Source organism: Vigna umbellata, chromosome 1 (assembly GCF_029865625.1).
Source record: "Vigna umbellata cultivar VRB3 chromosome 1, Vumbellata_1.0, whole genome shotgun sequence".
Classification (NCBI taxonomy): Eukaryota; Viridiplantae; Streptophyta; class Magnoliopsida; order Fabales; family Fabaceae; genus Vigna; species Vigna umbellata.
In genome coordinates this window covers 90,485,091-90,628,734 of record NC_142165.1, presented here as the reverse complement: position 1 = coordinate 90,628,734, position 143,644 = coordinate 90,485,091, and the positions used below count along the sequence as shown (strand labels likewise).

Below are 143,644 nucleotides of genomic sequence, written 5' to 3'. Positions count from 1 at the left end.
CAAAGATTAAGGTAAATGATAATTAGATGTATTGGACTAAGATTGAGTCATGTTATGATTTCGTTAATCTCAAGCCTACACCAAATACTATAAATATAGGTTAAAGATAAGAGTAGGGATTTGCATTTACTGCACATTTATGACTGTTATATTGAACTCTCGTATGAACAGTCAACTAACTTAAACATCGGAGAATCTTTAGCAGATACACCTGCAAACGGTAGAACGAAAAAAGACTAGAAAAAATAGGTACCGAACTACAATCCAAAATAAATTGTATAAATGTTAGTGACTCGACCTCCTACCAAAAATAGAAGTGAACAAATCATAGTTTAAAGTAGATAACACAAGGGAAAAATAATTTAGGGTTTTCATAATAAACAACAAGACCAAAACATGGTTGTAAGATCAATTTTTAAGACTAAAACTGACGTAACCTAAGAATTCCCTAATCATGTGTTCTTCTAAGCTGTCTCTCTCTTTTTTCATATATAATATTGTTCAATAAGATAGCTAACATTTAGAATTGCACATATGATAAATGTGAGGCACTCTAGCGTACTCTTTTCTTTTACTATATGTAGTGACTCTTTCTCATTATTTGATTTTTCAATAAATTTTGCAAGTTTTAGAAGTTTGCATTAAAAAAATGTTTTAATACTTATCGTACGCAGTAACACCAATGTTTCCAGAAAAAAAAAAGATATTTATATGCTTTTAATTTTTCAATTGCACTTAACTGCTTAAATAATTTTTACTAAACTCAAAATAAATATAACTAAAACTGTTTGGTAATAAAATAATTCCGACCATTCTATTTATTTATATTATCTATAATTACTTTTCTATCTGCTACTTTTTTGAAAAATTGTTTTACCTGTGTGGCAATTTGGATTTCAAATTAAATATACTGATTATTGGTTTTAGTTATGTCACTATAAAAAAGACACAATCAATTATCATAAAAAAAAATTGTTCGTTTTTATGTATTTGTTTGCGGTGCTTGTCTTCTTGTTAGTCTCTTCTATCTATATTCCATACTACTGTTAGTCTCTTACCACACTCTTATATATTTATGTATGATTAATTCCTTTAAGTTATTTTTTGATATTAAATAATAACTTTATATTTTGTTTTGAAAAAAAAAGAAAAAGGTGATTATTTTAATATAGAATTTAAAATATTTTATAATAAAATACGTTATTTTGATAAAGAATTAAAAAATGAGTTTCATAAATTTATTTATAAGAATGATTTGATTAATCAAAAGTATGAAATTTTAAATTTTACTTAAAAAATAAAAATTTAAATTTGTGTATATCCTATCCTCTTATAGTTATCTCTATTATTTTCATTCTCATATTGCGGTGATCTTATTTATTTTATTTTTATTTAGATATTCTTACAGGATGAAGGGAATATGACTATAGTTATTTTTCATATTAAATTAGAGTTAACAAATTATAGCATATTCAGACGTAATATAAAAAGAATGGGTTATAGGCTACAGTTGAGAATTTGTAGCTTATAACACACAGTTACGAAACTGGAGAAACAAGTAAAAGTTTACAACTTTCATCCTAAAAGCCAATGTATAAGGTACGATTCTTAACCATAGATAACTGTAGCATAAACTCGATAGTCAAAGAATAAGCTACAATTGTGTTTTCATAGTCTAAATTTTTTGGAAAAGTAAAACATGATATACGTAGTAAAATACAACAATTACACTAACACTAATCAAAATTGATAAGTTGTTGATTTAATTAATATGTTGTTGGTTTAAGTAAGAATAAACTGATTCAATATTATTTTTTCAACTAATATTAAGAGGGGTTTTCAACCATTAATGGATTTTTTTTTTAATGTAGGCAAGCATTATTCTTGAATTGACATGAGTTTGAATTTTCTTAGTCAACAACATAAATTGTTTTCACATCAAATAAAAATTTTATAAGCTATATCGACTAAATTTTTTGTATGTTACAACCCTTAAAAAATAAATTTGATTAATCTCAACAAAATCAATTGAAAATGATTTCGTGTAGTATAAAAAAACTCTTACACTAACATTAATTGGAAAAAAAATATTTGACTAACTCTAACAAGAAAAATTACAAACCCAGTACCAAAAATATTATTATTGTCAGATACAAAATGACTCAATAAGCACACAATAAATAAGATTTGTATAAAATATTAACACTCTTAAAATTATGAAAAAAATATATAAAGAGAATTCATGATGTAATAATTAGTTATTATATATATTAATATGTTGTTTATTGCTTGAATTTATCTTATTTGTTATTATTCTCTACATACATGTTCACAAAAACCTATGGATACATATTATTTGAAGAAATATATTAATATAATACTTATCATTTACTCTCACATTCACAAAATATTATTTACTGAGTATTAGAATTATTGTCTGGTTTGAAAATCAGAATAGTTCACTTCATATATTAATTTGACAAAATTTATGTGACAAAAAATATCATTATATTCACTAAAAACACTTATTAATGTAAATTGAAAACCATATTTGGCTAATTGTAATAAGAAAATTGCCGTTATGGATTAATATTTTTTAATTGTAATATTAAAATAAATGTATATATTTCATAATGATTTGAAATCCTCTTTCCAAATGAAAGATGAATTTAAATTATAGTATACAACTAAAAGATAAAATAAAAATAATTAAAATTAATAAATACTAATTCGAGTAAAGTACATTTGTAGTGCCTTAAAAGTTATAAATGGCAGTTGATTGGTTTTGTATATATTGTTTTAAAAAGATTTAATTTATCAAGTTATTAGTAGAATTGTTAATAAAAGTGAACGTGACGAAGGAAGTTATATATGAGTTGTAGATACCTGTAACTTTCCTAACAGAACATTTCACCATAGTAATTATGGTTTTCCAGATTTTGCAGGTATTCGTATATAGCAGTAGTAATGAAGTTGTTCAGATGTATTAATGAGAGACTTCAACTAATAAAGTCACCTTCAAGGCTACTTTGATTCTTTGTAATTAATTATATTTATTTTTTCGTGGAAGAAGCGAATCAAAGACTTTTATAAGTGTATATAATAATTTCAGACACAATTATAATTCTTAGTGGGAGAAAAAGTTATTCAGACTCCCTTATAATTTGCAGGGACCGTAAATACTTTATTCATATTATTTTTTTCAAAATGGTCAAATTTCGTTTCCAATTGTATTATCAAATAGTTTCAAATGATTATATCTTCATGGTTTTGTTAAAATGTTAATAATAATACTAGGTTATGTCATTCAAATTAGCTGGGACTATGATAAACCTACACTGTGTAATAATTTATTAAAAACAGGGCTGACATTGGGATGCTCTACCAAACTCCATAATTGAACATCCAGAATTCCGAATGCATTATTTTTTTGTTTGACAACTGAAAAAGTATTCTCATAATAGCTAGATTATATATTAGCATTGATTAAAGTAACTTGTGACGATGATTATGCTTAAAATAATCCACAAACAATATTTTATGCTACGATGTGAAGCTTAGACTATGATTTATTTAGGAAGAAAGCAATTATGAAATTTTAAAAGAGAGTTCTCTGTCAATTTGGATTTTATTCTGCTCGCAAAGTGAACATGTGTAAGGACCGTGCGTCCTTTTAAAATAGAAAGTGGTGGGGAAGGGTTTCAAAAGGGGGCTGCTGTCTTTTGTTAGTGGGGGAAGGAGCCCAGTGGACGGCTGCACTATGATAGTGGACGGCTGAGTGGAGTGGGCGGCTGGTGGATGGTGGACCTCTCCACTTCCAAGTGCTCCAAGCACCATCATCACTTACCTCCATTAGTGGATTGGGCACTGAGGAAGGAGAGTGGGACGGCTGGGGTTTGATAGGCAGTGGAGTGCCATTCCTTTCTTTCTTAAAGGGAGAATCGTGAGCTTTGAAGAGGGTTGGATTCGGCACTTGGAGATTCTGCAGAGGGAGAGAGCTTGCTGCACGTACGGGAGAAGGAGAAGAAGAAGCTTGCTTCATCCAGTGGTGAGGCAGAGAACGTTTGGAATTTCTGCATTCAAGTTTGGCTAGGAGGTCTTCAAGAGGTAAGGGGAGTTGGATTTTCTGGATGTTGATAGTAGTTGCATGAGTAGGATGCTGGAAAATTGTGGTTGTATGTATGGGTGGATTGAAATTGATGTGTTGATTCATGTATGTAATCTTGTATGCTTTGGAATTGAAGAAAATTGGAATTTCATAGCTTTTTAGTCATTTGGAGAGGAAGTGAGGTAGTGATTTTGAGTATTTGGGGTCTAGAGTGTTATTGAGCCTTTGGAACAGTTTCACCCACTGTATTATGACTTGTTAGAACCATCAAATTGATCAAACTAGGTGTAAAGCGGTAGAATTGGATTTTGAGTATCAAAGTTATGAAAATTGATGTTTTATGGTTGAATTTGAGTATGAATCCCTTAAGAATTGAATAAGGAACGGTTATAATCAATTAGGTAAGTCCAATCTAGTATAAAACATGAATTAAGGGTGTTAGAAGTTAATTAAAAAGGGTTGAAAATGGTAAGAGAGGTTCTGACCTCAAATCTGCAGAATTCTGCATTCTGCAGAATTCTGCATTCTGCAGAATTCTGCATTCTGCATCAGGTCGCGCCCGAGCGCGCGATGCTGCAAAGTGCGTTCGTCCATGACTTCTGTGCGTTCGTCCAGTTTGATCCAAATTGGACGTTCGTCCGTTTTAAGCCACATTGGACGTACGTCCAAATGGCTGGAACAAGCGTTCGGCCTTAAATTCAGTGTTGAGCGTTCGGCCTTTGTTTTGTTCTGATGGTGAACGTCCGGTCTCGGTTTTGTTGGGAGCGTTCGAGTTCAATTTAGACTCTAAGTTTCAAATCATAAGCGTTCGTTCATGGATATGATTGTTAACGTTCGGCCTCAGGTTGGTATTCTTGGATTTGAATCTTGAACGTTCGGTTTTGATGTATAAATAAGCGTTCGGCCTTTATTTGATAGTATTAAGTTTGAATCTTGAGCGTTCGGTATTATTATTATGGGATTAGAAATTCTTAGCGTTCGGCCTGTTGATCTCATAGCGTTCGTCCGTTTTGAGCAACATTGGACGTTCGTCCAAATGGCTAGCGTTCGGCCTTGTTAGTTTAGCGTTCGACCAAATATTGTTGAATCCAATATGACGTTCGGCCTAATTGTGTTCAAGCGTTCGGTCAAATTTTGTTAAAAGTCTTAGCGTTCGTCCTAGGTGTCAATATAAGCGTTCGGCCTAGTGGTGTGAAATAGCGTTCGGCCTGTTATGAAATAATGTTCGTCCTAAGTTTAATCAGCGTTCGGCCTGCTGGTAAATAGCGTTCGTTCAATATCGTTTGGCAGATAACGTTCGTTCCAATAGTGTTATGAAAATATCGGGTTTTAAGTTCATTTTCTTGAATTGAATTATGTGAAAAATGTTTGGAAATTATATACTGTGATGGGATACGTTGGATTTAATGTGATATTATGGAGGTATCTGGTTATTCATTAATTGGGATAAGGTTTAAAGTAACAGTATGATTCATGAACGTAATTCCATTATCCTCAAGGAGAGGATACATGGTGGTGTTTTGGGGTTGTATAGAATGATTACATGGTAGCTCAGTTTTGGGGGTCATCCTGAATCTCCAATGGTCTTTTTTCATGTAGAGAGGATTGAACATGTGGTGAGGAGTAGCAGGAGGTCCTAGTCTTGGATGCTTCCATATGATCCAAGGTGAGTAATAACGGATTAACCTCGTGATTGTGGCCGGGCGGGAGTGCCCAAATGTTTCACCAGGCGGTAGTGCCTAAAGTTCCACCAGGCGGTAGTGCCTAAAGTTTCACAAGGCGGGAGTGCCAGGGCGGGAGTGCCCAAATTTCATAAAGCCACCACGAGTGCAAGACCCGCCATAGCTCGGTAATCATTCTAGTCCGGACGAGTCGGTCTATAAAGGAACAAGTCGGGGTATAAAGTAACAAGTCTTGTGATGTCAGTTTACCATGTTTGGATGAATGTTTACATGTCGGAGTATGTGAAATATGGATCAATGAGTATGCTTTAATTGTTCTTTTATATGAATCTATGAATGATTGCATGAATTAACTGTGCTGTATGTATAACATGCTTTTTATATCTAGCTCACCCTTGCATTGTTTTGTTATGTGCTGTTTGGGTATGTTTCTTTGGCGATGATCATCCACTTGGATGGGAGCAGATGACGGAGAGGATACTTTGGAAGCAGCCCTTGATGGAGACGGAAGTGCTGCAGCTTAGATTAGCTAGACTTATTTCGTAATTCTTAATGTTTGGAGGAACTCATGTGTGTTTTAAGTTTTAAATTCTCCGTGATTTTCATGGAGAAATTCTAATACTCTTGTTGTCAATTCCGCACTATTCTGAGGATGACTGTAATCCTTAAATTACTCTTGACTGCTTTCCTATATTATGCATGATGACGTCTTTATTATATATGAATGATGTATATAATCGGGACGTTACATTAATGGTATCAGAGCAGTTTCTGTCCTTAGAGGATCCTGTAGGGTGTGTATGTGCGCTGCTTATGCTGTGTACTCTTAGTATTGTGTTGGACGGTTGTCCTTGTTTCCTTGGGTTGGACTAATGGTGTTTTTCTCTGTATGAGCAGAAAATGGCACCTAGACCACCACCACCTCCACCTTCTCAGCCTGAGCCTTCTGAGAACACCGTAAGATTGGAGGCTGTACTTGAGGCTATGCAACTTCAGAATGCTACTTTGGTGCAACAAAACACCATCGCCCTTCAAAACTTAGAAGCTGCAAGAGTGTCAGCTGAAGACACTCAGAAGTTCCTCAGGGAAATGCTGGTTAATGGAAGACCTACTCCTGATGTTTCTGCCCCTATTACCATTCCAGTCAAGGAGTGGAGTTTGGAGAGTTTTCTCCAACATCATCCCGACAGGTTTTCTGGCAAATGCAGTTCGGATGAGGCCGATCATTGGTTCCAAGATATGGAGCGAATCTTTGAAGCCAAAGGGTGTCCGGATGAGAAGAAGCTGGCCTACACCCAATACTTGCTGACAGGAGAAGCTGGACATTGGTGGAAGAGTGTAAGACCATCATGGAGGGAACGGGACTCCTATCACTTGGGAGTTGTTCAGAACTAAATTTTACACTGAATACTTCCCAGATAGTGTCAGGTTTGCTAAGGAGGTAGAGTTTCTTGAGTTGACTCAAGGCAACAGATCGGTATCGGAGTATGCAAATCGTTTTAAACACCTGCTTCGCTTCAACACCATGTCAATAAATGAAGAATGGCAGTGTCGTAAGTTTGAGAATGGCTTGAGGAAGGATATCAAGTTACTGGTGAAAGGATTGCACATTAGAGAATTCTCCGCTTTGGTAGAGATGGCCCGTGATATGGAAAAGACTAAGGGAGAACCAGAGGGACCACAGAGACAACAGAACCAGCCAGTTAGGGTTGGGGGACCTATGATACCCCGGGGAGGCTCCAGTTCTAGAAAGACCCCTTTCTCTAGACCCTCTTACTCCGGGTCCAGGGGTTCTTCCTCTCAGTCATCGGGGCAATCCAGTTTTGCCAGTTCCGTTAGATGCTTCAAGTGTGGTGGACCACACCTCCAGATGTCTGCCCTCAGTTAGAAGGGTATAGGAGGTGTAATATCTGCAGGCAAGAGGGACACTATGCCAGAGACTGTCCTACTACTAGGAGGGCAGGACCACAGCCACGCCAGGCTGGCAGACCTATTCAGAGGGGTGGACACAGACCTCAGGCAACCGGGAGAGTATAGCATTGACTGGGGCTGAGGCAACCAGTGCAGGTAATTTAATTGTCAGCAGTTGTTTGTTATTTGGAGCTTCATGTGTGACGTTGTTTGATTCGGGGGCGACACATTCTTTTGTGTCTAAGGCTTGTGTGGAGAGTGGAGAGGCTTGGTTTAGTGTCAGGGAGCTTCCGTGTGACCTGGTGGTGTCTACACCAGCAGCTGGGTTAGTCAGGACATCTAATGTATGCTCCAGATGTCCTATTGAGGTAGAGGGGCGCAGGTTCAGAGTGAACCTTATTTGCTTACCTCTGCAAGGGCTAGAGGTAATTCTGGGAATGGATTGGTTAGCAGCCAATCGTATTCTTTTAGATTGCAGTGGTAAGAAGTTAATATTTCCCGGAGAAGATGAAGTTATGTCGTTATCGCTCGGTGTATTGAGGCAGGATATCTTCGAGGGTGCCAGCTGTTTCCTAATCATGTTTCATATGGACGGGACTACTAATTTAAACTCTTTGTCGCTTGGGAACCAGAGTGTAGACCTTCTGGTTGTGAATGAATTCATGGATGTTTTCCCTGAAGAAGTTCCTGGTTTACCTCCTCCGCGAGAAGTAGAGTTCTCTATTGATCTGGTCTCAGGAGCAGGACCAGTATCCATAGCCCCTTATCGGATGGCTCCAGCTGAATTGACTGAGTTGAAGAAGCAGATTGAAGAGTTGTTAGAGAAACAGTTTATCCGGCCAAGTGCTTCGCCATGGGGTGCGCCAGTGTTGCTAGTAAAGAAGAAGGATGGTAGTTCGAGGTTGTGTGTTGACTATCGACAGCTGAATAAGTTGACGATCAAGAACAAGTATCCGTTGCCAAGGATTGATGATCTGATGGATCAACTACACGGAGCCACGGTATTCTCTAAGATTGATCTGAGGTCGGGTTATCATCAGATTTTGGTGAAAGAGGATGATGTGCAGAAGACGGCGTTCAGGTCTAGATATGGTCACTATGAGTATGTGGTTATGCCTTTTGGTGTGACTAATGCTCCAGCCATATTCATGGACTATATGAATCGAATTTTCAGACCCTTCTTAGATAAGTTCGTGGTGGTGTTTATTGATGACATACTTGTCTATTCTAAAACTCGGGAAGAACATGAAGATCACCTTAGGGCAGTACTTGAAGTGTTGAGAGAAAGAAGATTGTATGCCAAGCTGTCCAAGTGTGAGTTTTGGATGGAAGAAATTTCTTTTCTTGGGTATGTGATTTCAGCTAGAGGAATTGCTGTTGATCCCGCTAAGGTGCAAGCAGTACTTCAGTGGGAAAGACCTAAGACTGTCACAGAAATCAGGAGCTTTGTGGGTCTAGCGGGCTACTATCGTCGTTTTATTGAGAGCTTTTCCCGGATTGTAGCACCGTTAACAAAACTGACTAGGAAGGATCAACCTTTTGTTTGGACCGACCGTTGTGAGACTAGCTTCCAAGAGCTAAAGAGCAGATTGACCAGTGCACCAGTTTTGGTTATCCCTGACACAGGTAAACCTTTTGAGGTTTTTTGTGATGCCTCTCATCAAGGATTAGGGTGTGTACTGATGCAGGAGAAGAAGGTAGTGGCATATGCATCAAGGCAACTCAAGGTTCATGAGAAGAATTACCCCACTCATGACTTGGAGTTGGCAGCTGTGGTCTTTGCTTTGAAGATTTGGAGACACTATCTGTATGGCGCGCAATTTCAGGTGTTCAGTGATCATAAGAGCTTGAAATACCTCTTTGATCAGAAGGAGCTTAATATGAGGCAAAGGAGATGGATGGAGTTTCTTAAAGATTTTGATTTCGATCTCCTTTATCACCCTGGGAAGGCTAATGTGGTGGCAGATGCATTGAGCAGGAAGTCAGTGCATATTTCAGCCTTAATGGTCAGAGAGTTAGAGTTGGTGGAAAGCTTCAGAAATTTGAGGTTGCAGGTAGAATTTGGAGCTGACAGCATCAGATGCAGTAATTTGGTGGTGTCCAATGACTTGTTGAAGCGTGTTAAAGAAGAGCAGTCGAAGGATGTTGAGCTCCAAACGTCATCCAGTTTGATTGGGACTGAGCAAGGAAAAGATTTTGCTTTGGGGGCTGATGGTATCTTAAGATTCAAAGGTAGGGTCTGTATCCCTAGTAATTCAGAAATGAAGAGGTTAATCCTTGAGGAAGGTCATAAAAGCCGTTTTAGCATGCATCCTGGCATGACTAAAATGTATCAGGACCTCAAGGAGTCTTTTTGGTGGTCCGGTATGAAGAGAGATGTAGCTCAGTTCGTCGCTTCTTGTTTGACTTGTCAGAAAGCGAAGGTAGAGCATCAGAGACCGGGAGGTTTATTACAGCCATTACAAATTCCAGAGTGGAAATGGGATAGCATCGCTATGGACTTTGTTACCCATTTGCCACGCACTATCCGAAGGCATGATGCAATATGGGTAATAGTGGACCGATTGACCAAGAGTGCTCACTTCTTGGCGATCGATTTGAGAATGTCGATGGCGAAGTTGGCGCAGCTGTATGTTAAGGAGATAGTAAGGTTGCATGGAGTGCCTTCGAGTATTGTATCGGATAGAGACCCGAGGTTCACGTCCAGATTTTGGCAAACTCTTCAGAGTGAGATGGGAAGCAGACTTCAGATGAGCTCGGCGTATCATCCCCAAACAGATGGACAGTCTGAGCGGACGATCCAATCGCTTGAAGATTTGTTGAGGACTTGCATTTTGGATCACTTAGGGGTATGGGATGAGATATTGCCACTGGTTGAGTTCACTTACAACAACAGCTATCAGGCTAGTATCGGCATGGCACCGTTTGAAGCGTTGTATGGGAGGCGTTGTAGAACACCTCTTTGTTGGTTTCAGGATGGAGAAGCAGTTTTGACGGGGCCAGAGATAGTTCAGCAGACTACAGAGAAGGTGAAGCTAATACAAGAGAGGATGCGAGCATCTCAGAATCGGCAGAAGTCCTATGCTGATCGGAGACGCAAACCGTTAGAATTTGCAGTTGGGGATCATGTGTTCCTCCGAGTGACTCCTACTACAGGTGTAGGAAGAGCCATTCGTGCTAGGAAACTTTCTCCTAGATATCTTGGTCCTTACCAGATTCTTCGACGAGTAGGACCCGTAGCTTATGAGATAGCCTTGCCACCTCGGTTAGCTAACTTGCATCCAGTGTTCCATGTATCTCAATTGAGAAAATACATGTCTGATCCTTCTCATGTGCTTGAAGTTGACGATGTGCAAGTCAGGGAAGATTTGTCTATTGAAGTGCAACCAATAAGGATTGAGGAGAGTCAAAACAAACAACTTAGAGGAAGAACTGTCCAACTTGTCAAAGTGATCTGGAACAGTGGAACAGGCGACTCTACCTGGGAATTAGAGGACGAGATGAGAGAAACTTACCCCCACTTGTTCTGATAAGCCTAATTTTCGAGGACGAAAATTTTTGAGTTGGGGAGAATGTAAGGACCGTGCGTCCTTTTAAAATAGAAAGTGGTGGGGAAGGGTTTCAAAAGGTGGCTGCTGCACTTTGTTAGTGGGGGAAGGAGCCCAGTGGACGGCTGCACGATGATGGTGGACGGCTGAGTGGAGTGGGCGGCTGGTGGATGGTGGACCTCTCCACCAAGAAGTGCTCCAAGCACCATCATCACTTACCTCCATTAGTGGATTGGGCACTGAGGAAGGAGAGTGGGACGGCTGGGGTTTGATAGGCAGTGGAGTGCCATTCCTTTCTTTCTTTCTTAAAGGGAGAATCGTGAGCTTTGAAGAGGGTTGGATTCGGCACTTGGAGATTCTGCAGAGGGAGAGAGCTTGCTGCACGTACAGGAGAAGGAGAAGAAGAAGCTTGCTTCATCCAGTGGTGAGGCAGAGAACGTTTGGAATTTCTGCATTCAAGTTTGGCTAGGAGGTCTTCAAGAGGTAAGGGGAGTTGGATTTTCTGGATGTTGATAGTAGTTGCATGAGTAGGATGCTGGAAAATTGTGGTTGTATGTATGGGTGGATTGAAATTGATGTGTTGATTCATGTATGTAATCTTGTATGCTTTGGAATTGAAGAAAATTGGAATTTCATAGCTTTTTAGTCATTTGGAGAGGAAGTGAGGTAGTGATTTTGAGCGTTTGGGGTCTAGAGTGTTATTGAGCCTTTGGAACAGTTTCACCCACTGTATTATGACTTGTTAGAACCATCAAATTGATCAAACTAGGTGTAAAGCGGTAGAATTGGATTTTGAGTATCAAAGTTATGAAAATTGATGTTTTATGGTTGAATTTGAGTATGAATCCCTTAAGAATTGAATAAGGAACGGTTATAATCAATTAGGTAAGTCCAATCTAGTATAAAACATGAATTAAGGGTGTTAGAAGTTAATTAAAAAGGGTTGAAAATGGTAAGAGAGGTTCTGACCTCAAATCTGCAGAATTCTGCATTCTGCAGAATTCTGCATTCTGCATCAGGTCGCGCCCGAGCGCGCGATGCTGCAAAGTGCGTTCGTCCATGACTTCTGTGCGTTCGTCCAGTTTGATCCAAATTGGACGTTCGTCCGTTTTAAGCCACATTGGACGTACGTCCAAATGGCTGGAACAAGCGTTCGGCCTTAAATTCAGTGTTGAGCGTTCGGCCTTTGTTTTGTTCTGATGGTGAACGTCCGGTCTCGGTTTTGTTGGGAGCGTTCGAGTTCAATTTAGACTCTAAGTTTCAAATCATAAGCGTTCGTTCATGGATATGATTGTTAACGTTCGGCCTCAGGTTGGTATTCTTGGATTTGAATCTTGAACGTTCGGTTTTGATGTATAAATAAGCGTTCGGCCTTTATTTGATAGTATTAAGTTTGAATCTTGAGCGTTCGGTATTATTATTATGGGATTAGAAATTCTTAGCGTTCGGCCTGTTGATCTCATAGCGTTCGTCCGTTTTGAGCAACATTGGACGTTCGTCCAAATGGCTAGCGTTCGGCCTTGTTAGTTTAGCGTTCGACCAAATATTGTTGAATCCAATATGACGTTCGGCCTAATTGTGTTCAAGCGTTCGGTCAAATTTTGTTAAAAGTCTTAGCGTTCGTCCTAGGTGTCAATATAAGCGTTCGGCCTAGTGGTGTGAAATAGCGTTCGGCCTGTTATGAAATAATGTTCGTCCTAAGTTTAATCAGCGTTCGGCCTGCTGGTAAATAGCGTTCGTTCAATATCGTTTGGCAGATAACGTTCGTTCCAATAGTGTTATGAAAATATCGGGTTTTAAGTTCATTTTCTTGAATTGAATTATGTGAAAAATGTTTGGAAATTATATACTGTGATGGGATACGTTGGATTTAATGTGATATTATGGAGGTATCTGGTTATTCATTAATTGGGATAAGGTTTAAAGTAACAGTATGATTCATGAACGTAATTCCATTATCCTCAAGGAGAGGATACATGGTGGTGTTTTGGGGTTGTATAGAATGATTACATGGTAGCTCAGTTTTGGGGGTCATCCTGAATCTCCAATGGTCTTTCTTTTCATGTAGAGAGGATTGAACATGTGGTGAGGAGTAGCAGGAGGTCCTAGTCTTGGATGCTTCCATATGATCCAAGGTGAGTAATAACGGATTAACCTCGTGATTGTGGCCGGGCGGGAGTGCCCAAATGTTTCACCAGGCGGTAGTGCCTAAAGTTCCACCAGGCGGTAGTGCCTAAAGTTTCACAAGGCGGGAGTGCCAGGGCGGGAGTGCCCAAATTTCATAAAGCCACCACGAGTGCAAGACCCGCCATAGCTCGGTAATCATTCTAGTCCGGACGAGTCGGTCTATAAAGGAACAAGTCGGGGTATAAAGTAACAAGTCTTGTGATGTCAGTTTACCATGTTTGGATGAATGTTTACATGTCCCGGAAGTATGTGAAATATGGATCAAGGAGTATGCTTTAATTGTTCTTTTATATGAATCTATGAATGATTGCATGAATTAACTGTGCTGTATGTATAACATGCTTTTTATATCTAGCTCACCCTTGCATTGTTTGTGTTATGTGCTGTTTGGGTATGTTTCTTTGGCGATGATCATCCACTTGGATGGGAGCAGATGACGGAGAGGATACTTTGGAAGCAGCCCTTGATGGAGACGGAAGTGCTGCAGCTTAGATTAGATAGACTTATTTCGTAATTCTTAATGTTTGGAGGAACTCATGTGTGTTTTAAGTTTTAAATTCTCCGTGATTTTCATGGAGAAATTCTAATACTCTTGTTGTCAATTCCGCACTATTCTGAGGATGACTGTAATCCTTAAATTACTCTTGACTGCTTTCCTATATTATGCATGATGACGTCTTTATTATATATGAATGATGTATATAATCGGGACGTTACAACATGCACATTTTCTAATGTTTTTAAGTTGTTCCATCCTACACTAAATAGGTTTTATAAAAACTGACTTCGTTTATAAAAGAAAGAGGAAATCAGTCTGGTCTCGGAGAGAATAAGACTAGATATAAGAAATCTGGATTCGGTTTAATTAGTGGACACCTAAATATATTTTTAACGGAAGTTGCTTATTAGAGTTATTTAAAAATGGTCTTGAACATAAGAACTAATTAAAATTAAAGAGAAATATTCATATAAATATTTTTTTCATTAAAGATATTTTTAATTTAAAAAATTATATGAAAGACCTATACTGGAATAATATTTTATTAATAATAATGAGTATTTTACATTGAGAAAAAAAAATGTTTATAAAAATAGCATTTAATTCTCAATCTTAAACACATTTTTCACGAATGAGGTGAAAACTATTTAAGGTGAAGCAGCCAAAGTGTCTATCCAGTACCAAGGGAATGACGAAAGTCAAAGTTAAAACAAAGGGGAAGAAAGAAAACATAATCTTGGATATTGATGTGACATAATATTTATAGAGAGACACGAGCTAAAGAACTTGGGTTCTATTCTGAAATTCTTCTTTGTTTAAGCACTGGGATAATAATCTGCAACTGTTACGTTGAAAACTACGAAACAATTGGAACCATAAGTTTTATATTAGATTTTAGAGCAACGCAAAAATCTTTTCTTGTTATTCTGTCTTGCTTCTGTCTCCCAGTGTTCGGTGTAAGTGGTCATAATTCTGCAAACCAAACTTTTTCAACGACCATAATTGCCTAATTGTGTGGTTCATTTTGTATTTTTCGGGTGAGTTAGAATCCAAAGAAGATGCAGAAATTTGAAGTATAATGCACTAGCTGATGGCAATTCACATGTGTTCCAGTCACTACTGAAATAAAAAAGAAAAGAAAAATCATTGTTAAAACTTGTTTAGTTCTACATGACTTTTAACAGTAAGGGTAATTGATGGAATGGAGCAACAAATGTAATAATAAGTTTGGTTAGCTTATTTTTTTATTGGTCTGTCTATGAAAAAGTACCTTTAATAAGATGGAATGAAATCTTCCATGTGCTCCCTTTGTGAATTGTGGTGAGAGGGAATTTCAAACAAGAAATGAGTCTGAAGCAGGCTTTAATGTGAAGTCTGTTAAGTGCTACAATGTCAGCTTCATGGTGTGGTCAAGTGGGGAGAATACGACAGCTACAACTCGTGATTTATGGTCCTAAATTCTCTATATCAGGGATGCAGTTGTTGTGTATTTTTGAGTATTTGAGTTCAGCCACTAGTGCGGTATTTGCTGGTTTATGCCAAAGTAATCATATAGGTTCGTGAGAAAAATTATGGTCGCATATTTTTCAATAGTTACAAGTAGACTACACTGGTGATCTTGTTTTCTTGGCAAAGTTTATGAAGATTTGACCAATGTGGAGACATTATTTTCATAATACAAAACGTCCTATCTTTGAGTTAGTAATGATAGAGATGAAAGAACTCTTGAAGCCAGAGATGGGCTCCATAGGTTGCTGGATGAAGTCAGTTTGCTAACTTCATCATTTATCTGCAATCTGATATTTTCCCATGTGAATGCATGCTAAATGCAATATCATCCTTCTTCTGAGTGGTCCAGTTTTCAAACTTGCATGATTATCTTTTCGACTTAAAACGAAATAATGCAGTTGCAATCATCTTGATATGCATATTCATCGTAGCTTTGAACTTAGTGATGTTACATTACTGTTAAACAACAGATAGAATGGGTTTAAATTCATTATGGCAGGTCCAGCATTAATAGTAAACAATGCTTAATCCCAATACATTATTCATTTAAGCCATGGGCCAGAACCCACCAAAAGCATACGAAAATTATCTTAATTCAAAATTGAGTTCAATAAGCCAATCCCAACAGAGGTCCAAAACAGAGCTTTTGCCCCCATTTGATCAATGGGTTAGGTGCTTTCTAATGTTCCGAGGCCCATATTCTAATGGATTATCTCTAAACACCCCTTATTAAGTATCAAAGCATTATTATGTTTTTTACATATTGTTTTAAGTAAAGTTAAGCTCATTAAATGGAATGTCAAACTAAATTTGGATGATAATGCAAAATTGTTTTACACGGAGTTCTGTTTACATTCAAATACTTGTTATCTCATAGGAAAATCTCAACATGCAAGTTGTTCCTTAAGCCTGTGACTGTCAATGTCGTACAAAACAAAGGTACAAGCTAAGAAGTTACCAGAGAATAATGTTGAGTAAACCTCCATGTTAGTCCATGATACCATAAGTACGAGTCATTTTAATGATTTTGTAAAATTCTTATTAACCCCTTTGCAAAGTTAGGAACTAAAATGATGATTTTGTAAAGTTGTTAGTTGGGGACTAAAATGATTGATGGTTACAGCTTAATGACTAATGCAGAAGTTTGGTTGACTAATGTTACTCTAACCGTAAAAGAAACTTGGACATCCTGAATTAATAATGATATAAAACATAAAGGTATAGTCTCGCAAGATGGCATTTCAAAATTGACAGAAAATGTAGGACATGGCTTTTAACAATAACCTGTGTTGTTGTGAGAAACAGTGATAGAATTATAATGGTGTTTAAATAGGATTTTGACTACTCAAGAAGAGAATAGAGCAGAAAGGAAATGATAGGTGGAGAGGGAGGACCCACATGCTCAATTACGAACTACATGACTCTTGGGTGGAAACTTCACCAAGGCAGCATCTGTTCTTTCAAAGGAGTTGTTGGGTGTCTTAAACAGTACATTAGGATGACCAAGACAAGTTTTCGCGAGATTTCCCGCTGTTCCTACTTTCTGAACTTCACTGTTTCTGTTCACACCAATGCAGAAACATAAGTACTGCTCTTGTTGACATTTTGTCCCTAAATGCATACAGAAACAAACTCCTATAGTTCTTACTCAACCACTACTCACTTTTCACCTCTGTTATATCACATGTCAACTATTCTGCCGCTTCTTAAATAATCTCTATCTTTAATTTGTGCATTGTGTTGTAATCTTATGTTTAACCATTCTTCTATCTAATTATATAATATTGTTTTCAATAAGACTCTGTTTTCTGCTTATAGTTTTTTGTAGCTTCTGCATTAGGTTGACGTGATACCCTCTTAGGCTCTAACCACGTAGGTTTTGATAAGTTACTGCGTACCCGAAAAACACAACAGTTTTCGGTAAACATGTCTTTGCCCTATTGGTGCCTTGGTCGATTTGGGTCTACAATAAAAAATGAATTTGGCATTTGAGACCCTAATAATTAAGCCAGTGTAATGCATCAATGCTGAAACATAATTGGTTGTTACAATTTGGCTTTTTTCACGAAAATAACTAGGCAAATAATAACCACGTGCATGGGGAGCATGCTCGGCTTGTCTGTAGCATTGATGCTTGGTAGCTACTTCAGATATCATGGTGCACGTTACCTGTCTCTTTTGTGTACCTACGACTATTGTTTCACCGAGTATAGTCGTATATTCATTGATTCATACTTTGATTTCCCACACACAAAGGTGCAAACAAGTTATTGACTATAGAGATGAGCTATCAAGTTATGTTCTCATTCTCTCCTGTCCCTTGTGAGAGTAAAACTGTGAATTATACAGTATTGTTGTTTTTAGTAGACTTTTGGGTGGGTAAGCCAATATGTGCAAAAGATTTATTTTGTAAAAGCTAGGAAAATTTGTTGGCTAAACAACCACAGAACCAACTAATGAAGACAATGTAACTTTAGCTCGTACCTCTTGTAAAGAATTGAGAAAGCGCCCTAAAGTAACAACCAAATTTGACTCTCAAGCGGACTCATCATATCACCCAGAAATTACTGTTTGGAAGGAATATAGCTGTCACTTTGAAAATCCCTCATGTTGTGGACTATTGCAAACCATCATAGCAAGGACATCATGCATCTGCAACATATAGCGAACCATAACCAACTCATGGTGACAAAAGCAAAGAAACAGGACCACAGTAGAAACAAAGTAACCTCCCCAAATCAGAGGTTGATCAATTTATGGGCAGTCATTTTCAGAAAATGCGTCCACTGGTGACCGGTCTTTGCACTTTTTCCCTTTGATCTTTTTTGGGTATTTGGTGGTCTTCAGTGACTGCAGAAACCCCATTTTCTCTTGTTCCCAATGGCAACCTACGTTGTCAACATTGCTCAATTATTCACTTTCCAAACACAATGTTCAGACAAGAATCCTAAAGGTTCAAACTTCAGAGAGAAATCATCCTTTCAGAAAAGAAGAGTTCCCTCCAATCACCCATCATTTTAATTTTGTTGTGGTCAAGTCAAGTACAGCATCTGCTTGAAAACTCATTTTTAAACCTTTATTTCCATGTACATCCTATTATAATGCGCTCTGGTTTGACCTTTACGCTTGATAATGACAACGAATACGGAAAGGGGTTATGAAAGCCCATCTCTAGGGACAGATTAACAGAAAGAGGATATTCATCGTGGTTTTCTTTTGCTAAGAATAGCAGATTGGTTTTATCTTACGGACGTGCATCTTCTAGCAATTATTACTGCAAATATTGCAATAAATTATTTGTACCAAGACACCGAAAGTGACTATTGGGGTCAAAGTATCGGAAAACAGATTCTGGTACACGGTGATTGTTCCAGTGTTACTTTGTTTTAGAGGATTTTGATGTCCCTTTTTACTTAATCAATGTACTTTGTTAAGTGGTCCTATATTTTTTAAACTTTTTTTATTCCAGTCCAGATGTATTACGAGCTTAACTAAGGGACACCGCTTGCTAGAAAGTCAAACATTCAAATTTATTGTCAATCCGGTAATGTTTGAGATATGACTGTAATGGGACTGTTGAACATCCATAGACCTCAACCTATAATCTGTTTCTCCGCGAGTATTATCAAATGCAGGGTTAATCAACGCCTAACTGAGATAACTAAACTGTTAGAAACAGGTTTTAGAATTAATGTTGAGACCAAAAAGGTAAGGAATTAGAGTTGCTCAACAAAGCCAGTTATAACTCTATCGCTTTTACGACTCAATGTTAGGAAATTAAGCAAGACACCGAATCTTGCGACTAAAATTACTGTTGAGTTCTTCAATTCACCCGTAGAACAGAAAAAGATGCCAATATCTGAAGACAAAAATATTTTGCCAGACTTGCATTAGATACAAAACAGATTCGGATGGCCTGAGAAGTAAACGTCTACGTTTTCGGAAAGATGGGGTTCCATATCTGTGAGTACCTTGTACCCCCCCCTGGGAGAGTAACAGAAAGATATGCATTGGCAAAAGGATCCACGAGCAACTCCTAGACCTAGTGGGGCACATATTTCTTAAAGGGTTGGTTTGATCATGTACAAGAAATTCATTGATAAATCTAAACTGTCACTGAAGACATTTAACACATCTTTGATTAGCAGTTAGAAATCTCGATATGCAGTTCTTAATACGCAGAAACAGAGGATAGATCGGCCGATTGGCAGATAATAAGCAAAGGAAATATCTTGAATGTGCTCTGGGACCAATGTCATGAGTAGGATGATTAAAAACGGCAATGAAAATATAACTCACAGGTAGGACTACAAGTTTATAACTTGTATTTCTACTCGGTATCAGATATCTTATCCACCTCAAACAATAAAGTGGAGGAAATCTCAGTCTCTGCCTCATTAATTTTTCAAATTTTGGCTAGAAATGTCTATAACTAAGAACATAATTTAGTTGCATTTGGACAACATGACTGCCAGATTTATGTGAAAGAAAGCTACCACATTGGAAGTAAATACTGAGATCATTAACGAGGGCTATTAAGAACATCAATTGACACGCGACTAACAGAAGGCAGTCGCATTTGCTGGTCCTGAGGTCTTCTCCTCTTAAACAGCGGCTCCAGTGAGAGTGAGACTGATGATGACAATGCCCACGAATCATTTGAGCTATCACAGCTGAAAGTTGAATCAAGGATACCACCTGGGCTACTTGGTTCAGTTAGACGCTTGCGTTTCTGGTGAAGGCTGTAAATGCCTTCATAGCGACCTAATATTTTCTGCATGAGCTTGTAGCACTGGTTCACTTGTTCCTGTAAGATACCACCAACATTTTTCAATTACTCACCAAATCAATGACAAATTCAAATATTTAACAAACAAGAACACGAGAGACAGAGAATCAATGAAGTTAAAGAGACGGACCTCGCTAATCTTTAGTAAACCAAGAAGCTGATCAATGTACTTTGTAGCGTTAAATGATTCAATCTCTTTAATAACATGGATCATGGTAGCAGCAGCCAATGTAGAAGGAAGATAACTCATAGCCCTTGAATCTGACAACAATCATGAAATTCCATACACAGATGTCAGCGATCATAATGGCACAACTCCAATTGGCTTAACATGAATATCTAGTGTTTCATTAATTAACATTTAAATCCATACTAGAAATTTTTGCTACATACCCGCGGTGACATTGAGAAGAACCCGCTCACAACGCCATAGAAACTCCCAATGCAAGCGACTCTTCAAACCAAGCCTTCTGACAATGTGTTCAAAGAAAGAAATTGGAGTCACCGGATGCATCCTCCATTTAAGAGTTGACAGCACTAGCAGCTCCATTCTCTGAATGGTCTTCGCCTCAAACACAAACCTCGATTCCTCCACCTAAAAAGCCACCAACCAAAGAAAGGCAAGTGCATGAGAAACGAAACAATAAGTCATATCAACAAACACCTAGGGTTCATCTTAGATCAAAAAACATACTTGAAGGTCCAAAAGAAGCGGCACATGGGTCTCTTCGGTTTTTGCAGCAAGGGACAAACAAGCAACGGCAGTGAGCTGTGTCATCCACGGCTTGTCCCTGTGAAACCTCAGACATGGGATGAACCGATCAAAGTAGTTAACAGCAAGAACTGTGGTCAAAGCAGAAAACCCATAATGTCCACAGACTTTTGAAATCCAGTTCACAGCCTCCACACGAGAGCCTTCTAAGGGCCCATCGGCAATGGCACTAAGAGAACACGAATGGGTCTCTCCCTCTTTCGAGATTAAAGACACAAGCTCTTCATCTTCCCAGAACAGATCATTTTGAAGCAAAGCCAAAGGAAAAGATTGCAACTTTCTCCCAGATGGGTCATCGTCGTTGATCTCACACTCAGCGCCGTTAGCATCGAAATCTTCGTCGAAGGTGACACGCTCTTCGCAGAGAAGCGCATCGAGGATGGAGGGAGAGTGGTGCTGTGCATCGTCACCGAGAGCCATTCTCTTCAAAGAAAGAAGTTCTTCATGGTTGGTAAGAGAAGATGTGCAGAGCCATTTTCAACTGTGCCTATGTTTGTTTCTTTGTTTCTCTCACTAGGGTGAGTTGAAAGAGAGAAAGAGAGAAAGAGAGAGAGACGAATGCAGTAATCAAACAAAGGGTTTTATCTGAGAAGCACTTCACGCTTGTCCTTTTCTTTCCCTTTCTTTTCTTCATATTTTCTTCCACATATGTTGTTATTTTAATATTTGTATTGAAGGACGAGCAAGACAGCCTGTTGTTTCGCGCGCAGAAAAACAGCGCGTAACGGCAACACATATATCACGTCGTATTTTGAATTTGAATTATAGGATGTAACAATAGTGTTTCTTTTCTCTGCATCTCATCCCCTCTTTTTTCTTCACATCTATAAATATGCTTTTATTACTAAACATTACATACTTTTCTTCACATAACTTACAATGTCAATAACTTGAAAAAAGTGTTATGAAAATTCACCTTCATTATTGTTTGGGTCCAAGTTCTGCTTTCATAAATTAATAGCAAAGCAGTTAAGTTATTTATTCATCTAATTCATCGTTAAAATGTATTAGGACAGGAGAGATTAAGAATATATACATCAAAATTACAAATACTTAAAACAATTCAACTACAATAATTAATTAAGTTTTTGGTTCAATCCAATAAATGGATACATGATAATACAATGTTATAAACTACTTTTAAGTTTTTTTAAATCACAACATAAATTAAATTAATCATTTTATTTATTTTCAATTTCAAATAAATAAATTTATCAAAGGTTGACGCTCCAACTTGTGTCATTCTATCTTTAATGTGTAGATTATAAAATATACACGTATAAATAAAAGATATTAAGAACTCACAACAACAAATTTTCAACAAATAAACAAAGTAATTAAACTACAATGATTATTTAACCTAATAATTCAATATAATAAGTGAATAAATGAGAATACAATTATACAATGGTATGGATTGATTTTAAATTTTAAAAATCACGATATAAATTAAACAATTCATTTCATTTCTCTCCGGTTTTAAAAAATATTAACAAAAATACTATTAATTAGGATTGAGAATTTCACCTATTTTGGATGTGTTTGTTCTAGGATGGATTTAGAAAATGAATTAGAGTACATTTGAAGGGTGAAAGAGATAACAATGTGATAGTTTAGATTAAAAAATATATAAAAATAAAAAATTTGATATAAAAGTTTATAGAAGTTAGTCAGTCATACGATAAGTTCATAGATTAAACAATATTTTATTTCATAAAATTGAATGATTAAAGTTATATATAATTACTGTAAATTATAATAAAATAATATGTGAATTATTGTTATTAATAATTTTATTATTATAATAATTATTAATATTATTATTTTAATAATAATTTATATTTTATTACATTATTATTAAAAATATTATATATATATATATATATATATATATATATATATATATATTATTTATTTTGTATGTCACCGTTTGGTATAATTCTGCATTAATGGAACTTTGAACGCAAATTCAGGCTTGCTGAGTTTTCGAAAATAAACACAGTAGGGATGTCAAAAAATTATTTATAAGTGTGTAGAAATTTGCTAGGCAAAGCTCCGCCACTACCTAAAAAGGTCAATAGCCATGTCTTAACTCATACAGGTTATGAGTATCCACATTTGTAACAAGTTTATAATATAATATTTATTTATGAATTTATAATTTTAATTAATTTATTTTAAACATAAATTTAATCAAGTTACAAGAAATATTTATTTCTCTTACATTCAAAAAATATTTATAGAATATTATTAAAGGAATAAAATATTTATAGAATATTATTAAAGGATTGAGAATCTCGTCGATTTTACTAGACTTATATAAGTTATAAGAATTATACCTAAAATGTATATTTAAAAAATATCTAGAGATATAAATTTTATTTTTAAATGTTTAGAAATTTTGAAGGAAGACTTCCCAATGGTAATGAAGCTTCGTCACTGTTTAAAAGTACTATGATATTTTAATAATTTTTTTAACAATTTTTTAATAACAATATATGTATTACTATTTTATTAGTTCAGACTAATCACGAGCTATCACGTAGTTGTAAAAAAATTGTCAAAAAAATTATTAAAAAAACTTTTTCTTATCTAAAAGAACACTAAACCATATTTTAACTCATATAGATTGAATACATATATAAGATTTTCACCTAGTTTAATTCTAATAGAAAATTGAGAGATTAATTCCCATCTTAATATCTTAATATTTTGAGATAGAAATATATTATCCTGCTAGGTATGATATATTTTAATATAATATTTATTTTATTAATTCGTCATTTAATTAGTTTTTTTTAAACATAAATTTAGTTCAATTTAATTAAGTTTGAAATATCTTCACGAGATCAACTCATTAAAAAAAAAACTCTTTAAACTTACAATATTAAGAACATTACATAATTTTGTAATTACATATTTATATCATCACTCAAATATCTGTTAAAACATATTTAATTAAATATATGAATAGTATAAGTTATTTGATCGTTTTATAAAATATATATATATATATATATATATATATATATATATGAATGATGTCATAACTTTGTAAATATAAATAGAATAAATAATTTATGCATTTACAACACTGTTTAATTTATAAACCATGTATTTGAAAAAATAATTTATTTTCTTTCATTATAATTTTTTTAAATTTTAGTAACAGTTATTTCTGATTTCACCATAATAATAGTGATTTTTAATTGATCAATATTAATATATTAATAGTGACAAGACAAAATGATGTTGCCTTTTTGCATTTTCTTAACATTTTTAAAAAGATAAATGAATTATCATTAAATATTACAAGTTATAAAAAGTTTTAATATATATTTTAACGCGTCTTCTTTATTTGCTTGATGTAGAACACATTGAAAAAAAAATAGAATGATGGAAACAAAGGTAACAAATATGATGTGTAATATATTGAAAATAAAATTTAAATGAAATGGTTGCTCAAAAGTTAAAAGAGGTTTGTACATCCTAGTGTCCGTATTTATGATTTTTTTTAATAGTTTCTTTAAGTTACAAAAATCCGGATCTTGAGATGATATGTTACACACTCAATCTCTTCAACTTAACTTTTTGTTTTCCTAAAAGCATGAATTCTTTTCCTATACATGGAGACTGTATTGCATTCATAACGAGTGTAAACAAACTTTATAATGGAAAGAAATCATATGAAAAGTAAATATTTTACAAGTGTCATTATTTACTGTGACCATCAATACTATGACAATAATCCAATATATCCTAGCAAAATTAAACTAAACAGTTTGGGGAGATAAAGATTAGATTAGGAAGATGATTCATATATATAATCTTTTACTGTTTAATATAATTGATTTTCTTTTTATTCTTATATTTTATATATTTTCTATCCTTACAAACTCAATATCTATTAGCGAAAACAAAATCAGGATTTATTATGATTGATGTTGTTTACTTGTCACATCAATAACATTTTCATAATAAAAACAATATTATTATTATTGGTAAAAGAATACTTGACATAATAAGTAAGAGAAAAAGTTTATTATAATAGGTGTAATGAACTTGTCATAAGTGAGATGTAATGACACAAATGTAATTATGTTGAAAACTTATTATTTTAGTCTTTGGAAGACTAGTCATAGTAAAACTTCACTATGACTATTAGTTCCACACCTATTATAGGATCTTTAAATTCCTATCTTTTTTACACTCTTGTGTTTCACATTTCATGCTAAACATTCTTCTTAGTCATTGTCGTCTAGTTTGTTCTCAAACAATGACAACATTATTATGACCGGTAAAAGGAGACCTCACATAATAAGTGAAGAAGAAAAGTTTATTATGACATATGTAATGGACATGTCATAGTAATATGAATTCTCTTATTCATGTTTATTAAAAATGATTTACAATTTTTTTTTCGCCTTTGATTTTTTTAATTGAAAAAATTTAAATAATGCTTGAAGAACATTAAATGCAATCAATGTATGTTGCAACTATATTAAAATGAAAACAAAATAATGGAAATAAATAAAAATGTGAAAACAATTCTCTTTATTAAGGTTAATAGAAGAAAAAACAAGAGAATACAGTAGTGCGAATGAGGCTTTTAATAACAGTTAAAAAGGACTTTAAAAAATGATATAGAATTGTTGTTAATTTAGTCTTCGCTAGAAGGTCAAACAATTGATTGGAGAAATTGTTATTATTAGTATGTCTTTTTAAAGTTGGTGGTTTAGTGAGGGCGACTACGACACTTAGAATGAGTTAGTGACTACAAGCTTTAATAGTGATAACACAAAGACTAGCGAGAAATAAAACCAAACGCAGAGCAATTCCACGTAAAAAAGTAAAAACCTTAGTGACAAGACAACTAAAAAGCGTTAATGGTATGATGAATATATAAGCTTCGAAGTGCAACATGCGACAAGCTTAAAAGGGCAATGTACAAGGCAAGAAGAAGAGGGAAAAAATACAAAAAAATAAAAAATAAACATAGCACAAGCGAAAAAGTGAATAGGTTAGTGACTATGAGCTTCAATAATGAAGACATAAAGATTGGCGAGAGAGGAAACCAAATGTGAAGCGATTGTGCATAGAAAAGCAATAACCTTGGTGACAAGACGACCAAAAAGCCTTAATGGTACGAGGGCTATATAAGCTTGAAAGTGTGACATGCGACGAACTTAAAGGGGCAATGTGTAAGAAAATAAGAAGAGAAAAAAATTACAAAAAAAAACACAACACGAGCAAAAAAGTGAAAAAAAAAACAAAAATATATTTAAAAAACATAACTTATAAGAAAAACACATAATGTGTCTTGCAAGAACTTTTAACAACGATTCTCAATACAACTGTTGTCATAAGTATTGACATAACTTTATTTCCCAATAAACCGTCGTTAAAAACTTTACAATAATTATAGTATTTTTACCATTTTTTTTTAACGATGATGGTTTTATAAGTATGGATAAAATTTTTGGCACTAATGATAATATTCTTTTTCATAAGTTAAATGAACATTTTGATACAAGTATCCCAATAAATGAAAATTTTAAATGATTATATATTATTCACTAGTGCAGAAAGGGCTATAGACGTCCGTTTTTTTGACCTTTTGACGTCCGACCTTCGCCCGACGTCTTTGTGGGTGACGTTACTCAGACGTCGGGGGTTCCAACCGGACGTCTATATAGACGTCCGGTGTACACCCTCGGACGTCCATATAGATGTCCGGTGTACAAAAGTACAATACCAAACTTACAAACTTTAAACAATATAGTTTTCACCACTTTAACATAAATTTGAAATTTCAACTTATAAGTCTTACACAACATAATTTTTCCAATACAAATTTATTCTTTTTACAAAAATCCCTGAAAGTTTTTCCCCGCATATCTCTCATCTCTAAGCTTTTTCAACCGCATCTGCAACATTATCTATTCACATATAACATGAGTTATATGATCATAGCACAAACAAATAAGGGTAAGCCAACCATATCATAAAATCATTAAACTTGTAATAAAAAAATGTTTCAATCATGTATTTCTGCAATTGATAAAATATCATTATCCCGATGTCATTAATTCATCATTATCAAAATCATCTTTCTCATTTTCATAACTCTTACAAGTGTACCATGCTTACTCACGAAGCCTTATGGTCAGACCGCTCTCTGCCCGCTTCCTTAAGCCTCACCTGTATATTATGTCTTACTTTCTGAAGCCTTATGGTCAGACCTCTCTCTGCCTGCTTCTATAAAATTTATGAACCATATATTTATGTCAAAGCCTTATGGTCAGACCACTTTCTGCCTGCTTTCATAAACCTCGAGTGTTACTTTGCTCATATCAAGTTCTCATGGTATAACTCGAACATACTACTCCAGTAGTAAACATCATTTCATAAGTAATGATTTCTCATATCCACTCCAACATTTCATAAAATCAACAATTCATACCCTCTTATCCACCTAACTCAATCATGTTCATTCTTTAATCATAGATTTACAATAATCTGTTTTGCCTGAATTGTTTGTGGTAGGGGCTGGGGGTTGGACGTCCGTTTGTGCACACTTTAGAGTAAAAAACATGCACACACAAAACCCAATTACATGCATACAAAAATTTATCAACCAACAAGCTAACCTAAAAAGTAGATTCGAAATGAAGGGAGGGAAATCGAGGAGGGAACGACCTAAAACGTAGCCCAAAAACAGTCAAAGAAGCCGCCCAAGAACACGCAAGAGACTGCACAAAAACGGATCGAAAACGATTTTTAATCGGTTCAAATCAAAGATATTTCATCACAGGACAATGTAATCGGATTGAAAGTAAATTTAAACGGTCCAAAAGAGAGAAAACACACCTGGAAAATCAATGGCGCAGACAGCGTTCGCGGGGGGAAGACGATGAACAGTGAGCGTATGCTCGCGGGTTCGTGTTTCCCATATTAATACTGTTAGACGTCCGGTACTACGGGGCCCCGACATCTATAATATTATAGACGTCAGGCCCATCACTAATATGACGTCTTTGGGGATTTAAGATTGATATTCGCGGGGGGTTTTAGACGTCCGTGGTGGGGGCTCGGACGTCTATAATATTATAGACGTCTGTCCCCCCAGGACGGACGTTTAAGGGGCTGAAACAAATGAACGCTTCAACTCCCCTGTCAGCCAATTACACGTTCGTTGTGGGGGGGGAGGACGTCTATAATATTATAGACGTTCGTGGGGAGGGGGACGGACGTCTACTAGGCTGAACAAATGAATGCTTCAACTCCCCATGTCAGTCCCTTAAACGTCCGTCCCGGCCCCTCCTCAACGGACGTTTAGGGTGCTGATAGGGTGGTTGGAGACAATTAATTCTCCAACCATCCTGTCAGCACCCTAAACGTCCGTTGGGGAGGGGTCGGACGTCTATAATATTATAGACGTCTGGCCCCCCTAGGACGAACGTTTAGGGGCTGAAGACAATTAATTCTCCAACCACCCTGTCAGCACCCTAAACGTCCGTTGGGGAGGGGCCAGACGTCTATAATATTATAGACGTTCGTCCCCCCAGGACGGACGTTTAAGTGGCTGAAGACAATTAATTCTCCAACCACCCTGTCAGCACCCTAAACGTCCGTTGGGGAGGGGAGGACGTCTATAATATTATACACGTCCTGCCCCTCCCGGGACGGACGTTTAAGGGGCTGACATAGGAGCTGAAGTGTTCATTTGTTCAGCCTCGTAGACGTTCGTCCCCCTCCCACGGACGTCTATAATATTATAGACGTCTGTCCCCCTCCACAACGGACGTCTAGAGGTTCACTTATTTACGAATATGTCATCGGTCAATTATTTACGTTTGGGCTTTTGCGATGGATGTCTGTGAGGGACGTTAAAAGCCAATTCTGCACTAGTGATTGACTCTATCAGAAATTATTTTTCATTAAAAGAACTATTTGACTATCTTTAATAGAATTTAGAATTTAGTGTAACCATTATTTTGCCATCGATAATAATATGTTAACCAAAAGTATTATGAATGATTAATTATAGGTTTAGTTACTTGTTTGATTCTCATTTGTATTAGAAAGTTTACAAAATCATAGATATATAATTTTTATAAAACTAATAGGAGACAAAGATATATTTAATAGTAATTTAAATTATGTTTAAACAATTTAATATTAATTCTGGGAAATTTTAATTAATTTCCGTCATTGTTCTTGAGATAATTTTTTATTTTTTTTTGTGATTTGCAGTCTCTTAATTTATACATTTTGTACATAAGATTAAAATCATTGAATAAACTGTTTATATCTTATTTTATTTAATTTTGTTTTCACACGAAAAGTATCTCCTAAACTCAGTTGAAATCCTTCACTTTTGAAATCCACGAAATAAATTCTGTTCCTTCCTCAAAATATTCTCCATAAACACATGTATCATCACTTTTATTGACACCAATAAAACGTGGACCAGTAAAAGTCAGTGCCTAGTCAAACAGATCCTTTCTTGCCACGTTATTTTACCAATTACTATTTTTATTTTCAATTAAAAAAAAATACCGTCAACCACCATCAGATTACGTCAGTTCCCGCCCCCTACATTTCTTACTTTCTCTATTTTTCTTTATCGTAAAAAAACTGCAATGAATATTATTTTATCCAGAATATGTTGCTTTTTTAGCGTGAAAAAGATTCGTGTAATGATATTATGAGTATCTAGGTTTATAATTAAATTAATGAAAAATATGTGGTAGAAAATAGTGATCGTAATTGGTAAATCGTAAATGGAGAGGGTAGGAGTATCGGAAACGACAGAAAGAGTATCTATGGATATGATAAAAGAAAAAAAGAAGGCAGAAGAGAAAGGGAAAGGGCATGCATCGAAACCACAACAGCCTTAAGCTCCTTCATGCTCTCTCTCCGTTACTTTTTCATAATTGTTGCCGTCTTGTCTGCGAAGAACATACGTTGTACGTCTTCTTTTATGTCTCCCATTCCCATTCCTGTCTTTGGTTTTCTCGTTAACCCAACAACAACAATTGTATTCTAGTAACATCCATTAAATACGCACCCTGCAACACGATACTCTGCATTACTAATCCCACCAACTACGTACGTGTCTTTGCAACCCTATTCAATTTTAATCCTCTCTTCCATTAAGGCCATACCCGCCCTTCTTTAGTTTTCTTACCACACCAATATTTCTCATACCGATTTTTCACTCAAATCATTCTTATACTACTTCTTGCTTCTTAGCCACGATTAATAATCACTACTTAGCTACAAATCAAACAGTCCTTTCCAGGGTATGTTGCATAACTTAACTCAATTACTTCAATCATTTTTCTCTACCGGCCACCCAACCATAATGACACATCATTGTACTTTTGGTTTTACATGAATCAAGGGTGTCCTCTGTCATATGAGCAATTAATTATGTCCATTGTTAGCATCACACTACATATTAGTCCACGTGCCTACCATCAAATTTCATCTATGTTTAACTCTATCAGAGAGCCCCACTGCTTTCCTAACTTTCTTCTCCTTTCCCACCCTTTCGTTTCCAAATATTTTCTTTTCGATCACCTTCTTCTTGTGAACAAACCTATGCAGTTCCTTGTCCTTCTTGTTTATAAAAAAACTTCATTTGCTTCGGTGTCACTAAACACGTTTTACCAAGCTGATTAACCAACAAAATGTACCCACAAGGGTTTATCGATATAAGCTATTAATGAGGATGCTCTCTCTTCTTATCTCTGCCATGCCTCACAGTTAGTACATAGAATTCTATCCTGCATTTATAAACAGTGTTTATGACCACGAGTTTTCGTCGTGTGATACGCCAGAGCTATATATCTATACTGTGCATTCAGACTTCGGAGACTGAGTTTTCGTACACACATAACCGATGCCTATAATTTATGTTTAATTAAGATATCGGCAGATCAATTTTCTCTTTTGGTTAACGAAAGTAGTGGAATAGAAAAATATCTCCAATACTGCTACTATGGAGTGGGATGTGGATGGCATTGTCACAGTAACTAAATTCATGCTACAAATCTTTTTTTTTTTTGAAAAAATATCTACAAATGACAAATGAGAGCAAATGGTTGTTACCGTTGTATGAAAAGTCTAAAACTACACATCTCCTTGTTATTATATAACTCTGCTTCTTTTTCTATTAACAAGTTCTGTAAATTTTAATAAAAAGGGACAAAAGCAGTTGTTTTTTTTGGTAAGCACAACGAATCAACGATCCTTGTTTGAATAATCATCCAGTGCTTCTTTTTAACTATTTGATAGTGTTGCACGATAAAGGGTCTGAATTGCCAGCAAAGAAAGAGATAAAAAAAACTTGCATTTCTTCTACCACCTGCTTTCTCTTCCTTTCTTTCTGCACTTTCACGGCTCAAGCTGCGAGGCACACACACACAGTGAGAAAGCACTAGGCAGTGTAATCCAGCAGAACCGAACTTTGAAATAAAGATGAGAATATAGTTCCATCTGGTGTGCTTTTCATTGGTAAGTTTCACATTTTCTTTTTAAAAACTTGGCCAAAAAACTTTCACTTTAATAAATCAATGTTAAAAGTCATGGCCCAATTTGCTAAAAAAATCACTGGCAAACAAAAATACAGGTTGTGTCTGCATTAACCTTGTTAGAAGTCAACTAATCTGTATTTAAGAGATCATGAATTGGTGTGCCAGAGTATTATTTTAGTGTAAATCCACCTTGCTAAGATCTAGTGGCCTGTGCACTTGTATTCCATTTATAGCCTTCGGACATTAACCTCGATGCTAATTCTTCCACAGCAATTTGCATATAAAATTGACCCTGAGAAGTTGTTGTCATGTCCTCCCTTCTTCTTCTCCCTGATTATGGCATACAACTTTTTTGGACCATAACCCGTGACTCATTCTAAAGAAGAAGAAGGCAAAAGGAAAAAAGGTTAATTTGAGATTATGGACCATTTATATTTCCCTACAAAGAGAGAAAGGCTAATAGGGTCAAGGCCAATTAATTTTCGGCAAATGGCAATTTCAACAGTAAAAATATTCAATGTCGGTATGGGAAAATTGCCCTTTTCAAGACAATCCTTTTAAGCCAGGTTTGCCACCAAAGTCTCACCAATTTCAAATTTTATATTCATGAAAGTTTCGAACTCAGTTAAAGTTAAGAAGGGAAAATCAGATATCGAGATGAATCATATACACATAGTCTATAGAGAACCATGAAGGTGTAATAAACTAACTATCGGTACTTCTTGCTCCCCCAGGAAGTGGAAATCACAAAGTTCAGCCTTAGAGCAATTCAATCACTGGTTCAACACCAAAAAAAAGTAATGCAATTTATGCTTTTAAAAATTTTCATCTGAATAACAAACTAATGGTAAAATTTGTTTCAAGTTTTCAACTGATGCAGAACATTTTCTTCTATAAGAGTAACTAAATTATAAGAAATTCATATGAAATAGAAAAGCACAAGTAGAAGAAACATGAATATGGGTGGGATAAACTTTACAGAAAAAGATACTCTTGCTTGGATGTTTTCACTTCTTATTCTTCCTTTAGACCAACTCCAGTCGTAAACCTTAGATATTCAGTAGTACATAAATCTGCAATGTTATTTTTACTTTCCTTTTCAGTTTCCTGTTTGCTCTCTCAAAGTGATTTACATTTTGAGTTATATTATTTATCCAATAATATCTTATAACAATTTATGTAACATTACTTTTTTTTTTTTACTTTATATCTTTAATACACTAATAATCTTATTTTATAATACACATTGTTGTTTCCAATCTCTGGATTCCATCAGCTAACCGCACGGAAACTTATTATTTCTTCATTTGTATCTTTCTTAAAATAAAGTATTGTAGCAAGACGCTATTGTTTTGATATATTTAAAAAAAAAATGCTCAAACTTAGTTTTTTTAAACTTGCCCTCTTTTATTGATTTAACTTTTTGTGGAAATCACTATCTTCTTAGTGATTCTCTGTTACGATTTTTTAGTTTTTGGTCTATTTCAACCAAAATTAAATGTTTGGAGAATGTTGTTTGCACTTCTCATACTTTAAATTTTGGATTTTTTTTGTTGATATCCATTAAATATCAAGATATTATAATAGTTAATTAGCAAACAATTGTAGTTAAAAAAGATTAGGTCAATGTGTCTTGTAAGATTCACTAGCCCAAGTGGATCAAATGGCAAGTTATAAGTACCATCTCTTCCAAAAAGAAAAAGGAGTTCACAACACTACTTTATCTCCTTCCTTTCCTTTTTTATCTAGTCTTTTAATTTTTACTCACTCATTGAATTAGGTGTTGGATCAAACTCATATCATTCCTTAGTCTCCTTTTCTTTTCTAACTTTTTAGTTTCTTTAATTTTTATGGTGCCATCTCTTTGTGTCTACCATTTTGCCTTATATTTATTTGTTATAATTCAGTTTTGTGGAAGTTTCTTTTTGTAATTGCACCTTATATACTACTAGAGTTGCAATATGCAACAAAATTTAATTCATATTGCCACTTTTTAAATTCTAAATATAACATTGTTTTGTATAAATTTCTTATGACTTATGTTTTCATATTTGTATCATCCTCATCACTCTTATGATTTACATATATTATTGTCATATAATTTTATAAGAGAAATAATATCTCATCATGATTGTTATTATTATGATCATCATTATTGTCTTAATTTCCACCGTTATATTTTAACATCTTATATTATTATCAATGTCATAATTGTCATTATCACCATTGTTTTCATAACAATCACTATTATTGTTAACAATGAAAGTTATTCTTAGTCCCAATGAATTTTGGACTTAATTAGGATTTAGGGAACAAATATAAATAGAAATGAGATTTAAAAAAGAATATTATCAATGATTGACCATAAGACTTGAAGAATTAAGAAATACAAATTCGTAAAATTACAGTTAGACAGGAAAAGTTATAAAAAAATAGACGTCACAAAGAGGCTTGATAAACATTAAAGATCACCACTAGAAATAATAAATTCTTGATAATATAAAAAAATTCAGGGAAGTATCCTACTAGATAATTTCTCTCACTTCAAATGACAACTAAAACATTATGTTTCTTCCTTTCATTCATAAAATTATTTATAACCCTTTTTACACAAGAAAAAAACATTAAATAAGTTTTTGGATTTTTTATTCGAGTCTAACAATTGGGTTTTTTTTTTGTTTTCATTTCCAAGCTAACAATACATGTGAATAATACATTCACATATTGAGTCATATCATGTAACTGCGCTACCATTAGATTAACCACCATATTTTGCAAATTTTTCTGAGTCAATTTAGTTATTGCTCTTGTCATATGCTCCTAAGCCTTGTATTAGGTCTTGAATTTTCTCTTGATATATAGTATGAACTTCATAATTGTTAAGAGTTCCAGCGTTGCCAATGATGTTCACATCATTCCTCATTTTCAATAAACTTTTTCCTCAAATCCAATAAATAATCACTTACATTAAAAAAAAGAGATATCAATAACATTAAAATATTACTTACAAAATCCGACAAATGTAGTTTGTAGATATTATCATTTACCTTGGCCTAAATTTGAAAAGGACCATCTCCGCTGGATATATAATGTTAGAATTCCTTCGTGATGGAAAGAGGTATTTTCATAAATGCACCCAGTCACCCAGTTCAAATGTAACATTATTCTTCCTTTGTTAGCATATTTTACATTGTGCGATGAGGAGAAGCCTTAGAAAGTGAAACGGTCGGTAGCAAACGAAATTTGATGAGATATGAGTGGAAAGACACAAGATCTGAACCAACTTTTTATTTGTGCAAAGTGGCATGAGAAGTGAGGCAATTGGAAATCATAATGTGAAATGGATGATTAGGCATGCCGAAAGCAAAAGTCCCACGTAGGAGTTATCTTGCAGTAGGATGCAAATCAAAGAGCAATAAGTGGGCATTATTTTCTTTCCACTGGCAACGTGTTGTCGCAATAACTGCTTGTAGCTATTGCACTGAGAACAACCGAACAATATAAGCAGCGCTAAGGATGCATCCTTTTGGCTTCCACCTAAGCTACATTATGTTCATTTTTAACCCATTAAAAGTTGTCTCAATCATAGCTTTGACTTAAGGGAAAGGGCAAAAAGCAAAAGTAGAAGACATGCCCAAATTGACCAGTAGCCATGAACTACTACTAGCCGAACCCATGCACGTTTCACATATCATTGGCTTCCCTTGCAAGTGGGACACTTACACATCCATCTCCGGTTACTACAACAAAGGATTTCAACAGAGGCCAAGCCCAACTTTGGCCCCGTCAAATATTATTTATTTCATCAAGCCCACTCTTATTGTTATTGGCTGCTACAAAAATATCTATAAATGATACCACACTTAGTACATCAACATGAAATGTAATTATTATTGTTTTCAGTTAAATTGCATATTTTATTGATGGATTTTGGTATTTTTTTTATCATACTTTTTACTTTTGTTATTTTTTATCATTGATTTTATATAAAAAGCTCAGCCTATTTTCATACATGTCTATTAATTATTTAATGTGTTAATTAAGGATGACAATTCGGTGAATGTAAGTTTTATTATGCCCATTTCATCTTCAGGTAAAGAGTAATATTTATTTTTTAACTAAAAATTTAGGATTAATAGATTTTTTGTTCTAATATTTTAGAGAATCATTCAATGTGATTTCTTTTTTTTTTATAACTTTGTCTTCATTTTATTTAAAATGAGTAAATATGATTCTTATGTGACCACATGTTAATGATAATGTGTAGTGAGTAGAACAAAGAGAGTGAAAGATTGATAAGTAATCACCTTTTAAAAAGTGTAAATGCCAAATTATTAAAACATACCACATTGACTCTTAAATAGAATGGAAAATAACTTGAGAACCAAAAAATTAAAAGATCATGTCGAATAAACCTCTCAAATATTTAGACTAAAAAACCTACAAATTTATTTTCATTTTAATATATATGTAATGTATATGAATTTTTTGTTCTATTCTCATATTTATCCATACTTTATATATATATATATATATATATATATATATATATATATATATATCCACTTACTTGTTTTATATTAATAAAAATTGTAATACACCATATATAGAAAATCACATAAATGAAAACAATTAAACTTAATAATAGTTAGAATTTAGATTTGCATCTTGTTATCTTTTAAATTTAAATATATGTTGAATGTTGAAAAAGAAAATCATCGTAATAAATTATGATATCACAAAAAGGAAACTCTTTTACAAAATTACACTTTTCAAAATCCAAGCAAACAGAACATAATAATATCAACAATAATTGTATAAAAAAATTTAAATGGTTTCAAGGTCAAATTTATGTAACCATAAATAAATTAATTTTATTTTATAAAAAAATCAGTCATACATTCTTACTTACAAAAGTTAAACAACAAATAAAAATATTAAAAATAAATAAAATTAAATAATATAATTTGTTTGTTGAAATTAAATATTGCATCTCGTCTTTTGAACAAAATTACAAGAAAAAAAAATCGATATTATGATAAAAGGAAAGATATATTTGAGATTGGAATAAACTTGCTAGCCATCAAACTAATCACTTTTGAGATACGGAATAAAATGTTTTTAATGACAGAAAAATCCTTTAAATGAAATAAATTTAAGGGTAACAGAGCGCAACTAAGATAAGTTTATGTTGTCCAATAAAATTATAATTTACTTAACTAAATGTTTGAAATTGAGAATTATATACTTATGTGAATAATATAAATTATTAATACAATATTTTTAAAAAGTATAAATAATTAAATGTCTATCCTAAATACCATTAACATTGCGTTCGGATGAGGTGATTTACTGTAGAGGAGAATTTGCGAGGATGGATTTGCATGGTAAACTGTGTTCGATTGGCGTGATTTGGTACGACGGAAATGCATGTAAATGCAGCGATTTGCGATGATTTTCACTTTTTCAGCATCTCGCAGATGAGCAAAGATTTGCATTTGTAGTGAAAACTCGTATCTGCCCTTGTGCTTTTACAATAATTCAACGATAATTTAAAAAAGCGTGCATGAAATACGTACACATATAACGTGATTAGGTTTCATTTTTTTTACTCCTTTCAACCAAATGCATTATGCCATCACAAGGGATAATACTGTGGCTTGGCATGTGAGGAGGTTCGACTGTGTGGAGGCAGGCTTTTGCAGCATTTTAAAATAATTTTTTTTATACATTATAACTTTTATAATTTTTCACCATTAATTTTATAAAATATTCATAATTTTTTTCTCTTCATAAACATTTTTACAATTAAATATAACATTACAAAATAACATTTTATAATACTTTTATACCTAGGAGCATTTTGGTAATCTTTCTTTTCTACCAATTAAACTAATTTCTAAAATCTATCACATCAATCAAATCCTACACTAATTCTCACAAACTTTACTTTCAAATCCACTCTCAATTAACCACAAATCCATTCAAAAAAACAACTAAAAAATTACCCTCAAATCCATTCAAATCATCCCCCCAAATCATCTCCCCCAAATACACCCAAAAGAACACACCCTAAAAGTTGAGATAGAATAAAATATTATATGGTGAGAGAATAAAAAGAAAAAAAAATCTTATGAGATCACTAACAAATTTTTCTAGAATGAAACTACAATCATACAGAAGAAATGGATATATGTTTTTTTAAGTTATATATTAAATTATGAGTGTTTTACAAATTTAATAAGTATGAAAACTCGAATCAAAATAAATATATAAATTTTCATTCTCATCTTAAAAAAATTAGATATTTCTACATTTATACATGTATTTTATCAATGTAGAGTTTTGTTTATAAAATTGAAATCATTTCTATAAAGGCCTGAAAATATATGGCAGTTGGGCCTTATGTTGAAGTAGCCAGACCCATAACACTAAGGGCACTATGACCTTAGGAGAGACTTTTTAGATCTGAGCTCATTATCTCAGCTTCCCATTCTTTGTCTAAAAAGCTCGTTCCTCCATTTCTCTCTGCCTTCTCTCTACCTTTCCCTCACGTTTAGTGGTTGCATGTTGGATTAGGTGGTGCTGAAGTGACCGCGAGCGTAGAGACCTTCGCAACCATCCGAATAGATTTTCATTCTTCAGCGGGTAAGTAACTCTTCACTGTTCTCCGCTGTTTGGGACCTAGGGCAAGTTGCATGTGCCTAGTGTACCATTCTTTATGTTTTCCTTCGTTCATTATAGCTCTAAGAGCTGTTCTTGGTCACCGCATTGCGGGTTGTAGGGTGCTGTCTAAATTATTCGCGTGTGGGGTACTGGAGCTGCGAGTCTTTGAGCTGAGCAAAGAAGTTTCAAGGTAAGGGGAGCTATAATGTTTCTTTAATTGGTTGCATGAACTGTATGTTGAGTGTTGTGTTGTTCGACTGTTGATATTGTGTTTTGATTTGGAAAGACTTAGTTGCATGTGTTGGGTTGAATGACTGTGAAATTGGATTGTAATGTATGTAAACTGTTTTGAGATGTATTTAAATTCTATAATGTCTATGTTGATGCGTTTGGGCTGAGAGACATGTTGTAACAGTGAATGGATGGAAAAATTGGTATTCTGTAAGGGTTTTGGGTCACTTTAGAGGAAATGAGGTAGTGATTTTGGGAAGTAAGGGTTCTAGGCACATTTGGGCTGTTGGGACATCTTAGGAATGTCATTTGTGACCTTTAGGATCATAAAACTGGACTAGGATATGTTAGAAGTGGTAAAATCGAAATTGGGTCCTTAAGTTGTGGAAATTGATGTTTCAATAGACAAAACTTGATCTTAATCACCTGAGGATGGTAGTAGGAATGTTCAGAATCATTTAGATGAGTGTAATTAAGTATAAAACAAGAATTAAGGGTGTTAGAAGTGGAGTTCGGCCTTAGTGATTTGTCTTGTTGAACGTTCAGTTTTAGCGTTCGGTCGTAATAGTGTTTGGTCTCAGTGCTTTGTCTTGTTAAGCGTTCAGTTTTAGCGTTCGGTCGTAATAGTGTTCGGTCTTAGTGCTCGAACTTAAGTAGAGTTCGACCTTAGTGCTCTGTCTTGTTGAGCGTTCGGTCTTAGCGTTCAGTCGTAATAGTGTTCGGTCTTAGTGCTTGGTCTTAAGTGGAGTTCGGTCTTAGTGCTCTGTCTTAAGTGGAGTTCGACCTTAGTGCTCCGTCTTGGTAGCGTTCGGTCTCTTAAAGAGAATTCGGTCTCTTAAGTAGCGTACGGTCTTAGTGGGTGGTCTCTGTAGCATTCAGTCTCTTAAAGAGAGTTCGGTCTCTTAAGTAGCGTACGGTCTCAGTGGGTGGTCTTGGTAGCGTTCGGTCCCTTAAAAAGAGTTCAGTCTCTCAAGTAGCATACGGTCTTAGTGGGTGGTCTTAGTAGCGTTCGGTCTTAGTGGATGATCTCTTAAGTAGCGTTTGGTCTCAGGTAGCATCTGGTCTCTCTTAGTGAGCGGTCCTGAATAGTGTTCGGTCACTCTTCAGTCTTACCATTTATGGACCGTTTGGTCCTGTCCTTTGGGAAGTGAGATACCGTTCGGTCTTCACCATTCACAGGGTGTTCGGTCTTGCCCATTATGGGTTGCTGTTTCCTGTTCGGCCTATATTCCTATTTATTCCAGTATGTTATGTTACTTAATTGTTCTAGTTGCTTTAAGGGTTTATGTATGCATTAACATGTTGGTGTAAAGTGGAAAGTATTAGTATTGGACGTAATTCCATGATCCTCAAGGAGGATACATGGTGGTGCCCTTTCAGTGTGTTTAGAATGATTTGCACGGTAGCTCAGTCTTGGGGGTTTTCCTCACGCTCCAATGGCCTTTTATTCTCAAGTAGAGAGGATTGATCCATGTGGTGAGGAGTAGCAGGAGTGATAACGGACTAACCTCGTGAGTGTGGGGTGGAACCCATTGGCAATGGCTTTGCAAAGCAGTAGAAGCCATCACGAGTGCATAACCCGCCATAGCTCGGCAATCATTCTAAGTCTGGACAAGTCAAGTTTAAGTGCAACAAGTCATGTTTGTATAGTATAGTATATTCGCCTTTACTTGCATGTTGCTTATGACTGTTAATAACATGATTTTTTATATCTAGCTCACCCTTGCTTGTGTGTTTGTGTTTGCTTGGATATGCTTTCTTTTGCAATGATCATCCACTTGGATGTGAGTAGAGATGGATGAGGTGCCTCTAGAGCAGGCTTTGGAGGAAGGCGATGCTGCGGCTTAGTCTCCTTACGACTCTCTTAGTATTTCTTGTATTTTGAATTACTATTTTAGCTGTTAAGGATTTTTCCAGTGGTTCCTATCCTTTTGAAACACTCTACTTGCGTTTAAGTTTTAAATTATGCTTCATTCTGGGATGACTGTAAGCTTAACTACTTTGTTTAGAGTCTACTCTAATTGTTCTCTTTTATTTAAATGTGAACTTACTATGTTTTATGCTCTATATAATATGTGATGTTACAATTTCAAATATGACTCATAAGTGGATGCTGTTTTTCATTTTTTATATTAAAAGCAACTTTTTAAAACAATTAAGTTTTAATTATAATTAAACCAATACAATTGAAATATACTTAATTTATTATTTAGAAATAAACTAAAACCTCAAGTTTTAACATTTATTATTTTAAAATTTTATAACAAGGTTATTTGACATATTGGAAAGAAAAATACTTACTATGTTAATTTTTTTATACAAAGCCAATGTTATATTTACTATAAGTTTTGGAAGAAAAATAAAAAGTTGATTAGAAAAATAATACAGCATTTACATCCTTTGAATATAAGTTGACTAAAGAAAATGACCGTAACATTTTTTCTTCTATAAAATAATAACAATAAATTTATAAATCATTATTCAAACAATATTCTATAATTTTTTAACTTAAAAATATTTAATATATTTTAAATATCATTACTAAATTATTTTTTCTTTTCTAAGACTAAATATTTATAATATTAAAAGATTGTATGTATATATTTTTAAAAAATAATATGAACGTAAAATTATTTCTTCTGTTTTCAAAACTCATAAATTCATCAATAAATCAGTTAAAATATCTCAGTACGAGAAGATGTACTATTTGTTTCAATTCAACTGAAAACCAATATTAGAAAGAAAATATCACATGCTTAAATAATTTTTATTTAAATATCTAATTAAAAATAATATTATATTAAGTTATCAAAATCAATATTTTAATTAAATTCATTAAATTGCTTCAATATTTTCTCAAACTTTGAGTTATATGCAAAAGTGGACATAAAGATAAGATCTTTTAGAACACGCTGTAATATACACGAAAAGTAATATAATATAAATATGAATATATTTTTTCATATCAATTAAGATTCATAATTAAATTCATATGTAAATATATATCTAAAATATTATTTTACATATTTACTTTGTTATATGCTTGTGAAACTAAAAAACAAGTAAAAAATAGAAAAATAATAAAATATAAACAATGTGGACTATAAACTATATAATTAAAAATTTATGGATAATAACTTGGATATAGATAATATAAAATATTTATATAGTACAAAACTAAAAAAATTAAAATAAAGAGATTAATAGAATAAAAACTGTAAAAACTGTACCAAAAATACTGTAACGTTAGATTATCTGTGTGTAAAAGTAATAACAAAATAAGTAAAAGATAAGGAAAAAAGAAAAAGTAAAAACCCTGAGCCAGCATAAAACATCCCTGAAAACCTAGAAGCGCATTATAAGTTTGGACGCTGTTCTGCAATTTTGACACGGCTTAGCATCAACTCAATATGGAAGAAAAAATAGACACTGCAGACAAGAAGGTGAGCTTCCTTAGTCAACGCTTTCAGTATGTTTGTTTGTTTGTTCACGGTTATTTCCAACGCCTTCGAACAAGCAGTTCAACTTGTGCGTTTTTCGCTTTTAAGTTTCTTTAGATGTTTAGTATTTTGAATGTACTGCTGGGAATCAATTGAATATTTTAGGTGGTGAATTTTTATGGGAAATTAGGATGAATGTTTTGGCATGAATGAGTTAAAGCCCAAAGTTAAGAATCGAGGTATACACTCTTAGTTTTAGTTGTGTGTTTCCTGTCACAGTTTCAGGGGTGATGAAATCATTGGACGAAATGCCTATGCTTTAATACTTATTTAAATAATGAAAGACTTCATTTGCTGGAAACCTAGTGAATCAGTTCATATAGAATTAGGGATTAGTTATGTTTGCCAAAATGATTTGCAACTTCTTTTGTTGTTGGTGATAATGATGTCATCAATAGTCATATAGATAAATAGATAAATTGTAATACATTGTGAGACTTTTAGATGTATATGCCAGTTTAAGTGGATGATGAGATATCGTGAGTGTTTTATAGTATTTTTGTTTTCCCTTTCCTTCTTTCTCCTCTGTCCCGGCAATATAAACCGTGCTTCCATATGCGTAGGTGCTGGCTGATATTGTAAAATTGGCACAAAAGAGAGGCCTCAAGGGTAAGCTAGGAGACTGGAAAGAATTCTTGGACAGTCATGACAAAAAGTTTGGGGCCAATTTGAGTGATCCTTCAAAGCGACCACATGAGTTATTGGCTACATTTCTAAAGTCTTTTTCGAAGGAGGAAGATTTGAAGGTAAATAACTTTTTAGTACCAAATATGTACACATACACTCAAAAGATGTGATTTTTATTTATTTCTCCTGTGTTTAGTTTTTTGACAACATCATGCGACATCATGAAAATCAATACATGTTGGAGCGACTGAAAGATAAATCCCATGAGTCCCCGGAGCAGGTACGTTTTAGTGGTGATTTCTCTGCTAAAATCTTGTTTAGATTTGTAGTTAACTTCCTTTCCTGGATTATAGTTGTAATAAAATAATGTTATTTTACCTTAGTTTTCTATTAAATACTAAGTTTCCTTCCCATTAAGGGCATACTCACCGAATGTGCTTTGGGCTTTCTACCAATCCTTTGCTGTTATTTCTTTAAGCGATTCAACATTATTATTCAATTTCATTGAGAATGTTCCAATCAATGTTTTCAAAACTGGACATGGCGGTTTAACTAGTTGAATCAGGAACCACACTAGTGTTTGGTCCAAGTCTTCCTAAAAGACAGATTTAAATTTGAACCGGGAAACTGGTGGGTTGGGAGGTTTGACTGGTTGTTTTTGAAAACTTATTTTATTTTTTTTATGCTGTTAGTTGGTTTTTCAAGAGAGTTGTAGTTACTAACGATTTTAAATTTGAACCGTGATATAGCTGGTGAAATTGGGAAACCGGGTGGGTTGAGAGGTTCAACTTGTTGGTTCTAAGAACGTGTGGTTTTTTGTTGTAGAGGGTTGTAGTTACTAATGGATTTTATTTGTTATTGTTGAACTTATATATGATGTATTATACTTGTTTGCTTTCATATATAGCTTACTTTTGTCGCATGCTATGACTTATATGACACATTTAAGTGAAGTTTAAATTTTAATTTTGTAAAATTTATATATATATATATATATATATATATATATATAATATTTTTTATTAATACTACTTTATATATTGTATTACCGTATTAAAAAAATAAAATGACAATATTTTATTGAATCTGGTTTCACACTGGTGAACTCCAGGTTAAACCTTTGAGCCTTAAACCCATACCTTCACTGGTTTAGTGACTGGACTGGTTCTAAGTAAGTGCTGGTCACATGTACCTTCTGCCTTATTTCGGGAATTGCTTTTTGCTTATTTCTGAATTTATACTTTTATGGTTTATTGTTTTCCTCTTTTATACTTAAACTGATAGGACTCCTAATAAGGATGGGCCTGTTAATCAACATGAAACAATTATAGAGGGAGCAAGGCCCAAAATATGGAATGTTTACGTGAGAAGAAAGAAAAGGGGATTAGGAAAAGAAAGGGAAGTTAGTTAGAGAGGGGAATGACGTGTCAGGAATCCAGGGAAGGGGAATTCTGTTATAGGAGAGAGAATAGAGAGTGTGAAGGGATACGAAGTCGGAGGTGGTGAGTTGGTTAGGAGGAGAGTCATCCTCTGGTTAGGAGTGAGAGCACTCTGGGTTTTACTGGTGATTGTAGAGCTTTCAGCTCCATAACTTTTCTTCTGCATAATACTTGAATAATATACCTGTGATATTCAATTTAATTGTTGGGTTTCTATCATTGGTCCGACCTGCCGGATCCCCGAGAATAGCTAGCATTGTTGTCCATGCCACCCAAAATGTCTGACCGAGTCGACGCATTGGAGGAAAGATTGTTAGTGATGGAAGTGTCTGTACGTGAGACGTTGGGGGAATTTCGCCAACTAATGTTGGAAGAGCTGACTAAGCTGCGTAACGAGCAAGCGGGAGAGCGTCGAGAATCTCCGTTTTCAGATATGGATTTAGAGGCAGAGTACAGGATGGCAGCAAAGAAGGTGGAATTGCCATCATTTGATGGTATTGACCCTGTGGGATGGATTACCAGGGCAGAGACATATTTTGAAGTGCACGACTCTACAAAAGAGGTGAAGGTCCGATTGGCAAAACTAAGCATGGAAGGGGCAACCATTCATTGCTTTAATCTTCTACAAGAAGCAGAAGTGGGGTTGTCGTGGACCAAGTTAAAAAGAGAGTTGATCGGTCGTTATGGTGGTCATACTAGCGGTAATCCTTTCGAGGAGTTGAAAGATTTGTCGCAGACGGGCAGCGTAGATGAGTATCTAGCGGAGTTCGAATATATCTCCTCTCAAGTTTCTCGTTTACCAGAGGAGCAATATCTGGGTTACTTTATTGGAGGGTTGCGACCGGAGATTCGGCGAAGGGTTCGCACCTTCAACCCGATGAATCGTCTCCAAGCCATGCGCCTAGCTCGAGACGTGGAAGCAGAAGTGCAGGGAGAGGGATTTCAGCGTGGAGGAGGATTACGAGGGTGGAAAAGCAATCGTGATTGGGGTACATGTCAGGGAGAGAAGTCTGGATCCGGGTCGGGTCAAGGCCCACATTTAGGAAAATTAGGCGTTGGGTTAGGCCCAACCCAGAGCATATCAAATAAACCATTACCGGTAGCGGGCTCCAGCCTTCATGAGTCACGCTCGACGATGCAAGGCAGTCGCGTTTCAGGTGATCGTTTTCCGATCGCCGTCCGAAATCGCGGTACAAAACATTTGCCTTACTCTGAATTGATGAACAGGAAAGCTCAAGGGCTTTGTTTTCGATGCGGTGAAAAGTATCACCCCTTGCATCAATGCACAGAGCGACAACTGCGAATGGTGGTGTTAGCGGATGACGAAACAGTAAATGAAGCGGGGGAGCTGATCGTGAGTGAGACGCAAGAAGAGGAAGATGACCATAACTTGGAGTGTGGGTCTATGGGGCTGTTCGCAGAAGTTGAAGTACCATGGGGTGGTCGGAATAACCCTACAACTTTGCGCATAGAGGGTCTTCTCAATGGAGTAACCCCGGGAGTGCTGATTGATAATGGGGCTAGTCACAATTTCATTTCTCCCCTTGTAGTGGCTGCTCTGGAGTTGAAAGTGGACAAAAGAAAACAGATTGGTGTACGTTTCGGAGATGGACATAGGGTGTCTACGGCGGGGAAATGTGAGAAGTTGGACATCCAATTAAGAGAATTCTCTACTCCAGTAGAGCCATACGTGTTGGAATTGGGGGACGTGGACATGATTTTGGGAGTTTCTTGGTTGCGAAGGTTTGGAAAGGTTACTTTTGATTGGGAAGAGATGACGCTAAGTTTTTTTTGGCAGGACAAATATCTAGAGTTACAAGGTCAGAAACTGAGAAAACATGGACAACATATAGCGTGGATGACATCTTTCCAGAGTGTGGTGAAGGAGAATAGTTTGGGAGAAAAGTCCATTTCGAAGCAAAGCTTATCAAAGACACAAGTTGAAGATATTCAACAGATTTTAGTGGGTTATGCGACTGTATTCCAAGAGCCACAGGGGCTGCCACCTTATAGAAATGTGGTGCATGTTATTACATTGCAGCCAGAAGCAAAAGCCGTGAGTGTGCGACCATATTGGTATCCACATCACTATAAAGAGGAGATTGAAAAACAGGTTGGAGAGATGTTGACACAAGGAATTATCAGACCCAGTTCTAGCGCTTTTTCTAGCCCGATAATTCTTGTTAAGAAGAAAGACGGTTCATGGCGCATGTGCGTGGATTATAGGGAGCTGAATAAAGTCACAATTCCCGACAAATACCCAATTCCAGTGGTAGAGGAGTTATTGGATGAGTTATATGGTGCTACTTATTTTTCTAAACTAGACTTGAAATCTGGGTATCATCAAATACGCATGGCGGAGGAAGATGTTCATAAAACAGCTTTCAGGACACATGAGGGTCACTATGAATTTTTAGTGATGCCCTTTGGGTTGACAAATGCCCTTGCGACTTTCCAGTCTACTATGAATCATATTTTTAAGCCCTATTTGAGGAAGTTTGTACTAGTATTCTTTGACGATATACTAGTTTACAATAAAGGATGGGATGAACATTTGAAGTACTTAATGAGAGTCTTTGAGCTGCTGTGTGAACAATCTTTCATGGTCAATAGAAAAAAGTGTGTTTTGGGGAGTCGACAAGTAGAATACTTGGGTCATCTAATTTCTGAGCAAGGAGTTGCAGTAGACCCAGAAAAAAATTAAAAGTGTGATAAATTGGCCCATACCTCATAATGTCAAAGGAGTGAGGGGTTTTTTGGGATTAACGGGGTATTATCGAAAATTTATTGCGGGTTATGGTAAGATTGCTAGGCCCCTTACTGAATTGACGAAGAAGGATGGTTCCCATTGGGGTCCAAATGCATTATTGGCCTTTGAGGAATTAAAAAAGGTGATGACTCAAGCTCCCCTATTGGCTTTACCTAACTTTTCTAAACCGTTTGGAATTGAGTGTGACGCTTCAGGGGCGGGGATAGGAGCAGTATTGATGCAAGACCGACAACCGATAGCTTATTTTAGTAAAGCTTTGGCACCGACTAATGTTAACAAGTCAGCCTATGAGAAAGAATTAATGGCATTAGTGTTGGCGGTCCAACATTGGAGACCATACTTGATTGGAACGAGTTTTAAGGTGTACTCAGATCAGAAGAGTTTAAGACACCTCTTATATCAAAAAATCACCACCGAAGCTCAACAAAATTGGCTGGCAAAGTTGTTAGGAGATCAGTTTGAGGTGATTTACAAACCGGGCCCAGAGAATAAAGCTGCTGATTCACTATCAAGAATGTTCGAAGCGGGTGAATTGAGGGAGATTCAGTCTTTTCCATTATGGTTGCAGGAACAACATATCCAAGAGGAAGTGGAAGTAGATCCTTTCTTACAGCAAGTGGTGCAGAAGTTACAACATGAAGATGCATCTGTTGCAGATTTCAGTTTGCAAAGAGGAGTATTATTTTACAAAGGACGCTTGGTATTGTCAGCTAAGTCAGATTTAATTCCTACTATCTTAAATGAGTTTCATTCTTCACCAGTAGGGGGTCACTCAGGTTTTTTAAGAACCTACAAACGTATCGCAGCAAATCTGTACTGGACGGGAATGAAGAAGATGATTCAAGAGTTTGTTAAAGCATGTGATGTGTTCCAACGACAGAAATATGAAGCAACATCTCCAGCTGGATTACTACAGCCCCTGCCTATTCCAGATAGGATTTGGGAAGATATTTCCCTAGACTTCATTACGGGCTTACCAAAATCGAAGGGGTTTCAAGCTATATTTGTAGTGGTGGATCGATTGTCTAAATGTGGCCACTTTATTTTATTGAAACATCCTTATACTTCCAGGAAGATTGCTGAATTATTTGCTAAGGAGATTGTACGACTTCATGACCTTCCGCAATCGATTGTTAGTGATCGAGACCCTGTGTTCATGAGTCTTTTTTGGCAGGAATTATTTCGATTACAGGGAACAACTTTAAAAATGAGTTCTTATCATTATGAGACCGATGGTCAAACGGAAGTGGTAAATCAATGTTTAGAAGCTTATTTACGATGTTTTGTGTCGGAACAACCCAAGAACTGGTCATATTGGGTACCTTGGGCAGAATTATGGTATAATACTACTTTTCATGGAGCAACAGGAAAAACCCCTTTTGAAATTGTGTATGGGAGAACACCACTTGCTTTAGTGCGTTTTACATAGGGCGAAACACGTGTGGAAGCTGTAGCCGCTGACTTGGTTGATAGAGATGAAGCTATTCGACAATTGAAATATCATCTGCTGCGAGCCCAACAGCAAATGAAGAAATTTGCAAACAAAAAGCGGAGATTCATGCAGTTCGAGGTCGGAGAGTGGGTGTTTATTAAATTGCGTCCCCATAGACAAGTAACCATAGCTCGACGTATTAATCAAAAGCTGGCACCTCGGTATTATGGGCCTTTCTTAGTGGTGGAGAAGAAGGGAGAAGTGTCTTATAAGGTGCAGTTGCCGGAATCAGCAAAAGTACACCCGGTTTTTCATGTTTCTCAATTAAAAAAGGCTATTGGTAATCATGCGGTAGAACCCACTTTACCAACAGAGTTGAGTCTTGAGGAGGAAGATCAAGAAGAACCTGAGACAGTGTTAGCAACCTGGGAGATTCCTGAGGGTGGTACTATTACTAAACAATGGTTGGTTAAATGGAAGGGGAGAACAGAGGAGGTGGAGGCAACTTGGGAAGATGAGGGACTATTGCGAAGTCAATTTTCTTATTTTAGCCTTGAGGACAAGGCTGTTGTTGCAGGAGGGAGCAATGATAGGACTCCTAATAAGGATGGGCCTGTTAATCAACATGAAACAATTACAGAGGGAGCAAGGCCCAAAATATGGAATGTTTACGTGAGAAGAAAGAAAAGGGGATTAGGAAAAGAAAGGGAAGTTAGTTAGAGAGGGGAATGACGTGTCAGGAATCCAGGGAAGGGGAATTCTGTTATAGGAGAGAGAATAGAGAGTGTGAAGGGATACGAAGTGGGAGGTGGTGAGTTGGTTAGGAGGAGAGTCATCCTCTGGTTAGGAGTGAGAGCACTCTGGGTTTTACTAGTGATTGTAGAGCTTTCAGCTCCATAACTTTTCTTCTGCATAATACTTGAATAATATACCTGTGATATTCAGTTTAATTGTTGGGTTTCTATCATAAACCATCAGGCCAATTGGAAATTGGCTCCGAAGTTGAATATTTCTTGTTGCTGCAACCAAATCTGAATGTAGAACTAAAGTCTAAAATTGAAGAGAATGTAATTGATAGTGGCAAGAATCTCTATGATTCAGAAAAATCAAATATTCTGATATTACTTTTTGCTGACAATTATCCTTTTTCTCCTTCTGGGTTGTGTAATTGATAACGGGTATGCACATTCTTTTTCTTCTTAATTAATGTTTTTGATGTCATTGACAAGTGTATTTGTAAAAAAATTACTATAATTTTCTAAACAGTCTGATGTTTGCTGCACAGAGGCTAGTTCAAATAACTCTGCAGCATCCGTTATATCCATTGGACTATTCATCTCCATCAATTGATGAGGTTTGTTGACGTCACCTGTAGGCTGTACCTGAATTTGAAGGTGTCAATATTTATTCTGATATATCGTATATTATGCTTTTGATGTGGATTTGAAGGGTTGGATAATTATAAATGTTAAAAACAAGCCCAAGGTGATGAAGTCTACTACAATGCTCGCTGTTGATTGTGAAATGGTTCTTTGTGAAGATGGGACAGACGAGGTAGTTAAAGTTTGTGTAGTAGACCATAATTTAGAGGTAATTTATGCACACTCCTCCTTTTGTATAGCCTCCCAAAAAAGGGTTTCAAATAATTGTTTTTAAAATCATTCTCCTTTTTGGGATTATGGATAGATAATTTTCAGAACTTTTCAGGTCAAGCTGAATGAATTCGTAAAACCCAACAAAAAAATTGTGGACTACAGAACAGAGATCACTGGTATCTCTTCTCAAGATCTAGAGGCAGTGACTTGCTCCTTGGCTGATATACAGGTATTTTGTGTTTTTCTTTGTTTTTTATTTTGTATAGTCCTTTCATGTGTATAATGAAGATATGTCTTGTGCTTCCATAGAAATCCATGAAGAAGTTGTTATCAAAAGGAGCCATATTAGTGGGACACAGTTTGCATAATGATCTACGTGGTAAGTTTGATAAACGTTTTAGTTTACTTTGGTCTGTTTTTAAACCTACTGCTAGATTTTGAGTATATTGAGGGACTAGCTCCGTTGAATTAATTTTTGTGCTTCTAATTTATATACTAATGCAAGTTGTCTGCAGTGCTGAAGCTTGATCATGTCAGAGTGATTGACACTTCCTATATCTTCCAATCCACGGATGGGCCTATGCACAGAAGACCTTCTTTGAATGGTTTATGTCAGGTACTAAAGTGGCAAATATTTTATATGCAAAAGTTAAGGTTCTCCATTATGAGAAAGGGTCACATAGCCATTCTTTCGGAGGAATCATGTTGTTTTGGATGCAAAGCCTCTCTTGTGCACTTGTGCTAGTTTATGTCTTGAAATTTAAGATCTTTCATCATCCAGGCTTGCCCAAGAAAATTATAGCAACATGGAAGAATAAACACAGAAATGGAAAAAATATTGATTTTTGATTTGTAGTTTATCACCAATTGTTGTTACAGGCTGTTTTGGGTCGTGCTGTTCGGGAAAAAGGTGCTCCACATAATTGTCTAGATGATGCATGTGCAGCTATGAACCTCGTTCTTGCAAAGATCAAACATGGTGTTGATAGGGAATTTCCAATTTCACTGGCTCAAGAGCGTGTAAGCTGACATATTCATCTCCAGCATTACCTTGTCTTTGTAATCATGTTGGTTGGCGGTTAAAGGTGAATACTATCACTGTTATATTGTTTTAGGTTCCAGAAAGTGAGACCACAAAGCTTTTTCTTCACCGGATACCAAACACTGTAAACACTGAAGCACTGCATACCATTGTTCCTGGAGAATTCAGAACGGAACTGCAGGTAGTGTCCCATGGCTATCTCAATGTTTTAGTGAAGAGGTTCATCTTTAATTATTTAAATAGTGTAAATATCTTCAATTTGAAAACATTTAGTTTTGTCTCACGGTAATCTTGTTGGCAGTCTTTTAGTGGGTTACATTTTGTTTTTGAGATCTGATGCATCTGCTGCAGTCTACCAGGAAAGTTCAAGGAAGACATTATTCTGCCTTAGCTGTTTTTAAAAATACACAAGAGGCTGATGGCGCATATGAAAAAGTCCAAGGAATCCAATTAAAGGTACATATATGATATATAACGGTGTGCAATCTGTTACTTGATATCACTAAATTGCTTGTTGTTTAGCTGAGCCAATGAAATACATAAATTTGGATTCCAGTCTCCACTATAATACCTGAATCCATTTGTTCTAATGGACATATGTTTGATTCTTCTAAAATTGGACGAACTTGATAACTTTTCTTTTCATGCTTGTTCAATAAAAGGAGGCGTCTTCTGTTGATAAACTAATATTGCAGTCGTATATCACTGAAGGACATTTATTTACTCTGGGATTGCTGATCTATCTCATATTATGTATATTATTTTATCTTAGGATAATCAAGGTCGTCCACAAAAACTTGTAACATTTATGACAAGTAAAGGCATGCCTGTCACACTATATGTTCGGAAAATGGTAAGTGATGAACCCACTGTCCAGAATGGCTCTAATAAGAGGGCTTTACAAACGGATGAGGCAGTTGATGTTTCCAAGAAAGCAAAGATAGATAAAAGCACTGAAGAGGATGCCCCAAGCTGTGATGCCCATTTAAACGAGATTGAAGCACTGAATCAACGATTAAAGCAAAGTGAATTGGAGATCGAATCATTGAAGAAAGAGCTGACACAGAAAGATTTTGAAATAACCACCCTGCATAAAATGGTGGCCTCTTTAAATAAGAGAAGAAAATAAAAAGTGTAGCCAGGAGATGAGAATATTGGATTGTTTGGTGAAATGAAATTGAAGGTATGCTCCTTAGCCAGGACATCTTATGGTAATTTTCTTAAAAATCGGTTCTGTGAACCGTCCAGTTTTGAGACATTCATATTTAGTTGTCATGTTAATTACTCGGAGGTTCCAGAAATTCCCTTCGAGTCCAAATTTGGATTTAAATATTTCCCTCGAAGGATGAACGAGTGTACCAGATGAATGTTTTTGTCCACAACTGACGTTTTACTTCAATTATATATGTTCTATTGACAAGATAGCTCATCAAATATTGTCAAGTTTGTACTCATTTTTATTGGGGCCACTTTTAGCTGTATAATTTATATATTGTTAGCGTTATTTTAAATATTTAGAGACATCTATTTCACTGTTCTCTCGTAAATTAATTCTTCAAAATGCTGTAATAATTTTGTTTTCTTTTTCTACTGTAGCAAAAATCCTTTATTACAAACGACTTATTACAGTAATTATATCAGTGAGTATAAAACAAAACATGCATATTGAAGAGGGAGGCTATTGTTATTCTTAGAACATGTGACTATGGGGTTGAAGCGGATGTCATTAGAGTTAAAAATATTAAAAATAAAACAACACAAGCTTCTCCAAACTCCTTTTCATTTTACTATTTATTTGTTCTTTTAGTCTTTAAGTAAGCTTATAATGAAATTTATAAAACAAATTATCAAAAGCATCAGACCTTCTAATGCTATACGAAGCTCAAATAAAAATAATTTAGTTCGTTGACAACATAAAACTTGATGAAATCGTCGAAAATTTGGAATAAATAAACAAGAGAATTGTTATTGAATTTAATATATATATATATATATATATATATATATATATATATATATATATATATATATAATTCCATACAGGAATTTATGAAAATTTAAAATTAAGATAAAATTTAGATTAAAAAGTACATTGACCTTATCGCATGGATATGTGAATATGAAATTTAGTCAACTTTGAAACCATCTAAATAGTCAGAAGGAATAATGAGATGGGTGTATTGTAACATTAGGGACTATTTATACTTTTTTAATAAAACAGTTACACAGGAAATATAGTATCATTTTAAATACTAAATTAATAGGTCACTTTTTATTTATATTATCACTCTCTACTCAGTTTATTTACACCTTGTAAGGTCATCGTAAAATTTTATGTTGTATGAAAGTTAGTCCAGACTTAAAATGATTATAGGTTTAATAATTTCTTTAGTCTCTCTGATTTTATCTTTTAATTTTGATTTCAATTTTTGAAATTTATTTTTATAATTTTTTATTCTTAAAACTAAAGCTAATTTTCATTAATTTTTTTTACTAAAAATTACTATAAAACGCAGAGAATACTAAAAGAAATATTTTTTCCACAACATAATTAAAAACTGAATCTTTTTTATATTTAAAGAATTTAGTTATCTATTTCTAGTTATGCTTAGTAAATTTTGTCTAATAAGAATGAAAGTCTAATAAAACTATGACGTGACATAAATTCGTAAACAAACCATAAGTAAAACATTAAAATAAAAATTAAGAAAATAAAAATATAACTATATTTAATATGTTATATTTCTTAATTTTATTTTAAATAGTTTGCATATGGACTAAAACTACAATAAAACAGCATGAAATATGTGAATAAACTTAAATGGTTTTGTAAATATGATAATCAATAATTTTGAATTCGAGTTTTAAATATACCAATATAATCTGTTGAAAAGGGAAAATTTGCAGCCTGTTAATAGGCCAGCTGAGTCCCTGAAAATAAATAGTTTTTTTTTGGTCTATAAGATGATTTTAAATTGAAAAAAAAAATCATCTATAGAAGATTGGGACTGAAGAGGACCATGAGAAGAGGGTTCCTTTAAGCGACAGATCGTTGAAATGAACCTCTCTCAAGCCGAAAGCGAAGCGGGTCCATCAGCGATGGACTCGGTCGGAGCATCTCTTAGAGCCGCCATATCACGGTGGGAGTTGGCGGTGTGGCGGCAGTACCAGCACGTGCTAGACAAATGGACGCCACACGTGGGGCGGCGGTGGGTGGGGTTGTTGGTGGTGGCGTTGATATACGCGCTGCGTGTGTACTTGGTGGAAGGGTTCTACTTAGTGTCGTACGGTTTGGGAATATACATCCTCAACCTTCTGATCGGGTTCCTCTCCCCTCAGGTGGACCCCGAGATTCTTGACGCAGAGGGCCCCACTCTCCCCTCCTCCGTTAACGACGAGTTTCGTCCATTCGTTCGCCGCCTCCCGGAGTTCAAGTTCTGGTACGTTATATGCTTCCCAACTAGTGTTAATTCAATTCACGATCATCATTAATCAATTAATTTCACTTCACCTTGTTTTGATCGATCATAGTTACCACAGAACCTAAATTTCACGGCACAAGAAAGTTTGTATCGTGTTCTGTTAGGGTTCTGTTTGCCAGGTTACAGTTCTTGTGTTATTTACAGGGTTGTGTGTGCTGCGAGTTTCTTTTTTTTTAAGAAAAAAAAAAACAGTTGGCAATCGCAATAATAGCCGAAATGTCACAAGTTCTGGGTTCTTTGCACTTAGCAGCATTAGTCTACTTTTTGTTTTGCAGAATGAAGGATTCTGATGAAATTGCAAGTCTAGTTACAATCGCAATTTACAATCTCGGCTGCATTTGTTTCATGTTGTAATTTTAGTAATTTCTGGAATTACATTCTCAAGAATGGTAAATCAAAAATTGTAAAATTTTATTGATAAAGAATTAAAAATTAGAAGAGAAAAAAATAAAGACAGAAAAGAATGCAAGAATGGAGCTGTATGGAAATCTGTAATTATTGTGGAAAATGAAATTGTGTTCTTTTTTTAGGATATAAGACATTATTTTATTATACCCCCTTCGTACAGGGCTGTGAGTAGTGGTCACATCTAGAAATTTTGACACTCGAAGTCGAGGAGTTAATAGAATACTGACTGGTTAGGGGAAAGCAGCACCACCCTCTCATCCCTACTGTAGACTTTGTCAGTGTCAGCTGAAAGCTCGAACAGAAAAATTGGGTTATCCGGATGAGATTGTTATTATATGTTGTATGTCAAGGTGTTGAATTGGTATTGCAGTCACACTTTCGTTTTGTTCTTGATATCACGGAATATTGTAGAGAAATCCTACTGATGTGGGTGCAATTAAGGTGACATTGTGTGGAGAGCACCTCCAAAAGCTTGAGGTTGTGGACAAAAGTTTTTTGAACCGATTTAAAGAACACAGACATGCGAAACGAGCAAATAGATTGACCTGTCAGTTCTGATAAAAATCTGGATGTTGTTCACACAAATAATGAATTGTTTGGAAATGCAGACGTTGCATTGCATTTTATGTGACATTTGTGGGTTTCTCGTTGGGTGTTGTGCTAATTTACAGATGTTCTTCGTTCTTTGATGTGTATCTTCATGCTTTTACCTTCAGTATTTTGACATGAAGATGTTGTTTCTGCTGAATGTAAACAGGTACTCAATCACAAAGGCATTTTGCGTTGCATTTGTGATGACTTTCTTTAGTGCGTTTGATGTTCCTGTGTTCTGGCCAATACTCCTCTTCTACTGGGTGGTCCTATTCACGCTTACAATGAGGAGACAGATATCTCACATGATTAAGTACAAATATCTACCCTTCTCATCTGGAAAACAGGTAAATTAACATTTTCATTAGGCAAAATATCGTCATAACCGTTTTATGGCTTTGTCCATTATTTTGTGTTTTACATGAATACAGTTTCGGTTCTAATCGTAAAGGCTTTTCTTTTTCTTTAACTTGTAGCGTTATGATGGAAAGAGAGCATCACCTGAAAGCCCAAACCTTTCAGAGGACTGAACTTTTCAGGTTAATTGAACTTTATTTGCTTAAATTAGGCAACAGATCAACATGTGGCTTGATATTATTTGCTGTATATATTTTGGACAGCTAGAGCAATATGAGGATGTGATGGGAAGTTGAAGAAAGTTACTCTAAGAGTCTTATGTGGACCACGGGATGTCCAATTCTCATTTGAGCAAATTGTTTGGACATTAGGCGTATTGGATATTTTTACACCCTAGTAAAGGATCCAAATAAGGAAAATATAATTGGAGCTTCGGAGGGCTCTTTCTTTACTCGATTCCCTTTCCTGTGTTTGTATCTCTATGTAGTTGGGCAAATGCTTCTGGTTCCTGAATTAATCATCAAATAACTAGTTTTATTTTGTATTTCTTGCAATGCAATTATATGAGTTATATTTTTATACTGCATATATATATTTTAAATTTTTAAACAAGGCAATTTTTTGTGAGTATAAATTCTGGAAATAAACTCATCAATAGGAAAATTAAATAAAATAAGACTATTAGGCGAATTAAAAACTTCCATTTAATAGTTAAAACTACCCTGAACATCTCAATTTTCTTAGAAATTAACCTCTTTGAATTTTTTCAGTAGTTCGAAGTGTTCTTTTTTCAGAGTTTTTCATTTGAGTTAGAATTTGAACACCTATGGTTTCAGTGAAGGCTTGGGCACCCTTCATTTTCATTTGTGGTTGTAAAACTCAAAGCACCAAAAGATTAATTAATGTGCTTGGTTATGATTAACAACATGATGAAGCAAACAGAACAGGTGGAAGGAAGACAAACTAGAACAGCCAACTATGAGAATTTTGGAGCAGAGAGAAATTTTTCATGCATACTTCTCCCCAGTGTGCCTAACCAACAACAAATAAAAGGACAAACTAACATAAAGTAGTGTTGTGTGGGCTATCCATTGTGCCCTATCTCTATCCTCGTAAGTAATATGATCCCACCATCCCAATGAGCTTTTAATTCTTTCTACTGCATTTTTCTTAAGCATGCATTTTATGGCACTTTACCTCTATTTCATGGATTGAATCTATACTTTCTTGGTCTCTTCATCATGGACCATATCATCCCCTTTTTGATGGATGGACAAATACTTTGTCCACAAGGTGTAAATCAGGATAATCCTGCAAGAAGCTATCCTCAAGCTCCAAGAAAGAGATTTTTCCACTAAACCAAAACATGCTCTCTTGATAGGCTTACCTTCAATTTCGGAAGCCACTTACTGAGTGCTGATTGAGCTCTTGATCAGTAGGATAGATTTCTTGCACCTTACAAAAACATCAAAGTGAAGAACAATGATATCTAAAATTTGTCTCAATTCTAGTATTCTTGAGAGTGTATTTGCAACTTTATTGAAAACCCAACCTTGCACTGAATATCATAGTTGTAGCCCAAGAGTTTTGAGATATAGTATTGTTGTTCAGGAGTTTGGAGCAGTTGTGTTATTAATTCTTCCTGGCTTTGTTGATATGTGTAGATGGTAAGTTGTCATCTCAATAAATAGGATCATCACTTCGGATATAAGTTCATTTTCACCACTTCCTCTCTGTTGGCCTTGACATGAGCATGCAAGTCCTTAACCATCTTTGACATTAGGAATGCACATTACAAGACTTTGTCAATAGATCGATTAAATAGATAAGGATGTTTATATACCGAGTAAACAAGTCTAATTATATATATTAGATGAGTTTATTAATATATATTAAATAAGTCAATTCTATATATGGATTGGAAAAGTCTAATAAATATACATTAAATGAGTGTGTGTATATATTGATTAAACAAATTTATTAACACATTAAATGAGTCTATGATACACTAATTTGATCAATTTACAAATATATATTAGATGAGTTACATAATATACTAATTACTAATTAGATGAATTTAATTATATATATTAGAAAAGTCTATAAATATACATTACTTGAGTCTCTCTCTTCAATTTCTCAAGACTCTTCAATCTCTGGTCTAAATTTTTTCATATCCTATTTTTTGTCTATTTTTTATACTTTTATGTATCATCTAACCTTTCTATTTTTAGAAAGTTTCCATTTACATTTCTTTGCATAGACTACCTAACATGTCTATTTTTAGATTTTCTATTCTTTATTTTTTTTTCATCTTCTAACTTTTGTATTTTTAAATCATTTTACCTTTTATATTTTTCTGCATTGTCTAATATTACATTTTATTTATTTATTACTTTTTACAACCTCTAAATCTCTTATAATATAATATATATTTACTACCTACAAGTTGGGGTTTTCAAACTAGTGTTCGTGAAAAGGATTACGTTTTTCTTCGGTTTCAATTTGAAATTTTACATTGCACAATGATAAGTAATTAGGGGGTCGCGCCGTGATATTTTCCCACTTCCCAAAGGCTCATAGTAGCATCAAGCATGAACCATAAAGTGCTGGATCTAGAGAATTTCTAACATTGGACTGGTTGGTTAATATTGAAGAACAGATGTAAAAGGGTCATGGTAAACAGTGAATATCCATATAAAAAATTAACTAGAACATTAATATCATTAAGGATCTCAGAGTAAACATTCAAATGGAATAACAAGTGAAGACTAGTACAAATTGATAATCAAGTTCAGTTTTAACCTGAAGAAATCTATGTACAAGAATAACCCAACAGACATTTCCAATAGCAGCATATAAATAACAGAAACATCACTTTTGTTGCAACTTTAGAACTTGTTCCTCTTCCAAGGATTCAATTCCAAAATAATGATCAAGTTATTTCAAGCACTGCTGATGGACACTTCATTGCTTTGGTAAGCTGAACTAGGAACTGCAGAGTTTAGACCATACTTAACAGGGTAGGAAGCCTCCATTGCAATTCCACACTTCCCTGTGGAGCTGCTTCTAACGTTGCGCTCCATCTTGAAATAGCCATCCTCACCCCATCCACTGCCCCATGAATTCCTCACCAGCCAGTAATCAACACCATTTTCACTCCCATATCCAACAACCACCACACCATGATCTAAATTTGTTCCACATTTACCAGTAAACACACCCTGCAAAAAAATTACAAAAACTTTTTAAGCTTATACATTTGGCAGCCATACATTATTACATGCTGTGAAATAGTTCCCTGTCTCAAGGTTATACCAATTTAAGAACATAGTCTCAAATGAAAATCAACGTAGTGATCACTGTGTAACATTTTAAAGAGTATACTTACAGACTGATAAAGTTGCAAAGCCCTGCCAGAGGCTTCAATAGCAACGCTTATGGGTTGATGAGCAACAGCTTTCTTTAAGGCCTTCTCGTTATATGATGGAACATCTTCGTAATCATCAATTTGCACTACCTTGGCCTTTTTCTGTAGCAGTATAAATCGATAAAGATCATTAGAAAGAAATCAATTATTGAGTTGAATATATGAGGCTTAGAAAGAATGGTACAGTGACCTTAGTTAGATCACAAGTTCCATCATGGCCCTTGTATGGATAATCTTCTTCTGTGTCCATGCCACCATTTTTAATGATGAACTGGAATGCGTAGTCCATGAGACCACCATTGCATCCTTCATTATAGTCTCTGTCACAGTCCACAAGCTCTTGTTCTGATAGCGACACAAACTTCCCTGTCACTATGCTATTTATAGCTTCCACACTAGCCACTGTTGAGAAAGCCCAACAACTTCCTGCGTCATTCATGTACACACAACAACATATATTAGTAAACCCAATTTTAATAGGACATACTCTCTTCAAATTTAACATGATAATGTCCGTCTATGATTTTTAAGTATAAGGTTTTATTAGTTTTAGTAAATCAATTAAATTATTTTAATGATTAAGGTTTTATCTGATAAATCTGTGTATATAGAAAATATTTGAACTGGAGCAATATTATATTTTTTTTGCGAGTTCACTTATAAATCTCTTTTTAAGGGACTGTTGAAAATAAATTTCATATTTAGCTTATAGAATAACGAAATAAATAAGAAATATAAAATTATTAATAAATAGAATCTAACAGCCCTGTACTAACGCAATGGCCTGAAACTTGCATTACGTAACATAACATTATTCTGAAGGAAATAGCTTTAAACGTCAGAGTTCAATAAGTACGACGTCAAACACGTACATAAACGTTTTTTTCTTTCATAAGAAAATATCAACACTCGTAAAACCGTTAACGAAAATAGAAACACAAAAATCTATTGCCAGATTAAATTAAAATATTTTAATTTAACATTAGTTTAACAGTATTATCTTTTACAAAAAAAAAAAGATACCCCACTTGTAATTTTCTATATTTTCAGTTTAGATTTTTCATAATGTAGCCAAATTTAAAAAACAAAGCCACAGAGTCAAGTTAGTTATTAATAATGTGAAAAATATAAAAAATTCAAGTATATTATTATTATTGTTATTTTATTATTCCGAAAAATATTCTTATAATTCTCATGGACAAGTTTAAACGAATACTTAACTGTTAAGTAACCTTAGCTGTTACAGCTGAACTCAAAACAGTTCTTAACAAACGTTATCTTTACCAAACGAAAAGGCGAAAAGATAGGAAAAAAAAAAGAAACTTACCACAACTTCCCTGATCTTTGATGGGAGCAACTGCACCTTTCAACCTCCAATCGACGTGCCCCGGCAAGCGGTCACCGGAGTTGTAAGCATACCGGTGAGCGGTCCTCTGGGTTTTCATGACCCTGCGTTTGGCATCAGTTCTGGTGCCCAAATACATGGCACGGTATTCCTGGTTGGTGATATCAGCAAACTTGTTCAATCCAAGAGTGTATGTGTTGTTCTGAGCGTTGTGGTCTTGGATGAATTCCAAGTTCTCTTTGAACACTTGAAACCTCTTGTCCTTCTCTCCCAACCCATTGTACACCTTTCGGTGCTTCACCAACCACTCCTCGTACATCTCCATGACCTCGTTTTCGGAGTAATTGACGAGGGACATGGCCTTAACATGTGAGAAAGTGAAGAAAAGGAAGAGCAAGGTGGGTATTATGGCCATTGAAGGCATGGTTGGTGTGAGGAAGTGGAGAAAAAGAAGGTTGAATGGCTGTTGATGAAGAAGAAGAGGGAGTGGTGAGTTTATATAGAAGAAGAAAATAGTTTAATATTTGAATAATAGTATTATAAGCAATCGAGTTAGGGAACTGCCACACCACGTGGCTTCTCAGAATGAATAATTGAAATCTAAGATTATAGAATTCAATCTCTATTCCCTTCATTATTGTTGTCTTCGTAAATTCGTTATAATAATATATAATGTAGTTATTTTCAGGAAATTCACATAATTATATTACTTCATCAAAACCATCATGCATTTCTCTAAAAAAATATTATCAAACATAACGCATGGAATAATGCGATAATATGATAATATCCTACAGTCATTTATAAGAAAAACAATTATATTTACTGTACATAAATACAATTAAATTCCAATTTTTTATTTTTTTAATATTATTACTGTTTTCAAAAAATATTTATGTTTGATTCCAGGAACCATGTTCAATTATTACTACCAATAATAATTTATAAAATACATGAAATCAATGTCATTAGATCTACCTGGCTATTATTCTTAATAGGCGTGGAATTAGTTAGTTTAGCTTAGGGATGAGTCTATATAAGAAGCAAATATTTTTTCATTTTTTTGTTTTAGAGTAAATTACACTATAATTATTTATAAAATAAAATAAGAAAAGATATTGGTAAAATGATAGTATATTTTGAGTTTCGTTAGTTTAGTAATTAGTATAAAAATTTAGAATTCTTTTTAAAATAGTACATAAAACACGCAAGTTATTGATTTAAGGGAATATGTATAACTGTGACTAAATTAACTGTATACTAAAGTAAGTGTTGATAGCTTTTAGGTTCTTTAAATAATTTATATGCTTTTTAATTTAATGTTTTTTTTAAGTAAGAAAAGTTCTATGTTTTTCTTTTATGAAATATTAGTAGAAACACATATTCTACGTGTACACGTATTTATTTTTTTATGATAAAAATAATTTTTATTATTAGTATAACTATAAATAACTTTTAAAATTCCATTGTAAATAATTTTTATTTATTTTTTAAATTATTTTTATTATATGTAGTTATTTTAATTTAAAAATAATTAAATTTTAAAAAATAAGCAAATTAAAAAAATATTATATAAAAGATAAAATTGATAAAATAATTATTTTAATTTTAAAAGCTGTTAGTTAAAGAGCAAAGATAAGAAAAAGAAAATATACACCACAAGCAAAAATACTATAGATGTAACATCTTAAATAAAAGATGTTTATATAGACGAAAATGTTATTTTTGTGAGACCCTGAAAATTACTCTGTAAATTACCTGTCACATCACCATTAATGCACCCCTCAATCCATGCTTATCTCATTTTAAAACCCATTTCCAAATCTGATAAACTCTCTGACATACACTGAAACCACGCCCATCATTATCTGAAAACGCACATGGCTTCACATGCACACACGCCACGTGTTGCAGAAGAAGCTTCCAGTTCAGAATTTAGTGGGCACGTGTCAGCTTGGGGTACGTTCGCTCAAACGAACGTGAATTTCACAAAACTGGATTTCCTAGAATTCTCTCTCTTACCTGCACCACTCATCCTCTTCCTCAGAACTCAGATCCTTCATCTTCTCCAACCTCTCTCTAGAAACCTTAAAACTTCTCTCTACTGTTACTCATTCATCTCTTCTCCGTTTAACATTCAGAACCGTAGGAACGTTCCTTACGCCGTGAACTTCATTTTGGTCCGAACAACTTCAGATTCTGTTGACGGTAAGATTTCCAACTCATAAGCTCGTTTCTGGAATTCCTTCGAACCCAGATTCAGTTACATGCAAGGGCTTAAGTTGATATCGTTTACGTTTCTTTGGTTAGACTTAGTTGAAGAGAATAAGAAAGATCTTGGAGGGTAGAAAACCATAAGTTGGGCAAGTCCAAGTGATACTTTTAGAACGAACACTGCTATCCAGGTAAGGGAAGCTTATATGTTTAATTTATACTGCATGTTGTATGATCTGAGTTGTATGTATGAAGTTTGAGCTGTTATGAACGTTCTCTGATATCGGATATGATTTCTGGGTTGTTGAACTGTATGTTGGTTTGATACGTATGAATGATGGATGAATATTGTAATGTATGAGTTATTAATATGTTGATTGTTGAATGTGAATTAATCTGGAAGTGAAAGTTATAAAGTTCATAGACTTGAGAATCCTTTGAAGTATAAAGTATATGTTAAAATGTTGAAATCTGGAAATTTGTTAAGTTTGAGAAATCTGAAACTTAAATCATCCCCTTTGATAAATGACGCTCGTCATCGTACGGACTTAGACCGTTCGGTTTCCCTTAAAATAACTTAGAATGGAATTCTTTCATTTGGAAAGAATTCTGCTCGAGAACGAGCGTCCCCATTTGGATGTCTGAGCGTTCGTTCAGCTCAGCTGTTTATAAATATTTGAAACTTTATAAATACGTAACGCTCGGTCTTTAACCGAAGCGTTCGCCCTTATAGCGTTCGGCCTTCTGTCGAGCGTTCGTCTTTGATAGCGTTCGACCTTAAGTCGAGCGTTCGTTTTCGATAGCGTTCGGCCTTAAGTCGAGCGTTCGTCTTTGATAGCGTTCGACCTTAAGTCGAGCGTTCGTTTTCGATAGCGTTCGGCCTTAAGTCGAGCGTTCGTCTTTGATAGCGTTCGGCCTTATGTCGAGCGTTCGTCCTTAAATGCGTTCGGCCTTATGTCGAGCGTTCGTCCTAAAATAGCGCTCGGTCTTATAACGAGTGTTCGTTCTAAATTGCGCAATGTCTCAGACAAAGCGTTCGTTCTAATTGAATAATCATTTGATAAAACAGCGTTCGTCCAAAGTATTAAATATTCAATTTTCTTTACGTTCGTTAAATTCCTGGCAGTGGTTTCATATGCAAGTCTCTTCAAAAATAATTCTAAGTGTTCTTGATCCTCCATTGTGCATTAAATCTGGTGCGAGTTTTTATCCCAAATATTTTTCTAAGTACCAGTACACTTCAAAGTTGAGTCAGTTCATTTAATTGGTCAAACAGAAAGTTCGTTCGTTATATATTTTTACTGATTATCCAGTAACTTCATTTGGACGTTCGTCCTCACCCTTCATTGGACTAAACGTTCGTCATTTTTGACTCCTGAATCTAATGATGTAAAAGATGATGGAATATGGTAAATTAAAGTGTGAACACTATGAGAACTGAATTTATGATGTTGGATTTTGGACGAGCGTTCCAGGGAGGAACGTCTCATATATATATATATTGAAAGATTGAATTGGTAAAGTATGACTATGGTTAGCTAATGCTGGCTTGGTCCATCCTGATATTCCGTGATGCTCATCTTCACGTAGAAGGGAGTAGTCATGTGTGGGAATGGCAGGAGGTCTTTCGTATCCCTCACTTAGCAGGGGCGAAGGATTAACCTCGAGTGGCAGCTGTTGAGGGTATCCCAGTTACTACATCACTCGGGTGCAAGGACGCCTGTAGCTACATGGTTCATACAGTCCGGACAGTCGTCTATTATATACTTATAAATTACTATGTTGGATTATGTTTAATTGTATGTTGTGCGTGTGCATTTAAAATGTTGAATGTATATGTTGGATGTATGAATTAAATATTATAAGCTTACCCTTTCGTTTTCATTGTGTTGTCAATTGTCCATGTACGTTCGTCCTGTCTTGCAATGATCATCCGTTGTGGATGTGAGCAGATGGTGGTACGTCCCTTGAAGAAATACTGGAAGAAGAAAATTTGGAAGAGGCGAATCTAGTTGGAGTAGAAGTGAAGGCCGAGCCTTAGAGCGCTCGATAGATTAGAATTATGAATTGTTAGCTTAGTAGGACGTTCGGCTAAATATTTAGTAAAGCCGTTCGTCCTAATTATCCCTGAACCCTATTTTGAGCGTACGTTATTTGTATCTAAAACCGTTCGTTATTTAGCGCTCGTTGTTTTGAGTTGTATATTGAAACTCTGCAACCTTAAGCCGTTTGGCTTTTGAACTTGGTTAATTGTAAAGACTGCTTATTTACTGTTAATTGTAATTAATTCTAAATTATGGTAATTACTATATTTTGGGATGTTACAATTTTAATATAAACTAGTTGTTTAAATTTAAAAAGTGAGACATTTATAAATGGAAAAAAATTTGCTTAATTAGTATATAAACAAATTTCTTTAAAAAGTGTAACTCTATTTATATATTATATAAATAACTCTATTTGTAACTCTATTTATTATATATATATATATATATATATATATATATATATATATATATATATATATATATAGGTGGGATTATATTAAAATAACATTCTAATTTTTCAGAAATTTCATTAAAAAGGCTTACGGGAAGATGTCGCAGTGCGATACCATTAAATGTAAGATTATTTAAATAAACACTTATATGTGTTAATATATAAAGTTTGAATATTAGTGCTAGAAAAGTAGTATTGTTGAAACGGTACATAAAACGAAGCAAAATTCTTTCTTCTTATGTGAGTAAATAATTTATATTTTTACATTGTTTAGAGTGTGGAAGATGGTGGCAATGGCTATGTTTTTTTTTTGTGTTGTTGAAAATAGAAATTCCAGTTTTCTTCCAAAAGAAGGATTCCGTTTACTTTCTAGTTAATCAACCTCAAACCTTTTCGCTGCCTCTTTCAGCTTCACTACTTTTACTTTACCAAATCAGTTATAAATAATAACTATTCAATCAAATAATAAAATATCACACCTTAAAAAGCTCATTTAAGGAAAACTTTTAAATTCTCCTTTGCTTATTAATTTGAAAAAAAAAATATTCATATCTTCAAAATTATTTAACATTTACTTTATATAAAGTAATAAGAGAATTTGTTAGTGAATGTGATATTAATAAAGAAGACATAATGTGTGATTAAATATATGTAGCCTTAGCAATGAAGGGAATCAATCCCTACCTCTGTTTCATTCTCCTCAGCTTAATAAAAAGAAATGAAATCCTTTTTACATGTTATACTGTTTGGTGGGGGAACATTGAAGATGTTAAATAAAGTCAAGATATTTTATAAATTAAATTAAACTTAAAATTCACGTTAAAATTTATTTGTAAAACTTATTATCTAGATTATTATGAAATTATTATTAAATAATATATATATACACACAATATCAAACAATTATAGCATAAAAAAAGAATAACGATCTTGTATGTCTAAACTTTCAAATTCAAATAAAATAAATGTAAAGACCGACCGAACATTCTCAACAGTTTAAAGTTTCTTAAGTACCTTGTTGTTTTTAACCTCTACTCATGTTTAACCAGATAATCTTTGTATTTGTTTATTTGAGTTTTGAGTTTAAACATTCCAAGTCGACCGTTCCTTTTTTACTATGATCGTCCGATTATAGGATGCAAAATATATATATATGTCTCTATCATATAAGATATAAAGAGTAAAATAGGCATAGAATAGGAAGATGAAGATTGTTGGTTTGAGTTGTGATAGGCAGAGAAGTAGTTTGAAAAGAAAGTGCGTAATGGGCAGAACAAGTTGGAAGAGGGATGATGAGTGTTGGAGTGTGACAGTTGCAATATGGTATGGATCACTATCTTTGGAACTCATTCACTTTCGATATTAAAATATCCCTTATCTTCATAACATATCAATAATACTATTATTATTTTATTTCCTCCCAAATCAATAATTTGTTGTTAGAGATTCATTCATTCAATTACCCATAACTATACTTTTTCTCCTTTCTTTTCTCATTTTATACATAATATGGTATCATGACAACTTAATTCTTGAAATTGCATGAAAATGCAAAATTTTGGAGAGGCCGTCCATGGAGTATGCCGCCAACAAACAAGTCCCGAGGAAGATAGATTCTAGATTCGTTTGAATCTTCATATCATGTGCTATGGAGATAATTATATTCATCTATGTCATAAAAAAAAGTTCAAGTGTAATTTCAATAATCAAACGATAATTTTAAAATATGCACAAAGTTAAAATGTAATAGAACCATTTCTAAACCACATTTAGTATAGATGATTCTAATGTGGAATGAAATATTTGATTTAAATAATATAAATATTCGTCATGAGATAAACAAAGAAGATTACAGTTATCTATTTTAGAAGACTATTTCAAATCAATTAGAGTTATCTTTCTATTTAAGGATAAACAAACTACTGTACTATTTGAGTTCACCCTTCGGATTGTAGAGTTTTTAGTTTATAAATATAAAAGATATATCTTTTTTGAAAGAGTTGGTTATTTTATTTTGTATAAAAAATAAAATGTGAAAGAAGGTTAAATATTGATAATGTTTTAATCATAATTTTCTAAATTTAAATAATAAATAAATAATTTTTTATTTTTATACAAAAGATATTATAAAAAAATCTAAAAGGTATCGTAAAAACTAATTTAAATAAAATATGGTAAGCAAATATTTTCTCTTTAATTTGAATTTAAAATTTTATTTTCTTTTGAATGTCTCATTTTCTCTTTTTCATTTCTTTTCTATTTATTTCATGGAATAATTCAATTTTATAGTCTTCATTATATTTCTTCTTTTATAATTTTATTTTCTTTGTGTACGGTGGATTTTATAATAGTAAAATTGAGTTTTTGATAGATGTTATAACGTGATTCTTCTATTTTTTTTTATCTTAATATAAAATTATTTTTTATGACGACTTATCAATAGTATAAATGTAAATAGATGAGACTTTTTATATCGGTTAAACATGCAACCAATATAAAAAGTAGTGTGATAGACAATAAATTAAAAAAACTTTTTGTATCGGTTATACATAGAATCGATATAAAAAGTGGTACAGTAACAATTTGATAATAAATTAGAAATTTTTTTTATCCCGATTATACTTAGAATCAACATAAAAAATCGTGCAATGATTATTTTCTTTGCAATTAGGACAAGACAGAAAAAATATATTTGTTAATGTTTTAGTTATATTTGCTCATTTATCATTTTTGATTTGGAAAGTTCTTTTGTTAATATGAAGTAAAGTACATTCAACTACATCATTTTCTTTCATTATTCTTAATTGTTCTTGTGTTTGGAATGCTTGTATCACTTATATCAAAATAATCATGAGCAAATTTTATGTGTTTTCAACTAAGTATGTATATCTTTGACACATTACCAGAAATTTTCATGCAACTTTCATGCAACAAATACACACACGACACAATTGGAGTCTAATATATTTTTTTATAACGTTTTAAAGTTCAAGCATATTTACTGGATTTTGTAGAAGAATATATATATATATATATATATATATATATATATATATATATATATATATATATATATATATATATATATATATTTCTCTTATATTAGCTTGAACTTTTGTAATTATAATTATGAACTTAATTAGAAGCCATGTTTATAGCATATTAGAGAACTTATATATAGACTAAACAACGTCACAATCCTTCGCAGAGGAGGTTGCATAGTTATTTTTGATAAAAGTAATATATGAAGTTGGTCATGACCTTGTTTATGAAAGTTTCTTAGAACCCTACTCCAACTATAAAAATCTTGGATGCCAACTTGGAAGGGGTGGTACTTCACGAACACGACCTCACGTCATCATCTCCATAGTGACGATGAATCACAATATGCATTGTGCGCTAGTCGACTGAGGAAGTTTTGTCGAAGCTATGCTTTGGGACACACTTGTAGATTTTGAAGAAATTCTAATAGGTTTTCAAACAAATAAATAGAAGTGTGTCGTTATGTAGAGTTGTAGACACCGTTCTCGGCAACCGACACAACAAATGTGGTTGATAAAGTATGTGTTGGATATCCAAGTATGAGTCTAAGTCTCACGTTGGATAGAAATAAGAAAGTAGAGTAATATATAAAGACGAAAGACTCATTAACCCATTGTCTTAAGGTTTTGGATAAAGAGTGGTGTCAATCCCTTATATATTTAGCTCAGATGTTATTGGTGTTTGTGTAACCCAAAGAAAACCTCCTCCTCAACAGTATGTTGTAGCCAACATCTCTTCCTCTTAGAACATTTTGTAGGAAGACCATTAATGAAGAATTTAAGATTCATGAAACCTCAAAGTCAAACAACTCCCATATTACAGCAGAAAATTTGGAGTGATCAAGGTCGGCCAAAAACTTGTCCAAAAATGTTACAAGGAGAGCTTGAATAATCGAAATAGTATCTACTCGAACCCACGTCCATATCAAGTCAAATGTAATATGGTTGATAAAATGATATTGAATTTCATAATTTTAGATCATGTGATCCTATTTTTGTTATTATATGTTAAATTTATAATCTGAAGTAGAGTTTTTATTACTAGGTACAATTAGATCATATATCTGTATGTTTTATGTTGCTTTATGTATACGAAATTATATTATAGTTAATACTATCGCTGCAAAAATCTTCCCGTACTATATATACAAATATCTCCTTATAATGATTTAAGCGTTACAATAAGCGTTAAATTGCATCTAATGTCTCGAGTCTTCCTAAGAACAAGCAACCAATTGGAGTTCCAACGTTGAAGACCTCTCATAAAGGGAAAAGTCTTTTGAAACAAATTCTTGATGAAACAAATTCGCTTCCTAATAAAGTAGGTGACCTAAACCATGACTCTCAATTAACTTGTATACGAAGTGAATCCTTTATTAATCATGTTAATTTTACTGACATGAAAAGTCATTAGAAAATTAACCACATAATATTTATAAATAGAAAATGATCAACACAAAAAATAAATCGCTTTAAATATTTGCTCATAATTTCTTAAAAACCTTGACTAGAAAAAACACGTATTCTACTTTAAACATCCATTTGAATCTTGTGAGACCTCGGAAAGTACACACCCATAATTACCGGTCACATCCCTTAATGAATCCCGAAAACCCCTCTGCAGTGCATTAAAAACGCACTTTCATTCTCTCTGTCTCCTTGCCAAGTGTCATGGTGGAAGGTTCTGAAGTCAGTATTGGAAGCCAGGTGTCGGTAGGGGAGAGTGTGTTCGTTTGAATTGGGAAGAAAGCTGATTTTCTGAAAAAACCTTCTCCTCATTCCCGCATACACCTTTCTTCTTCCTCTAAATCAAACCTTGCTTTTTTTTCTCCTCCTTCTCTCTAGAACCCTTTCATCTTCTCTTTACTGTAACTCATCGTCTTATTCTCCGATCAACTTTCAGAGACCGTGGAAACGTTCCCTGAGACGTGAGCGTCGTTCTGAACCGAACAGAACTGGGATCTGAGCTGGTAAGTTCTCGTCTCTGATCGTTCGTCCATTTAGTTCATGCGAACCAAGTTCTGGGTGCATGCATGGGTTATAGGTCTAAGTTGTTTCTGATTTTTTGTGTGTTTTAGATTAAGTGAAAGTTGTTGAGTGAATCTGAGGGAAGAACGCTGTAAGAGGACGAACTGAACCCTTACAATTTGATTTTTCACTACTGAACCAGGTAAGGGAAGCTTAGTAATTTAATTGATACTTGTATGTAAAGTGAAAGCATGATGTGATGATGTGAACTGGATATATGAGTAATATGTTTTGTAATGATACATGAACGAACACTGTTTTTGAGTGAATATGGGTGATATTGTTTGAACTGTATGTTGATGATGAAATGTATGAATTGGAAAAATGGATAAGTTATGTAGAGTATGAGATGATAATATGAATTCTATAAAGTATGTGATTTATGATGGAGATAAAATTATAAGATATGAATCGTATGAAAAATGTGGAGTTAATGTAGATGAAAAATCTGGAAAATATGATATTTCTTACCTTGATATTGCACGCTCGTCATCGAACGGTCTTATACCGTTCGGTTTCCCTGAAAATAACTTAGAATGGAATTCTTTCATTTGGAAGGAACTCTGCTTGAGAACGAGCGTCCTCTTGTGAAAGGCTAGGTTTGAGCGTTCGGCACAGCCTAGTGGTACCCAACGATCGTAATTAATTGAAGTTATAATAGTAACGCTCGGTTTTATATCCAGCGTTCGTTATAGGTAGCGCTTAGTCTTATACTAAGCGTTCGTCCAAATGAGCTATCGGTCTTATACCGAGCGTTCGTTCAAATTAGTGCTCGGTCATCTACCTAGCGTTCGTCCTAAGTAGTGTTCGGTTTTATACTGAACGCTCGTCCTTATCCTTGATTCCTGCACGGACGTAAATAGCGTTCGTCCAAATTATTAGTTGACGTTCGGTCATTCACTGGCAGTCGATTTCTTTTGAATGATTATTCTCAGTAAAGTTAAATACTTGTCTTTTGTATTCTTATACATTTGGATTCGGCCTAGAGCCTGTATACTTAGTTTTTTATGAATATTGATTTCATAACTGTAGAGTCAGTTCCCCTCAACTGATTGAATAACCACAACGTTCGTTAAATACCTAGTGTCGATTTCTTCAAATCTTGGAACGAGTTGTCGTAAATCCAGTCTTTAGCGTTCGTCCTCGTTCTTCAGAGGATTGAACGTTCGTTATTTTACCCCCTTGAAACTAAAGATGAAAATGAAATTAAAGTGTAAAATTCTGAAGTGTGAACCATGTTTGGAGAAATTTTATGATGATGGATTTTGAACGAGCGTTCCAAGGAGGAACGTCTCTATGATTTGAATGTGGGAAGTGGTGTAGTATGACCATGGTAAAGCTGTTGATGGCTGTTCATCCTGATATTCCGTGAGTGCTCGTCCTCATGTAGAGGGGAGTAGGTCATGTGTGGGAATGGCAGGAGGTCCTAGTCCTAATGAGTACTTTGGACTGATAGGGCTAACCTCGGGTGGCAGCTGTTGAGTGTTTCCAGTTATCACATCACCCGAGTGCACGAACGCCTGTAGATACATGGATTCATACAGTTCGGACGGTCGGTCTTGTAAGAGTTTGGATGATTAATTCTATGCTGATATATATTTTTGTGTGTAGTGTATGTTGATTTACATATGTTAGATTGTATGTTAATTGTATGAATTAAATTACCTAAGCTTACCCTTGCGTTTCCTTGTGTTGTCTGCTGTTTATGTACGTCCGTCCTGTCAATGCAATGATCATCCGTGTGGATGTGAGCAGATGGCGATACCGTTTTGGAGGAAGTTGTTGAAGAAGAAAACCTGGTGGAAGTTGAAGTGAAGGCCGAGACTTAGATCGTTCAGTAGGCTTAGTTTACTTAATTTTTGGACGTTCGGTTATTAGCTTTTGTAAACCGTTCGTCAGCGGACCTTGGTTATTCCTGTATTAAATTTTTTTGAACCCTGTATTTAATTAACGTTCGGCTTTGATAGCTGATTTAGTTAAGACTGTACTGTTTAATCATGTAAATGTGATTAGTTCTAATTTATCGTAATTACTATATTTTGGGATGTTACAAACCTCAGCTTGCCATAGTATAAAATACTTGCTTTGCCTCTGATAGCTGGAATTACAAGAGTATAATTTTCTTACGATCTTGAATAATAATTAGGTTAATAATATTTATTATACTTGTGTAACGTATTTAAATATTTTTATTGTATAGTTTAAGGTATTTAAAATTGGTTATAAGAAAATGATAAGTTAAGAATACATTGGAATTAAATGAAGATAATTAACAATTGTGAATATATTTAAAATAAATTAAGTGTGATGAATGAGTGACATCGTTAGACAACGATTCCCGATTTTATGTATAAAACGAAATAATCAGTTTACACTTTTCTTTTACTGTAAGAAGTAAGATGTACCAGAGTGCTAAAATAATTAATGGACATGTACAAGCTTTGTAGTTCTGTTATGCCTAAAAGTAAGGAAATCGACAAAGAAAGAAAGGACGAGCGTATGGATATATACTCCTATGAAGAAGATTTTCTATTGCGTTGAAAAGACTGAAGAAAAATTACCAATTTCCTACGATGAAGCAAATGCTCGAGAACAAAGTTGACACTGTCTTTCAATAAGTAACCACAATATATGTATCCTATCCTGTAAGAACATGAGCTTCTTAGCTTGTTCAATCCACATTCTTCTCAAGAAGACCAAGAATTCCGTATTCACAGGGCAGTAAATTTCTAAAATGTATTTTAACATCTCAGTTTTTATCAGAATGTTTAGAGACTTTCACACCAATCACTTTGGCGCCGTGCCTTCTCTTATTTCGACTGCGCCTCGATCTAGATGTTCTGGTCTTTGTAGAATGCTTAGTCGTATGTTCTTGTGTGCCAATTAGCTCTTTTTCATTGATTGGGAATTGACGAGGAGCATCTGGCCATGGAGTACGTTTTGACGGGACTGTGATGTCCAGAGGAGGGTCAATTTTCCATCTGCATTGCATCGAATGGTCAGGATATGCACAGAAAACATGATAATTTAAACTCCGCAAATTCCAGAAAACAAGAACGAATAAATATTACCACTACTGAGGAAATAAAAACTAAAATAAATACTGAATTTTATTACTTATTTGATTTTTTAAAATGCATTTATATAGTTTTTAGAAAATCACATTGGACCTTCTCCTCAAGGCCCATAAAAAATTTAAATTAAATTATGGGTCTGGTGTGGAGCCAAAATATTAATATGACCGTGAGGAGGCTGGAAATTGTCAAGGAAAGGGACAAACGCCGGAGAGAAAGTGTTAAGTGCTATTTGTTGTACTAATGAAGTAAGTTGCTTGAATCTAGGTAATGAAGAGAAGAGGACTCACCGAGCAGGGAATTTGCTGTCTGTGCGAGCTTCAACCCGCAGCCACCAGAGCAAAACATGGCGTCCACAACTGCCAAGTGGTTCAACCACGGAGGGGTCTCTTAGCAGAGACAGGGGACTTTCTATGTCCTCAACAATCTCATCCATCTCTTGAAGATCCTTAATCCATTCTGGTCTATTATCAAGATCCCTCCAAAGCAACCTAGAATTCAACACAAACCCAGCCCACTCAATCTTTCTGGGCAGCACAGGTGCCAGATCATCTATGTAAACTGCACTTTTTCCAACATAGCGCAATGATTTGAAGGTATGCCACCCAACAAGATTATTGGTTGCATTACAAGCAGGACCTTGCACTGGTATTGCTGAAGCCTCCTCCACACGACCTGAATGAACAAGAATTCCAATCGAAAACGCACCAATCCACTTCACATTTTGAATCTCATCAAACAACTCCATGCTATGCATATTGCTATCATCTACAAACATCACAATTCCTTCCAGCCTCTCGTTGCTCACAATCCTATTCCATCACACGAAAAATCAATCATTCGTTTGACTTAACGACAAACTAAATCTTCAAACCACTCCAGTACAAATGTTTTTAACTCTTTTTTTGGTTAAAACTCATCAGTATTCTGCACACTACACAATACATAAGTTTCCTTGAGCAAGAACTATTATGGACAAATTCTTCCTTACAATTTGCTAGTAATTTAGCGATTACTTATGCGCCAATTAGCGGGAAAACAGTACCAGACGATTTGAAAATTTAAGCATTAGAATTTCAATAAAGATAAAGCTGAAATGTTGACCTCAAAGCATGAAGGCGCATTCGAGCCTCCAATTTGTGTCTTTCATCCCAAGAAATCGGCATTCCGTGATTGAAGCCAACGTGGATGGTTCTGAGTCCTGACTTGGCGATGATGGAAGCAGTCTCATTGCTGACTCGTCCAGCCTCGACCACGATCCAAACGACATCGTACGGCACGAGCATTAGTGAGTGCATCACGCAGCTCAAGTGAAGCTTCTGGAAGGTGCGCACGTGCGTCGGCGTGACTGCAATAACCGTTTTCGCTTTCTTCACTCCGAACAGTGCCCTCTGCTCCCTTTGAACTCTCTCGATTATGCGGTATGCCTTCATCATCTCCTCGGGATTTGGATGCGGCCATGGTCGTACTTGGATCCCGTGCCGCCCAACCAGCACGCGGCTGCCGGCAGTCTGGTTCGCCGGATTCTCCATCGGTTTCGTGGTAAGGGAGGAATGCACGACGAGGGGAGTGGGGATTTCGCCCCCACGGAACGCAGAGAGGTTTGTTGAGGTGACTGAGAAGAAGAACAGGTAGACCAGGCGGGAGAAGCGGAAACCGAGGACGACGCTGATGAGGCAGCAGGCGGCGTGGAGGAGGAAGGAAAAGGTGGTCACCGGAGACTTACTGGAGGATTCACCGGAAGATTCCAACGGCAAAGGTGCCCTGAAGCTGTTGCTCCGGCGGTTGATGTAGCTCTGCTGCCACGCCGAGAACTTCATTTTGCCTCTTTAAGAAAATAGAAGATTGCGTCGTGATGGAACTTAGTATTCAAAACTATGAGTTGCTTTGGAGATAGAATCATAAGGAAAGAAAGAAAGAATGCGAACATGAAAACCGTAGTGAAAACAAGCTTAATGTTCAATGGAATTGAATCGATTCAAATAGCTTTTTCTTTTCTTTTATTTTTATTTTGTTATTACTTGATATATTAATTAGTTTATGGACAAATATCATTTTGTTGTTGGGATATCAGTTATTGGGATTAAGGTGATATTTGGGACTATAGTTACCAGTGACAATAGAGAGGTACACGAAGAGATACTACCTAGTCTTACCAATTTCTATTTAATGTTTTTATGAAAAACAGTGCTGGTAAATTCAAACTTTATTTAATGCTTGATAATAATGGTTTCTTTCTCATTGGTTAAATAATTTTTTTTAAAATAAAAAATAATACATTTTAATTTCATAACTAATATCTTATGGTACTGAGTAATATTTTATTTCTTAATTATATAATTAATTCCATTTTAATATCTTGAATAAAATAGAATAATGTTATCAAAGTGTTTTTTTACCATGAATGTATTTGACTAATTATTTCAATTAATTAATATTTTATTTAAATAAATTTATTTTATTTAAAAATGTATATAATATGGACTAATAATCAACTATGAGTCAGTGAGTTACCAATTGGTCAGTTAAACTGGCAATCCGCTTTAATCTTAATTGAAAAAGTTAGAGATTAAGCTTTCAACACAGGACAGTAAGTAATCTTGATTAAGCAAATAATCAAATTTAAATAGATTTGTCAACAAATCATACCACTTAGTCTCTCAGGACAAATATTAAAATGCAATTATCATGTATAAAATCTCTTTCATTATTTTTCTCATTGTCATTCTCAAACAAACTTATTTTAAGTTTAGACTTAGGATTGTCTTTCATTTATTATGTTTTGACATTATCACTAATTAATTTAGAATTGGATTTTTTTAACATATTTTCCTTTGTCAATCATTATTAAATTTGGTTAGCATAATAATAGGGAATCTTCTACACACTTGCAATATATTTTCAATTTGAAATATTTGACATTGAAAATATTTCTATTTAAAATATTTTCTATTAGTCATTTTTGCACGTCAATATTATTTTCCATCCGTGCATCTTCATTAACCTATTTTTTTTATTAGAAAAAATAAAATAATATAAAAATAGAGTCTTAAGGTGTTGTGACCCATGTACAAAAAAGTGCAAGGTGCCTCTTAACAAGGATACAAGAAGGTTTTAATAAAAGCAACACTATAGCTCATATTGAATCTAATCAAAAGTTATTTAAACAATACAAGGATAGGAAAAAAAGACAAATAAAGGTTTGTTATGGTTTAGCATACAAAATTAAACAACTATTATTTTCACTTATGCAAACACATGGTCTATGCAGTAATAAGCAAACCTAGACCTGTATGCATCCATTTACAATGCTCTTCTCCCAGTTAGGTAGTTGCATTAGGCATCTTTCTGCATTCTCTCAGTTCATTTTGAAGTCGCAAACAACTTCCCCTTTTTGCACTAGAATTTGTACCTGTATACTCCAAGGACCTGCAATAATAACACCTGAACCCCACTCGGTGGTAGCTTTGCATTCTAAAAAAATTTCTTTACTTTAAAACATGGATCGTAATTCATAAAGATATTAAACATCGGATTAGAAATTGATATCAATCACAATAGTTAATTGGTAGCTTATGTTTTATTCAAATTCATGTACTCACTTGTGTCAATGAAAAAAATAAAAATTAAATTTATCCTCCATTAGTTAAATATGACTTCCTTTCTATGTTTCCAAAATTTTCAAATAATTGTTAATCAAATTGGAAGTTTAAAGTTAACTTAATTTGTGCATCATCATCCTTAACAAGATCAACTACAATCCAACTCTACCATAAGCATGGGAGAATGGCTATACTAGAGGCCTAGAAGCGTGGCTCTCCTTCCTCTTCGTGTGTGATAGCTTATTTAAAAACCCTAGATTGTGGAGTTACAGGGACGACACACATCTTCATATTTCTCCAACCTAGGTTGCCATTGTAGCCGACACAATGACTCCCCTCTGATTTTCCAAAATCACAAAAGTCTTAATGGTTTGCTTTTTCTCTTTCATTCTTGCTCTCTCAGCCTAACATCCACATCTACGATGTCATATATGACCGGCGAGTCTGGCAACCCAAAGTTACAATCACTTTGTGATCGTCGTTGGGCAACCTCAACGATCTGAGCCAATAGGGTTGCTACTATTGCTTCTCTTGTTTGTTGACCAAGTTCCACATGGACGTCATTTCCCATGGCCGTCAACTTCTAAATCATCTACATAACAACCATGTTCCAAGGCCAAGCTCCATCCAGGTGGTCCACAACCCGGTCGAGCTTCCCAACAGCCAGATCGGTCCTTTTAAAAGTTAGGTCGGTCTCCCCAACAACTCAATTTGTCTCCTCAACAGCTCGATCGGCTTCCTACACAACATGGTCGAGCAGTGTGTTCATGATTAGGTTATCAATGGTAATGACTATTGATAACGGTTGATTTTATGTGTTTTTATGTATATATTTTGTGAATAAATAAACTCCTTCATAGCTTTTACCTTGTTTTATCCTCAAGTTTAGTGTGTTTTCTAGTTTTCTTGTGTTTTATGTAGTATATGCTTGTTTTTACCTCTAATCTCTTTATTTGAGTGTGTGAAATAAATGAATAGGAAGCAATTCTAGTGGAGGAAAACAAGCAAGAACTCAAGAGAACATGTTTTGGGAAAATAAAAGATCAATTTGAAGCAAATACCCATGATGGGCGCCTTTGGACCAAGTAGATCTGCATAAAAAGTGAAAAAAATGTAGTGCAGAAAAATCAGGTTGGGCCCCCCTGGTTCAGGGGGGCTGAGCGTCACCTGCACAGAAGCTGATTTCTGGTGTGCTCGAGCCGGGCGCCCCAGGAAGGGGGCTGAGCGCGGACGGTGCCGATGTGTCAAAATGGGTTATTTAAACATGGGTCTCACGATTTTTTTGAGCATTCTTCTCCTCCTACACTTCATTCTTCACCTAGAGAGACTGGGAGAGACCCTTGGAGGGTGTTTGGGGTGTTGGGAAGCTCTCCCACTCCTCCTTGGGTCTTCAAGCTTCATCAATGGTGATTTTTCCCCTTTTGGGTTGAGGAAGAAGATGGGTCACAAATTGGAGATGGAGATGCGAAGGGGAGGCGCAAATGGAGCATGGAGCAGCTGCCAAAAACCTTGGGAAAGATTGTGCATCCTCTCTTTGGTTCCAATTTCTTCCCTATCTCTTCAATTTTGTAGAACCCTAAGTTCTCCACCATTGAGGGCTTTTCCTATTTGTTGAGATTAGTTGTAAAACATGGAATTCTTATGTATTTTGTGATGTTAATGCTATATGCTTTTCCAATTCATGTTAGTATTCAATTTTTATGCTTAATGCTTGCTTTGGATTGATCACTCATGCATGAATTTTGGTTCTTGATGTATTGAGAAATATGAATTGAACCTAGAACTGAAATTGAACACCTATTGGATGGAATTGAGATGTTTGTGAATGCATGAGAATGAAATGGATGAATTCTAGTCTTAACAAATTGTAAATACTCTATGTTAAATTCCTTGCACACCAACTGTTTGATAAAAATACCAAAAAGATCTTGTGTTTTTTGTACACTTTGATGTCTAATTGAGTTATGGAAGGAAGAGTTGTCATGTGTTGCATAAGTCCCTAGGGAGAGAACGATATTTATCACTTGCTACGCTATGACTGGTGCACTTGTCGTTGGTTTTGCAGCTAACAACTATTTAACTTCTTAATGTAGATTGAGATATGATTAGACCATTATTAAGACAATAAAAGGTAAAAATCCATCTAAACTACTATAAATAAAGGTCATAGGTATGACTTTAAATATCATGCACATAATATACATCATTGTTTTTTTAACCAATCGATCATTACTTATTTGAGCATTGGAGTGTCTTTGACAAGTACCCACTCGCACGACTTAAACGAGGAGCAAGAAGAGAGAATAACGTAACTTGGATTATGGAGGATCGTCGTACAACTCATTCGATCTTCAAGACAGCTTAGAGTGCTTTAAGTAAGAGACATCAACCCCATACCCAAACACCAACTATATATGATTATCCTCACATTAAGGTTCACTTTACAGAGAAAAGAAAATCACTTGTAAAAAAAATAAGATATTAAATGAAAACTTTAAAAGGAAACTTTTACATGTATACTATGACCATTACATATGAATAAACTCTAAGAAAGAGAGTTTGATGAATTGGTTAATAATAAGATTTCAAATGAAAACATCTATAGTTTTTATGGGTATTTTCCTACAAATAAATTCTAATTAGTATTTAATATAGAAAAATAGTAGTTGATTATTATAAAAATGATTTATTGTATAGTCTTATTTTTATCAATGTTTAGTTTAGAGACGAAATCAATGATTGAATAAAATATGTGTTTACCTCATGTAGTGTATGGCTGGACGACCACACCACTAAAGAGGGACAGATGGTTGGATAGGGTTAGTGGCTGAACGAATAGTTCCAACAACAAAGTACTCCTTAAGAGACATTGCAAATCAAGGTTAAGAGTAAGTACTAATTACTGTATAATGGACCAAGATTGGGTCATGATTAGGATTTCACTAATCTTAGACCGATCTCAAAAACTATAAATAGAGGTAAAAAATAAGAGGTAGGTGATCCAGTTTATTGTGAATGTAAGACTTTGTTCTGACCCCGACTATATTAATTACTGACTTAAGCATCAGATACCTTTGACAAGTACCCTTCGACCGGTTTGGAGTGTTGACGAATGAGGGCTTGGACTAAAGACGAATATAGTTACCCGTGCATCCAAGGAGTAAAAGTGTGAAAGTATATTCTGTGAAATTACTCGACCCCACACCTGAAACACCTCACTATTTATTATTATTTCTTATTAAGATATAGTGTTTATCTCACCTTCGTTTTTAGTTAAGTGGTTACTTGTTTAACTGTCATTATTTTTATTGAGTGAAAAATAAATTTTTTATGTATTTGTTTTTTCTATTTATACCTTTTAATAATGATTTTCAACATTTTTCTATTTTTAAATATAAAACATAGATATTTTAAAAATAAGTACACAAAAAAAAAATAAGATGCTCTTCGTAGAAGTAATTGGAATATATATATTGTCAATTGCAATTTATTTTATAAATTTACTTTGGGTGAGCTAATAACACAAAAGACAATATACATTAAAATAATGATGAAAATATTATTTATAAGTGTTTATTCTACCTTAAGTTATATACAACAAATATTATTTTTATATATTTATTGATGTCTATCAAAGGGATGCTAAATAAAAATACAAGGAGTTGCCTTTTAATAAATGTTTAAATTTAAATTATATAAAGTAGGTTAGGTTTTTAGTAAATATTTTTTTTTGGAATTTTACAATGAACATATTATATGAAATTAATTCCTTAGAATCCTGGTCTCATGAAAATCTGTTTTTAAATCATTCATTTCCCAATACACTGTGGCACTATTAACTATATTTTAAAGAGATTGAATTTAGGTTTTGGAGTTTGAAATCTCTTCATGTATATTCCGTGTAGATAATTTTGTTCTTTAGTGGATTCCACCTTTGTTCTTGCTTTAAATTGTTAGTCAACAGTAAATTTATATTAAGTGAAATTATATACCGGGCTATTAAATAACCTGGTAATAATACCTAATTGTATTAAACGATAATAATACACGTTTTAGCATAGCGAAAAAGAAATTAAACCACTTTTATTCGCTGAGATTTACTTAAATGTATTCAAAGTAAGATTATAAAATAATATTATAAATGTTGTTACTTTTTAAGAGATATATATTAAAACAATTGTCTCCTGTCTCTGAATTATGAATATGGGATAACAGCAGAGTCAACACATATCACAGCCTCTCTCAACTTCATAATTTCTTTCATTTTCCTCATCATACCATTTTGTCCTTATATAAATGAAATAATTGAGCTTTCTCATCATAACACAGACAAATGATTCAATAAAATTATATCTAGTTATAATTATGGTAACAGGGTATGTATATAAGGAAGAAAGAGTAAGTTAAAACAAATGGCATGTGTGTGCATAACTCATCACACTGAATTTACACGCTAGAAAACATGACTACTGGAACCTCCTTTCCCTGTTCACATATCCAAAGATAATATCAAAAAATATATGAAATGAAATTGTAGTCTATAGGTGTGGTGAATCAAAGTCAACAATACCAAATGTAATGCAAATGCAAGTGTAATGCAAATGAAAATGCAGTCAAAACCCACCCAATCAACAACCCCTTCCATTCCCACACATTGCCATTCACCACACGCCTGCTCCTCCAATACAACAATCCTCGCTTCAATAATAATCCCGTGGCCCCCACTCCCCAATAAAAGGTCAACGTCCTCCACTAACTTAACAAAATTTTCAAAATTAAGGCTAATTCAGGTTTTTAATTTAAACGAGTCAGGCCTGGAGGAACTAAAATATTTTTATATTTCTCTTGTTCATATTTCTAAGAAGCAACTCAAAGATTGTTTAAGAGCGCAAGACCTCTTACCTAAGCTTTGGAAACCTATATCGACAAAAGAAAATTAGTATTAAAACTGATTTAGAAAATTAAGTTATTATAAATGATTATTAAGGATGGTAATTGAATTTGAACAGTTTTTTTAGGATATTTAAAAAATAATAGTAATAGTAATAGTAATTTAATAAGAAAAATGAGAAGAAGGCGTTTTGTCCGTTTGGATAGAGCGTTTGATTGTTATTGGTAATTGGCATGGGATGGCACCAACGTTTGACGGAAACAGGGTAACGTGACAGTCCAGTCACCTAGTGGACCAAAGCAGCCGAATCTATAGCACCCATTTTGACCATAACAATAACCTTAACCATTCCCCACCCTCCTCCTCCTCCTCCTCCTATTATTTTCTTTCACTTTGTCAACCACTACCTTCTCTCTTAATTCCTCTTCTCCCATGGTTTAGTGGCCTCAACTATGGCCGTGGAGCTCATGACAGGCTACAGAACCACCACTTTCACCACCAAAGCAGAGGAAAATGCCGTCCAGGAAGCAGCCTCCGGTTTGGAGAGCGTGGAGAAGCTCATCAGAATCCTCTCTCAGACTCCCCAACAATACAACTCCTCCAATCAAATAGCTATCGACTGCAAGGCCGTCGCCGACCTCGCAGTTTCCAAGTTCAAAAACGTCATTTCGCTCCTCGGCCCAGGCCCAGGCCCAACCCCAACCCCAGCCCCAACCGGCCACGCCCGCTTCCGAAGAGCTCCTCTTCCTCCTCCTCCGTCTCCTCCTTCCACACAACCCTCCCAGCCTCCCGTCTTCCACGCCACCCCTCTGCACCAAATCCCCAAAACAGACGGCACCCTCAACGACTCCTCTTCAAAAACCATTTATTTCTCCTACCCCTCCCCCGCCACTTCCTTCATCTCCTCCCTCACCGCCGACGCCCACACAAAACAACCCTCTTCCTCCTCGCCGCCCCCGCCTGCGCCGGGTTCTTTCCACATCACCACTCTCTCCCACGTCTCATCCGCTGGGAAGCCTCCCCTCTCCTCCTCCTCCTCTTTCAAGAGGAAGTGCAGCTCTGAGAACCTGCCTTCTGGAAAGTGCGGTAGCTCCTCCAGCCGCTGTCATTGCTCCAAAAAGAGGTATCTCAACAACCATGCATCTTTCTTCCAAATTACTGTTTTTTTTTTCGTGACTCAATCTGAACTTGCTCCGATTTTTTATTTATTTATTTCTTTTGTTTTAGAACTAAATGCAATTTAGTTTAGACGGTTTGTTCTGACGATTAAGGTTTGGTGTGGCGCAGTAGGAAAATGAGGTTGAAGAAGGTGGTGAGGGTACCGGCTATAAGCTTGAAGATGGCCGATATTCCACCGGATGATTATTCTTGGAGGAAGTATGGACAGAAACCGATCAAAGGATCCCCTCATCCAAGGTACTGGGTGTATTATGTTTTTGGTAATTTGCAGACACGAAAGTTGACTACTGAATTTCAAAACTTAAAGTAGACTGAATTTATTATTTGTTTCCTTTTATGCTGGTTGAGGACCTAGTTTGAATCTTTGAGGAGTGAGGCATGCTGATAATTTTTAATTACAGGGGTTACTACAAGTGCAGTAGCGTGAGAGGTTGTCCGGCGCGAAAGCATGTGGAGCGAGCTTTGGATGATCCGGCTATGCTGGTGGTAACCTACGAGGGGGAGCACAGTCACACTCTCTCCGCGGCCGATGCCACTAACCTTATTCTTGAATCATCTTGAAGGTGGTACCCGTTACCAGGTGTATCGGAAACGCAACCATTAATCAGGTTTACAAGATTTCAACGGGGTAATTATGGAGCTGTTGAATGCCAACTTTACTCTAGTCAGGGCACTAATCTCGAAAAAAATTAGTGGGGTGTTCCTTTTCCCTGTACAATATTATTGGATTCTTCTTACTTTTTTTTTTCTCATTCTCTTCAAGGCTGAAACATTGTGAATCCGTTGCTTCGTTTAAAAAGAAATTGTAAGGTTTTGGTGGGTTGGGTAACGGATTTGAATCTGAAAATTAGGAAAGCAAGTAGGTTTTGGTTTTATCGATTTTTAGCTTTGGTTTTTGGTGAATGTGGTTTACTTTATGTTTGGTGCTTATCTTGGATAGTCATAATTTGTGAAGTTTTGGTGGGATGGATTTCCATACCGAAGGGGTTTTCCTTTGAATTTTTTGATAAGAGTAAAGTGAAGAAAAAGCAAGGAAAGGGACCTAGTCAAAGAATTGGACAGAAGAGGAGGGACATGTCGTGTATAGACGGTTGACCAAGTAAAAGAGAGAGAGAGAGAGGAATGAATGAAGGTGGGTGATGCGTTAGAAAGAGGAAAGTGTTTTTAATGCATAAATGGTTGAAGGGTTGTAGGAAAAAGGGTAGGGTTGCATTGAAGAAAGAGGTTGGATGGGAAAACCGAAGGGAAAGTCAAAATGGGTGGGTGTGGAATTGATAAGTTATTGCAGCGAAAAGGGTCCTACCTTGTTACCAATTTTGTTGTTTTGCTAGCTTTGCCTTTGCCTTAACGTCAACTTTGTTACGCTCATAGGGTCCCCCCTTCGCTCATTCATCATTATCGATTTCATTATTCATTCACACATGTGCCTCCCTCAATCAATCACCACTCATTTTCACACCTTTGTTTTTCTTCCCCTTCCTTCTCTCAACTCATTTCCTCACTATTTTTATTATCAACCATTTTTCTTTTTTCATTTATTTCCCCACATTACTCCTTCCTGTTTTAAACGTTACTTCTACCAAAACAGAAGCCGTATATCTTAAGCTCTAAGTCCTATCAAACCTGTTTATACTATAAATTCTTAATCAAATTTTCAACTTATTTTGTAAAGATGAATATTAGGTTTTATAATTATTTTCAAGGTTTCCTTTTTAAACTAACAGTACTTCGTTATAATTATTGTAATATATGCATAAAATAAAGTATTTGATACCGAAATAATTTTAGATTGCTTCTTTATCTTTCTTCAAACTTTTATTCCTCGAGTATAAGAATTTCGAGGAAGAGATTTTTTCTTCCGAGATTATTATTACATATTGACTCGCCTAATAAGACAACTCTCTGTGTACAGCAGAGCCACAAAAATCGTTCACACGTTTACACAATGCACAGATTTTAAAGATGAAAGATTGTTACAGCCAAAAAAAAATGATGACTCAAGTTCCTCTCTTCCTCACGTCTCTGGTGTCTAACTTGATAGCATTTAAGAATTTTAAACTATTATTCTCTTCTCTTTCATTTTTTTTCATTAAATCCACTATTCGATTTAAATAAACCTCATTTTATTCTCTAACTTTTGATATTACAACGACTAATAATCCAATTTAAATAAACCTCATTTTACAAATTATTTAATAATAATACTCGTATTCTACGAATAACAAGTGAAATTTTCACTATCGATCAGAAAATTGACTTTACAATTATTGATAGAAAAATTGACTTACATTTTACAAATATTGATAAAAAAAAATTAACTTAAATTTTACAAGTATGATCAGAAATTTGACTTGCAATTTTTAAGTACCGATTGGAAATTTGATTTGTTTTTTAAAAGTATTGATAAAAAATTGACTCACATTTTATAAGTATAGATTGAAAAGTTGATGTGCATTTTACAAGTAATTATCAGAAATTTAAGTTATATTTTATAAGTATTTATCAGAAAATTGACTTGCATTTTACAAGTATTAATCATTAATTTGGTTTGCATTTTATAAGTATTTTGATGAGAAATTTGACTTGCATTTTACAAGTATTAATCGGAAAATTGACTTGCATTTTACAAGTATCCATTGAAAATTTGACTTGTATTTTACAAGTACAATTTAACTGAAACTTACTCATTTTTCTTCCTATATTACTCATTTAACTGAAAATTTTTTTGTCTTAATTCTTCTATCATGACCATTAATTAGATCAGACTTAAATCGGATGATTCTCCTTTTCTTGACATCGCTCCCTTTTTCCTCTCTATTTTTTTTTAATGGTGCAAGATAACTAACTTTTTACTTATCTCGATTGTTTAAATCATCCTCCAACTTCTTTAACTCCAACAACGTGAACATTTAAGAATTCTTAAACTATTTCCCCTATTTCATTTCTTCATTAAATCCAGACTTAACTACATTTTTTGTACTAAATTATACTCCTTTTTTTTTATTCTATATTAATCTATTACTGAATACATTATTTAACATAAAAATATATATTTAATTATTCCCTTTTGAACCATGAAAATGAATTTTGAATCAATATCTTTATCAATTGAATGAATAACTGTTACTCTTAAAATTTGTTGGTCGTAATAAGCTAGAAAAGAATAGTTTTAGTTTAATTGTTTATATTTAGATATTTCCAGAAACAGCTAATGAAATAGTTTTATAATTTGCTTAAGAATAAAGAATATAGAATAAGATGTTTGAATGAAACAGTAAACGACGTGAAATATAAGAATAAAAGTAAGAAAAAAATGAAGATATGAAGGAAAGATTGTTTGACGGTAAATGTTTCCAGCAAGCTTGGGTGTCATGCTTATGTGTAACTGAGCGAGAGTCAAACTGACGATGAAAAAGAGTGAATGTGTGAAATCAAAGGAAAGACTAATGCTACTATGACAACGTTTGTTTATTAGCGTTTGATATCTTGTTTTGAAAGCGTGTTTTTAGATTAAGAAATTCAGAAAATCTGCCACCAAAATCTTCAGCTTTCAACCCACTTTTAATTGTTTATGCCTTCAAAAGCTAGTAAGGTGATTCACAGTAACTTAAAGGTACAAGAGAGTGCATATTTGAGTCATGTCACTAAAGACCCTTGTAAAACCTTAAAAAATATGTAATTAAGTCTAAGATGGTAGTGGGAGTAGGAAGTGGAATCAATTATAATTTAATAAAGTTCAATAAAAATGGATTTGGTAGCTTCCCACAGGATTCAATTTCACCACTTTAAACAATTTATGACTATCATTTCTGTATCTGCAAGGGCCGGACACCGTACGGAAGGATCCATGTGAGCGGACGCCCAAGCTAATTGGGCGGATCTCCATGCGGACGAGGCGGACGCCCATATCACATGGGCGGACACGACGAGCAAAACCGGACGCCGTACGGAAGAGCCCACATGGGCGGACCCCACATGGACGGATCTTCGCGGACACGGCCAGCAAAACCGGACGCCGGACCAAAGATCCCACATGGGCGGATCTCACATGGGCGGATCTCCGTGCGCGCGAGGCAGACGCCCATTTCACATGGGCGGACGTCCACGCCCGCCAAAACACTAATCAACATGACTTAAGGAAAAGTAGCCTGGTTTAAAGGTAAGTAGAAATTAGAAGCTATTGGGCCGTTTTGGGCCGTGATTAACTTTTCACTAATCCCAAGCCCATAGCGAAAACTATAAATACAGGTCCACGGTGAGTGGTAGATAGGTTACATTCAATGCACATTTATTGCTATCCCTTGAGAAAGACCATTGCTCTGAAACTGACTTTGGCATCGGAGAATCTTTTGTAGGTCTCCACCCCTCCGGATCAAGAGGAAAGTCAAAGCTTGGAAAGAAGATCCGCCGTCTGGAGAAGATCGAAGAAGAGCTGGAAGATTTAGAACCGCACTGCCCTACTACACATCCGAAACATTTGGCGCCCACCGTGGGGCCGTGTGACTTAAAAAACCCAATGGTGACCACGAGAAACATGAGCTTAGACGATCCCGCTGAGATGATGCGCGTGCTACAACAAAAAATGGACGAGATGCAGCAACGTCATGAAGAAGAGATGGCGGCCGTGAAGGCCGACTGCGAAGCCCGGATAGCTCGGGAGATCGGGCGGATGAACGGGGAAGAACGAACGAAGGATAAAGGAAAGGGGGTGGAAGGAGAACGCCCGCCCCCGGGTACCGAGAGCGATAGGACTTGGAGGCCTTCCGGATCGGAGGCAGCGGAAAGCAAGGCTAAGTCGGTGCACGCGGAAAGCGCTGCCGAGGACGGACGGATGGTTATCAAGCCGGAGCCTTCATCCACCCTATTGCTTCCATTCACCCAAAGCATAATGAATGTCCAAATCTCGGAGCAATTCATGGCTCCGCAGTTCAAAATGTATAACGGAACGACGGACCCCGCGTCCCATATCCAGACATTCTCAAATGCGATGGCGTTCCGGACAGGCAATGACGCCATTTGGTGCCGAGCATTCTCGCTCTCGTTAGAAGACGAGGCACTGGAATGGTTCAACACCCTCCCCCCTAATTCTATAGAAAACTTTGCTGATTTGAAACAACTATTCATCAAGCAATTCGCGGCCAGTAGCACCCAAGACTTGACCGTGTTTGAATTAATGACCCTCAAGCAGGGGAAGGACGAAACACTACGGACGTTTATGGATAGGTACCAGAAGACCGTCCGCCGCGTAAAAAGCTTGACCCCTGAGCTTGCCCTTCATTATATCCTGCCGGCCTTAAAACCGGGACCATTCAAGGATAGTGTCTGCAGGCGTGCTCCTAAAACAATGGAGGAGCTGAGGGAGAGAGCAGCTGACGAGATAAGGGTGGAGGAGATGAAACTCTCCTACAAAAAGGAAAATCAAGAAGTTAGAGAAAAGGCGGACGGTAATAAAATCGGTCCGTCGACGAGAAAAACGTTCGGCCTTAGACCCGGGGAGCACAAGAAAGGACCCCGCTTCCAACAGTATACACCTTTGAACGCCTCAAGGGAGAAAATCCTTCGGGAGGCCCTGAGTGCAGAGTTGATAACAGAGCATGAAGGGCTCCCGACTTCGAAGAACGCTGACCGGAGCAAACACTGCTCCTACCACAAAAATATGGGTCACAGCACCGAAGAGTGCTGGACCCTCAAGGACAAAATAGAGGAGCTCATCCGGGCGGGAAAGCTCAAGAAATACGTCCGCGATGAGCGTCCGCCACAACCAACCGAACGGCCTGCTCAGAGGCCGGCCTACCGAAAGGACAAGCCAAAGAACGCGAGGGCGGAGCGACCACGCTCAGAAAGGCGACCAAGCCGAAGCCGTAGCAGGGAACGCCCATTGAGAGGGCATATCAACACCATTTCCGGAGGATTCGCGAGAGGAGGATCATCTTCCTCCGCCCGTAAGCGCCATCTTCGGGCCCTCCATTCCGTCCATGTGATTGACAAGCCGCGCCGATCCATGCCGCCCATCACATTCTCCGACGAAGACTTTCACGCCCCTGATCCCGACCAGGACGACCCAATGGTCATAACGGCAGAAATAGCACGGTACGGGATAAGCAAAGTTCTAGTTGACCAAGGAAGTTCGGTCAACATCCTTTACTGGAAGACTTTCCTGCAGATGGATATCGCAGAAGACCTGATTGTTCCTTACGATGGGCAAATAGTCGGGTTCGCAGGAGAGAGAGTTGACACAAGGGGATACGTGGAGTTGAGGACGAGGTTGGGGACGGGACGATCTAGCGAGGAGAAGAGGGTCCGGTATCTGCTGGTAGAGGCTAGCACCTCATATAACGTGCTGCTCGGAAGGCCGTGCTTAAACGCTTTTGGAGCGATCGTCTCTACCCTCCACCTCACAATGAAATACCCCTCCGAGAAGGGAACTATTTGTACAGTCCGGGCGGACCAGAAGACGGCGCGAGAATGTTACGCAGCAGGGTTGAAGTTGCACGTCCGTCCCGTAAAAAGGCGGGCGGCCGGCTCGGAGGTGGCCATGGCCGACCTTGATCCTAGGACGAATACCGAGGACCGGCTGGAACCTATGGGAGAAACCCAACCTATCCTGATAGGAAAGGAACCTGCCCAAACCACTCTCATCGCCAGGGAGCTGAACCCCGAAATGGAAAAGGAGTTGAGAGCACTCTTGTGGAGGAACCGTGATCTCTTTGCGTGGACGGCAGCGGATATGCCAGGCATTCATCCTGCGGTGATGTGCCACAAGCTCTCGCTTTTCCAGAATGCACGACCTATAGCCCAGAAAAAGCGAAGAATGGGCGAGGAGAAGCGCAAAGCGGTCGAGGAGGAGGTAGAGAAGTTGAAGAGAGCCGGATTCGTCCGGGCTGTCACCTACACCACATGGCTAGCTAACGTGGTCATGGTGAAGAAGGCCAGCGGGAAGTGGCGCATGTGTACCGACTACACGGATCTGAACAAGGCCTGCCCGAAGGATTCGCACCCCCTACCCAGCATAGACGCCCTGGTGGACGGCGCCTCCGGACACCGAGTGTTGAGTTTCCTGGATGCGTATTCCGGGTATAATCAGATACCCATGTACGGACCAGACATCGAGAAGACAGCGTTCATCACAGAGAAGGCTAACTTCTGCTATGAGGTTATGCCGTTCGGCCTGAAGAATGCGGGGGCGACATACCAGCGCCTAATGGATCGAATCTTCCGGGACCAGATAGGCCGGTGCATGGACGTATATGTGGACGACATGGTGGTCCGATCGGCAGATGGAGAGGGACACATCCAAGACCTTGAGGAGGTTTTTCGCCAAGTCAGGAAATTCGGCATGCGCTTGAACCCCGCAAAGTGTACATTCGGGGTAGCAGCCGGAAAGTTCTTGGGTTTTATGCTAACTTCAAGGGGGATTGAGGCTAACCCGGACAAGTGTGACGCGGTACTGCAAATGCAGAGTCCGGCCACCCTTAAGGAAGTCCAGAGACTGGTCGGACGCCTCACTGCCTTGTCCCGGTTTATCCCCAAGCTAGCAGAGCGGATGAGGCCGGTCCTGCGTAAGCTGAAAAAAGGGGCTGGCCCGGCGTGGGACGACGAATGCGAGCGAGCGTTCCAAGACGTCAAAGCCATTCTAAGTAACCCACCCGTCATGAACCGCCCGGTTCCGGGTGGAGATTTGCATATCTTCTTGGGAGTATCTGAAACGGCCATCAGCGCCGTATTGATGCAAGAGCGGCCTCAAGCGAGGTTAATTTACTTCGTGAGTCGAACGCTCCTAGATGCAGAAACCCGGTATCAGCGGGTAGAGAAGGTGGCCTTGGCTTTATTGCACGCGTCCCGAAGGCTTCGCCCTTACTTTCAAAGTTATCAAGTGATAGTCCGAACGGACTTCCCAATCTCCAAAATCCTCAGAAAGCCGGACCTAGCCGGACGGATGGTGGCATGGGCAGTAGAGCTCTTAGAGTTCGGCTTGCGCTATGAACCAAGGGGATCGGTTAAAGGCCAACATTTGGCAGATTTCGCGGCCGAATTACCCCCACCCGGCCTAGAAGACTGGAATCTGTACGTGGACGGAGCGTCCGGACGTTCGATAAGCGGGGCCGGCATCGTCCTTGAAGGCCCCAATGGATTCTTACTGGAGCATTCCTTGATATTCAAATTCAAAGTATCCAACAACCAGGCCGAGTATGAGGCCCTGGTAGCCGGCCTCGAGTTGGCAAAAGACATGGGGGCGCGGAGGATAACCTGCCGGACGGACTCTGAGTTGGTGGTAGGCCAAATGAACGGCAACTTCCAAGTCAGAGAGGAGCGCCTTTTACGATACTACCAACGAGCGACGGAACTCGCAAGGGCGTTCGATAAAGTTGACATACAGCACATTCCCAGAGAACAAAACACGAGGGCGGACATACTGTCTAAACTCAGTTCGGGAAAGGAAAAGGGACAGTTGACTACTGTCGTGCGGCAAGTTCTACTTCAGCCTTCGGTAGAATGCTCGGCGGTATCCGATGGAGGGCAGGACTGGCGTGCAGAAATCAGGGAGATCATGACCCGCCAGGACGAGGGGCGGACGGTAGGTCCGGGCGAAGCCAAGAAAATCGCCCGTTACCTTATCGTGGGGGATGACTTATACCGAAGAGGATTCTCCTCCCCCCTCCTTAAGTGCTTGGGGAACGAAGAGGCACGCTATGTCATGGACGAGCTACACAACGGCGTTTGTGGTTTCCACACAGGCTGGAGAACGTTAAAAGCCCGGTTACTGAGAGCCGGATATTATTGGCCTACCATGGAGGCGGACACAAAAGCGTTCGTCCGGCGCTGCGTTCGCTGTCAGGAACATTCCAACAATTCCCACCTACCGCCACATACCTTAAGTTCAATATCTTCCCCATGACCATTCGCCCAATGGGGAATAGACATCGTAGGACCATTCCCAGTAGGGCGAGCGCAGAAGAAGTTCCTCTTGGTGGCGGTGGATTACTTCACCAAGTGGGTAGAGGCCGAGCCCTTGGCGACCATCACGGCTGCCCAGGTCCAGAAGTTCTGTTGGAAATTAATATGTCGCTTCGGCCTCCCTCGATCCATCATCACTGATAACGGCCGGCAGTTTATCGACAAAAAACTAGCTGAATTCTTCAAGGGATTGGGGATTAAGCACGTTACCAGCTCTATAGAGCATCCCCAGACGAACGGTCAAGCCGAAGCAATGAACAAAGCCATAGTCTCAGAACTTAAGAGGCGTTTGGGGGAAAGAAAGGGGGCATGGGTGGACGAACTACCCGAGGTCCTATGGGCATATAGATGCACACCTCATGGAACCACAGGCGAAACCCCTTTTAACCTAACCTATGGTACTGATGCCATGTTACCGGTTGAACTGGGCGAACCGTCCTTAAGGCGGGAGGTTGAAGATTTGAACCTCAACGACCAAGAGTTGAGGATCGAGTTGGATACCCTGGACGAACGGCGAGACCGGGCGGCACTGAGAGCCGAAGCGTGCAAGCGAATGGTCGAAAGAAAATACAACTCCAAGGTCCGGCCAAGAAGCTTCCAGGAGGGAGACCTAGTATGGAGAAAAGCGGGCGACGCCCGCCGAAACCCGGCACATGGAAAGCTCGCCGCCAAGTGGGAGGGGCCATTCAAGGTACGGGAATCCCTCGGAAACGGGGCATACAGGCTGGAACGCATGGACGGACGTCCCATCGCCAACACTTGGAACGCCACACATTTGAAGTTTCATTTTAGTTAATTTCATTTACTTATTTCTATGTACTCCCACAATCAATCAAACGAGATATCTGTTGTCCCCTGTGAAGCATCTTGTAGAAAGTTAATAGAAAAAGCGTTTTAGCGCCGCTCTCAACTCGATCAACCAAGACGAAGGGATTGTCCGCCCTACCAAACTCCAAGCCGGTGAGTGTTCCAACGAGAACAACTCTCGGCCTGGTTGGGCGACACCACGGAAGGATTGTCCGCCCTACCAAACTCCACGCCGGTGAGTGTTCCAACGAGAACAACTCTCGGCCTGGTTGGGCGACACCGCGAAAGGATTGTCCGCCCTACCAAACTCCACGCCGGTGAGTGTTCCAACGAGAACAACTCTCGGCCTGGTTGGGTGACCGCGAAAGGATTGTCCGCCCTACCAAACTCCACGCCGGTGAGTGTTCCAACGAGAACAACTCTCGGCCTGGTTGGGCGACACCGCGAAAGGATTGTCCGCCCTACCAAACTCCACGCCGGTGAGTGCTCCAACGAGAACAACTCTCGGCCTGGTTGGGTGACTGCGAAAGGATTGTCCGCCCTACCAAACTCCACGCCGGTGAGTGTTCCAACGAGAACAACTCTCGGCCTGGTTGGGTGACCGCGAAAGGATTGTCCGCACTACCAAAATCCAAGTTGGCGATTGTTCCAACGAGAACAATTCTCGGCTTGGTTGGGCGACGCTATGCAACTAAACCGGATAAAAATAAAGGCAGATAAAGATGTGCAAAATTAAAGAGCTGTGTATTAATCATTTGCGCTTAAAGGCGCTGAGATCTACAAAAAAGACCGCCCAGCCAACCTCTGGAACACTCGAGACGTTGGATGGACGGTCGAAAGATACACCTCCAAAAAACAATATTAAAAAAGAGAAAAATTCTAATTCTTCCCGCCCCCAGCGACCTCCACGGGCGGCTCGTTCTCTTCGACGGCATTCAAGTCCACAAGGACGCCGTTGAAGACGTCCTTTTCTATATCCACGCCCAGAGCAAAGGGATCCTGGACGCCCGCCAAGAGAGTCACTTGGCGAAGGGCTTTGTTGAATCCCTCCTCATGTTCAAAAAGGATGGTGGACTCCAACTCAGCAATCTGTTCCTTGGCCTTAGCCACTTCAAGAGTGAGCTCCTCATTGGCCTTGGCGCGGCACGACTCGGCCTCCTTCGAGCGGGTTACCTCCGCCTCCAGCAGCTCAATTTTCTGGCGGCTCTCTTCCGCCAAACGCTCCTGCTCAATCCGGGCGGCTTCCAACCCTTCAGCGGACTCCCTCTTAGCTTTTTCTAGCTCGGCCTCAAGCTGCTCGATCCTCTTATCGTATTCGTCTTGATTAAGTACCATCTCCTCCAAAGTCAGCTGAAGGGAGGCCGCGTTTTTCTTCTCCCGGTCAAGCTCGGCCCGGACCTCTGCCACTCCGGGGCGGTCGGCCCACTCCTTCAAATACCAAGCCAAGGCGGAGGTCCGGGTTGACATCTCCAGCATGGCGTTAGTAAGCTCCAACTCGGAAAGTGGTTCAATGAGCGCCCGTTGGGAAGAGCTCATGTGAAATTTGGTGCGGTCGCTCATGCTGAAGGCCGGGCTAAAAATGCCGCCAGGAAGAGGAACGAACGGGGCTTTCCCCCGATCCTTCTCCTTGTCTTTGCCCTTCCGGGCCTTCTTCGAGGCCGAGCGAGATGACGACCCCTCTTTGTCTCGTCGCCCCTCCGCAGTAGGATCTGCTCTCTTGCGCTTCGAGAGATCGGCTGAAACAGTGGCCGCCTCAGACAAAGGTTCCACTTGGGCGGCCTCCAATTCCGGCGGAGGATTGGAAGGCGGTGCCTGCATACTGTGACCCCCGGTTCCGGCAGCAGGGGTGACTCCTACCTTAGGAGCAGCGCGGGTGGTCGCCTGGCGGACCCCCGAAGGAGGAGGACGGGGCGCATCTGGAACAACAGTCGGCCGGGCGGTCGACGAGCTAGCCCCAGACTTCTTCCTCAGTGCGAAAAAGTTGGATTTGCGGAGACCAGGATTCGTCATTAATTCTGCAAGAGACAGGAAAATTCAGAAAATTTAACGTCAGTAAGCGAAAAACAAATACACCCAACGGGACAAGACCATACCGAACGCCTTTGGTCCACAATCTTCGAGACTAAGGCATTCGACCAAGTGGCGGGCGGATATCCGGCGGGGGAGGGCGTTAATGGTGCGCACAGCTTCTAGGTCGGCTGCTGTCAAGGCTCCTGTAGAAGTCGCCCTTATGTGTCGAGGATCTCTCGTCCAATAAAGTGGAAACAGCGGATTCCCTTCACCGTCAGAAAATTCGCGGACGCCGACTTTGTTAATGATTATTTTAAAGTAATGTTGTTTAAAATTCTTGAACGAATCAGAGAAGGGGCGAAAAAGGGTCCTGCCCCGTACCGATCTAAAAGACACCCAACCGCCAGAACGGGATGGGCGGACTACGAAGTAATGAAAGAAAACCGGGATGGTTGGGGTGACACCTACTGCCAAACACATAGCGAGAAAAGCCTGCACGGCCGCCCACGAGTTGGGGTGCAGCTGCGTTGGAGCCACGTTGACCTCCCGAAGAATAGCCGTTTGAAATTTAGTAAAGGGAACCCGGACAAAAAGGTGGGTGAAGAAAGCCACATACATGAAAAAGAAATCGTACGGACTAGACCGCCCATCGTGGAAAACCCTCTCATTTAGCAAAGTTACCCCGGCTTTAATTAACTTAGAGTCCTCCACATCCCGGACAATATGGGTGCGACGAACCTGCCACACTAAATCCTTGCGAAAGGCGTAAGAGGAAGCATACCGGCTAGGAACAGGGGGAGCCAAGTCAGACACAGCCACCCCTTGACCTTCCGGTTCAAAGGGGGACCCGACCACGGAAATACCGCCCTTGAGCAGGAATAACGGCAAGCCATGAAAAATCCGGTCATCCGCCGCCGTCGGTGAATCGGGATCCGCCCCAGAAGACCCAATCGCCTCCTCCAAAAAGTGAGAAGACACTGAGCTGAGAGAATCGCTGCTGTCGCCCCGCACCGACCCCTCCCGGACTCCACCCGACGATCCAGAACCTGACTCGATGGACACAGACGCCATTTATTACCTGAGGGAAAAAAGAATCTTGAGCTCGTGAATGATGAGGATAAGCGAAAATGACACCATCTATTCCGCTATTTATAGGGAAAAATTAGTAACCGTTGAATGTATCTTGGCCGTCTAGATTTGGTACAACCAACGCTCCAGATTTGGCGACGCTTCAGCCCTATTCAATGGGGACGCGCCACGTGTTTTCCCGCCTGAAATTCGAATTCAAAAAGCCCACTGGATAAAGCCCAATTACGGGTTCCCGACCCCCACGCGCCGTATCCAAAATCCTACGTTCACTACGTGTACTAGGACTTGGGGGGCTTGTGTATCAGAGAGTGTCGGGCGCCGTACAAGGGACGCCCGAAATACCGAAACCGCCGAAGGGCGCCGAAGTGCCAGGCGCCGTACGAAGGGCGCCGAAGTGCCAGGCGCCGTGCGAAAGACGCCCGAAATACCGGGCGCCATACGGAAGGACCGTCCGGTTGCCCAATGATCGCCTACCCAGATGTACCGGAGTCCACTCCGGAGGCCACGGTGACTTACGACAATGCCTGTACGCAATCGTATAAGGCAAAGCCGGAGGCTCATGCGTTGAAGAGCCGGCCAAAGATTGAACCTAGACCCGGTATAAACTCTCCTAACCCTCTTGTAGCAGGGAGGAACACCTACCAACCGGGTCGAACCTCTTTATAAGAAAAACTTTGAAGAACTCACAAGGAATTCTACCATCACAGAGCAGCCCGACACGACAGCCACTGCATCAAATCTTGCCTGTTAAGTGACCCAAAGTCCTACGTTCACTACGGGCACTAGGACTTGGGGGGCTTGTGTATCTGCAAGGGCCGGACACCGTACGGAAGGATCCATGTGAGCGGACGCCCAAGCTAATTGGGCGGATCTCCATGCGGACGAGGCGGACGCCCATATCACATGGGCGGACACGACGAGCAAAACCGGACGCCGTACGGAAGAGCCCACATGGGCGGACCCCACATGGACGGATCTTCGCGGACACGGCCAGCAAAACCGGACGCCGGACCAAAGATCCCACATGGGCGGATCTCACATGGGCGGATCTCCGTGCGCGCGAGGCAGACGCCCATTTCACATGGGCGGACGTCCACGCCCGCCAAAACACTAATCAACATGACTTAAGGAAAAGTAGCCTGGTTTAAAGGTAAGTAGAAATTAGAAGCTATTGGGCCGTTTTGGGCCGTGATTAACTTTTCACTAATCCCAAGCCCATAGCGAAAACTATAAATACAGGTCCACGGTGAGTGGTAGATAGGTTACATTCAATGCACATTTATTGCTATCCCTTGAGAAAGACCATTGCTCTGAAACTGACTTTGGCATCGGAGAATCTTTTGTAGGTCTCCACCCCTCCGGATCAAGAGGAAAGTCAAAGCTTGGAAAGAAGATCCGCCGTCTGGAGAAGATCGAAGAAGAGCTGGAAGATTTAGAACCGCACTGCCCTACTACACATCCGAAACAATTTCTAAAATTATGATACTTCTTTTAAATTCTTATACGTAATCAACTTTAAATTTGATTTAATTTTACAAAATTATTTGTAAAATAGTATACTTATCAATCAATGTAGAGACTTCTAATATACTTTTTATCTATGTAATGTTTTTTATATCGATATTTCCTTAACTATTGAAATTCCCATCTATCATTAATATTGAAATAATTAATTACAAAGCTTCAGATCATGTCTCAAACATCCTTAATGAAAGAAGATTATCGAAAGACACCATAAAATTAACTTAATTATACAATTAGAAAATCATTTAAGTGACATATAAATTATATAAGAATAAATTTGCGTAATAATATTAAGACAGTAAAATCTAAAAATATTTTCGGATGTAAACATTTACTTAAATTATATAATTTATAATTTTTTTAAAATAATATTTATATTGTAAAATGTAAAAAGGACTTTCATATCCGTAAATCTATTTGAAAATGTACATTCTATAAATTATTTAAAAAGTATATTTCAAATTATACAATATCTTTTAAATTATACAATCTATAAAAGACTTATAGATGGTGAATCCACTTCCAAATTTATACACTCAAATGGTATAATATATATATATATATATATATATATATATATATATATATATATTCTTCTACAAACATCTTTCATGGCGGACACCTGCGATGCGGCTTTTTTGAAGGACAATAACTTTGGACTTGTGTTGTTGTTGTCAGAGATTCCTGTCTTAGCGTGGGTGTTGTTCAAGACCTCATCCGCGATCGGTTCACTCCAGTTCTATAAAATTTTTGTTTCTTCACCCTTCCCTTCAAGAATCGGAACTCCTTCAACCTTTATACCATTCAACATGTCATGTTCTCTTCAACTCTAGTCAATGTTGTTGCTTTGCTTTTGTTTATAATTCTTCTCGTGAATTAGCTCTAACTGTGTCATGTTTACTTTCCCTCATCGTTTTCATTTTAGTGAAATTGAACAATCATGGATCACAGGTCACCGGAGCTTGGGTAAGTAGTGAGAGAGAAGATGAAAGAGTCACATGGCTTCTGGATTCCACAGTGGAGGAAGATACTTTTAACTTTCGAATTAGTGTAAAAAGGGTAAAATAGGATTTCTGTTATATCTATGGGTGCAAAAGAGAAGTATAGAGGTGTTGGAAGAATTAGGTCTATAGTAATTATATTAAATGTTTGACGTTTTATCTATATTAACACAAATTCTATCAATCATTTATTATCATATAAAACTTATTAAAATAAATAAAATAAATGAATATAAAACATGAGAAGAACAAATCAAACTTTCATAAAAAGTTGGATTTCACATACCATATACAAAATATAATTATTATGAAAAAAGATTGAAATAAATACATAAAGATAAAACACAAAATCTATCAATCATTTATTATCATAGAAAATTTATTAAAATAAAAAAAATAAATGAATATAAAACATGAGGAAAACAAATCAAACTTTCATAAAAAGTTAGATTTCACAAAATATATGCAAAATATAATTATTATGCAAAAATTGAAATAAATACATGAAGATAAAATATTAAACCATTTATGATTTTTTATGAATAAAAATCCAATTATTTAATTTATAAGTATAATTATTTCTCTCATGAAAAACATTAAAAATTTAAAGTGCATATACTTACAAAAATACAATGATTTCATCTCCTTCTAATACTCTTGTTAACAGAGTAATTATCAACAAATTAGTTCATATTTTTAATTATTCAAAAATATTGGACAATAAAAGATCATGTTTTAGAATATATATTTATATCCAGTAACACTATTTGTTCTTAATAAGTGAATTTTAAGTCTAACTCAACTTTATAAAACTAGATTTTAAGATAAAATATATCAATGATAAAATTGAACTTACTTATTTATTCTCATTCTTTTTTATGAAAAAAATTAGGTCAATATAAGATAATATTTAAGAAACTATCAACATTTGAAAAACATATTGTAATGACCTATAATTCTGTCAAGTTCATATCTCATAATTATTTGTTCAATATAGAAGTTAATAGATATTTGACTTTTAACAAGAACAATATTATAGTAAAAACTGACTTATTACTAATTTTAGTTACTTAGACTGTGTTTGTTTTCATGAATGTTACTATTCATGTGAATATGTGAAGATGTATGTGTGAGGATTTGAGTTGTTCGTTTGTGTTAGTTGTAGAATGAGTGAGAGTCTGGATTTGAGGGATGAGTGAAATTTTACAATCCTTTTAAATTGCTTGGATTTGCATGAATTTATGAGAAATTTTTTAAATGATCTTGTTACAATTATCATATTCATGTTGTAGCAGGAATAGATTACAACAAAGCTTTATTCGATTTCAAGCTATGTTGAAAAAACACAATGCAACGTATTCGGTTTCAGCGACCTGTATTCAGTTCTATAGGGAGTGTATTCGATTACACCATCCTTATCCGGTTTCATTGCTTCGTATTCAGTTCCACCATCACTATATTTGGTTCCAACATGAGTGTATCGAGTTTCATCTCTTATACTCACAAAATATTATATTTTAAAAATAATTATTTTACTTTACTTAAATACAATTTTTTTCATTTTAATTTTTTTTCTCCTTATAATAATTTTTACAATTATATATATATATATATATATATATATATATATATTATTAACAATTATAATTTTATATTACTTTTACTACTAAGATTATTTTGGTAATCTTTACTTTTTATCAATTAAACCATTTTTTATATGTTATATCGGTCAAATCCTACACTAATTTTTACAAACTTTATTTTCAAATTCACTCTCATTCACTTCCAAATTCATTTAAAAAACAACAATCATCTTGTTCTCAAATTTCCTCAAATTCATTCACTTTCTCTGTTCTAAATCCATACATAACCTTAAAGATTAATTAGGTGTATTATCATTCTAATATTAACAAATAAAATTGGAATGTATTTTTTTGTATAAATAATTTTTTTTAACACAACTAAACCGAAATAAATATGTAATATGAAACAAATATGTCAAATAATGTAATAAATTCTAATACAAAGTATGATCATATAAGCATCCAATAAATAAATGAACGATGATACGGGATGGGAAATTAGTGATGTGAACCTTAATGTTAGCATAAGAAGCATAAATCGAAGAAGATATTTGACTAAAAATAAAATTGATATGATTAGGAAAGAAGAAAAGAAAACAAGTGCTCTAAATCACCACATCTCTCTTAACTAGAACACATAAATGTATCACATTATACATAAATTATTAGAAAAAAAAAATAGAAAACTTAACAACAATGTTAGTTTAAAACAGTAAAAGTATCAACTGATTTAGATATAGATAAAGTCTGTCCTTCCACTCCCTAACTTACGTAGGATTTAGGATTTAAGAGTGAGACGATGGTTTCCGAGAAAGAAATGTTTGTATTGTAATTGGTGTAAAATTCATTTTGTTGGTGGATACAACTTTGCAGATATAAAATGTTGTATTTCAATTACACTAATAGCACCAATATTTTGTTTCTATAATTTATGCCCTGATTGAGATAATGACTCTCGGTTTTAGACCGATTATATATTTAAGTTTTGATAGTGAAGTTGATGTCTATCAGTGATAAGAAATTCTAATTTTATTTATGTTTCTTGATGAGATTCATTACTCTTATTATTCTTAAATAAAATGAAAATTTTTAATTGTTTCTATATCTATAAATATATTTTATATATTGGCTATAGGATAAGTAGGGGAAAAAATTATTACATCCATACTGATTTATATTAGTTAAAATGTATGGGTTAGTTTGACATTATTTTACCGAGGGGAGTAACTTGAAAAAGCAGAAGAATAGAATCAAATACATACCTAAAATTGCCGGAAATATGATTTAGTGGATTGGTATTGAATTTGAAGCCATCCGATGGCGGCGATGGGTTTGCTCGCAAAACCCATCGAATATTGATGAAACCTAAACCCTATTCCGTTCCCCTTCTCAACCGATACTTTTGCGCGCAATCTCCTCCTCTCATGGCTCAAACCCCAGCTTGTCTCGATGCAGAACAACCGCATGACGACCACCATCAGCAGCACTTGGGTTTTCCGGCCCGGAGTCTAAGCGGAGAGTCTCGAGCGGAACGGGCTTGGGCTCACTGGGCCAAGTTGGGCCGACCCAGATTAATAGTGGCCCCGATGGTTGACAATTCGGAGTTGCCGTTTCGAATGCTGTGCCGCAAGTACGGTGCCCAGGGCGCCTACACCCCTATGCTCCATTCCCGCATCTTCTCCGAGACCGAAAAGTACAGGAACGAAGAATTCACCACTTGCAAGGTATGATAAATTGCAATAACCCATTTTTCTAATCGTGTTAATACTATTCGTGTTGCTTTGTTGTGACTTTTGGGAGAAACCGCAGGAGGATCGACCGCTCTTTGTTCAATTCTGTGCCAACGATCCTGATGTTTTGTTGGAAGCTGCACGCAAGGTCGAGCCTCACTGTGATTATGTTGATATTAATCTTGGGTAATGTATATTTACATTCTCTTTCCACCAAATTTGCTTCATTTCAGTACCTCCTGTGTTAACCACTTGGGCCATAGTTTATAGGAACAGGGGGAAATGGAAAGGAATGAATAAGTGTTCATGAATCCCTTTTAAATGGAAGTTGAAAGTTGTATGGAAACGAAAGATGTCCTTGGAGTTTTATTCATAGTTTTCCACCAGAATTTTTTTTGTTTGAATAGAAGTTTACCACATTTCATGTATCAAGGGATGGTAGTGTATTTTTAAAAACTTAAAGGAGAGGTTAGTGTAATTCAATCAATTTCCCAGGGAGGAAAGTAAGCTGAAGTTTATTATTGTATTTACCATACTAGGAATTCTTATTTGTTTTTGTTTTTTGGTAGAGAGACATTAGTAAGGTTAATGAGAGAAGCAGAGCCTCTCGAATTCCTCTGACAATTTAATACTCTGTACGCTGTATTCATCTGGTTTATCTTATTCCTACACCGTGCTCTGGCCAAACCCTTGATTCCTTCTGAATAAAACTTTCCTACACCGTACCCTGTATTCATCTGGTTTAGCGATCATCCACATAGCTAGGATGGAATATTATCACCTTAGAAATACAAAACTTTCTTTATTTCAAGCATGTTTTAACAATTGTCATCTGTCATCACTGTGCTTGGATTTTAGCTTTCTGATAAAATTTTGATGTATTTGATTTGATTTTGTAGGTGTCCGCAGCGCATTGCTAAACGAGGAAACTATGGTGCATTTTTGATGGATAACCTTCCTCTTGTGAAATCTCTAGTGGAAAAATTAGCTGTAAACCTCCAGGTTCCTGTTTCATGCAAAATTAGGCTCTTTCCCAATTTAGAAGACACTTTGAAGTATGCTAGGATGCTTGAAGAGGCTGGTTGCATGCTTTTAGCTGTTCATGGCAGGACCAGAGATGAGAAGGATGGGAAGAAATTTCGAGCAGACTGGAAAGCTATCAGGGCTGTAAAAAATGCAGTCAGGATCCCAGTCCTTGCAAATGGGAACATACGGCATATGAATGATGTTAGAGACTGTTTGGAAGAGACGGAGGTTGAAGGGGTACTTTCTGCTGAGACCCTGCTTGAAAATCCTGCTCTCTTTGCTGGATTTCGAACTGCCGAATGGGTGTCTGAAAGTGAAGGAACCAATGTGGATGGAAAACTAGACCAGGCAGATCTTCTAATAGAGTACTTGAAACTTTGTGAAAAGTATCCTGTGCCATGGAGAATGATTCGTTCTCATGTTCATAAATTGTTGGGAGGCTGGTTCAGCCTTCAGCCTCACATCAGGGAGGAGCTAAACAAGCAATCTAAACTGACTTTTGAATTTCTTTATGACATGGTAGATCGACTTAGGGATACAGGTACAAGGATCCCACTTTACAAAGATACCCGAGCAGAACTTACATCGGACAGTTACTCAGATTGACCCGGCTGCACACCAACATTTGGAGCTCGAAATTGAGCCAAAATCTCAATGAAAATATCTTATGTGGTATGAGGCCAGGCTAAGGTAGCATGATTACGCACGACTCAGATACAATTTTGTTATGATTAATTAGGAGTAAGAATGGTTAAAATATCCATTTTCTTATTTCTTTTGTTGTATTTGTCTTCATTCTTATGGCAATTGCCAATTGACAGTGTTGTACCCTATTAAAACGCTGATGCTTGATCAGAGCGGATTAATTTTACGTGATTGTCTTGAACGTTTCGTAAGTTAGATTTGGTTTGTGTTCTTAAAACGCCGACGATCTGGAAAAAAAAAACTCCTCGTAGTGTTGTTTCTTGGTGCTCTAAGTATGATTTATGACAACTGAGGATATGTGGATTCACAAGTCCTAGTTGTGAACTCGGGTGATAAATTTTGAGAATGGAGGCATTGATAAATAACATTATTGTGTGCACTTAAAATAGTACAGGATCCGCAGTGGTAGGTCTAATAGAAGCTAGAAGCCTGCTAGACAAGATCTAGATGGCTGGCTTATTTGCACATTAGAACAAGGAAAACAAGGTTACTCAAGAACAAAGTTTGTGACAACCTTGCCAATTAAATGCTCTCCATAGACTGGTCTTTCGAACTTCCTGTTGCCATTTGCCCTCGTTTTATGGGTGTCCAACGGCTCTACCGCAGTATCGAAGTTTGTCTGTCCATTCAGCAGCGATATTTGTGACAAGACCGAAACAAACACGTGAAAAGGACGAAACATGTAAATTTTAAATGTGGCTAACCTCGTAGAAGTATGCTACGCTGACTCTGTATTTTGAGTTGTCGTTTATAACCCTGTGCAAAGTTGACTCGTACAGTCCATTGGAGTATATCTGCAGTTCTCTTCCACACTTAGTGAGATTATCTACCCATGTCAGATTGTATTTATAGGATGAACAGATTAAGTATAAGATACCTTTAGCATGTCACCAATGTTGCATACAAATGACCCAGGAACTGGAGGTGCTGATATCCATTCGCCAGATAGGTTTCTCACCTGAAACAATTTTCACAGCACAGATATGGTGCGTAATTTGCCTCAAGGTGTTTTAGTTGGACGTCTTTCGATTCAAATTACAGTTGCAGGACCATATATAATATTATCGAAGATAAAATACAGAACGCAAACTTAAGTCAATAGGTATTGGTTGAAAGAATCAACTACTTCTACGGATTGGCTGGCCCTCGCAAAAGGCGAACCGGAAGTGTTTGGTTCATATAAGAATTTGAGCTAGTTTTATTGGTTCACCCTCCATAATGATTGGCCTACAGGTGTGCACGCTAGTTTGAATACAAATGTTGCAACAATAATCTTGTTTCAATTGATTCATGTCTTAATATATATATTTGTTGAACCATGAGTTTATAATTGATAATAAAATTGAAATAAGTTAAATAAACAACTATATTAAATAAATATATTAAAGTTAAATTATTCTTTGACAAGGAAACATACAAATAAATTATAGTTTAAACTACTAAAAAATTATAGTAATTAACCATCATTTTGCTTGTTTCCATTTCAATAACATTGGATATAGTCTTAGATGAAATTTATCTTCCACTTTTTCATAATTATAATATTCTCTTTTATAATTTGCGTACATTTAAAGAATGAGATTATGGTTTTAAAATAAAAGTAATATAAGACAAGTTAACAAGATTTTATTACACTCATAAAATTTATACTTCCAACTAGAAGTATAAATAATTGCTTCTACATTTCCTAGCAAGAGACTATTCCTATACTTATTATGGAAATGAGAACCAATAGTAATGCAAGTAAGAATGTTAAAAAATAAAAGAGAATTAACTTTTTATTGTAAAATTTTTATACGAATTAGTCTGTCCTACTCGCATGATCTACAAGTTATATAAACTAGACCTAAAAGGACCCACAAGTTAAAATATTCAGCTCTTCTACACTTTTCCTATGAACTAAAGGCCAACCCTCGTGACCATGTCCTACATTCCCATCCCAACTACTTCAGCAAAACTCATTTTATTCAAGAAATATAGTCCAACAGAGGAAATGGGATTTCAACAGATGTGCTCTGAAGCTACTGACCACTGACAGATATTTAAAACTGTAAGGAACCCCTACATTTGCAAATTACATTACGTGGTTAGTCTATCTTTAAGCAACAATTAGTAAATATTAATTAAAGATTAGTGGATACCAAAAAACAGGTGGTTCAAGTAATAATTTCTACCAAATTTAGGTTTATAATTGCATGGTTACAAGATTGACTGCAACAAGAGTAGAGGTCAAATCAATAACTGCATGCAATAAACGAGGAGTTCGAGTATATCTTAAAATACAGAAGGGACATAAATAAGTGCATACCTGGAGTGCGTTTATATCGTCATCTTGGTTCAGCAATGTCAATAAACCTGTTACACAACATCTAAAATCACGGACAATGACCAGGCAGATATTCTCGACTTATAATAATGCAAAGGTACAGGTATACCGTAATCAGTGTGCGCTCCACTGGGTTTATTTTGATTCAAGGAATTGGAGAAGAATAAGTAACAAAGGAAAAGGTATCAGCAATCCAAGTAATTAAAGACTGGCAAAATTTGGAAAAACCAGTTCCAGGATTTCATTACCATCCAATGTCATTTTTAAGAACATGTGTTCCATTCACAGATGATACACCTGGGTATCCAATGAGCCGCATTACCCAAAATGGATCCCCAGCTCTTTGACCTTCGAATTCATCGGGTGACCCACCTAATCCTAAAGCAATTCCACGCATAATTTTCCTTGCAAGATCTGCTCTAACAAAGGAACTGTGTGAGGAATCAAGAATTTAACTGTAACACATGATGGAAAAAAAGAGTGGATGAGTAAAATACATGCCTGTGCAGAGACGAATATACTCCTCCATAAGAACTTTGAATGGTTGAGGATATTGTGGCCTGCATGGTGAACACAAAAACTGAAGAGGGTCAAACCGAATGATGTAAGTATCTGGCAACAGAAAGTCTTCTTTCTGAATGCTAATACTCCAAAATCCAACTCCCTTGTCCAGTAAATCAAATGCTAGAGTAACAGAACCAGATCAGAGAAGAGCATCAATCATGCTAAAGTATCCATAGACTATAAATCCAATTGAATGAAGCTTCCAAGTTAATGAGAAATTCAGGATTAAAAGTATATATGAAATTCGAGCTGATTTTTAGCTAAATATTGAAGTATGTTTGTGGAGGAACACATGCAGTAATAAACAGAAAATCCCTATTTCTAAGTACCACTGGTTGCTTCCTTCCATAGTTTTGCCCAGATCTCCATACATGCCCTTGGTCACTTCTCTATAGCACTGTTAAAGGAAATTAAAGGGGTCATTTGTTGCTTTATAGAATCACCAGAATCAGAGTGAATTCTGGATCAGCTAAGCCAGACTCCAATCAGAGAAGAAAATGAAAGGCTTAATAGGTTACTTCGTCCCCAAGTTAAGAGCTGAATTTCCGTTTAGTACCCAGTTTTAAAAATGCTTCTATTTTATCCCTAAGTAGTATAAATTGTATCAATTAGATCCCTTCCGTTAAATTCACATAAACGGAGTTAACTACAACTGACGAATCTGCACTTTTTCTTCTCTCTCTTCTGTATTTCCTGCAATGTTTCAGCTTTTTCTTCTCTCTCCTCTCATATTTGCATGGAGAAAGATCTTTCATCAAGATCACCCTAACTCTAATCCTCCCTCTCTCCTTCATCTTCCTCATCCACATCGAAGTCTCCAACATCCTCTTCGGCAAGATCGTCAAAAATACACAACAAATGATGGAAACCCCACAAGGCACACCCCAATACCACACCTTCTCCAACATGCTCTCTTCGGAATGGACCACCTTCATGCTCTTCAAGTTCATCTAGTTCACTTTCCTCCTCATTTTCTCCCTCTCTCCACCTCTGCAGTGGTATATACCATCGCCTCAATCTACACCACAAGAGAGGTCACTTTCTCCAAGGTCATGACCGTCGTTCCCAAACTTGAGAAGTACCAAACTATTAGTTTTATGTCATAGACAAAGTATCTGTTTCACATGATTTATTATTCATAGGAATAACAAAACATAAAGTACAGAGAACAAAAAAGTATTTGTTTCACATGTTTCAATAAACCAACTAGAAATATTTATTTATTTTTGCTTCATATTTATTCTATTTTAATTCAAACAACTTCATTTTTCATCTTTTTTTTCTTAATTTTCTTTCTTGTTTTCCTTCTCTTTAATTAAAAAAATATTCTAGCCATGAATATTTTTTCTAACAGCAAACTACCATAGATTCTAGGGTATTTTTGGATATTTGTGAGATTAGTTGGTGTGATGTGGAATCGGTTAAAAAGTTTTGGATATTTTCAATCTCAGTTTTGGCTTCTAGTTCTACTGTTCATATAAAATGCAGGTTCGGTAGGAATAGGGAGACTCAGAGAATGGCTATTAAGCATCAGGATAATGGTAGCCATGGTCGGTCTGTCAACTAAATTTTCTTGAACACAGAGTAACCCAATATGGATGCATCTCAGCATTTCATTCCGTGAATTGTTGTTGAGTGATGGATCAACAATATTTAATGCCTTCCTCTCCTTCCAATTTCTCCATGCCTGCAAAATTTGTTATCAAATCATGGATTCACTTCTACATTAACGTTTTGGACCATGTAATCTTTTAATCCATAATTTAGGTGGTAAAGAAGAAGCAACAGTGACTGTCATCTACGACGAGAACGGCGTTGGGGCCTCAACCTATAATGTACTGGAGTGTTGTTACTGTGTTGGAAGACTCGTGTGGGATTGGAGCCATGTTGAAGAGCAACGCATTGATAAGGGGGAAGACGAGTTTATCGGTACTCATATTCTTGAAGCTTTTGGTTTTCTTTGGGTTGATACAATTTCTGTTCAAGAAAATGATGGTGCATGGGTGGAGGTTAGGGTCTGTGGACAGAACACTTTATGGGATAGTGTGTCTGGTGTTGTTCTCTCAGTTGTATCTTTTCCAACTTGTGACCCAAACGGTGCTCTATTTTGTTTGGAAGTCCTACCACCATCAAAATATCAGAATATGATAAAAGCTGGAACATGGCAGGAAATGCAGAGGAGAGAAGAAAAAGTACAGATTCGTCAACGAGAGTTAACTCCGTTTATGTGAATTTAACGGAAGGGACCTAATTGATACAATTTATACTACTTTGAGATGAAATAGAAGCATTTTTAAAACCGGGTACTAAACGGAAATTCAACTCTTAACTTGGGGACGAAATAACCTATTAAGCCAAAATGAAATATTGACGAAATCAGACCATGTATGTTAAATACCTTGATTGATCCATGAGCTATATTACGCAAGAGTTTCAGGTTGCCACTTTTAGGGAAATAAAATTATACTTGACTATAAATTGCACTGAGATGAGCCTAATGCAAATGATATTAAAAAATTTCAACGTGGAAGTTCTGTGACATGTATACCCGAAAAAAACGTAACCAAAATTATACTTTGAAACCATACAAAACAAAATACATTTAATTTACAACCTACTCTAACAATATAATAATGTATTAGTAATTTGTATTAAAATACTTACAAGTGGTTATAATTTTGTAAGGGTGTCAACCTCTTTTATGCCAAGTAACTATAGGACTTACATCAATAGCTTCATGTATGTCAGGTGCACCTTTGGTTACATTTTGTCCAATCCTTTGATAACCTCTGCATCAGACATCAAGTTGCTATCAGTAGAAATTTGATGCATAAACCTCATGATCGGAACTGAAACTTATATACAAAGTAAATCGACGTAAACCAAGCAAACCTGTATCCAGCAGCCGGAGTCATTTGGATTTTTGTCTTTTCTTCATATGGAAGTTCAAAGAATCCGCGCGTTACATCTCTAACTTCTTTGAGGAGAGTCTCCGGAACACCATGTCCTTTCTGTCAATCAAGGATCGCAGGGTTTGAACGTTAGACACAAAATGACCTAAGTGCCATATTTTCAGTAGCAACAACTTGATCGCAGGGATATAAATGGAGATGAAACATTCATGGATTGATATTAATATTCTATGCAATATTACTAGTACAATAAACCTATTCACGAAACAGACTCTCAAGAAATGAGAGAGTAGTCAATTTTTGAGTTAAACTGAAGAATTCTGTTCAGAGCAAAGCCTATTGGTAGCAATATAGTTTGGTTTAAGCTTCCATAAACGTTATTTATCAAATTAACCTAGGTATCCGAAATCAAAGGTATAATCATCTACTGTGAGCCATCAGATTTCTTTTATCATTTCAATCTTCTAGATATATAAGCTATATGTCGTACTCTAGCAATGGAACCACTATTTTATTATATTTGGAATCTACATGAAGTTCAAAACATCTTATTCTTAGAAGAAGTTGTAGCAGACGCACTGAAATTTATGCAAGGTTGTATCAAATTGACTTTCAATTCAAAATATAAAAAAATAACTAGAAACTTTTTCATGAATGCCGAGAAATATATGTAAAGAGAAAAAAAACTGATAGAATTGTAAGATATATAATGCGATAAAAGAGAAATTTAAAAAAAAAGTCTGCAATAAGTTCCTTTAAAAAAAGAGTTTATACATATGATTGTGGAAGAATTTCTTGCTTCAAAGCTCTCTTGCATCGAAATGCGTAAAGAAACCATAGAAGAGAAAAGGGGTTAATAGATGCAACAGACAAATACCACGTAGAAGAAGCCTGCCTCTGTACAAGCCTTATCCAATTGTCTTACAACCTCGAGTACACCAGGGTCCTCGGCCATTTTGGGATCATCTGCCTTAGCCAAAAGTGGACTAATATCTGCATCACCGTCATAAAAAACTATTCTTAGTTATCAGATTCTGAACCTAGCACACCAAAATACAAAATGTTCCTTCTGAGTTCTAAACTGAATATTTTACTCCCGAATTCTCCACTTCACACCATCCGAAGCAAATGCCATCCTAACATGTTTAGATAAATTCCGATAAACCAAAGTATATAGATGTTATCAAACGAAAACAGAATTTAAGAGTATGAATACGTAAGATAGAATTGAGGAAAAGATGAAAGTAACGATAACGAGGGTTATGGTGGAAAGGGGGTTTACCAATTACGGGGATGGAACTAAAGTTCGTCGCCATAGGAGAATTATGGTTCTCTGAAACTCAAAATACTTCTCTTGTTGTGATTGGTGTGAGCTATGGAAGAAGGTGAAGTGGCACATTTATATCTGACCAGATATAACAGAGTTGTCCTAGGAAAAATTTACAAAAATGTGTACTTTATCTCTTAAATTACAAAAATGGGATAGTTAATTTTACTGAGTGAAGACAAGTGACAAGGACTTCTTCGTAAAATTATGAAAAGACGAAATTGTTAGGACTAATAATTTCTTTGTTTCTAAGCATTTTAAACGAAAGTTTATATAATTACCACGATTTTCAATTAAATAAAAGCCATTTTGACTCATAATGATTTGTGCATAGTTTTTCAAACTAAAGTCATAATATGTGATAATAACTTTTAGGTTTAATTGCTTGTTTTGTCCCTAGTTTGGCTGTAACGTGTCAAGTTAGTCCACACTTTTAACAAAGTTTCAATTACGTCCAAACTTGGTTTAAAAGTGTCAATTTCGTCCAAACGTAGTAAAATTTGCTTCAATCAAGTCTCTTCCGTTAAATCCACATAAACGGACGTTAATTCTTTTTCTCTCTCCTCTGTTGCTCTGCTCCTCTGCACAAGAGCAGACCCTCTCTTTCTATTTTTCTGAAGCACTTTCTCTATGCCATTGTTTATTATTTAAGTTTAATAAGTTTATTTTTAAATGCAGTGATATATGATGTTATTTATACATCAATTCTGCAACATGAACGATGATTCCTAATCATGCACTACTATCTGATATCTCTGCAGTTTTTTTTTTTACTTTATAGCTAATATTATTTTTCACATTATTCTTTAAGGATGCTTTTTTGTACTTTCAGGCCACGGTGGCCTAATCCTGATAACTTGTTTTCCCTAAATACTGTTGTCTTTTTAAGCTAGAGTCTAATATTGCTCTGCAATCTGTGATGATTTTTAGAAGTACTCTGATTAATAATCTGTGATGATTTTTAGAAGTACTCTGATTAATAAAATCTGTGATGATTTTTAGAAGTACTCTAATTAATAATCTGTGATGATTTTTAGAAGTACTCTGATTAATCAGTGATTATTTTACCAAATCACCATCTTTCGGCTGAGATTGCAGAATGGTATTCTACTGCATGAATTTGTATAAATTCCATTCATGGGCATGGCTAGCCGTTACTTAACATGATACTTCACTCATGAATTTGTATAAATTCCATTCATGGGCATGGCTAGCCGTTACTTAACATGATACTTCACTTTTATTTTCTTGTAATTTTTTAAATCATGCTAACTAGGACTGAGTGAAAATTTCCTGACATGTTAATGTAGGATTATACTTTTCCTTTTTTTTTATCATTTTGGTGCTTGGATTATATTCAAAAGAAAGAGAGGGTCTGCTGTTGTGCAGAGGAGCAGAGGAGAGGAGCAGAGCAACAGAGGAGAGAGAAAAAGAATTAACGTCCGTTTATGTGGATTTAACGGAAGGGACTTGATTGAAGCAAATTTTACTACGTTTGGACGAAATTGACACTTTTAAACCAAGTTTGGACGTAATTGAAACTTTCTTAAAAGTGTGGACTAACTTGACACGTTGCAGCCAAACTAGGGACAAAACAAGCAATTAAACCTAACTTTTATTATGAAACCAAGCTTTGCAAACTTAGTTACTAAACTTAACAAGCTTTTCCTCTATTGCCAAACTTGCTCGCACGATAAGAGCGTCCTATAAGATACTCTGATCTGAACATAGATAAATCTATGCTGAATTTGTTGATTTTCTTTTTAGTAATCTATGCAGGGATTTTAATTAAAAATAAAATACACATTTATACGCCAATCCAATAGACAGCTTTTTTTCAATGTCACTAGATAATTTTTTCAACTTATTTGTACATTTAATCTTATTAACTAATTAATTCTTTCGATGCAATCCCTTATACATTATTTTTAAATTTAATTTTATTAATTTTAAATCATTTCAATAATTAAAAATAACCTAGAATTCACAAGTTGAATGATTGATTCTAAATCTAAAATATAATTTATACATTTTTGTTATAAATTGTAGATAAAACCATTTATTATTATAACATTTAATTATACAAAATAAAAATATTTTTTCATATAATTTCCTGGCTAAAATAGAAAATTTAAATTATTATTTGAAATTAACAAACATGTCTTATTCAGGGTAAACAAACTAAACTATTATTAATTAATTAAAATCCCTGCATAGATTACTAAAAAGAAAATCAACAAATTCTGCATAGATTTATTTATGTTCAGACCAAAGTATCTTATAGGACGCTCCTATCGTGCAAGCAAAAGTTTGTTAAGTTTAGTAACTAAGTTTGCGAAGCTTGGTTTCATAATAAAAGTCATGTATCACCTGTTATGACTTTAGTTTGAAAAACTATGCACAAATCATTATGAGTCAAAATGACTTGATTTAATTGAAAATCGTCTTATTATATAAACTTTCGTTTAAAATGTTTAGAAACAATAAATTATTAGTCCTAACAATTTCGTCTTTTAATAATTTTTACGAAGAAGTCCTTGTCACTTTTCTTCCCTCAATACCACTTTAAAAGCAGTCAAAACTTCGTAAATTATAGTAGGTAACAATTTAAATACACATATTTTTTTAATAATAAAGATTTCTTTTAAAGATAACTTTCAATAAGTAAATATTTTAGATGCATTTTTATTTAGTTACATTCAAAACACTAACATATAAGTATATTTTTATTTATTAAAAAGATATTAATTTTTTAAGTTAATTATATATATATATATATATACACGACTCTTCATATCTAAGACATTGAATGAAATAAGAGAGACATTGACGATGAGAGTTGATGATTCTGATTGCGTTAATATCACTCGGAGTCATGGAAGATCTAAACTAAGATATCACCTTCTAAGGACTCTTAGTCTTAAAATATTTAATCATAAACACTTTTAAAGATACCTTAAAATATCTAGGGACTCTTAGTTTTAAAATAATAAAAACTCCTTTTAAAGATAACTTTCAAAGAATTTTGATCGACGAATCTCGTTTATCACAATCTTAAAATATTTAGTCTTAAACACTTTGAAGGAGGTCACATACGGTTTGAACAACCACTTCCCCTCCATGGAGATTAAAGAAACCCAACCCTCCTTGGCAATTGATCAAGTGCGAAAGAAATGGAGGAAATTGGCCGAAGTAGGGGTGAGGTCCAGAGCGGTGCATATCACCGTGAATGCCTACATGCACGCCCAACTGTTCAGATGTATCTGGGTGGGAGCCAAGTTCATTTCCCGCAACATGACTACCTAGAAGTTGGTGAAGGGAACCCGAACCTACATTTAGGCGAAGGAAAAAATATACATGAAAAAAAAAATCTTCAGTGTTGTTCCCCTTTCCATGACAAACATGTTCGTTCCCCTTATAAATTGTCAGCTTGATCAATGAGGCATCCTTCTCATTTCGCACAATACAGACTCATTTAGTCCAATCCTCCAAGTTCCTCTCCATACGGTAGCAGGTGACATACTCACCCACTTCGTGGGACACCAATTCATAACCTATTATCATCAGCAAGGCGCCTTGACATTCATCCCCTTCGTTACGGGCGTCAATTTTCAACCTACCATAACGTAAACTAGTTGAGATCTCACACATGATCCTATCACTATCTACACTAGTTGAGTCATCAGATAAACCATCATCCGGCTTGATTGTTTCTAAAATCGATGACGACACAAAACTAGGAGACGAAGACTATGAGTCATCATCGATGAACCTCCTGCCATTCCTTTTCGATGACTCCTCAAACAAAGATAGCTAAACAATCAATATTTTATTACCACAAATGAAAAAATAACTATGCAGTATGCAAAGCGAGTAAAATAATGGGGAAGGACCACCAGTATTTATGGAAAAATAATGCTCAAAGTCTTAAAATTGGCTCAGAGTCTCGTTATTTTATCAAATTGCTCGAACTCAATTAGTTTTTTGCTGTAATAAATGAACAAGTTGCATAATAACAAATAATAAAGCTGTATTCTTAGTATATAGCTTTTTCTGCATTAGGAGTGGACGCGTGACTTTGTCATATAGTCTTAAAAAGGAGATTATTTTTGTGCTGTATGGCCTGTGCTTTTAAATAAAGCAAACTATTAAAATATTAGTTATAAAATTAATTAAAAATAACTAATAAATACTTTTTGGAATTTAACAGCTTTAAAAATATTTTTTCTTTTTTTACAGTTCTAATCCTTTAATAAATATTAATAAAATATTACATATCTTGTGGTGATTTTTTATTGTTAAAGTATGATATTATAAAATAGGAGTAGATTTTATAGTAGTTTTTAACCGTCAGTATTTTTTTTCTTTTTTACTTTTCTAACAATAATTCAACATTTAAAATATTTTTGTCACTTTTTTACTTTTCAAACAATTATTCAACATTTAAAATATTTTTGTCAAGAACTGTTTTTAACATATGTAACATATTTTTTTCTAATATATTTCATTATTATTACTATTTTTATTTCCTTTATTATTATATTTTATTATTTTTGGTTATTACATTTCATAATATAACATAATTGAAATATAGTTGACTATGATTATGTTATTATATCACATAAATATACTAACCATATAAATGTAAGGTGAAAATTAACTAATTTTTCAATTTTTGTAAGTTTTGTTAAAATCATTTGTGATCAGCAAAATTAAATAACATATTCACTCGTTTTTCAATTTGCTATAGTAGTAAATCAGCTTAAATAAGCAAAGACTTATTTCGGAAATATTTTTCTAAAAAACAAATTCAACATAATTATTCTAGAAATGACGTGGATTTTTCAATCCGAAACTCTAATTGAATACTCCTGGAATGATCTTTCCAGAACGTTAAATTATCTTCCAAAAGCATGAATCCGAAAATACATTTCGTACCTCAAACACCTATTCTGGATCACTTTTTTTTAATTATATTTCCAAAATATTTTCCTTTATTGAATATACTAATCACGACCTTCTTTGACTTTGACAAATCACCAAACCTCCACCAACTACTGTCTGAGAAATCTTTCCCCGTTGCAGCAACCATCACAAACTACTGTCTTCACGAAGCAGAATATTTTCAAATAAAACACGTAAGGGAAAAATTTAAATTCCAAAAGCTTAGAGAGTACAGGTAGAAATTAAAGGGGTGCGCGAAGCAATTGCGCAACTACTTCAACATGCGCCTATACAATTGACAAAAAGAGGAGTACTCCCGACACCACTCCACGTTTCTTTTTACACCCCCACATTTTTTTTTAAGTTCCAAAACTACCTCTTATATTTCTAAAAATCCTACATCCTCAATTTTACAGATTTCAAAATCTTTTGAAGAAAAAATATCTCAATAAACTTTTAAATCTGTTAAAGAATTTTTCAAGTTTTTAATGAATTTCGAAATCCGTTAAAGTTTTTGAAAAATTCTTCAACAAATTTTAAAATTTAATGAAATTTTTTTTCTTCAACAGATTTTGAAATGAAATCTGTTAAAGAATTTTTTAAAAATTTCAATAAATTTTGAAACTTATTGAAAAAGAAAATTTTTGGAATGTGGGAATGTAGGTGGAAAGGTGGAGAGGTGGAAAGGTGGAGAGGTGGAAAGGTGGAGAGGTGGAGAGGTGAAGAGGTGGAGGGAGTAACCCTCTTGACAAAAATATCAGGGCTGGAGGCAAGGTCAAAGCCCGAAGAGGCCCAACGCAAGTATTAAGTTGACTTTTAAGCAAACCAAGTTGATTTAGGCAAGTGGCCAAGTTCCCTTGTAAAACACAGCCGAATAGTTGCTGAAGCAACTTCCTTCCAACTACAAGCGACCTTAAACTTGAAAGGTAGGTGTATTAAGGTGGCTATCACACAACTAACTGATGTACCTAACGCTGTTTTTTAAAAGTGAGAAGACAACTTTCTACTTCATTACACCCACCCTCATTCCCAATGTCTTATCAATTATATCTCTATGAAAGCATTGCAAACCCAACATAATCTGTGTTTCATTGCATCAGACAATATTTCATAAGCCAATCAAACCACGACATGCAAATTTAATATCTACCGTCACATGCAACCGAACAAAGCCATTTTAAATTTAGACAAGACATACTTTTTTTTTGTTATTATTCTTTAATTTAAATTAATAAAAGCCGGTAGGTAATGTTTTTTATATAAAATTCCAATAACCTGTCTATTTGGTAATGCATATCCTGAATTGAAAAGTGGAAATTTGAATTAACAGAAGAAATTACGATTTTGAGAGGCATAAAATGGAAAGGGAAAATTCAAAAAAGAATTATTTTTACAGGCCCCAGCCAGGAAGAAATAAACAAAAATGTAGGAATGGAAAAAGGATGATAAATACCCAGAGGGATGGCGAAACAATGGTGACTAACATGATTCTGAGCAGCTTTCTTATGGCGAAAGAAGTAGTTACGTTACGTTGATGAAGCATTATTCCCTGACCCAGAAGAAGAGTGATTCTTACAATACTGAACACTGCTCTCGTCCATTCTTTCCACCACATAATGCCCCAAATTCTCACTTGCCTCCAACAAATTCTCACTGCATAGAAACTCACTCCCACAAACCTTTTCCACTTCCCCGGAGAAGTCATGCACAAACACATGAGTCTTAGGGTTCCCACCCTTTTTGCTCCTCGCCAGAACACCAGCGGTGAAGATCGCCGACATCCTTCCAGGGGCGTCGGGCCAGTCCCCACGTGGCCCGTCCACCAATATGATATCCCAGTCAACCTCGTACACGTGGTTGGGAAGGTCGTTGAGTCCCAGTTTGCAGTCTGAAAACAGAAGATTCTGCACTGGCTTGCACTCGTTGGCTACCCGTTCTTTAGCAGAGGCTATGAGCTCCTTCATCTCGCTTCTCTTGGTGGTGTATTGCACGTCGTAGGCGTCGATTTCTGGGTGCAGTTCTTCGTAATATGCAGCGTAATAGCGGTTTTCGTCGATGAACACGGTTCTGCCGTAGTGGTTGAGGGCTTTCCAGAGAAGGGTTTCGGATGTGAGACCGAAGATGAGTAAGTTGCACGGGGACGAGCACTTGCGGAGCACGTCAGAGATGGGTTTGAGGTCTGAATGTGGCATGCGGTTGGTGTCGTTGGATTTTGAGGCGTAGTGGAGAAGAGTGCTGATCACGGTGGCGGGCAAAGGAGCAGTTCCGAGACCAGAAACCGGGGCACTGGAAGAAGCAATGACCGAAGAAGTTGCGGTGGTGATGAAGGTGGATTCTCTGGTGTAAATGAGAGTGACGAGGAAAGCGAGGGTGAGGATTGATATAAAGGCTAGGAGCCATAAGCGATTGGAGCTTCCTTGTTTTTGGATATAAGGGTGGAGAAGGATGAATTTGGTGTTGGTGTTTGTGTTCTTCATGACGATGGTTTGGAAGCTCTCTCCTTTTTGTGTCTGGTGTGAGAGATTCTGTGGGCTGGGAGAGAATTGGGGAAGAAGGCTTGAATTTAAAGAAGTATTGGAATAGCATAAGAGATAGTTGAAGCAATGTGTAGGGGTGGAAACGTTGAGGGTGACCTGAATTAGTACCTTACATTACACATTGACCCTCCTACAAGCCTATAGACTAGAACTGAAAATAACGTTAATGAGAACGATTTGGTTCAATTTTGTTATATTTGGTCCATCATTCATGATGTGGTTGGTTGTTATTTGTTTCATCGATTAATTAATAAATTCCTAATAGAGATAGTTTAGTTTGTGAGGAAGGTTTTGATGCAGAGGCAAAAGAGGGTTAGAGGTGTGAAGATGCAGAATGTACTGGGTTGAAGTGGTTGGAGCTAAGATCAAAGAAGCTATAGACAATAGCCGTAGCGACCCAGTAACTAATTACAAGCCAGAGGTCGCTTTTCCTTGTTGATTTAAGATTTTGTTTCTACGTAACCACCCTTTACAATATTGGTAATTTCTTAGAAAAATAGCTACCCCTGAAGGAGACAACGTACCTGCAACGATTCAATTGGTCCCCGTGAAACACATGTGATTATCAGCTTTGTAGTTTGCACTAGTTCGTATACTACTGCTACAGACGATTTCAAAATATAATAAGGCCTCGTGATTTGTTTTCTGAGACATGTTTTTCAACCTGCTATCTCCTTAGTCAAAATGTGAGTGTCAATTACCATAGAAAACGCGTTAACCACTACTCAAATAACTTGCAAATTATTCACTCAAGTAGCTTTTCCTGATTTTGTAGCTTTCTTTTTGTTATGAATACCAGATTTTCTTTCATACTTATATATAGATATAGACAATATTATAGCAGCCAGAAAGTCCTTTCAACTATTTTCCAGAACTTGTCTAGCATTTTAAAAAAAATATGATCAAAATCTTAGAACTTTTGTTAAGAAAATCCGTAATTTGATAACGAATGCAACTAATAACAACATATAATGTGTCATTAAATAACTCTAGACAAGAGAACAAATTAAATATGTTTTGGTAAATGTAAAATTAGTGAATTTAATAACTTTTTATTTTATGGAGTTTGAATTACTCAATTTAATTTTTATAAAACATATTAATTTTTATTTTAGTTTCTGTAAAATGGTTTTCTTTGTTTTTAATTCTTCCAAATTTTAAATCATTGTTTTTAGTCTCTAACCTTTATTTTACATATATAAAACATTTATTTTATAATTTTAGTAATTTTTTTAGTGTGTTACTTATTGTTATGATTTTACAACACTAATAAGCATAACTTTGAATAATTTTTTTTTCAGAACAAATAATTAATCAGTATCATATAATATCAAGAATAGAGATGATGATTTCAATTTTGCAAGGATAAAAACAGAAAGTATTTTACAAAATCAAAATTAAAAGTCACTAAAAAATTAAAAATATATTTGATCAGTCCTAAACTGCAGCAGTGAGTTTTAGTTGGGCCAAAACATGAAATGGATCGATCTGTACATAAATAACACTCGGGACAACGGAGTTCGAAATTGACAAGCTCGTCCTCAATAACTCTATTTGACTCATACCCTACTTCCTATATATAGAAGAAAAAAATCAGGACATGGCGTGGGAACATCCTATTGTGTGATCAGATATTCAAAAGAAACAGTGTCCTATTTTTGAAACATTTAGTGATAATGTGCTCTGTTTCAGAAATGGAAGTGATGACCTGACACTTGCTAAGCCTTTAATCAAAGTGCTTATTCTCTTTTTCTTAAAAAGAGAAACTTGTTTGCATGACAAATATTTGTGAAAATGCCTTTGGCCTAACTGATCATTATGGCATACCCTTTGGTGCATGAAATTAACAGTGACATGATATTGGTGGGGTGTGTACCCTGTTTTGACTCAAGTAGTTAACTGGGGTGGCCATTCAAACTGTGGGGGAAGAAGAGAAAAGGAGAGAAACAAGAAGGGACCTCCACGTGATACAAAAGGTTGTCACATATTTTAAGCTCGTCCAACTATGGATTGCACTGATTGGCATTCTGAAACATGAAAAAAATATTCATTCTTTCAGAAACCTACAGTTGCTTACTTCTTATAGCTCTTCAAAGTCGACGAGAATACTTCTCAAATTCAAGTCGATGAGAATACTTCGCCATTAGGGAGTGAGTGTGGATTTCCCAAGTTGTGGCTTGAGACTGCCATCTGTCGCAACCGGAATCGCGACGGGACGACGATCCAAAAAAGAAAAACGTGTTTTTGGAAAAGAGATTTGGAGTCGCCACCATAGTTTATTATGGAAAACTACGGAAAAACCATAAAACGATAAAGCACGGTCCACGAAAACCGAAGATTGGGTTCGGGAGTCGGTTACGCGTGGGGAAGGTATTAGCACCCCACAACGCCTGCCCTAAGGCAGTACCTTTAACTAAATGCACGAATATGATGTGATTTTCAAAATGTTTAACTATCCCCTAAAATAAAATTCTAAAATAAACAAAACATATTTTTTAGTTTTTTGGGCCCGACGAGGATTGACCTTGCTCCTACGTATTCTCATTCAAAATGAGAAATCAGGGTTACGTAGTTCTTTTAGAAAACTGCTTGAAAATTTGTTTGAAAATTGTTTAGAAAACTTTGTTTTGAAAATGATTATGGATAAATTTGGATTTTTGGGAAAGTGAACCTGACAAGGGCTAGCCTTGCTCCTACGTATCTCCACTTTTGATGGAGAATCAAGGATCACGTAGTTCTGGGTAGCAAGACTATTTGTTGTTTAAAATTGTTGATGTTTTCGGGTTTTTTTTGAAGATTTTATACCTTTTTTTTTTATTTTGTTTAAGAAAGAGAAAAGGTTGTTAGCACAAGGACGATGCGTGCGATCACACATGTGCCTAAACCTTCAAAACATTTTTTTTGTAATTTCAATTAAGAAAGAGAAAAGGTTTTCAGCACAAGGACGATGCGTGCGATCACACATGTGCCTAAACCCTTAAAACGTATTTTTTGTAATTTTAATTAAGAAAGAGAAAAGGTTTTCAGCACAAGGACGATGCGTGCGATCACACATGTGCCTAAACCTTTAAAACGTATTTTGATAAATTACTTTATTTAAATTGTAAATATTGCATTATTAAATATATATTTTAGGATAAGTAAATATGTAGAATGAGTAGATAGAAGAAAATAAAATAATAAATAAAATAAAAATAAAAGAAATAAATAAAACAAATGAAATAAGATAGACAAAATAAATGAAATAGAATAAAGTGAAATAAGAAGAACAAACGAATAAAAATAACGAGCGTTGGGTGGATCATAAACGGACGTTGAGAATGAGGAGAAATAACGAGCGTTGGGGGAATTATGAACGGATGTTGGGAATGAAGTTAAATAACGAGCGTTGGGTGGATCATAAACGGACGTTGGGAACGAAGTGAAATAACGAGCGTTCGTTTCGGGGATTAACGAACGTTTGTTGAGAATGAGGAGGAGGAACGAGCATTGGGGACGAGCGTTCGTTGGGGACGAACGTTCGTTGGGAAAGGGTTGAATGACGAGCGCTCGTTAAGGATGAGCGTTCGGTTTGGAGTTGAATGACGAGCGCTCGCTGGGACGAGCGTTCGTTGTTGGCGTTGAATGACGAGCGCTCGTTGGGGACGAGCGTTCGGTTTGGAGTTGAACGTTCGTTGGGAAAGGGTTGAATGACGAGCGCTCGCTGGGACGAGCGTTCGTTGTTGGCGTTGAATGACGAGCGCTCGCTGGGACGAGCGTGCGTTGGGGACGAACGTTCGTTGGGAAAGGGCTGAATGACGAGCGCTCGAGCGTTCGGTCAGGAGTTGAATGACGAGCGCTCGTTGGATCGAGCGTTCGTTGTTGTCGTTGAATGACGAGCGTTCGCGAGCGTTCGTTGTTGGCGAGCGTTCGGTTGGGAGTTGGTCACCAAATGGTCCGTCCAAGAAGTGGACGGACAGACGTTCGTTGAGGAGGTAGGGGACGAACGTTCTAAAAAGGCTTAACGTGCGTTATTTATGGGCTTGGCCCACCCGGGTGATTTCTAACCTAGAATCTCCTAGGGGTTTGGCACCTTCCCTTCCATTCCTCACCCACTCAGATTCAAACACTCTCCCGTAAGCTCACTCCCACGACTCACACACTCTCCAGAGACCCAAGGTCTCTTACTCTCTTCGCGGGCTCGCCGCCACCTACGCCAGCGCCGGCCACCTTTGCCTCAACCAGCACACGCCTTGGCCTCGCCGGCGACAACTCGCGTCACCAGCCCTACTGCCGACCGCGGCGCCACTGCTTTCTCTCCCTCGCTCCTCTCACACTAGCCTAGGGTTGAGGCTTTCCCACCTTGGGCACTTCCTGCCGCCGCCTCTGCCAGAGCCGGCCACCGTCGCCTCTAACTGGAGCGCGCTTCCTCACCGGCGCTACCAGCATCGCTTTCCTCCCTCTCCGTTCGCGGATTCTCTCGACTGCTAATCGTCCCGGCAACACCACTCTTCCCTCTCTTGTTTTCCATCGTTATCTCCTTAATTCGTATAACAGACTATGTGCGTGTGTGCTGTTTGGTGAGGAAGAAGATGAAGGCGTGGAGCTGGTGAGAAGAAAACGGTTTAAAGGCTCGACTTTATGCGGGTGTTTGCAGATGAAGATGAGTTATCAGTGAAGGCAACCATGGAAGCTTACCGAGACCGTGCTTGGGGGTTGAGATTTTAATCTGATATTGTAATGTGCTTATGCTTTTGGTTTTTTTTTTTGTTTTCTGTATATGCCTATTCAAATCCTTTGCTTTGCTGGTGATTTGGCAATGAGCGGCTTTGCTGATAATTGCTTTTGGTTGTGGTTTGGTTAGAATGCTTGAGTGGATATGAAAGGGGATGACAATGCAAAGGTTCAGTGGTGGATTAGCGTTTTACAGGTGAAAGAAATTGGGGATGGTGTTGAAATCACTGGAGAAGGCCGAGGGGTTTGGCTGGATATTGATTTGGTCTCTTTTGTTTGCTTATTTTTTTAGTACAAGGAGGATCAGGAACAAGGTAATCAGGAGATTGAAACTGAAGATATTAGTGGCAAAGTCATACATGGGAAGTCACATGGTGAATATGGGAGGGTGATTGTGCGTGGAAGGATGACGACGGACGGGAACATTCATACATCCAAACACACTTAAACAGAGCAACATCACAGTATAATGCAGTATGACTACGCAAGTGAATAAGGCGTGCTTACCTCTAGGGGCTCCACTGGCCGCCGTTAACTATGTGAATCCGGTGCCTCCTCCTCCTCTTCCAAGCTGGCTTCCGCGTCTTTTTGCAGGTGCCAAACGTGGTGAATGCCCTCTCGAAGCCCTCACCAATGGTGCCCAAGATGAAGGTCTGAGAGACAGTGTCCAAATCCCCTTTTTTCTTTTCTTCCTCCAAACTCTCCTCTCTTTTCTGTCCAAAACCAGAATAATCCTCCCCTCTGCTCTCTCTCGCTATGTGTTTATTGATCCTTTCTCTGTGCCCCGTATCAAAATCCCCTTGTACCGATCCCGTACATCCCAAAACGTCTCTGCCATTCCAAAACGTCTCTGCCATCACCCGCGTACACTGTAAAACGGTTTCTGCTCCCCTTCCTTCCAACACGCGCACCCCGTACCCTGTCTCCTAACCCCAAACATTCCTTTCTCTTCTTTTTTTTTCTTTTTACTAAAAAACAAAAATGCCTTTTTCTTCTTGTTGTTTTTTTTTAGTTATATTAATTATATTAAAATAAAATAAAATATAAAGAGGTAAAACAAAACAAAAAGGAAATAATAAATAAAAGGGAGAACAAAATAAAATAAGATGATTTATATAAATAAAGATAGAATAAATACAAAATAATAATAGATAACAAAAAATAAATAAATAGTAAAAAGGGATAAAAACGAAAATAAAAATAAAAATAAAAATGAAATTGATAAAGAAATAAAACTAAATAAATAATAAACATAGGAGAACACATTAATAGTAAAGTCAAAAATCAATCCGGACGAAATTCGGTATTGACAGCTGCCCCTCTTTACTTAGATTTTACTAGATAATATGACAAACGACGTTTTTATATTATCAGAGTAAAAGATAAGTAAAGATAGAAATACTAATTTCGTCTGGATTTCAAACAGAATGAGAGAGGAATAAACAGGGAAATCTAAACAAAATGAACAAGGCTAAGAGAATTGGGGTGTGTAGACATTATGGAGGGTGTACCAACCCTATGGAAGTGAATGAGGTCTAATAACCTCGTGGAGGGTGTACCAACCCTATGGATGAATGATATGAGGTGGACTAACCTCGTGGAGGGTGTACAAACCCTGTGGATGAATGATGTGAGGTGTACTAACCTCGTGGGGGGATGTACAAACCCTGAACGAATGATATGAGGTGTACTAACCTCGTGGAGGGCGTACAAACCCTGTGGAATGAATGAATGTGAGGTGTACTAACCTCGTGGAGGGTGTACAAACCCTATGGATGAATGGTGTGAGGTGTACTAACCTCGTGGAGGGTGTACAAACCCTGTGGGTGAATGATATGAGGTGTACTAACCTCGTGGAGGGTGTACAAACCCTGAACAAATGATGTGAGGTGTACTAACCTCTTGGAGGGTGTACAAACCCTATGGATGAATGCTATGAGGTGTACTAACCTCGTGGAGGGTGTACAAACCCTATGGATGACTGTGTGTGAGGTGAGCTATCGTAGAAACAACTCTGGGATTCAGATTTTTTTTGAAGAAACATTGGTAGATACTGAGCAAAACATTAGAGAGATTTAGATATAAAGGTCTGCTAACCTTTTTCACCACTTCATTTTCCCTTTACGGATTTTTGAACAATTTTCTTTGCTTTCTATGAAATGATGTTATGTTATGATGGTGCATGAATGCATATGAGCCATTGGTTTCGTTCCCTTCTTTTGCTCTCGCTTTCTCTTTCTTACACCCTTTTTTTTTTTTTTTTTTTTTTTTTTTTTTTTTTTTAGAAAATTCTATGCATGGAATCCGTTGTCGATGTTGACGTCAAACGCGATGTACGTTCGAAATGCATTCAGTCAAAATAATGGCAAGGAGCAGTGGGTTCTTTGATGCAAGGAAGCGAACGTAACTAGGGGTTCAAATTCCCTCTAGCACGAGCTTGAACCTGAAAAGGGTGCGGGAGATGAGTACGAAAGGCAGATGGTTGAATGACTACCTGTGGGTAAGGTTAGCATTTGAATTTTTCTTACTTTGGGAGGTGTTATTAGTATCTACACACGCATGACCCGCAAGGGCTGCCCCAACTTTGTTGCGTATAGTAAACTCGATTTGGAGAATTGAAAGGTTCAGGTAGGAAGGATTGCCCCAATTTGGCGATTCTTGATTGACGGGGAGACTTCACATTTTTTGTCTTTTTTTTCTTTTTTTTTTTTTGTTTCATTTTCTTTCCTTCTTTTTTTTGTTCTTTTGAGTGATTGTGTCATTCACCACATCGTTTCGTTTCAGGGTTAAAATCGTGAGAAAGATTAGGACAAACAGTCTTCAGTCAGCGTGGACTTTTATTGGCTTGTACCGTGGCCAAAGGTCAAAGGGTTTTGAAAGAAATGGATAATGAAGGCTCAAATAAGTGTTTGGCGGTTAAATTGTTTCAACAAGAATCATTTGCAAGGTATCGAGTCAACTATCCTTAAAGATCTGAAACTTCGGGCATCCTTTTATTTTCATTGCTGTTTTTTTTCTTTCCTCCCCTTTTGGGTCGCTTGCTTCGTGGTCTCTGTTGTGTACTTCTTCGAGACTTTATATATTTTTTATTTCTTTTTTCCTTCTTTTTTTTGTTTAGAAATCCCCTCCTTGATTTCGGATGCCCTTGATGTACCCTTTAGGTTGACATCGATGTGCTAATGATTCTTGTCGGGGGTGATGAAAACAAATATAATTTATGGCTCAAAAGGGGTGCAATTGGATAAACTTCTTTTAACGTTTGGATAAAGAAAAAATGGCCACACGTCACTCTGAATCTTTGCTTACCTTACTTTCTCGCGACCTTAGCCCTGGAATAAAACTCGGTAGTGGTTGACACATTGACTTCATTGTTTTTTTCTTTCTTTTTTTTTTATTATTATTTTTTTTTTATCTCTTTTTTTTTTTATCTCCCAATCAACAGATCGTTGGGGATGTGTACCATGATGAACACTGCCCCAGTATTGTATTCATGACAACCCTTTGTTCTAATGGGAAATGAAAAGGTTGAGGGTTCAAGTAGTATGAATGCAGATGCTCTAGCCGGAAAAGAACGATGGTTACCCCCGAAACCTTGCATCAGGAGAAGACCCAACTTTGGTATTTTCAAAATTTATTTTGCTTTTGCTTTTCGAAAACACTATGCCCTTGACAACCTCATTGACAACGAATTCAACATGTGTCTTTTCTTTTGCTTTCTTTTTTTTCATTTTTATTTCTATTATTATTATTATTTTTTTTTTTTTTTTAATTTTTACGACACCCACCAGGACCGAGCTAAGCCGACTGAATACCCGTGATGCTTTTATTGACATTCGTTTGATTATTTTCGTTTTCATTCCTCTTTATTTACCTAAACAGCTCAGCGCGACATGCAATAATTTCAGAAAGTATGAACAAAAATTAATATGCGGTATTTATTGAATGAAATAACACAGATTACAACAATTTAAAAGGCAATGTTAATATTCGCTAACGGCAACCCTTATCACGGAATCATCATACATAGAACTTTTTGACCGCATCAGAATTAACCGGTAACGGTAATTCCTCCCCATCCATCCTTGTGAGAATTAGTGCCCCACCAGAGAATGCTTTCTTCACTACAAACGGCCCTTCATAGTTCGGGGTCCACTTGCCTCTATGATCTTTTTGGATGGGCAAAATCCTCTTCAACACCAGTTCGCCTTCATGAAACTCTCTTGGGTGCACCCTTTTGTCAAACGCCTTTTTCATTCTCCTTTGATACAGCTGTCCATGACACACTGCTGTTAATCTTTTCTCTTCGATAAGGTTGAGTTGGTCGAATCGGGTTTGAACCCACTCAGCTTCCTCTAACTTAGTTTCCATTAACACGCGTAAGGAGGGAATTTCGACCTCAAATGGAAGTACCGCTTCCATCCCATACACTAGCGAGAACGGCGTGGCCCCAGTTGATGTTCGTACTGATGTGCGGTATCCGTGCAGAGCGAAAGGAAGCATTTCGTGCCAGTCCTTGTAGGTGACCACCATCTTCTGCACAATCTTCTTGATGTTCTTGTTAGCAGCCTCTACTACTCCATTCATCTTTGGACGATAAGGAGAGGAATTATGGTGGTGAATTTTGAATTCCTCACATAACTCCGCCATCATTTGATTGTTCAGGTTGGTAGCGTTATCAGTGATGATCTTGTTAGGTAGCCCATACCTACAGATCAACTCCTTCCTTATGAATCTAACCACAACCTTTCTAGTCACGTTGGCATACGAAGCAGCCTCAACCCACTTGGTGAAATAGTCGATTGCGACTAGTATGAAGCGATGTCCATTTGATGCTTTTGGTTCTATAGCTCCGATGACATCTATTCCCCACATCGAAAACGGCCATGGTGCAGACAACACGTTCAGAGCAGTGGGTGGCACATTGATATTATCTGCATATATCTGACATTTCTCACACTTCCTCACGTGTATGCAACAATCGTTTTCCATGGTCAACCAGAAGTAACCAGCTCTTAAGATCTTCCTAGCCATCGAATGTCCATTCATGTGTGTACCAAATGTACCTTCGTGCACTTCTTTCAATATCAACTCGGCTTCCTTTGCATCCACACATCTGAGGAGAACCATGTCATGGTTTCTCTTGTATAAAACATCCCCACTTAAGATGAAACTGCCGGCCAACCTTCTTAGTGCTCTTTTATCGTTTTCAGATGCATCCTCAGGGTATTCTCGGGTTTTAAGATAACGCTTGATATCAAAGTACCAAGGCTTACCGTCTAACTCCTCCTCGATGAAGTGGCAATATGCTGGCTCTGCATGGCTTTTCATTTTGATTTTTGGTAATTCTGCATCTTGATCAACCTCAAACATTGACGACAAGGTGGCCAGTGAGTCTGCTAATTGATTATCTTCTCGAGGTATATGGTTAAATGTGATGGAATCGAAATACTCCATTAATCCCCTGATGTAAGCTTGGTAGGGAATTAATTTTGTATCCCTAGTTTCCCATTCTCCTTTCAGTTGATGGATGACCAAAGCCGAATCTCCATACACATCCATAATTTTTGCCTTAGACTCAATTGCTGCTCGAATACCCATGGCACAGGCTTCATATTCAGCGATGTTATTTGTGCAGCTAAAACACAACCTTGCCGTCATTGGTATATACTGACGCTCTGGGGAGATAAGCACTGCCCCTATTCCATGTCCCATCACATTCGAGGCTCCGTCGAATAACACCGTCCACGCTTTTTCGTTTCGGTCTTCTTTGCTCTCTTCGAATAGAGCCATGATATCCTCATCAGGAAATTCAGGTTGCATTGGTTGATAATCACAAAGGGGTTGATGAGCCAGGTATTCTGCTAGTGCGCTACCCTTGACAGATTTTTGAGTGACATATGCGATGTCATACTCTGACAATAGCATCTGCCATCGAGCTATCCTTCCAGTAAGAGCAGGCTTTTCAAAAATATACTTGATAGGATCCATCTTGGATATCAACCATGTGGAATGACTCAACATGTATTGCCTTAAACGATGAGCGGCCCACGCCAATGCGCAGCAAGTCCGCTCTAACGATGAATATCGTTGTTCGCAGTCTGTGAACTTCTTGCTCAAGTAATATATAGCGTGCTCTCTTTTGCCATCCTCATCATGCTGACCCAACACACAACCCATTGACTTGTCCAATACAGTCAAATACAAAATGAGTGGCCTTCCTGGTTCTGGTGGACGTAATACAGGAGGGTTTTGTAAGTATTGTTTGACTCTCTCAAAAGCGGCCTGACAATCCTCATTCCACACCACAGCCTGATTCTTTCGTAACAACTTGAACAGTGGTTCACAAGTAGCAGTTAAGTGGGAGATGAATCTAGCAATGTAATTCAATCTACCCAAAAACCCTCGAACTTCTTTTTCCGTTTTAGGCGCAGGCATTTCCATTATCGCTCGCACTTTGTCTGGATCCACCTCTATCCCCCTCTGGCTGACAATAAAGCCCAACAATTTCCCGGATTTCACTCCAAATGTACATTTGGCGGGATTCAGCCTAAGCTTATACTTCCTCAATCTCTCGAATAACTTTCTCAAGTTGAGGACGTGTTCTTCTTCTGATTCGGACTTCGCGATCATGTCGTCCACATAAACTTCAATCTCCTTGTGCATCATATCATGGAAAAGTGCCACCATCGCCCTTTGATATGTTGCCCCAGCATTCTTGAGTCCAAAAGACATCACTTTATAACAAAATGTGCCCCACAATGTAATAAAAGTAGTCTTTTCCATATCTTCTGGCGCCATCTTGATCTGGTTATACCCCGAAAAACCATCCATGAACGAAAACAGTGAATACTTGGCTGTATTATCAACCAGGGTGTCGATGTGTGGTAATGGGAAATTGTCCTTTGGGCTTGCGCGATTCAAATCTCGATAATCGACACACATCCGAACTTTACCATCCTTCTTAGGCACCGGTACAATGTTTGCTACCCATTCTGGGTATCTCGCCACAGCTAGAAACCCTGCATCGAATTGCTTCTGTACCTCCTCCTTGATCTTCAAGGACATTTCCGGTTTCATCCTTCTTAGCTTTTGCTTTACCGGTGGGCATTCCGGCTTGAGTGGGAGCTTGTGTTGTACAATATCTGTATCGAGGCCTGGCATGTCATTGTAAGACCAAGCAAACACATCCCTGAACTCCCTCAATAAGTCACGCAATTTTTCTTTCACTTCTGCTTTCATGGCTGTACCGATCTTCACCTCCTTTACCTCATCCCCATTCCCTAAATTGAGTACTTCAACATCTTCCTGGTGAGGTTTCATCTCCTTACACTCTTGTTCCACTAGTCTCAACAGTTCAGGAGGGGGTTCCGGGTCATCATCACAATCATCTTCCGTATTATTGACGGGGCGCCCAAAATCAGGAATATCAACATAATTACTTTCAAAACATTCATTGTCATATCTGCATTATTTGAGTTTATGAAAAGGAAATAAATAAACGAAAAACGACGAGGAATGCAAAATGATGATAAAACACAAACAAACACACTTTGATTATCGCGCTGAGCATAATAAACTAAAAGCGTCAACCCGTAAGTCATGAATCCTAAAGCCCCGGGTAAAGCTATAGGATTAATTAAAGTTATTACATCTTATTCAAATTAAGCATCACGGGCAAATCCAGCATCTCCCAGTTGTCGAGTCGTGCATCCGGGGAGCAGGCCCACACGAAACTGGAACCTTCCGATCCATCTTCATCTCCCACAGCTGCTATGTGGCCAGTGTTAACCCAACCAGCACTGCGAAAGCTCTCCTTGAGGTCACAGATACGAATTCTTCCCACTTTGGGCTCCCGTCTTTCCATCCGAGCCAGACTGCGCTCCCTCCTTTCTTCTATCAGCCTTCTCCTATCCTCCTTGGTGGGCTTGTATCCCAGGCCATACCTATTCTTGTTCTCGACGACCTCCAGAGGGAATGCTCGCCCCTGTCCATACCTACCCAAACCTTTCCCATGCATGTAACCTTCTTTTAACATGACTTTGGCCATCATGATAGAAGCACGCGACAGATGTGGACTGATCGCGAATGGCTCCACGTAGGTGTTTCCCACGATCTCCAGAGATTGGAAAGTTGCCTCGAGAGCTTCCTCGGCTACTTCAATATAACGGGAGGATGATGGTCCGCTCACAAGGAGGTCCTCCTCTCCTGATACTATCACCAGCTTATCTCCCATAACATATTTCAGCTTTTGGTGTAGTGTGGAAGGCACAACTCCTGCAGAATGGATCCACGGGCGACCCAACAAACAGCTATAAGCCGGGAGGATATCCATAACTTGAAAGGTCACTTGAAAGACACAAGGACCGACTTGAACGGGCAATTCAATTTCTCCCATCACTACCCTTTTACTGCCGTCAAATGCCCTCACAATCATAGAGCTCGGCTTCATATGCATTCCATCACAGGGGAGCTTCTCCAATGTCGATTTTGGCATGACGTTCAGAGAGGAGCCATTGTCCACCAAGACACGCGCTATAACGTGATCCAGGCATTTCACAGAGACATGAAGGGCTTTGTTATGACCTCTCCCCTCAACAGGTATCTCTTCATCAGTGAAGGTGAGGTAATTATTAGCAACGATGTTGCCAACAATGCCCTCGAACTTGTTCAGAGAAATACCTTGTTCTACATGAGCCTCACTGAGTATCTTCATCAACAACTTTCGGTGCGAGGCGGAGTGCATGAGTAATTCTAGCAAGGAGATCCGGGCAGGCATGCGATTCAACTGTTCCACCACTTTGTACTCACTCTGTTGTATGAACTTTAGGAATTCACCAACTTCTTCTTCAGATATTTCCCTCTTCTCCTCTGTGTTGGGGGTCTCCTCGGCCTCCACGTTCTTCCCCCTCAAGAACTCCTTTGCTTTTGCAGCCATTGATGCTTCCCTATCATTGGTTCTTTCTCTTGCCAATTCTGGTGGTGTAAAGATTCGACCACTTCTGGTCATTCCACCAATGCCTGATATGTTTTCCACAGTCGGATTTGCATATTCTCCCTCGTCTAATGCAGTTGCCCCATATCTCCATGGGACGGCTCTCTCGTTCTTATAAGGGAAAGGAGTTGGCACTCGGATGACCACAGACGGATTTCCTTCAGTTACCAGTGCAGGGGTGGTCCTAGTAAAATGGATCACCAAAGGTTCGGGTAGAGTCACATCAGATTCTCCACCAATTTGTGCAAATACTTCCTCCTCTCTGACCTTGCGGCACACTTGCATCAGATTTCTATCAAGTAAGTCTTGTAGAAAAATCTCGAATTCCATACATTCCTCAATAGAGTGCTCGGCCTCCGGATGGAGTGCGCACGTTACACCCAGATCATAATCGCCCTTCACTAGGCCCTTCTTCAACAAAGCTTCAAAGATAAAACCTCCTAGAACTTCGGATTTCGCCCACATCTCTTATCAGATCCTGGTTTCCAACCTCGACGGCATTCGTCGAGGAACTCCCGTGCCCGGACAATGGATTAGTATTGACGTTGGGCTGGTCCTCTTGAAACTTTAACCAACCCGAATCTATCAGAGCTTGAACTTTGTATTTGAGGGCCATACATCCTTCGGTCGGTGGCCAACGCCTCCTGCATGATAACTACACCTGGCATTCGCGTCATAACCCCTAGGATACGGCGGCTGTACAGGCTTCATCGGACAAATGGCGACCAGACCCTTTTTGACTAGGTTAGGTAACAATTCAGTGTAGGTCATAGGGATTGGGGTGAACCTAACAAATTGATTTCCCCTTGGGTTGTTGTTGTGACCCACATTCAGATTTGGGCCCATGTTTGCGACCGGTCTTGCAGCTTCGGTTGGGATACGCTGCGGTGGATAATACGCTTGTTGTTGTTGAGGCCTGGCTTGGTGAACAAACGTGGTGTTAGCAGCATAAGGAGGTGGGTTTAAGTATGGTCGATAATTAGGATTGGGAGCTCGTCCTCTCCACGCAGGCATTACCGACGCAACATGTACCTCCCCCTCTTTTTTCTTCCCCTGATTGAAGCTGGGCTTTTTGTAGTTTGTAGCTGCAGGTGGGCCATATGCTATCTTCCCGTTTTTCAATCCAATTTCTATCCTCTCACCAATGATGATGGTGTCAGCAAAATTGACAGATACATTCCCAACCATATGCTCATAAAATGGCGGCTGGAGTGTGTTTACGAACATCGACACCATCTCCTTATCAAACAACGGCGGCTCAACTTGCGCAGCCAACTCTCTCCATCGCTGGGCGTACTCTTTGAAAGTTTCATTGTCCTTTTTTGTCATATTCTGCAGCTGCAGACGGTCCGGAGCAACATGAGTATTGTATACATATTGTTTTACGAAGGCGTCAGCTAGATCCGCCCAACAACGAATTCGGTATGGCTCCAGGTGGGTGTACCAGTTCAATGCCACCCCAGCCAAACTTTCCTGGAAAACGTGGATGAGTAGCTGCTCATCATGAGCATACGCAGCCATCTTTCTGCAGTACATGGTCACATGGCTTTTAGGGCAAGTGTTACCCCTATATTTTTCAAACTCCGGCGCCTTGAACTTAGGCGGGATTTTCAAGCCCGGAACCAAACTTAATCTGGCCGCATCTCCAAACCCGTAGCTCTCAACTCCTCAACAGCTCTCAACCTCGCCTCCAGACTTTCCAACCTACCCGTAGCTCCAACGAGGCTACCGAATCCCCCAACCACCGTGGCGTGTGGTGCAGCTTCGGCTGAAAAATCCTCCCTAGCAACCACAGGCGGTACTGGGGTCACCCGAATTCCATCAGTGGTGTTGGTCTCATTCATTCCCGTGCCCACCATGGGAGCCGACACTAAGACAGGTCCCTGAGTGCCGATTGGTGGTTCATTGACAGTCGCGGGAAACGAGAATGAAGCGTGCTCAGCTTCTGAGTACTCTCCTACAGGAGGAGCGTAACCCGGAGGTAAACCATACAGTGGGAAAGGAACAGATTGGCTCGCAGCGTTGAACATTGGGGATAAGGGTGAGCATTCCCCCCAACATGCGTAGATGAAGACTCTCCAGCAGTCTTCATGGATTCAAGCGTCGCCAAGATCTGGCCGATCTGGTCCTTCAACTGGCCAACATCCGTTTTGAGAGACTCTTGTGACTCCTCCCAGCTTGCCATGGCTTTTGAGTTTGCCCGGGTCCGGTAGGGATGTCGTGGAAATTTGGTCGTCGTTTTTTCTCACGCGTACTGCTTTATTATTTTAATTAATTAGATGGAAATGAAACATGCTGAACAAAAGAAAAGATGATGCATGCTAGTAATAGGGGGAAATCACAAGATTGTAATGACATTACTGATGGAAATTAACACAAGCAGATGCTAAACAACATCCCACACCTTTCATTTAAAGGGAAACAAGTTCATTACATTTCTTACAGGAAACAAATCATAAAGATCTCAAAATACATCAATTCCTATCCCGAGTGATGAGGGATTTCATCTCGTCTATCAACTGTTTACAGTGATTAATAAAAAGCTCTATCTCTACTGGTGGGCTATAAAAGTGGGTACTCGCTTCAGCTTCCGACACCATTCTGGGGATGTCTTCAATTGCCCCATTTGCCAAAGCAGCCAACTGAGAGAAGCTTTCCTTCCAATGCTTTACGGCCGTTTCTTGCTCTGCGATGTGCTCTTTCATTCGCTTTATCAAGGCCTGATGCCTTTCTTCAAATTCCATCGACCTCCATCGCTCCTCCTGCTCCTCGATGTAATCCTCCATCTGCTTTAACATGGCTCGATATTCCCCTTCAGCCTCTGCCAGCTTCCAGCGCTCCTGATTCAACTCCGCTTCAAATGATGTAGCCATTTCCTTCATTTGATGCCCCGATTCTTGTACTTGGACTTGCGCTTCCCTTAGTCTTTTTAGGGCTTCCCTCTTATCCCTCTTGGCTTCTTCATAGAGTTGTTTCCACTGTCTGCCCTCTTCTAGAGCCACATTCTTCTCATTCACCCTCATGGATAACTCCTTACTTGCGGCCGCAAGATCCTGTTTTACTCGGAATGTATAATCTCTCTCTGCCTTCTGGCTTTTGACAATGTTTTCATAAGCCCGTGACTTTTCTTCGTTATCATTCCTCATATCCACAAAATCATTGCGAGCTTTCTGTAATTCATTTTCCAACCTAGCATTCCTCACCCTCAATTTCTCCACCTCAACCTTCAGCTGTTTCACCTCTTCACTTTCTGGGGCTTGGAATGTCCCTTCACTCGCCGATTGATCATTGATGGGCTTGAAAGGCAACTTGACTTCTCTTACCCTCTCCAAATCCAGGTATGATAACTAACCTGCTCATCACTCCACTCCTCAGGTCCTTCTCTGCTCGCACCACATTTTCCCAGGCACTTCTGACTCTCCTCAACATTTCAGTACAATGTCCGTCCTCATAGTAGATGAAGAAGGCTGTGAGATAATCTGGTGAAGGCGCTCCCTTCATAGGATATCCGAACTGTCTTTGGACCAAAACAGGGTTGTAGTTAATACAATACCTAGCGCCTATGAGAGGTATGTTAGGGAAGTTGCCACAGTGATGGATAGATGGTTTAGTCTCAAGCCAAGGAAGGCGCCATTTTACGTTTCCCTCTCTCAAACCGGCAAAGAAAAGAGCCCACCCATTACCTCCTTGATGCGACAGATTCTCAGGTGAACTTCTAACCTCGACTACCCCCTTAAATACTCGTGCCGTCATCCACGCATATAACGCCGGCAAACAACAAAGAATCCTCTTCCCCTTTTCTCTCCTGGCAAAAACTCATAGTCCCATACACATCTGCGAGGACTGCTGTTACGGGGTTTTCTGATCTTGTCTTTTTTGCCACGAAGACATCAATAGCAGTGTAATCTACAAAGTCTTCCAATTGGGAAATAGGACAATGCCAAACACAGTGAGGGCTAGTACATCCATGAAGGTCTCCCATTCTTCCCTATCGCCCAGGTCGTGCAAATATTGTTCAAGGTAACCTTGTGTCAGCCCCCGAATTTGATGTCTCGTTATCAACCGGTTCTCCAATTCATTGGGCTGTAATTTCATTATAACAGCAAGGGTAGAAACAGAGGCATGATGCTCCAAGTGCTGATATGGCTTGGTACCCTCTAATGGCAAGCCCAGAATATGCTCAAATTCTTCTACAGTTGGTGCCAGCTGGAAGTCCTGGAAGGTAAAACATCTCAGGGGAGAATCATAATACTGAGCTAGAGCTGTAATAGCGGGCAACTGTACTTTCACCTCCATTAAACTCAACAAATTCCCATATTTCCTCCCGAAGGCTTCTCTCTGTATGGTCTTGAGTCTTCGGCCTAAATTTATCAACCCGGTCAAATTTCCAACATGTGTCCTTAGGCTAGACTTCTTCCTTAAAATGGCGGAGTTGGTATGCAGTGTAGCATCAGATCTGGTGTCAACATCCATCTCGTGTGAAGTCAAGTGTATACCTGTGATTTCCCCTAAAACCAACATGTTACTAAATGATGCATGAATATGATGCATGATAATAAAACAACACGATGAATCAAATGCATGCATGGTATGAAAATGCAATAACATAATTTTCGAAAGAGAACGAACAGCGTGAGGATTACAAGAATACACGTTTCTCCCTTCGTGCCCTAATAAAGGTTCAATGGCTTGGATTCGATGTCAAGTACATGCAATTTCACAAGGATGGTCTCCTGAACCTAGAGGTCAATGGTCACTAGAGCTATGGCTCCCTTCATAGCATCTCCACAACAGTCGAGTAATCAACTAGATGAGGAGACACAAGTGAAGAGAACAAACTCTAGCTGGAGTTCTCACGATAGCCAGACAGGAAGTACATCCCAGAATGACACCGCTACACAACTCCTCTAATTCTAAGCTACGCTCAGACCCGGGTATAGGGCCCCACTCATGATATGCTGAAAGTGTGTGTGTGAAGGGAGAATGCAATGCATACCCAAACCCTCACCTGCAAAACAACCAGAAAATATTCCCAGGCAGATATAAACATGTTTTCTACCCTAGGGTTCCATATTCAACAATTCACATGCAGTTATTCCAACTATCAGACACAGATAAAGAAAAGACAACAGGGGAAGAAAAACACAAAGAAAAATCATGTCAAATTCGCGCATCTAATTAAATGGCCTGACTCTCGAGGTCCCCAGTGGAGTCGCCATCTGTCGCAACCGGAATCGCGACGGGACGACGATCCAAAAAAGGAAAACGCGGGTTTTTGGAAAAGAGATTTGGAGTCGCCACCATAGTTTATTATGGAAAACTACGGAAAAACCATAAAACGATAAAGCACGGTCCACGAAAACCGAAGATTGGGTTCGGGAGTCGGTTACGCGTGGGGAAGGTATTAGCACCCCACAACGCCTGCCCTAAGGCAGTACCTTTAACTAAATGCACGAATATGATGTGATTTTCAAAATGTTTAACTATCCCCTAAAATAAAATTCTAAAATAAACAAAACATATTTTTTAGTTTTTTGGGCCCGACGAGGATTGACCTTGCTCCTACGTATTCTCATTCAAAATGAGAAATCAGGGTTACGTAGTTCTTTTAGAAAACTGCTTGAAAATTTGTTTGAAAATTGTTTAGAAAACTTTGTTTTGAAAATGATTATGGATAAATTTGGATTTTTGGGAAAGTGAACCTGACAAGGGCTAGCCTTGCTCCTACGTATCTCCACTTTTGATGGAGAATCAAGGATCACGTAGTTCTGGGTAGCAAGACTATTTGTTGTTTAAAATTGTTGATGTTTTCGGGTTTTTTTTGAAGATTTTATACCTTTTTTTTTTATTTTGTTTAAGAAAGAGAAAAGGTTGTTAGCACAAGGACGATGCGTGCGATCACACATGTGCCTAAACCTTCAAAACATTTTTTTTGTAATTTCAATTAAGAAAGAGAAAAGGTTTTCAGCACAAGGACGATGCGTGCGATCACACATGTGCCTAAACCCTTAAAACGTATTTTTTGTAATTTTAATTAAGAAAGAGAAAAGGTTTTCAGCACAAGGACGATGCGTGCGATCACACATGTGCCTAAACCTTTAAAACGTATTTTGATAAATTACTTTATTTAAATTGTAAATATTGCATTATTAAATATATATTTTAGGATAAGTAAATATGTAGAATGAGTAGATAGAAGAAAATAAAATAATAAATAAAATAAAAATAAAAGAAATAAATAAAACAAATGAAATAAGATAGACAAAATAAATGAAATAGAATAAAGTGAAATAAGAAGAACAAACGAATAAAAATAACGAGCGTTGGGTGGATCATAAACGGACGTTGAGAATGAGGAGAAATAACGAGCGTTGGGGGAATTATGAACGGATGTTGGGAATGAAGTTAAATAACGAGCGTTGGGTGGATCATAAACGGACGTTGGGAACGAAGTGAAATAACGAGCGTTCGTTTCAGGGATTAACGAACGTTTGTTGAGAATGAGGAGGAGGAACGAGCATTGGGGACGAGCGTTCGGTTTGGATTTGAATGACGAGCGCTCGTTGGGACGAGCGTTCGTTGGGGACGAACGTTCGTTGGGAAAGGGTTGAATGACGAGCGCTCGTTAAGGATGAGCGTTCGGTTTGGAGTTGAATGACGAGCGCTCGCTGGGACGAGCGTTCGTTGTTGGCGTTGAATGACGAGCGCTCGTTGGGGACGAGCGTTCGGTTTGGAGTTGAACGTTCGTTGGGAAAGGGTTGAATGACGAGCGCTCGCTGGGACGAGCGTTCGTTGTTGGCGTTGAATGACGAGCGCTCGCTGGGACGAGCGTGCGTTGGGGACGAACGTTCGTTGGGAAAGGGCTGAATGACGAGCGCTCGAGCGTTCGGTCAGGAGTTGAATGACGAGCGCTCGTTGGATCGAGCGTTCGTTGTTGTCGTTGAATGACGAGCGTTCGCGAGCGTTCGTTGTTGGCGAGCGTTCGGTTGGGAGTTGGTCACCAAATGGTCCGTCCAAGAAGTGGACGGACAGACGTTCGTTGAGGAGGTAGGGGACGAACGTTCTAAAAAGGCTTAACGTGCGTTATTTATGGGCTTGGCCCACCCGGGTGATTTCTAACCTAGAATCTCCTAGGGGTTTGGCACCTTCCCTTCCATTCCTCACCCACTCAGATTCAAACACTCTCCCGTAAGCTCACTCCCACGACTCACACACTCTCCAGAGACCCAAGGTCTCTTACTCTCTTCGCGGGCTCGCCGCCACCTACGCCAGCGCCGGCCACCTTTGCCTCAACCAGCACACGCCTTGGCCTCGCCGGCGACAACTCGCGTCACCAGCCCTACTGCCGACCGCGGCGCCACTGCTTTCTCTCCCTCGCTCCTCTCACACTAGCCTAGGGTTGAGGCTTTCCCACCTTGGGCACTTCCTGCCGCCGCCTCTGCCAGAGCCGGCCACCGTCGCCTCTAACTGGAGCGCGCTTCCTCACCGGCGCTACCAGCATCGCTTTCCTCCCTCTCCGTTCGCGGATTCTCTCGACTGCTAATCGTCCCGGCAACACCACTCTTCCCTCTCTTGTTTTCCATCGTTATCTCCTTAATTCGTATAACAGACTATGTGCGTGTGTGCTGTTTGGTGAGGAAGAAGATGAAGGCGTGGAGCTGGTGAGAAGAAAACGGTTTAAAGGCTCGACTTTATGCGGGTGTTTGCAGATGAAGATGAGTTATCAGTGAAGGCAACCATGGAAGCTTACCGAGACCGTGCTTGGGGGTTGAGATTTTAATCTGATATTGTAATGTGCTTATGCTTTTGGTTTTTTTTTTTGTTTTCTGTATATGCCTATTCAAATCCTTTGCTTTGCTGGTGATTTGGCAATGAGCGGCTTTGCTGATAATTGCTTTTGGTTGTGGTTTGGTTAGAATGCTTGAGTGGATATGAAAGGGGATGACAATGCAAAGGTTCAGTGGTGGATTAGCGTTTTACAGGTGAAAGAAATTGGGGATGGTGTTGAAATCACTGGAGAAGGCCGAGGGGTTTGGCTGGATATTGATTTGGTCTCTTTTGTTTGCTTATTTTTTTAGTACAAGGAGGATCAGGAACAAGGTAATCAGGAGATTGAAACTGAAGATATTAGTGGCAAAGTCATACATGGGAAGTCACATGGTGAATATGGGAGGGTGATTGTGCGTGGAAGGATGACGACGGACGGGAACATTCATACATCCAAACACACTTAAACAGAGCAACATCACAGTATAATGCAGTATGACTACGCAAGTGAATAAGGCGTGCTTACCTCTAGGGGCTCCACTGGCCGCCGTTAACTATGTGAATCCGGTGCCTCCTCCTCCTCTTCCAAGCTGGCTTCCGCGTCTTTTTGCAGGTGCCAAACGTGGTGAATGCCCTCTCGAAGCCCTCACCAATGGTGCCCAAGATGAAGGTCTGAGAGACAGTGTCCAAATCCCCTTTTTTCTTTTCTTCCTCCAAACTCTCCTCTCTTTTCTGTCCAAAACCAGAATAATCCTCCCCTCTGCTCTCTCTCGCTATGTGTTTATTGATCCTTTCTCTGTGCCCCGTATCAAAATCCCCTTGTACCGATCCCGTACATCCCAAAACGTCTCTGCCATTCCAAAACGTCTCTGCCATCACCCGCGTACACTGTAAAACGGTTTCTGCTCCCCTTCCTTCCAACACGCGCACCCCGTACCCTGTCTCCTAACCCCAAACATTCCTTTCTCTTCTTTTTTTTTTCTTTTTACTAAAAAACAAAAATGCCTTTTTCTTCTTGTTGTTTTTTTTTTAGTTATATTAATTATATTAAAATAAAATAAAATATAAAGAGGTAAAACAAAACAAAAAGGAAATAATAAATAAAAGGGAGAACAAAATAAAATAAGATGATTTATATAAATAAAGATAGAATAAATACAAAATAATAATAGATAACAAAAAATAAATAAATAGTAAAAAGGGATAAAAACGAAAATAAAAATAAAAATAAAAATGAAATTGATAAAGAAATAAAACTAAATAAATAATAAACATAGGAGAACACATTAATAGTAAAGTCAAAAATCAATCCGGACGAAATTCGGTATTGACACCATCAATGGTTTGGAATATTTTAATATGAATGTGTTTTGCATGAAATAGATTTCAATTGCTTTGAAGAAGTTGAAGGTAAGGAACAAAGATTCATGTGTCACATCTCAAATCTCAAATGTGATATACTTTAGTTTTTAATTTAATTACTGTTTAAGAGATAATTAAATTGTATTTGAATTTTGACAATAGAGAGTTATAAAAATAAATTATATTTAAATATATTATTTTATAATCTAGATATTTTTAATACTTACAAAAGGAGAAAAATATGATATGACGAACACCATTATTGTTGCAAATTCAATTTTATAGGTACCTCATAAATTCTACAAAGAGCCTTCGTTGACATTCAAAACTCACAACATACTATGATCCTTCTGTAATTTACCAATGTATCTTCGGAAAACCTTAGACTTAATATATATATATATTATCGATTTAACAGTCTAATTAAATCATCATTGATAATAATTGATATACGCTGCAAGTTGTCGTATTCTCATAATTGATAGGAAAACACAGGCACGGAGGGAGAAATGTTCTTGGAGGAGTGCACGGTTCAGAGAGAAAGAGAAAAACCATAGTGAGAGAGAAGGTGAAATTAGAGATAAAGAGGACAAAAATGTGAAAAATTAATGAGACAAAGAGATATTATGACTAATTTCTAAAACTCAGTCATAATACATTAAAAAAATTTACACCTAGATAATTTTTATCCGTCATAATAAGTCAAAATGTATTTTTCCATTAGTACTTACTACTTGTACTTATTCATTAGGATTTAGAATAAAGAGATGTAACTAAATATTTTAAAGATTGGTCTTGTGTAGATAATAACTGGGGTTCACGATTAAGATATGTAAGATAAATATTTTTAAAATAGGAACATTAGATAATGTACCTTAGAATATAGAGAAATTATGACTGAACTTAAGGGGTAAGGGATAAAATTCAATCGTTTCAAGATCCGAAAAAGGACACATGGCGATAACAGGTTATGGATTTGTAAATTGATAGCAGACGAAAAGATTATCCAGCTAAGTACGATTTTCTTTTAATATTTTATTGAAAAACTTTGAAGTTAAGATCATGAAATATAATGTGAAGATTTGAGCTAGAACATTCATATCTTAGATGCAAAAAAAATCCTTTGATCCATTTGAATCCAACCTAATCCGAAGCTGCAAAATAAAATATTAGATGACTTTGGTTGGATTCTTGAATTAATTGATTAACAAATTTGAGTTCAAATAATTTTAAAATATTGGTTTTGGTTTAAAATAGTTGCTTCATCGTTAATATAAATAGACCACAAATGCATATTACAAAATGAACAATTGTTTTATTTCAAATAACTATGTCATTTCATAATATACTAAAATTAAAATATGAGGCTTCACACTCGATCAATCCTAATAATCTTTCCAAACCTTAACCCTAATTCTAATAAAAAAATTCTACCAAATTCACAGCCAAAATATTTTAAATAATACTCAAACGTGTTAGTTCATACCCTCTTTAAATTATTATAAATAACTTTGATATAAGTAATTGATTAAAATATTTAAAATCTCTTCTATTTAAATAACTTTGAAAAATAATTTGATTGATTTAAACGTATATTTGATTAATTAAAAATAACTTTGATGGATTAAAATATTTAAAATTTCTTTTAAAGTTATTTAAATAACTTTGATTGATTTAAAAATATCTTTAATTGACTAAAAATAATTTTGTTTGATTGAAATATTTAAAATCTCTTATAAAGTTACTTTGATGGATTAAAAAATATTTTTATGAATTAAAATTAATTTTGATTGATTAAAATATTTAAAATCTCTCATCAACTTATTTAAATAATTTTGGTAGATTTAAAATAACTTTTGATTGATTTGAAAATATGTTTGATTGCTTAAAAATAATTTTGATTAAAAACAGCGGTACGATTAAAAAAAATTATTTTTTTATAATAAATCCCATACTTTGATTTAATGTGATTATAAAAAGCTAGCAAATACAACATTATTTACTTCATCAAAATTGGAAATAAATTAATTAAATTGCAACCTTGGACAATTGCAAGTAGAACTTTTAATAAAGAGTAGAAAATTTGTCATTAAATTAATTTCTTGTTATTTTCGTTGATTGATAATTTTCCTCGTAATACTAGGATAGTTGCGAATGTATTTTTTTTAATAAAAACACTAGAATTAGTAAATAAAAAAATTGAAAAATAATTCAAATTAAGTAATAAAACATTGATTTAATGAAATTTTATTATAACTAGTCTTAAATTTAAAATATTGGGAGATTCTCTTATGATTTTATAATTACATACCCTTTATGTACTATAATTATTGAATATGTATAGATAAAATAACATTTTTGTGAGTGAGACACTCATGATCCTTTAAAAAATAGGAATTATGTCATTATTAGGAAGCAACCTTAAGTTTAATTGTCAATCTATTTGTCATGACTTAAGGTTGAGGTCATCTTCATTTTTATATTCTAGTATATTATTACACTGATATAAGAAACATAAGTTATTAATGTAAATGAAAGTTACATAAAAACATTATTATTATACTGTGTTGTTTTTATATTTGTTTGGACAAAGGTGGCAAATTGTTGTTTTATAAATGCTCAATGGTGGAGCTGATGATTGAAAGAACAAAGAGGACATCACATGATCTCTGATCGAATAAGAGACTTAGCGTACACTTAAAGTTCAAAGGCAATGGACTCAATATGATAATTGCATGAATACGATACTCATAAAGTTCATAGGCCATACGCATATTA

General features: G+C 36.9%; 10 protein-coding genes, 2 long non-coding RNA genes, 2 other non-coding genes and 1 pseudogene across 16 annotated transcripts; 10 read left to right on the top strand and 5 right to left on the bottom strand.

Moving 5' to 3' along the window:
• The first annotated feature begins 3,698 nt into the window (after positions 1–3,698).
• On the top strand, positions 3,699–6,509 carry LOC148206771 (uncharacterized). The gene is made up of 2 exons (XR_015786460.1): positions 3,699–4,107; positions 6,256–6,509. It is a non-coding gene; the product is annotated as an uncharacterized LOC148206771 (long non-coding RNA).
• Positions 6,510–11,548: 5,039 nt separating this feature from the next.
• LOC148206770 (uncharacterized) lies at positions 11,549–14,163 on the top strand. The gene is made up of 2 exons (XR_015786459.1): positions 11,549–11,732; positions 13,870–14,163. It is a non-coding gene; the product is annotated as an uncharacterized LOC148206770 (long non-coding RNA).
• Positions 14,164–19,727: 5,564 nt separating this feature from the next.
• On the bottom strand, positions 19,728–21,590 carry LOC124825996 (cyclin-D3-2-like). The gene is made up of 4 exons (XM_047298756.2): positions 20,928–21,590; positions 20,627–20,828; positions 20,364–20,494; positions 19,728–20,251 (listed from the first exon to the last, which is right to left on the bottom strand). Exons 1-4 carry the CDS (start codon positions 21,423–21,425, stop codon positions 19,967–19,969), a joined length of 1,116 nt encoding a protein of 371 aa, XP_047154712.1. The 5' UTR covers positions 21,426–21,590; the 3' UTR covers positions 19,728–19,966.
• Positions 21,591–41,735: 20,145 nt separating this feature from the next.
• Positions 41,736–52,362, top strand: SDN3 (small RNA degrading nuclease 3). The gene is made up of 12 exons (XM_088104694.1): positions 41,736–41,889; positions 42,510–42,692; positions 42,770–42,853; positions 49,500–49,568; positions 49,664–49,804; positions 49,922–50,038; positions 50,119–50,188; positions 50,325–50,425; positions 50,689–50,829; positions 50,925–51,032; positions 51,203–51,307; positions 51,624–52,362. Exons 1-12 carry the CDS (start codon positions 41,857–41,859, stop codon positions 51,978–51,980), a joined length of 1,509 nt encoding a protein of 502 aa, XP_087960820.1. The 5' UTR covers positions 41,736–41,856; the 3' UTR covers positions 51,981–52,362.
• Positions 43,645–46,716, top strand: LOC148206769 (uncharacterized). The gene has a single exon (XM_088104693.1). It carries the CDS (start codon positions 44,278–44,280, stop codon positions 46,714–46,716), a length of 2,439 nt encoding a protein of 812 aa, XP_087960819.1. The 5' UTR covers positions 43,645–44,277.
• Positions 52,363–53,799: 1,437 nt separating the features above from the next.
• On the top strand, positions 53,800–56,275 carry LOC124821216 (protein RER1A-like). Its single transcript, XM_047293079.2, has 4 exons — positions 53,800–54,291; positions 55,499–55,679; positions 55,809–55,871; positions 55,953–56,275. The coding sequence occupies exons 1-3, from the start codon at positions 53,909–53,911 to the stop codon at positions 55,860–55,862; spliced, it is 618 nt and encodes a 205-aa protein (XP_047149035.2). The 5' UTR covers positions 53,800–53,908; the 3' UTR covers positions 55,863–55,871; positions 55,953–56,275.
• Positions 56,276–58,381: 2,106 nt separating this feature from the next.
• Positions 58,382–60,945, bottom strand: LOC148206768 (cysteine proteinase mucunain-like). The gene is made up of 4 exons (XM_088104692.1): positions 60,447–60,945; positions 59,310–59,545; positions 59,081–59,221; positions 58,382–58,913 (listed from the first exon to the last, which is right to left on the bottom strand). Exons 1-4 carry the CDS (start codon positions 60,886–60,888, stop codon positions 58,635–58,637), a joined length of 1,098 nt encoding a protein of 365 aa, XP_087960818.1. The 5' UTR covers positions 60,889–60,945; the 3' UTR covers positions 58,382–58,634.
• Positions 60,946–72,791: 11,846 nt separating this feature from the next.
• On the bottom strand, positions 72,792–75,296 carry LOC124838808 (beta-1,4-xylosyltransferase IRX14-like). The gene is made up of 3 exons (XM_047314497.2): positions 74,425–75,296; positions 73,611–74,132; positions 72,792–73,227 (listed from the first exon to the last, which is right to left on the bottom strand). Exons 1-3 carry the CDS (start codon positions 75,138–75,140, stop codon positions 72,996–72,998), a joined length of 1,470 nt encoding a protein of 489 aa, XP_047170453.1. The 5' UTR covers positions 75,141–75,296; the 3' UTR covers positions 72,792–72,995.
• A 6,832-nt stretch (positions 75,297–82,128) lies between these two features.
• On the top strand, positions 82,129–83,895 carry LOC124838807 (putative WRKY transcription factor 15). Of its 2 annotated transcripts, none has more exons than XM_047314496.2 (3): positions 82,129–82,936; positions 83,104–83,229; positions 83,394–83,895. In XM_047314496.2, the coding sequence occupies exons 1-3, from the start codon at positions 82,266–82,268 to the stop codon at positions 83,551–83,553; spliced, it is 957 nt and encodes a 318-aa protein (XP_047170452.2). In that variant the 5' UTR covers positions 82,129–82,265; the 3' UTR covers positions 83,554–83,895. The 2 variants fall into 2 exon arrangements, with proteins under 2 accessions (XP_047170452.2, XP_047170451.2); XM_047314495.2 differs by having other exon boundaries at positions 82,140–82,936; positions 83,101–83,229.
• A 2,981-nt stretch (positions 83,896–86,876) lies between these two features.
• LOC148206767 (uncharacterized) lies at positions 86,877–92,743 on the top strand. Its single transcript, XM_088108758.1, has 3 exons — positions 86,877–87,054; positions 87,348–91,823; positions 91,911–92,743. Exons 1-3 carry the CDS (start codon positions 86,877–86,879, stop codon positions 92,741–92,743), a joined length of 5,487 nt encoding a protein of 1,828 aa, XP_087964884.1.
• Positions 92,744–101,185: 8,442 nt separating this feature from the next.
• On the top strand, positions 101,186–103,588 carry LOC124821218 (FMN-linked oxidoreductases superfamily protein). The gene is made up of 3 exons (XM_047293081.2): positions 101,186–101,685; positions 101,771–101,877; positions 102,591–103,588. The coding sequence occupies exons 1-3, from the start codon at positions 101,320–101,322 to the stop codon at positions 103,321–103,323; spliced, it is 1,206 nt and encodes a 401-aa protein (XP_047149037.1). The 5' UTR covers positions 101,186–101,319; the 3' UTR covers positions 103,324–103,588.
• A 180-nt stretch (positions 103,589–103,768) lies between these two features.
• On the bottom strand, positions 103,769–110,666 carry LOC124821219 (2-oxoglutarate (2OG) and Fe(II)-dependent oxygenase superfamily protein). Of its 2 annotated transcripts, XM_088104691.1 has the most exons (13): positions 110,507–110,610; positions 110,307–110,360; positions 110,102–110,217; positions 109,205–109,323; positions 109,038–109,101; positions 106,642–106,709; positions 106,250–106,308; positions 105,997–106,162; positions 105,858–105,877; positions 105,731–105,777; positions 104,300–104,380; positions 104,127–104,216; positions 103,769–104,041 (listed from the first exon to the last, which is right to left on the bottom strand). In XM_088104691.1, exons 3-13 carry the CDS (start codon positions 110,177–110,179, stop codon positions 103,910–103,912), a joined length of 924 nt encoding a protein of 307 aa, XP_087960817.1. In that variant the 5' UTR covers positions 110,180–110,217; positions 110,307–110,360; positions 110,507–110,610; the 3' UTR covers positions 103,769–103,909. The 2 variants fall into 2 exon arrangements, with proteins under 2 accessions (XP_087960817.1, XP_047149039.1); XM_047293083.2 differs by lacking the exon at positions 110,307–110,360 and having other exon boundaries at positions 110,507–110,666.
• A 562-nt stretch (positions 110,667–111,228) lies between these two features.
• Positions 111,229–111,307, top strand: LOC124821220 (small nucleolar RNA Z195/SNORD33/SNORD32 family). The gene has a single exon (XR_007027440.1). It is a non-coding gene; the product is annotated as a small nucleolar RNA Z195/SNORD33/SNORD32 family (small nucleolar RNA).
• Positions 111,308–111,566: 259 nt separating this feature from the next.
• On the top strand, positions 111,567–111,648 carry LOC124821221 (small nucleolar RNA Z196/R39/R59 family). Its single transcript, XR_007027441.1, has one exon. It is a non-coding gene; the product is annotated as a small nucleolar RNA Z196/R39/R59 family (small nucleolar RNA).
• A 5,150-nt stretch (positions 111,649–116,798) lies between these two features.
• On the bottom strand, positions 116,799–118,055 carry LOC124821217 (protein IRX15-LIKE pseudogene; annotated as a pseudogene).
• Between the last annotated feature and the right edge of the window lie 25,589 nt (positions 118,056–143,644).

Excerpts from the sequence above, each read along its gene's own strand:
- LOC124825996 (XM_047298756.2), bottom strand. The coding sequence starts at position 21,425 with ATGGCTCTCGGTGACGATGCACAGCACCACTCTCCCTCCATCCTCGAT. Across the intron at positions 20,829-20,927 it reads CGCTTCTTTTGGACCTTCAA|GTGGAGGAATCGAGGTTTGT; the intron begins GTATGTTTTTTG and ends GTGGCTTTTTAG. Across the intron at positions 20,495-20,626 it reads TCTTCTCAATGTCACCGCGG|ATTCAAGGGCTATGAGTTAT; the intron begins GTATGTAGCAAA and ends GATTGTTGTCAG.
- SDN3 (XM_088104694.1), top strand. The coding sequence starts at position 41,857 with ATGGAAGAAAAAATAGACACTGCAGACAAGAAG. Across the intron at positions 49,805-49,921 it reads TAGTAGACCATAATTTAGAG|GTCAAGCTGAATGAATTCGT; the intron begins GTAATTTATGCA and ends AGAACTTTTCAG. Across the intron at positions 51,033-51,202 it reads AATTCAGAACGGAACTGCAG|TCTACCAGGAAAGTTCAAGG; the intron begins GTAGTGTCCCAT and ends CATCTGCTGCAG.
- LOC148206769 (XM_088104693.1), top strand. The coding sequence starts at position 44,278 with ATGCCACCCAAAATGTCTGACCGAGTCGACGCATTGGAGGAAAGATTG.
- LOC124821216 (XM_047293079.2), top strand. The coding sequence starts at position 53,909 with ATGAACCTCTCTCAAGCCGAAAGCGAAGCGGGTCCATCAGCGATGGAC. Across the intron at positions 54,292-55,498 it reads CTCCCGGAGTTCAAGTTCTG|GTACTCAATCACAAAGGCAT; the intron begins GTACGTTATATG and ends GAATGTAAACAG. Across the intron at positions 55,680-55,808 it reads CCTTCTCATCTGGAAAACAG|CGTTATGATGGAAAGAGAGC; the intron begins GTAAATTAACAT and ends TTTAACTTGTAG.
- LOC148206768 (XM_088104692.1), bottom strand. The coding sequence starts at position 60,888 with ATGCCTTCAATGGCCATAATACCCACCTTGCTCTTCCTTTTCTTCACT. Across the intron at positions 59,546-60,446 it reads CAAAGATCAGGGAAGTTGTG|GAAGTTGTTGGGCTTTCTCA; the intron begins GTAAGTTTCTTT and ends TGAATGACGCAG. Across the intron at positions 59,222-59,309 it reads GAACTTGTGATCTAACTAAG|AAAAAGGCCAAGGTAGTGCA; the intron begins GTCACTGTACCA and ends ATACTGCTACAG.
- LOC124838808 (XM_047314497.2), bottom strand. The coding sequence starts at position 75,140 with ATGAAGTTCTCGGCGTGGCAGCAGAGCTACATCAACCGCCGGAGCAAC. Across the intron at positions 74,133-74,424 it reads ATGCGCCTTCATGCTTTGAG|GATTGTGAGCAACGAGAGGC; the intron begins GTCAACATTTCA and ends GTGATGGAATAG. Across the intron at positions 73,228-73,610 it reads GACAGCAAATTCCCTGCTCG|ATGGAAAATTGACCCTCCTC; the intron begins GTGAGTCCTCTT and ends GATGCAATGCAG.
- LOC124838807 (XM_047314495.2), top strand. The coding sequence starts at position 82,266 with ATGGCCGTGGAGCTCATGACAGGCTACAGAACCACCACTTTCACCACC. Across the intron at positions 82,937-83,100 it reads TGTCATTGCTCCAAAAAGAG|TAGGAAAATGAGGTTGAAGA; the intron begins GTATCTCAACAA and ends GGTGTGGCGCAG. Across the intron at positions 83,230-83,393 it reads AAAGGATCCCCTCATCCAAG|GGGTTACTACAAGTGCAGTA; the intron begins GTACTGGGTGTA and ends TTTTAATTACAG.
- LOC148206767 (XM_088108758.1), top strand. The coding sequence starts at position 86,877 with ATGCGGACGAGGCGGACGCCCATATCACATGGGCGGACACGACGAGCA. Across the intron at positions 87,055-87,347 it reads TCTCACATGGGCGGATCTCC|GTCTCCACCCCTCCGGATCA; the intron begins GTGCGCGCGAGG and ends AATCTTTTGTAG. Across the intron at positions 91,824-91,910 it reads CGTCCGGCGCTGCGTTCGCT|ACATCGTAGGACCATTCCCA; the intron begins GTCAGGAACATT and ends AATGGGGAATAG.
- LOC124821218 (XM_047293081.2), top strand. The coding sequence starts at position 101,320 with ATGAAACCTAAACCCTATTCCGTTCCCCTTCTCAACCGATACTTTTGC. Across the intron at positions 101,686-101,770 it reads AAGAATTCACCACTTGCAAG|GAGGATCGACCGCTCTTTGT; the intron begins GTATGATAAATT and ends GAGAAACCGCAG. Across the intron at positions 101,878-102,590 it reads TATGTTGATATTAATCTTGG|GTGTCCGCAGCGCATTGCTA; the intron begins GTAATGTATATT and ends TTGATTTTGTAG.
- LOC124821219 (XM_047293083.2), bottom strand. The coding sequence starts at position 110,540 with ATGGCGACGAACTTTAGTTCCATCCCCGTAATTG. Across the intron at positions 106,710-109,037 it reads ACATACATGAAGCTATTGAT|TGCTATAGAGAAGTGACCAA; the intron begins GTAAGTCCTATA and ends TTCCTTTAACAG. Across the intron at positions 104,042-104,126 it reads GCGTAGCATACTTCTACGAG|ACAAACTTCGATACTGCGGT; the intron begins GTTAGCCACATT and ends CTGAATGGACAG.